This window comes from Zea mays, chromosome 5, assembly GCF_902167145.1.
Source record: "Zea mays cultivar B73 chromosome 5, Zm-B73-REFERENCE-NAM-5.0, whole genome shotgun sequence".
Lineage (NCBI taxonomy): Eukaryota > Viridiplantae > Streptophyta > Magnoliopsida > Poales > Poaceae > Zea > Zea mays.
This window is the reverse complement of record NC_050100.1, coordinates 223,336,980-223,466,427: the sequence shown is the minus strand read 5'-3', so window position 1 is coordinate 223,466,427 and position 129,448 is coordinate 223,336,980. Positions and strand designations below refer to the sequence as shown.

Here is a 129,448-nt window from a genome sequence, read left to right as displayed (position 1 = left end):
TTAAAATAAGAAGTAAGATAGCATGAGACGCGTAACAATACAGCAGCTAGGAGAAAGAAATGTGTCCAACACGTGCCCGTCGCTGTAACTAGCAATCAAGCCGCACCAAACCACGCGCTCAACCAGGCAACCAGCGTCGAAAGTCGCCGGTTGTTCGGCGGTCCGGCGCGGACAAATCCCAGACCCGCCAAACGCGGCGACATCAACCGGGTCAACAAAGTCACCGGTCGCCGCCGCCGTCGCCGTTCCAGTCCCCGGACGGGCCGGCAGGTGAGCGTCTGTGCCAGCTGCCAGGAGGAGGAAGACTCCTGTCCGCGATCTGATTGAATTGATCTCTTGCTGCAGGTGCAAGAGGGGAGCTGGAGGGGAAATGGCGCCATTAGCTCAGCTGTTACTGCTCATGTGCGAGTGCGTGTTACGTGCGTCCGCGTCAGGCGCACAGTGGCTCATTGTCCTGCATCTACCGGGACCGGGACCAGGAGTCCAGGACCATGGCAGTAATCTCTTCTTTAAAAAAAAATAACACCTTGACGAGTTCTGTGAAATCTATAAAAAAAATGTTCTGGAAGGGATACTGTCTCTGCGTTCTCCGTATATTCGAAAGACTGCCTCGTCCGAGCCCGATCTCGGGCAAAGACAGCCGACCCCGGAAGATTCACGCCTCGCCCGAGGGTCCCCACAAGCAACGGACGCACCATCGACTCGCCCGAGGTTCAGCTCGGGTAGGCTTCGCGGAGAAGCAACCTTGGTCAGATCGCCACGCCAACCGACCGTATCGCAGGAGCATTTAATGAAAGGATCGTCCGACACCTTATCCCGACGCGCGCTCTTCAGTTGACAGAGCCGAAGTGACCGCAGTTACTTCGCCGCTCCACTGACCGACCTGACAAGAAAACAGCGTCGCCTGCCCCGCTCCGACTGCCGTGCCACTCGCCAGAGTGAGGTCGACAGCGGCTAAGTCCAGCCTCGGGCGACATAGGAAGCTCCGTCTCGCCCGACCCCAGGGTTCGGCCCCCGTCTCGGCCTCGGAAGATGGACTTCGCCTCGTCCGACCCCATGGCTCGGACTCAACCACGACTTAGAAGACGACGAACTCCGCCTCGCCCGACCCCAGGGCTCGGACTCAGCCTCGGCTCCGGAAGACGACGAACTCCGCCTCGCCCGACCCCAGGGCTCGGACTCAGCCTCGGCTCCGGAAGACGATGGACTCCGTCTCGCTCGACCCCAGGGCTCGGACTCAACCTCGACCTCGGAGGAATCGCCACCTCGCCCAAACTCGGGTCCGGACCGTCCACGTCGTCAGGGGGGTCATCATTACCCTGCCCCTAGCTAGCTCAGGCTACGAGAAACAAGACCGGCATCCCATCTGGCTCGCTCCAGTAAACAAGTAATGATGACACCCCGCACGCTCCATGACGACGGCAGCTCCCAGCCCCTTATGTCAGCAAGGAGACGTCAGTTGTACTTCCGCAGGGCTCCAGCGCTCCTCCAACGGCCACGACATCACATGAACAGGGTGCCAAAACCTCTCCGACTGTCACGACGGCATGTACTTAGGGCTCTAGCTCCTCTCTGCTAGACACGTTAGCACACTGCTACACCCCCCATTGTACACCTGGACCCTCTCCTTACGCCTATAAAAGGAAGGTCCAGGGCTCTCGTACGAGAAGGTTGGCCGCGCGGGAGAACGGGCCGACGCATAAGGCTCTCGCTCTCTCTCTCTCCCACGCGAACGCTTGTAACCCCCTACTGCAAGCGCATCCATCCGCCCTGGGCGCAGGACAACACGAAGGCCGCGGTTTCCCCTTACTGTTCTCCCCCATTTGTGTCCCGTCTCGCGCCGACCCATATGGGCTGGGACACGCAGCGACAATTTACTCGTCGGTCCAGGGACCCCGGGGTCGAAACGCCGACATCACTAAAACGAACAAGCCCTGAATGTTTTTTATAGTAAAGTTAGACTATCTCGATCAGCTATCATATCACATCTTCTATCTCACGTACTATTTTAAATTCCACTCTACAAAATATTATCTACAATACAATACAGTGTTTTATATATTTATATTTGGACACAACCTTAAAAGGCTAGTTCCCAATATCTGTTTTGTCCCGAATAATAGGACACTAGATTGGTACGCTAGTTCCAGCAAGGTTACCTAAAGGGTCATCTACTCTAAATATAGATGATTAAATGGTACTTTACGCTCTCCAGCAGCGTCCTCTAAACGGTTCTCTAAATTTAGAGAACAGTGCTAGATTTTCTATGTATAGAGTTTCTCCAAATGATTCTCTATTCATTTACTTTAAATAATCGGTTTAGTAAAACTAAAATATGTACACTACATTTGAGAGTATGACAAATACTTATGTAAAAAAATAAAAATAAAAAATATCTCTAATATAAGTATTTAAGTATAGAGGACGTTGTTGGAGAGGAAGGTGATATAGAAGATAAAATCTTTTAGAGGAGACTATAAATAGCGGATATAGAGGATAAATATAAAGAACGTTGATGGAGACAGCCTATATTACGCCGGAGAGCCTCTGAATGCAGCATCGCTTCAGGGTATATCATATACTACAACCGCTAAATTTAGACTATCAAATGATACAGAGATACTTGCTGGAGAGAGTGTAAGGGCGTGTTTGGATGCCTGTACTAGGCTAGCCAGGCTCGCATCCAGCAGCCAGGCCCTATCTGGCCAGGCTCTTTGCATGCAATCCAGTATTGTTTGGATGCCTGTATGTGTAGGGCCAGGCCAAGCAGAGATTTTGTTTGGTTCACTGGATGCACCACGCCATTCAAATTTTGCATACATGCTAGTTTGTTTGGTTAGCTGCATATAGCCATGTTGAGGTAACCTCCTGCATGAAGTGGTAAGCATACCACCTTTCCACTACCATCAAGTCCACAAAGAGTTACAGGATAAGTGCTTTTCTAACTAGAAATACGTAATCTTCCAGACTAAGAAGGCAATAATTAAAAACTGAAATGCTATAATGGCGTCCTTGATTCCTAGTGCAAAGTGCTCTGCCTTCGAATGAGCTGTTATTGCAGTGTGTTGCTCTTGTTTTATGGAAGGACAGTTGAAGGCAGCCATGGCCTCATCTTTTGAGCTGTATCCTTTATAGCAAGCTCCAGGGTACCCAACGACTTGTTGGTGTGTGGCCTCCCAGGTGGAAAACACCCCAGTCTTCCTCCCAACATGCACCACATACCACTTCATAGCTAGCTGAATAATTACGAAAAAAATAAGGATATGAGATATGCCTCAGTGTCCTCCCTCGCTGCAAATGTGCACAACTTATTGGGGGGCAGTACAGTGTTAATATCATCAAAGTAAAAGGCATGTGCTCAAGCAAAATAAGAGACTAATGGCAGAGGCATATGATCAGGACATATCGATCACCAGAACATACAAATAATATTGTTTTCAGAGTCTGATGCATCTATCTAGAATGCCTTAAAATAGGTTGATCCAACTAGGTTTGATGCTCAACTACTGGACATCTAAGTTTGCAGTTCTAGAGTGGCATTACAAAAGTCACCAACTACCAGCTATAGTCAGCCATAGTTAGGATAGACTGCACAAAATACAGGACATAGAAGAGGAGCCACCAGTATGACACAAAAAGGAGGCACCAGCAAGACCGCACCCACCAGCAAGATGCTCATATGGTGTAGTAGTGCTTAGCCAAGAAAGTCCTCAGCCAGAGGATACGATGAGCCTCATTCATGGACACAAAGGCATGCCCCTGAGCTCTATTGTCAACCAAATGAGAGAAAGCCACAATTAATGCCTCCTCATTGAAACCCCCCATGCACATCACTGCCCCATAGAGCTCTGGATGGACCTCCACCACTCTTGTGTCCCTAATAGCATCAGCCACGTTGTTGACGGCACTAGTCATCCCTGACAACACAATAACATCTTCATCTGATAGGAAAGACCTCTTCCTCTTGCTCCCTGCACCATGGGCCACATCCTTCTCATGTTTCCCACCATTAATATCATCCAGTAGGTCAGTCTTCATGGAGCTCTCAGCACAGTCAGAGCGGCTACCTAATGCCTCATTGGACCCCATTGCGTATTTGCCTGTTGCTAGACCGTTGCCAAAAATCACCTCCATTTGTTGGTAGTTTTCAATTGGCTTATTTAGCAACTCAGCATCTTTAGGGTGTGCCTGCGTTGAAGTTAATATGTTAGTGTGCCAAACATGTACATGCAGTCAGTCTAAGCAATAAAATTCTGCATTTAGTACCTTGATGTGGCCAGCATAATGGTCATCCTCTAGGGTAATCATGAAGTTCTCTTCGTCAAATAAAGCTCCACTCAACTCCCTTAGCTTGATAACTCTAACCCACCTCTGCCTCCACTTGCGCAGGTGGTTGTAAACCTGGGTCCCTGTCACCTCGTTCCCACTAAACTCTTGAAGTGCCTTGGCAACTTGGTTCAAATGCACCTCTTTGAACCCCTTATCAGTCCTAACCCCAGTCGAAATGAGCTGACACATGCGGCGTAGGACAAAGGAAGATGTCACAGAGGTCCACCTCATAGCCCCCCTTTGCTGCTGCCCAGTAGCAGCAGTCCCACCCTGAGCAACAACATCCCCACCCTGAGCAACAGCATCCCCACCCTGAACAGCAACAGCCCCACCCTCACCAGCAGCCAAGACAACATGCTCAAGCTCCTCAGCCATTTCCTATTCGATGTGAATGTGCAAGGATAATGAATGCAACCATGACATATGATAGGGAAAAACCAGCACATGCCTCTCTCTTAAGTTCAAGGATTAGAGGATAGGGAAAAACACATTTCATCACTGCATATGCCTCCTACTTCAGGTACAATTGACAGCTAAAGATAATGTCATCATTGCATGTGGTACTAGTCTCAGTTCAAGTGTAGTATCAAATCTAAAAATCTAAAAATACATTACACAACTGCAATACATACTAGATGTGGTAATTGCCCCTGTTTGCCCACATGGCATTAGCCCATCCATCCCTAATATGAGCCCATGCTGCATTGTCAACCATTTCAATTCCATGGCCATGGTTCCCACTGTTGTTGGGCACCCATGTTGATTCAGGTGGTACTACTTCATCTATCCCATGGCCTAGTATCCAGTTGTGTAAAATGCAACATGCAAGAACTAATTTTACTTGTGTCTTGAAGGGATGGAATGGTTTGTTGTCAATAATGCGGAAGCGGTTCTTCAAAGCCCCAAAAGCCCTTTCAACAGTGACACGTAAACTTGAGTGCCTCAAATTAAACAGCTCTCTTGGATTGGTGGGGTAGTTCCTACCCCCATACTCTTTCAGATGGTACCTAGTGCCCCTGTATGGTGGTAGAAAACCAGGACGACATGCATATCCAGCATCTACTAGGTAGAACTTCCCTAAAACAATTATAGACTTACATCAGGGACATCATACAGTTGTTCAAAACAAATGTTTGCACTAGGTAAGGGTCAATTACCTTGTTCAACCCTTAACCCATCCTCCCTCTCTAGAGCATCAGCAAGAATGGTGGCATCATGTGCTGATCCCTCCCAACCAGCCAACACATATGTGAATTTAAGGTCAAAGTCCACAGCAGCTAAGACATTTTGGGTGGTGTAATGTTTTCTGCCTCTAAATGCTGCTTGCATATGCTTTGGGACTCTTGCATATATGTGTGTTCCATCTATTGCCCCAACACAATCCTACATGAGACCCAGCCATGAACAATTACTTTATGTGCCACCAAAATGTCCCTAACATATTGTGTTACAACTACAAAATTTTTACCTTAAAATAGGGATACCACCTGGGGCTGTTCATGATCTTTAATGGTGTGTCATTTGATGGAGCTCTAATCATTTCTTGCCTAAGCTCACCAATGGCATACAGAACTTCTCTGAAATGCCTACAAACAGTCTCTATTGACCGCCTCCAGTTTTGGTGTATCACTCTAAAACGTTGGTTATGACCAACAATATGAAGGAACATTGCAACTTGTTCCTCTACACAGCAATGCAAAGTATCTCTCAACAAATTTCTGTCTTTAAGCAGGTTACAAAGCCTAAAAAAGGGTTCTCTTCTCATACGGAGCATGCTTACACATTCAATATCATTGCAGTTGTAAATTAGGTTTAGATTTTTTTGACGTTCCTCATCCATTTGGCTCAATGGGGCGTATGTTAATCCAGGCCTTGATGCATGGTGCATACGAAGTCGACTTATCAAAAATGCGTACAATGCAGTGAGAAGAGCAGCAGCATGCTTGAAAAGCAGTGTCCTTTTCTCTTGCAAATCCATCTAAAAAGGCACAAACCAATTTTGGGAAAAGTTTTCAGTAACCTCCAACAGGAGGACAATCCCCATGGACAGCATCACAGGCATACAAAAGATTCTCCATAAAACAAATAAAACAGGGATAGACAAATGCTCAATATGTTTAAAACATAAATCATTGACTAGGCCACATGCTCAGACTGGAAAAATACCAACACCCCCACATAAAACATCATAGACAGCAGCATAAACAAGAATTAGTGAGGATTGGGAAAAGGGGATGGATTAGCATATACCAGAAGCGGGTGTTGAACAGCTACCACAAACTCGTCGCAAGAACAACGGATCTGGAAGCCTACAGTGACGAAGAATAATTTTGTTGGCTAAAATCACAGATCGGAGGAGGAAATGAAGAGCATGGTCACTTGCCTGTGCAAAGTGGCGAGATCTCCAACCAGCACTACAAAAACAACAAAAACATTCTACGAGGTTAGAACCCTAGGCTAGATTTACAGACAAAGGGATGAAGAAGACTCACCAAGCGTCAATGGTGAGCGAGTCGCGTGCCGGCGAGTTCTCAAACCCTAGGCTAGATTTTGACAGAAGCAAGTGAGGAGAAAGAGGCGAGTGAGAAAGGGAGGAACAACCGGGACAAATGGTGAGCGAGCGAGCAGCATGGCGGCGGGTGCTCCTGTTATTGCCGGGTGATGGCGCGAATGGGGAGGTAACCCTACACGTTTCCCGCCTGCTCCCGCGCGTCCATTTTTGCCCGCATCTGCACAGCCGCGAGCACGCGACGAGCCTGGCTCCCGAGGAACGGTCGTTTTTGGCGTATGAGTAGAGCCTGGCTCCCGAAGGAATCTTGCATCGGTGGAGCCTGGCCCAAGTGACCATCCAAGCATCCAAACATGGGCAGGCTGCATCTGTGGAGACAGGCCCAACCAAATACAGCCATCCAAACACGCCCTAAAGCGTAATGCCTACCCACGCTCGGTAGGATCTCCCGTTCCCATAATCCCATCCGGCCATCCTCGGCAGCAGTGTGTGCTGTACTATGATTCTCCAATGCTTCCGGTTGCTGCGGATACAGTGATGATATGTTGCAAATGCAACTTGGTCGATGGTTGTACGGTACCGTAGCCTGCACCAGCGAGATTTGAGATGGGCAGAGAGCAGCGTCGAGATAAATAGCTCATGGCTCATCCATCCTAAAATAATTAACGTTATCATTTTTAAACTCTTTTTAACTTTAATCAAATATATAAAAGTAAATGATGATAATTACATTGTATGGTTAATCTCATTAGATAGATCTTTGAATTTATTTTTACAATAAATTTATTTAGATATACAAATATTGTTAATATCTTAATAGGTTTAGCTAAATTAAAAAAACTGCCAGAAATACCATTGTGTTAGCTATTTTGATACCGAGGAGAGAGTAAATAAGTTCAGCGACATATGTTCGTATGGACCACGCTGCTGCATGCATGTCTATACTTCAAAGGTAATTCCTATTAAGGTAAAGTAGGTGTCCACACTTCTCATGCCCCTGTCTGACCCCGCCCGGACACGCCCCCGCCCCCACCCACCTCCCCCTGTGACAGCCGCCTCCCCCCTCCCCTCACGTGTTGCCCATCTCCCGCACTCAAGCTGCAACGCCCGACGCTGCGCCCGTCGCCCCTCCTTCTCGAGACTGTCGCAGTCTCTCTCCTCGCGCTCCTCATCCCCCTACATCATGCCTCCCTCTCTCTCTCCGACGCCCCCGGCCTCTCCTCCGTGCACACCTCTCCGTAGGGTGCGTCCTCAAGCTCGAGTTGTCGTGGGCATCGGCCCTCTGCCTGGTCGGCCTATGTCACCCTGCTGGACACGCTCATCACTGCTAGCCCCGACGCCTGGCCGCCCGGCGTTGGCGACGGTCGTGCCTTCCTCCAGGACTACTGAAAGGGAATTAGGCTTACACCTAGTTCCTAAATAATTTTGGTGGTTGAATTGCCCAACACAAATAATTGGACTAACTAGTTTGCCCAAGTGTGTAGATTATACAGGTGTAAAAGGTTCACCCTCAGCCAATAAAAAGACCAAGTTTTGGATTCAATAAAGGAGCAAAGGGGCAACCGAAGGCACCCCTGGTCTGGCGCACCGGACTGTCCGGTGTGCCACCGGACAGTGAACAGTACCTGTCCGGTGCACCAGGGGACTCAGACTCAAACTCGCCACCTTCGGGAATTTCCAGGGCTACTCGGCTATAATTCACCGGACTGTCCGGTGTACACCGGACAGTGTCCGGTGCGCCAAGGGAGGTCGGCCTCAGGAACTCGGCAGCTTCGGGAAACGCCAAAGGCTAGCCCGCTAAAATTCACCGGACTGTCCGGTGTGCACCGGACTGTCCGGTGCGCCTCCGAAGCAACGGTCATCTCCGCGCCAACGGCTCTCTGCCGCGCATTTAATGCGCCCTCTGCGCGCGCAGAAGTCAGAATCGCCCATGCTGGCACACCGGACATCAAACAGTACCTGTCCGGTGTGCACCGGACACCCAGGAGGGCCCAGAAGTCAGAAGCTCCAACGATCAGAATCCAACGGCAGTGATGACGTGGCAGGGGCACCGGACTGTCCGGTGTGCACCAGACTGTCCGGTGCGCCATCGAGCAGACGCCTCCAGCCAACGGTCAAGTTTGGTGGTTGGGGCTATAAATACCCCAACCACCCCACCATTCATTGCATCCAAGTTTTCCACTTCTCAACTACTACAAGAGCTCTAGCATTCAATTCTAGACACACTAAAGAGATCAAATCCTCTCCAATTCCACACAAAGCCCTAGTGACTAGTGAGAGTGATTTGCCGTGTTCATTTGAGCTCTTGCGCTTGGATTGCTTCTTTTCTTTCTCACTTGTTCTTGAGATCACAACTCCATTGTAATCAAGGCAAGAGGCACCAATTGTGTGGTGGCCCTTGCGGGGAAGTTTTATTTCCGGCTTTGATTTGAGAAGAGAAGCTCACTCGGTCCAAGGGACCGTTTGAGAGAGGGAAGGGTTGAAAGAGACCCGGCCTTTGTGGCCTCCTCAACGGGGAGTAGGTTTGCAAGAACCGAACCTCGGTAAAACAAATCTCCGTGTCTCACTTGATTATTCGCTTGGGATTTGTTTTGCGCCCTCTCTCGCGGACTCGTTTATATTTCTAACGCTAACCCGGCTTGTAGTTGTGTTTATATTTGTAAATTTCAGTTTCGCCCTATTCACCCCCCCTCTAGGCGACTATCAATTGGTATCAGAGCCCGGTGCTTCATTAGAGCCTAACCGCTCGAAGTGATGTCGGGAGATCACGCCAAGAAGGAGATGGAGACCGGCGAAAAGCCCACTACAAGCCATGGGAGCACTTCATCGGAAGAGTCCCACACCAAGAGGAAGGAGAAGAAGAAGGACTCCTCCAAACGGAAGGAGAAAAAGGCTTCCTCTTCTCACCACCAAGAGAAGAAGGAAAATCTTCTTCCCACAAGCCGCATCGGAAAGGCGACAAGCATAAGAGGATGAGGAAGGTGGTCTACTACGAGACCGACACTTCATCAACTTCTACCTCCGACTCCGATGCGCCCTCCGTCACTTCTAAGCGCCAAGAGCGCAAGAAGTATAGTAAGATCCCCCTACGCTATCCTCGCATTTCCAAACATACACCTTTACTTTCCGTCCCATTAGGCAAACCACCAACTTTTGATGGTGAAGATTACGCTAGGTGGAGCGATTTAATGCGATTTCATCTAACCTCGCTCCACAAAAGCATATGGGATGTTGTTGAGTTTGGTGCGCAGGTACCATCCGTAGGGGATGAGAACTATGATGAGGATGAGGTGGCCCAAATCGAGCACTTCAACTCTCAAGCAACAACAATACTCCTAGCCTCTTTGAGTAGAGAGGAGTATAACAAAGTTCAAGGGTTGAAGAACGCAAAGGAGATTTGGGATTTACTCAAAACCGCGCATGAAGGTGATGAGCTCACCAAGATCACCAAGCGGGAAACGATTGAGGGGGAGCTCGGTCGGTTCCGGCTTCGCAAAGGGGAGGAGCCACAACACATGTACAATCGGCTCAAGACCTTGGTGAACCAAGCACGCAACCTCGGGAGCGTAAAATGGGATGACCACGAGGTGGTTAAGGTTATTCTAAGATCACTTATTTTCCTTAACCCTACTCAAGTTCAATTAATTCGTGGTAATCCTAGATATACTAAAATGACCCCCGACGAAGTTATCGGGAATTTTGTAAGTTTTGAGTGCATGATCGAAGGCTCGAGGAAGATCAACGAGCTTGATGATGCCACCACATCCGAAGCTCAACCCGTTGCATTCAAGGCAACTGATGAGAAGAAGGAGGAGTCTACACCAAGTCGACAACCCATAGACGCCTCCAAGCTCGACAATGAGGAAATGGCGCTCGTCATCAAGAGCTTCCGCCAAATCCTCAAGCAAAGGAGGGGGAAGGATTACAAGTCCCGCTCCAAGAAGGTTTGCTACAAGTGTGGTAAGCCCGGTCATTTTATTGCTAAATGTCCTATATCTAGTGACAGTGACCGAGGCGACGACAAGAAGGGGAGAAGAAAGGAGAAGAAGAGGTATTACAAGAAGAAGGGCGGCGATGCCCATGTTTGTCGCGAATGGGACTCCGACGAGAACTCAAGCGACTCCTCCGACGACGAGGACGCCGCCAACATCGCCATCACCAAAGGACTCCTCTTTCCCAACGTCGGCCACAAGTGCCTCATGGCAAAGGACGGCAAAAAGAAGGTTAAATCTAAATCCTCCACTAAATATGAATCCTCTAGTGATGACAATGCTAGTGATGAGGAAGATAATTTGCGCACCCTTTTTGCCAACCTTAACATAGCTCAAAAGGAAAAATTAAATGAATTGGTTAGTGCTATTCATGAAAAGGATGACCTTTTGGATTCCCAAGAGGACCTCCTTATTAAGGAAAACAAGAAACATGTTAAGGTTAAAAATGCTTATGCTCTAGAAATTGAAAAATGTGAAAAATTATCTAGTGAGCTAAGCACTTGCCGTGAGATGATTGACAACCTTAGGAATGAAAGTGCTAGTTTAAATGCTAAGGTTGATTCACATGTTTGCAATGTTTCAACTTCAAATCCTAGAGATGATAATGTTGATTTACTTGCTAGGATTGATGAGTTGAATGCTTCCCTAGCTAGCCTTAAAATTGAAAATGAGAAATTGCTTGTTAAGGCTAAAGATTTTGATGTTTGCAAAGTTACAATTTCCAATCTTAAAGATAAAAATGATATTCTTCATGCTAAGATTGTGGAACTTGATTCTTGCAAACCCTCTACATCTACCATTGAGCATGTCACTATTTGTGCTAGATGTAGAGATATTGATGTTAATGCTATTCATGATCACATGATCTTAATTAAGCAACAAAATGATCATATAGCTAAACTTGATGCTAAAATTGCCGAGCACAACTTAGAAAATGAGAAATTTAAATTTGCTCGTATCATGCTTTATAATGGGAGACGCCCTGGCATTAAGGATGGCATTGGCTTCCAAAGGGGAGACAATGTCAAAATTAGTGCCCCTCCTAAAAGATTGTCAAATTTTGTTAAGGGCAAGGCTCCCATGCCTCAGGATAACGAGGGTTACATTTTATACCCTGCCGGTTATCCCGAGGACAAAATTAGGAAAATTCATTCTAGGAAGTCTCACTCTGGCCCTAATCATGCTTTCATGTATAAGGGTGAGACATCTAGCTCTAGGCAACCAACCCGTGCCAAGTTGCCTAGAAAGAAAACTCCTAATGCATCAAATGATCATGCCATTTCATTTAAAACTTTTGATGCTTCTTATGTGCTTACTAACAAATCCGGCAAAGTAGTTGCCAAGTTTGTTGGGGGCAAACACAAGGGTTCCAAGACTTGTGTTTGGGTACCCAAAGTTCTTGTGTCTAATGCCAAAGGACCCAAAACCGTTTGGGTATCTAAAGTCAAGAACTAAAATTGTTTTGTAGGTTTATGCATCCGGGGGCTCAAGTTGGATACTCGACAGTGGGTGCACAAACCACATGACCGGGGAGAAAAGGATGTTCTCCTCATATGAGAAAAACCAAGATCCCCAACGAGCTATCACATTCGGGGATGGAAATCAAGGTTTGGTCAAAGGACTTGGTAAAATTGCTATATCTCCTGACCATTCTATTTCCAATGTTTTTCTTGTTGATTCTTTAGATTACAACTTGCTTTCTGTTTCCCAATTATGTCAAATGGGCTACAACTGTCTTTTTACTGATACAGGTGTCACTGTCTTTAGAAGAAGTGATGATTCAATAGCATTCAAGGGTGTGTTAGAGGGTCAGCTATACTTAGTAGATTTTGATAAAGCTGAACTTGACACATGCTTAATTGCTAAGACTAACATGGGTTGGCTCTGGCACCGCCGACTAGCCCATGTTGGGATGAAGAATCTTCATAAGCTTCTAAAGGGAGAGCACATTTTAGGATTAACAAATGTTCATTTTGAGAAAGACAGGATTTGTAGCGCATGCCAGGCGGGGAAGCAAGTTGGAGTCCATCATCCACACAAGAACATCATGACGACCGACAGGCCGCTTGAGCTACGCCACATGGATCTTTTCGGCCCGATTGCTTACATAAGCATCGGCGGGAGTAAGTATTGTCTTGTAATAGTGGATGATTATTCTCGCTTCACTTGGGTATTCTTTTTACAGGAAAAATCTCAAACCCAAGAGACCTTAAAGGGATTCTTGAGACGGGCTCAAAATGAGTTCGGCTTAAGGATCAAGAAAATAAGAAGCGACAACGGGACGGAGTTCAAGAACTCACAAATTGAAGGCTTCCTTGAGGAGGAGGGGATCAAGCATGAGTTCTCCTCTCCCTACACGCCACAACAAAATGGTGTAGTGGAGAGAAAGAATCGAACTCTATTGGACATGGCAAGAACCATGCTTGATGAGTACGAGACACCGGACCGGTTTTGGGCCGAAGCGGTCAACACCGCCTGCTACGCCATCAACCGGTTATATCTTCACCGAATCCTCAAGAAGACATCATATGAACTCCTAACCGGTAAAAAGCCCAACATTTCATACTTTAGAGTTTTTGGTAGCAAATGCTTTATTCTTGTTAAAAGAGGTAGAAAATCTAAATTTGCTCCTAAAACTGTAGAAGGCTTTTTACTTGGTTATGACTCAAACACAAGGGCATATAGGGTCTTTAACAAGTCCACTGGACTAGTTGAAGTCTCATGTGACGTTGTGTTTGATGAAACTAACGGCTCTCAAGTAGAGCAAGTTGATCTTGATGAGATAGGTAATGAAGAGGCTCCATGCATAGCGCTAAGGAACATGTCCATTGGGGACGTGTGTCCTAAGGAATCCGAAGAGCCTTCAAGAGCACAAGATCAACCATCCTCCACCACGCAAGCATCTCCACCAACTCAAAATGATGATGAGGCTCAAGTTGATGAAGGACAAAATCAAGAAGATAAGCCACCTCAAGATGATGGCAATGATCAAGGGGGAGATGCAAATGATCAAGAAAAGGAGGATGAGGAAGAACCAAGGCCGCCACACCCAAGAGTCCACCAAGCAATCCAACGAGATCACCCCGTCGACACCATCCTCAGCGACATTCATAAGGGGGTAACCACTCGATCTCGTGTTGCACATTTTTGTGAACATTACTCTTTTGTTTCCTCTATTGAGCCACACAGAATAGAGGAAGCACTTCAAGATTCGGATTGGGTGGTGGCAATGCAAGAGGAGCTCAACAATTTCACGAGGAACGAGGTATGGCATTTAGTTCCACGTCCTAACCAAAATGTTGTAGGAACCAAATGGGTCTTCCGCAACAAGCAAGATGAGCATGGTGTGGTGACAAGGAACAAAGCTCGACTCGTGGCCAAAGGGTATTCACAAGTCGAAGGTTTGGATTTCGGTGAAACCTATGCACCCGTAGCTAGGCTTGAGTCAATTCGCATATTATTGGCCTATGCTACTTACCATGGCTTTAAGCTCTATCAAATGGACGTGAAAAGTGCCTTCCTCAACGGACCAATCAAGGAAGAGGTCTATGTTGAGCAACCTCCCGGCTTTGAAGACAGTGAGTACCCTAACCATGTCTATAGGCTCTCTAAGGCGCTTTATGGGCTCAAGCAAGCCCCAAGAGCATGGTATGAATGCCTAAGAGATTTCCTTATTTCTAATGGCTTCAAAGTCGGCAAGGCCGATCCTACACTCTTTACTAAAACTCTTGAAAATGACTTGTTTGTATGCCAAATTTATGTTGATGATATTATATTTGGGTCTACTAACGAGTCTACATGTGAAGAGTTTAGTAGGATCATGACACAGAAATTCGAGATGTCGATGATGGGGGAATTGAAGTATTTTCTAGGATTCCAAGTCAAGCAACTCCAAGAGGGCACCTTCATTTGCCAAACGAAGTACACTCAAGACATTCTAACCAAGTTTGGAATGAAGGATGCCAAGCCCATCAAGACACCCATGGGAACCAATGGGCATCTCGACCTCGACACGGGAGGTAAATCCGTCGATCAAAAGGTACACCGGTCGATGATTGGTTCATTGCTTTATTTATGTGCATCTCGACCGGATATTATGCTTTCCGTTTGCATGTGTGCAAGATTTCAATCCGACCCTAAGGAATCCCACCTTACGGCCGTAAAACGAATCTTGAGATATTTAGCTTATACTCCTAAGTTTGGGCTTTGGTACCCTCGGGGATCCACTTTTGATTTGATTGGTTATTCGGATGCCGATTGGGCAGGGTGTAAGATTAATAGGAAGAGCACATCGGGGACTTGCCAGTTCTTGGGAAGATCCTTGGTGTCTTGGGCTTCAAAGAAGCAAAATTCGGTCGCTCTTTCCACCGCCGAAGCCGAGTACATTGCCGCAGGCCATTGTTGCGCGCAATTGCTTTGGATGAGGCAAACCCTGCGGGACTACGGTTACAAATTAACCAAAGTTCCTTTACTATGTGATAATGAGAGTGCAATCAAAATGGCCGACAACCCCGTCGAACATAGCCGCACTAAGCACATAGCCATTCGGTATCATTTTCTTAGGGATCACCAACAAAAGGGAGATATCGAGATTTCTTACATTAACACTAAAGATCAATTAGCCGATATCTTTACCAAGCCTCTTGATGAACAATCTTTTACCAGACTTAGGCATGAGCTCAATATTCTTGATTCTAGAAATTTCTTTTGCTAGCTTGCACACATAGCTCATTTGAATACCTTTGATTATATCTCTTTTTATATGCTATGACTAATGTGTCTTCAAGTCTATTTCAAACCAAGTCATAGGTATATTGAAAGGGAATTGGAGTCTTCGGCAAAGACAAAGGCTTCCACTCCGTAACTCATACTTCGCCATCACTCCAAGCATCTCTCTATTCTTTGGGGAGAAATGAGAATTCAAAGCAAAAGGACTTCATCTTTGGTATAATCTTAACTCATTTACTTATGACCAAAGGGGAAGATAGTACCTAAGGGCTCTAATGATTCCGTTTTTGGCGATTCATGCCAAAAAGGGGGAGAAATGAGCCCAAAGCAAAAGGACCGCACCACCACCCACCAAATTCAAATGCTTAGTGTTTTCCAAAAGTATTTATCAATTGATATCCTATTATGTTCAAAAGGGGGATTTCAAAAATCTTACATCAAAACCCTCTTGAACACTAAGAGGAGGATTTAATTTAGGGGGAGTTTTGTTTAGTCAAAGGAAAAGCATTTGAAACAGAGGGAGAAAATTTCAAATCTTGAAAATGCTTTGCAAACTCTTATTCATTTACCTTTGACTATTTGCAAAAGATCTTTGAAATGAATTTACAAAAAATTTTGCAAAAACAAAACATGTGGTGCAAACGTGGTCCAAAATACTAAATAAAAAAGAAACATTCCATGCATATCTTGTAAGTAGTTATATTGGCTCAATTCCAAGCAACCTTTACACTTACATTATGCAAACTAGTTCAATTATGCACATCTCTGTTTGCTTTGGTTTGTGTTGGCATCAATCACCAAAAAGGGGGAGATTGAAAGGGAATTAGGCTTACACCTAGTTCCTAAATAATTTTGGTGGTTGAATTGCCCAACACAAATAATTGGACTAACTAGTTTGCCCAAGTGTGTAGATTATACAGGTGTAAAAGGTTCACCCTCAGCCAATAAAAAGACCAAGTTTTGGATTCAATAAAGGAGCAAAGGGGCAACCGAAGGCACCCCTGGTCTGGCGCACCGGACTGTCCGGTGTGCCACCGGACAGTGAACAGTACCTGTCCGGTGCACCAGGGGACTCAAACTCAAACTCGCCACCTTCGGGAATTTCCAGGGCTACTCGGCTATAATTCACCGGACTGTCCGGTGTACACCGGACAGTGTCCGGTGCGCCAAGGGAGGTCGGCCTCAGGAACTCGGCAGCTTCGGGAAACGCCAAAGGCTAGCCCGCTAAAATTCACCGGACTGTCCGGTGTGCACCGGACTGTCCGGTGCGCCTCCGAAGCAACGGTCATCTCCGCGCCAACGGCTCTCTGCCGCGCATTTAATGCGCCCTCTGCGCGCGTAGAAGTCAGAATCGCCCATGCTGGCACACCGGACATCAAACAGTACCTGTCCGGTGTGCACCGGACACCCAGGAGGGCCCAGAAGTCAGAAGCTCCAACGGTCAGAATCCAACGGCAGTGATGACGTGGCAGGGGCACCGGACTGTCCGGTGCGCCATCGAGCAGACGCCTCCAGCCAACGGTCAAGTTTGGTGGTTGGGGCTATAAATACCCCAACCACCCCACCATTCATTGCATCCAAGTTTTCCACTTCTCAACTACTACAAGAGCTCTAGCATTCAATTCTAGACACACTAAAGAGATCAAATCCTCTCCAATTCCACACAAAGCCCTAGTGACTAGTGAGATCCAAGTTTTCCACTTCTCAACTACTACAAGAGCTCTAGCATTCAATTCTAGACACACTAAAGAGATCAAATCCTCTCCAATTCCACACAAAGCCCTAGTGACTAGTGAGAGTGATTTGCCGTGTTCATTTGAGCTCTTGCGCTTGGATTGCTTCTTTTCTTTCTCACTTGTTCTTGAGATCACAACTCCATTGTAATCAAGGCAAGAGGCACCAATTGTGTGGTGGCCCTTGCGGGGAAGTTTTATTCCCGGCTTTGATTTGAGAAGAGAAGCTCACTCGGTCCAAGGGACCGTTTGAGAGAGGGAAGGGTTGAAAGAGACCCGGCCTTTGTGGCCTCCTCAACGGGGAGTAGGTTTGCAAGAACCGAACCTCGGTAAAACAAATCTCCGTGTCTCACTTGATTATTCGCTTGGGATTTGTTTTGCGCCCTCTCTCGCGGACTCGTTTATATTTCTAACGCTAACCCGGCTTGTAGTTGTGTTTATATTTGTAAATTTCAGTTTCGCCCTATTCACCCCCCTCTAGGCGACTATCAACTACGCGTGGTGCAGGACCAAACGCGCTGATGCGGGCGGGCCTCCTCGCCGTCACCTGGCCCCTGCTCCTCCGTGTCGCAGTGATGCTCCACCTCTAGGCACTCGGCTCGCGCATCCCGGGGCCCACTGAAAGTCGCCAGAGGGGGGTGAATAGGCGGAATCTGAAAATTATAAACTTAAGCACACACTACAAGCCGGGGTTAGCGTTAGAATTAAAATCGAGTCCGAAAGAGAGGGCGAAAACAAATCACAAGCAAATGAAGAGAGTGACGCGGTGATTTGTTTTACCGAGGTTCGGTTCTTGTAAACCTACTCCCTATTGAGGTGGTCACAAAGACCAGGTCTCTTTCAACCCTTTCCCTCTCTCAAACGGTCACCTAGACCGAGTGAGCTTTTCTCCTCAATCAATTGGGACACTTAGTCCCCACAAGGACCACCATAACTTGGTGTCTCTTGCTTTGATTACAAAGGTGTTGAGAACCAGAATGAGGAAGAAGAAAAGCGATCCAAGCGATAAGAACTCAAATGAACACAAATGTCTCTCTCTCACAAGCCACTAAGTCTTTGGAATGAGATTGGGACTTGGAGAGGATTTGATCTTTTGTTTTGTGTCTTGGAGTGAAGTCTAGAGCTCTTGTATTGAATGTTATGGCTGAAAACTTGGATGCCTTGAAGTGTGGTGGTTGAGAGGTATTTATAGCCCCAACCACCAAAGTGGCCGTTGGGGAGGCTGTTTGTCGATGGGCGCACCGGACAGTCCGGTGCGCCACCGGACACTGTCCGGTGCGCTAGCCACGTCACCCAGACGTTAGGGTTCGACCGTTGGAGCTTTTGACAGCTGGGCCACCGGACAGTCACTGTTTACTGTCTGGTGCACCTTTTGGCGCCTGCTCTGACTCTACGCGCACAGTCGCGCACTGTTCACGCACTGTTCACCTTTTGCAGACGACCATTGGCGCTGTAGCCGTTGCTCCGCATGGCACACCGGACAGTCTGGTGGCCCACCGGACAGTCCGATAAATTATAGCGGAGTGGCATTTCCAGAAACCCGAAGCTGAGGAGTTTGGAGTTGATCTCCCTGGTGCACCGGACACTGTCCGGTGGCACACCGGTCAGTCCGGTGCGCCAGACCAGGGCAGCCTTCGGTTGGTTTTGCTCCTTTCTATTTGAACCCTTTCTTGGACTTTTTATTGGTTTGTGTTGAACCTTTGGCACCTGTAGAACTTATAATCTAGAGCAAACTAGTTAGTCCAATTGTTTGTGTTGGGCAATTCAACCACCAAAATCATTTAGGAAAAAGGTTTTACTCTATTTCCCTTTCAATCTCCCCCTTTTTGGTGGTTGATTCCAACACAAACCAAAGCAGATATATAAGTGCAGAATTAAACTAGTTTGCATAAGGTAAGTGCAAAGGTTGCTTGGAATTAAACCAATATAATCATTTCAATAGATATGCATGAATTGCTTTCTTCTTATTTAACATTTTGGACCACCCTTGCACCACTAGTTTTGTTTTTGCAAATTCTTTAGAAAATTCTTTTCAAAAACCTTTTGCAAATAGTCAAAGGTATATGAATAAAATTGAAAGAAGCATTTTCAAGATTTGAAATTTTCTCCCCCTATTTCAAATGCTTTTTCTTTGACTTAAACAAAACTCCCCCTGAATGAAATTCTCCTCTTAGCTTTTAAGAGGGTTTTAGGATATACCAATTGAGATACTTTCATTAGAGGACTACCAATTTGAAAGATACTAATGCCAATAAAAATTTTCAAAACACAATTAAAATTAGGTGGTGGTGCGGTCCTTTTGCTTTGGGCTAATACTCTCTCCCCCTTTGGCATGAATCGCCAAAAACGGAGACTTGTGAGCCCTTAATAAATTCTCTCCCCCTTTGGCAAACAATATATGAGTGAAAGATTATACCAATGTGGAGAGATGGCGGAATACCGGCAAAGGGTAAATAACACCGATGGAGTTGAGTGGAAGCGTTGTCTTTGCCAAATACTCCATTTCCCTTTCAATTCTATGACTAAGCATGAGAATACACTTGAAAACACATTAGTCATGGTCATAAAAGAGATATGATCAAAGGTATATAAATGAGCTATGTGTGCAAAGTATCAATCAAAATTCCGAGAATCAAGAATGTTTAGCTCATTCCTAAGTTTGGTAAAGGTTTTCTCATCTAGTGGTTTGGTAAAGATATCGGCTAGTTGTTCTTTGGTGTTAATATAGGCTATCTCGATATCCCCCCTTTGTTGGTGATCTCTCAAAAAGTGATACCGAATGGCTATGTGCTTAGTACGGCTGTGTTCAACGGGATTATTCGCCATGCGGATTGCACTCTCATTATCACATAGGAGAGGAACTTTGCTAAATTTGTAGCCATAGTCCCTAAGGGTGTTGGGGACTTGTTCTCAAATGCTATGAATTAAGAACAAGGCAACATAAAAAGGTTAATAGTCAGAACCCTTCATCCTTCGAAGCATTATATCTCTTAGGATATAAAGATCTTCAGACGAAAGGCGTGAAGGGCATACCTTCGAACGCATATTAATGAAGGAAGAAGCATATGAACATGAGAAATAACATCATATGACACCATTAATGTCCTCAAATCATATTATTATGAACAAACGTGAACAATATTGAATTACATTTATACCTTCGGCTTGACAGAAGGCAAAGATCCAAGCGTGACGTGCGAGCGAATACAAATCAGCATGAACAGTACGGGGGTACTGTTCATCTATTTATAGGCACAGGGCGCAGCCTGTGAGATTTTACATTCATGTCCTTTACAAAAGATTACAACTATGACACAGGCTCTCATGGACTAATCGGTCATTTTATCTTTAAGTCGGTGCGATCCTTCGTCTTGAGACATGTTGCTGTGCCGAAGCTTCATGGATGGTGGCTTCGACGCTGCTTTTGAGAGGATCTGCCGAATGTATCTCCTCTTTCAGGATCTTCGGCGACGAAGCATACCCCCAACAGTAGCCCCTTCGTGGTGCTAGATCGTTTTTCGTAACTAGCTTGATCCGTGAAAAAGTATCCTAGGCTTCGAAAAGCCGGAGATCCGAAAAACACCTTCCCTGAGCTCGTTGCCGAGAAACGATTAAAATATTCCGAGTGCAAAATGGTCCCGCCATGCGGCGAGCATACACGTCCTGGTGATTCACCTTCTCAAGTTCTGCGGTCCACCATTTAGTGAGTTATGGGCGACTGTTCATCTGGTGCGGAAGACTTGGCGATTCACCTTCTCGCCTGCGACACTATATAAACAGACGGGTAGGTGTGAAGTTACCACAGCATTCATTGCTATTGCACTGTTTTGCTACCAAAAATTTAACCACAGCCAAAGCTTGTTTATTGCACTCAACCGAAGCACCGCTTTTGCTTTTGCTTCGTATCAAGAGGGAGCTTCGGCGAAATAAAAAAAGGTTAACGATTTCATCAAAAATTGTAAGAAATTCACCATCAAATGGCAAGGGTACGTTCCACCGCTAGGGTTACACATGACGGAGAAGAAGCCGAAGCCACTGAAACTGCTCCGATTTCCGAAGTAATGAGACAGTCAGGGCTGGTAGTGCCGGAGGACGTTTCTGACAAAGGTGCATCTGCTGCCGAAGCTGAGCAAATTGATGTTGAAGAAGGTGAAAGTGAAGAACAATACAGCGCCTTGCCATCTAAACCCAACCACCTGGAGTTTGGAAAGTCTACTGTTACCGAGGATGATATGCCAACATTATTAAAGCTAGGCTATTTTAGTGAAGCAAAGAAGAAGCTGATTTGTTTTGGCGGAGAGGAGATCACCCCGAAGCCTGAAAAAGGATGAGGTGGTAGTTTTTAAGAGCTTCTTTAAAGCAGGATTGAGATTTCCTTTGCATGAAATGATTGCGGATGTTTTGGAGAACTTCGGGATTTATCTTCATCAGCTTACTCCTAACGCCATCATTAGACTTAGCGTCTATATTTGGGCTCTCCGAAGCCAGGGGCGGAACCACTTGCAACATCAACCTCCTGCAATTTCTTTCTGATTCCTTTCGAACCTACATGAAAATGTTGCAACATCAGGAATAATCTACAGAAACATACAAAATGTCAATAGCCATATCAATTAATAGGGCTAAATGCATACTTAGGATGGTAAAATACGCCTACAGGCATCCTAGAATAGCAAAGTGTGATTTATGGCTAGAGACTTCTTTACCTATTCAGTTCAACTACATATTGCCCCCCAATGTTTCCTCGGAGAAATAGTACTATTGTCTGCCATCAAACCGTAATACCAAGGAACACAAATCTCTCCCTGAAAACCATAGAGACTGCATAGAAAACAAAACCAGAATCAGCTACATTAGCACAAACATCACCCACAAACAGACCAGAACTCCCTGTAACGCCTTCTTTATCAATAAATTCCTCATGTAAGGGCTCCACCCCCTCCTGTAAGAGAAAGGTGCAGGTAGAGGCAGGCAGGAGGATTGGGAAGGAGAGAGAGGGTGCGACCGCCGTCGGTCGGCCTGACATGGGGGGAGGCAAGATCGAATCGAGGTTTTTCTGCGTATAGTGGGTGTTGTACGAGGGAGAAGGAAATAACGAAGGTTGTTGTTTACTATATCGGGAGGAGATCGAGTAGCACAAAGGATTTCATGAAACCCCTACTGGGCCAATCCCATGGATCGCGGCCACGATGGAGCAAGAGAAGACCCGGGCGCCACCATCCATGAGCGTCAAGCCTCCTAGACCCCAACCTTGTTCCTGCAGCACCCATCCATCGTCGACACTTGCCACAGCCGGAGTGGCGATCCAAAAACTCTCGGTTCTCCTTCTAGACCTCAATGTCGCTGTACACCTCCTTCTTCCATATGTACACCACCTTCTCCATGATGTCAGCATGGTGCGTGGTGGAGGCGGCCACAAACATGCTGGCTTGCTTGGGGCATGCGCGTGGGGAGGTGGGAGCATGGGGGGAGATCTCCACTGGAATCACGGGGGAGGTGGTTGTGCCGATGGCTTGCTCGGGGCGTGCGCGCGTGGAGGTGGAGACACGGAGAGGCGGAGATATCCGGAGCAGTCTACACTAATGACTTAATATAGTTAAGTAGAGATACATGGACCGCACCCGGCCACCCACGCAGCAAAGATCATCGTCTCTCCGTCCTCGCGCAGTCGCGCGGCGGCCCGATCCACTTCTCCGCTCTCCCTCTTCCCGAGCTTCAAACAAAAAGGGTCCAAACCAGGCTACCGTTACAGCTGCTCGGCTGCACCGCCACCAACGGCTATTCTCATTTCAAATCCCTTCCCCTCTTCTCCCCGTCCTCCCTCCACCATCCACATCGCCCTCCCCTCCATCTCTCGCAGCGTCCGCTCCGCCTCCCGAAACCCTAGCTCGGCTGATCCTGATCCCCCCCAACACCGATGGCGCCGCCGCCCACCCCGCGTTCGACGCCGGCGCAGGTGCCGCCGGGCGCGGCCGCGACGCCTCTCAGGACGCCCGCGTCCAAGCACCGCCTCCATTTCCCCGCCGCCACCCCGAGGAACGCCCACCACGCCAACCACGGCGGCGGCGGTGCCACGGAGCACCCGGTCGAGGTGATCGGCCGCATCCGGAACCTCGCCTCGGGGTCCGCGTCCGCGCTGGAGATCATGGGAAGCGGGACGGCCGTGCGCGTGCGCGGCGACGCGGTCGGGTGCCGCGACTTCACCCTCGACGGCGTCTCCGTGTCCGAAGAGGAGGACCTCGAGGGTTTCTACCGCCGCTTCGTGCGCTCCAGGATCCAGGGCGTCCGGGTCGGGGCCAAGTGCACAGTCATGGTGTACGGGCCCACTGGGTCCGGGAAGAGCCACACCATGTTCGGCTGCACCAAGCAGCCCGGGATCGTGTACCGCGCGCTTAGGGACATCCTGGAGGGAGGCGAAGGCGATTCAGCGGAGGATGACGCCGGGTTTGACGCCGGCCTCTTCGTGCAGGTCGCGGTGCTGGAGATCTATAACGAGGAGATCTACGATTTGCTCGTGGGAAGCGGGGCCACTGCTAAAGGAAACACCCCCAAGGTGATTTTATCTGGTTAATTTCACATAGCATGCTCTAGTCTGCTGATTATGTGTTTGCAAATTTCAGCACTGATGTGGTTGCAATTGTGAATTCATATTGACTGGTAGTATACTAGTATATTGTAAAATTTTGCTCCAGAATAAGTAATTTGTGGTTTTCAGTGTGACATAATAATGAATCTAAGCTGAAACAGGTACTGTGGATTTAATCCTGATACACCAAAACATTGTGTTATTAATTAGGTGGATTTAGCTGAAACAGGTGCTAGTAATAGCAGAGGGAGTAGTAGTGTTTTGGGGTTCAGCTGGTAAGTCACATGGACTGATAATGAAATGCTCATATGACACACCATGAAAGTAAACAGAAAAAGACCTTAAAGTAAACAGGAAAAATGACGTGCTGTGATTTACTGTGTTGCTTATGTTGTTGTAAATGTGAATTCCTATGGGACCAGTATTTCAGATCATTAATTACAGACTGAGAAGGTGGGCACCATCTTGTTGGTTTTTTTGTGTTTTGTGTAAGTTTCTTGTCATTCTATCGTTGTGTTTTTTAAATATGATTAACTATAAGCTCACATTAGGTCATTGTGATGTTTCCATATGGTAATGCGCTTTCTAACTCAAGTCAAGCAATTCAGGAGTTTTATCCACCAAAAACAGATTGTCACTTGGCACTGAAATTGTAATGTTATTATGGGATTGTAGCTTGAACATCTGAGCTCTTAATTGTGAAGTCTTGATGAGCTATAATTTCAAATCTGCGAGCAAATCTCATGATTACCAATGTTTTCATTCATTTCTTCTTGGCCACTGTCGATGTAAATTTATGAATTGATGTAAAGCAGTGTATCGTTGAAGCCTCGCAGTTCTGTATCTATGCACAGGCAAAACTGGAAGTAATGGGGAAAAAAGCGAAGAACGCAAGTTATATATCTGGAAATGAAGCTGGGAGGATATCAAGAGAAGTGTTTAAGGTGGAAAAACGAAGAACTGTGAAGAGCACACTTTGCAATGAGAGAAGTTCACGGAGCCATTGCATGGTTTGTTGCATTCAACCAACCATCACTTTGAACGTTCATTTTTTTAAAACCAAGATTTTTACGAGGTATACTTTGCATCTATAGATTATCCTGGATGTCCCATCTGTGGGAGGAAGATTAATGCTTGTGGACATGGCTGGATCTGAAAACATAGAAGCTGCAGGACAAACAGGATTTGAAGCCAAAATGCAGGTGTGTTATGCAACCGATTCCTGTATGTTTGTAGCATCTATGTTTTCCAAACTTCCAATTGCACTCTGAACAATACTTTTAAGAAGTTGCTCTGTGTGTTTAATAGACAGTCAGTTTGACACTGATCTTGCCACATGAATTTGTACCACTGTCAAAAGCCACACGTGTGATCAATAGTGTTGCTACTTTTTTCACAGACAGCAAAAATCAATCAAGGGAACACTGCTTTGAAGCGAGTGGTTGAGTCTATTGCTAATGGTGATTCCCATGTTCCATTCAGGGACAGCAAACTCACAATGCTACTACAGGTACACTACTACAAAAGATTACATTTATTGATACTGCCTCTCCCCCCTAATGATTATCTAAATATTTCCTTCATTGCATTTCAGGATTCATTCGAGGATGACAAATCAAAAATCCTGATGATTCTGTGTGCTAGTCCTGACCCAAAGGAACTGCACAAGACAGTTTCTACTTTGGAATATGGTGCTAAGGCAAAGTGTATTGTCCGTGCTGCTCATGCCACAACACCTAGGGACAAAATGAGCTCCGAGGAGTCATCTGTGATGCTCAATTCAAGAATCGTTGCAATGAACCAGTTCATCCACAAGCTTCAAAAAGAGAACAAATTGAGGGAGAAAGAGCGCAATGAGGCCCAGAATGTGCTAAGGCTGAAGGAAGAGGAGCTAGCACAACTGAGAGCAAAGCTCAAGCTGATAGAAGGGCAAGGGAAAGCTACCGAGAATGAGATTAATTCAAAAGTTATGGAGAAAACCCAGTTGTTGAGGAGTGAACTCATGAAGATGGAAGAAGCGATGCTTAAGCAGCAGCAAGAGCTTACTTCACTGAGACAGCGACTACAGGAGGTTGAGCACGAAAAGGCCGATGGTTGTCAGCCATTGCAGCAGGATATAATTGGAGGTAGATTGCTGGCACGGCTATCAGAGATGCCTGCAGGCCTTGATCAATCAGTGGCAATGGACATGTCTATGGACTTAGACATGGGAGATCAACCGGTCATGCAAGATGTCAAGGTAATAAAGGAGGATACTCGCCAGCAGGGCCACATATGGAATCACACAGCCACAGCAGCAAGTGCTTGCACAGGGTCTGTAGTGCAAGAAGATGATGTCAAGTTGTCCGGGTATCCTGAAAAAACTGTCCTCAGCACCGTGTTTGAGGAGGGAGATGAGGAGGATGCAGAGAAGTGTGGTCTTCAAGAGGAGGTACGCAAGGAGGTTGTAGAGGAGAACTTTAATGTGGACATAACACAACATACACTTTCTGAGCCAGATGATCCTGCGACAAGGAAGCATCGGATTGAAAACATATTCAGGCTCTGTGGCAACCATCGTGAAATAGCTAAGAAACCAAAGGTCCAGTCACCAGCAAAGGAAATGTTCTGCAGCGAGAACAAGTCTCCAGCAAAGCAAGTGTTTGGGGATCAGAACAAATCGTCATCAAACCAAATTTTTGGAGATGAAAACAAGGAGCCGTCGGCATGGGGTGCTATAGAGACCCCCATGTGCGATGTTAGAGTGACTGACAGCCCAGTGTCTTCTCAGCTTTCTCCAATCGTATGCCAAGTTGTGGCTGCACCATTATCAGAGGAACTGAATACATGCAGTGCAGTGGAAGGAAGTGATCCGAGCAAGGAGAAGAACAGTCTTGCTGGACAGAAGGATGGCGGCGGCCTCTTGGAAGTTTACATAAAATGGGAGTCTGGCAACCTGATCAAAGGGCTGAAGCTACTGCGCAACTCGTGCCTTTCAGATCTGAGGAAGCTTATAGAGGCTCATTTCGAAGAAGTGGGCAGCAAACAGCAGCAGCAGCAGTTCATCTTCCTTCTCCTTGGGGTATGTCATTCGGCTCTATCCATGTCATGCTTTCACCCAAGTGCTCTGTGCTACGTGCTTCTCATCACAATGGCGCTCATCTATCACCATGTACTATCTTGGGGAAATGGAACCCATGTAACAATAGACTAATGAACGTCTTGCCAACGATTTTGAGATAAAAAAAGTAGCCCATCCATTTGAACGTGACCCTATTTTTTTTTATCATTTTGGAAGAAAAACTGGTTTCTGCAAACAACTCACTGGTAAGAAAACCACTGAGAATAGCGAGAAATGCACTGATAATAGCCTGCCTGACTGCTTATATAAATCACAAGGAAGACACTGACAAAACCATAAAATCGGTGGTTGTATCTGATTGGTGCAGGATCCGTCCGGTGCCCCGGTGTCCAGGGACAAGGAAGCCTCGGTGCAGATAAGCAGGCTGCCGCACTGGAACAACCAGGCGGACGGCTACCTGGCGTGCCTGCGCGCGGACAAGAAGCCGGCTGCGGACCACACGCCCTTCAGCCCGCTGGACAGCAAGCTGAACACGGTTGTGAAGGACGCGCACCTAGCCGGTGCAATGTTCGCCTAAGGCCTGTAGCCCTCCAGCAGCTACATCCGGGAGCTGAGAGCTTGAGCTCCGGTGGGCATCTGTTGCGGTCACATGACTATCATGTATCTTCTATAGTTCTATGTATTATATTGATTCCCCGTAAAATATTGATTGCTAGTCATGTTTCTTAGCAGGACCTACTAGCGAGATAGCTGTAATTTCGATGGCATCTTCAGATGCCAGTTCTTTTTCCTCTCTGGCCGCGAGGGAAAAAAAAAGGTTCAGGCTGCTCTTTGTTTTTGATAATCCTATGCCAGAATTCAGTCATTGTCACTCTCAAAAGGCCCTTTAATCATTCAGAGATGTTTTCCACGTTTATCACGTGAAACTGTGAAAGTAGCGTCGACCATTTTTTTAGGTTGAGATGTAATCATTCAGAAGGTTTTTTTGGACTCCCTCTTTCACGTCAGTAGTTGTGAGTTGTGATGACGAGGCTAATGCGACCCTACCCGGTCCTTCCAGTCCCGCGCGCTTGGCAGCTAGCCTGCTTTTGTAATGCGTTTCACATGGTGATTACGTAAATGCCGTCCAGGTCGTCGATATGGCCGTACCGCCGTCCAGGTCCATCTGACGAGCAGAGTAGCAGTGATATACATACACATCTGCGTGTAGTGTAGGCTATATATCATTGACTTGATGACTTCACTAGTGATCGCGCCAGCGCATGTGCAGTGACGGCCGATATCAGTTAATCAGCCGTATCAAGGGAAAATATAATTAATCAAATGAACTAAACTACAAGATATTTTGTTTTTTTTTCTAGGGCCGTGTCTTTTGCTATGTGTGTATAACGTGTTGACTTGGTATCCACATCCACGTCGACGCTCGTTGCTGGATCCTCGATCAGCGGCGAGATGGCGGTGTCGTGCCCCGTCTCGGCCCACGAGACGACCCTGTCAATCCACGAGCACGTGCTGCTCTTGGGTTATGAGAGCCCTCGGTCCAAGTGTCGCCACGAGGAAAATGCAGGGCTTTCGCTTGTAAAACAGAAGAAGATAAAAAGGAAGCATCGCAAGAAAGAGCACCAGGACCTTTTGCATCAGATCGAGGGGTTTCTGCGTGGAAGCTACGCGCCGCGCCGACCATTTTTCCTTTTCATTCATTTACATTCAATTACCCCATCCTGTTCTTTTTTTTTTCTTCACCTTACATGTAATATAGGGTTGGAGAAAATGCTCTTGTCTCGTCGGCTCGTTTATTTCATGGTCGAGTCGAATCAATTTGTTTGATTTTTTTATAAACTATGCTAGCATTCTAGCTCATTTTGTTAACGAGTCAGCTCGCAAGCTAAACAAGCTATTATATTTCAGCAAAATAAAACTATAGTTACGTGACTCCCTTCCCATGTACGCATGCATTTTCTGCACCGTATTTTTACATGAGACATGCCATGTATTTTATTGTTGGTTGAGAATAGTGTTCGCAACAAGTGATTTTTTTCATCGGACCTAAACGGTCTGAGAATTAATGACAAAAATATGCAAAAAAAACAATTAAGAGTTGCAGTGGAGTAGGTGAACTAAATTATTAGACAAAATATCTAGTGTTGGACTCCGCCGATGCACAGCAAAGCATAGCCAAAGCCAGAGCGACGTGGTCGAGCGCAGAAGCACGTGAAGCCGAGGGGACGTGTGCAGAACAGAAGCGGGAGCCGGGCCGGCCCGGCCCGGATTGGAGAGAAATCTGCTGGTCGACGCGATGCTAATTGCAGCTAGGACATGCCTTGCGTTGCGCGCGTTTAGGTTTAGGTTACGTGTATTGTTGTAGTAGGAGACTGCAACATTCTACGAGGGTGGTCCAGAAGAAAAAAAAGAAGGTGAAATTCTAATAGCTGATTTGGAAACCCAAATTTTCCAAAGTTTTTTATTTTTTCATAGGAAATTAGTTTATTTCTATCGAGAAATTGAAAATTCCATATAAAAATCGGGTTGTCAAACTAGCTCTAAAATTGCAACCGAGACCGGATTCCATGGGACGAAAGGAAAGGGTGGAGAGGACACGAGTGATGGGGGACGCGCAGCCCGTCATGGATTAATCATTACTGTACGTTTATAGGCAATTACTGTTACATGTATATAATATACTCCATTTCATTACCTGCATATAAAATAAATACACATGTAATGTAGTTATGCTGTCTTTCAAAGAAAAGGGAAAGAAGATGTTTTTTTCCTTCGTCCCAACAGCAGAGAGTTTCAATGAGCGAGAGTATTATTTTTTTACACTATATTATTATTAAGAAAAAAAGTGGCGGCCCGGAGAGAAAGCGAAGAGCAACAAGAGCAAAGCGAAAGGCGGGCGCAGCTGTCCGCTGCCTTGCCTTGCCTTGCCTTGCCTGTGCTGTGCGAACCTGCTCCCAGTTAGTAGTATTCAGTTTCCTTATCGGCTGCTGCCCATTTCCGCCCCCTCCCGTCTTTTCCCTTCCGCGTCGGTCTCCTCCCCCACTCTTCTACTTCTTGCTGTCGTCGTCTTCTCTCGACTCCCCGTCCCCTCCCTCTGCCTCTCCCACCCGCCGCTTCCGGATTCCGCCGCCCGTGCCCTCGCCACCAGGAATTCCACTCGGAGTAAGGAGTGTTTTCCCCCGCTGCTTGCTTCGCTTCTCCGGTCCCGGGACCCGCCCCGCTTTCGCCCGACTTAGATTCCACTTCTGTCCGTTCGCTCGCTCGCTCCTTTGTTCTTATCCCCCTTGCTTTGCTCGTTCGTTCGATTGGAGCTAGCCGCTGCGTGGATTCCTCGGCTCGCCGTCCGGATCTGGCCTCGCTGAGCTGCAGCTGCCGCGAATCCCGACTCGATTCGGCCGCGCTCGGATCTCGCCGGACTAGCGGGGACCGAGGCCTCTCGATTCGCCTCGGGGCCGAGATGGATCATGTGGTCGGAGGCAAGTTCAAGCTCGGCAAGAAGATCGGGAGCGGGTCGTTCGGGGAGCTCTTCCTAGGTGAGTTCCCTTCCCTGTCGTCTACCCCCCCCCCCCCCCCCCCCCCCCCCCCGCTCCACGGACTGATAAGATAAGATGCCGGCCCCGTCCGTGTGTTCTCGTCGCTCGGAAAGGCGCTCACTTCGTTTGCTGTTGCTTTGCTGCTCGCAGCTGTGAACGTGCAGACCGGAGAGGAGGTCGCCGTCAAGCTGGTACTGGATTCTCTCCGATTGCTATTTACTTGTTACCATATGATTGGTCTACTTCGTCATTGCTGCTTCGATTGCGCAGGAAAATGTCAAGACGAAGCACCCGCAGCTTCACTACGAGTCCAAGCTATACATGCTTCTCCAAGGAGGAAGTAGGCCCTAGAGTCCTGTCCTGTCCTGTCCAGTTTTACTTCTGGGACGGTACTCTGTGGTTAGTTGCTAGCATGATGCGCGAGTTGGGCTAACCTTCCGCTCCCCCCCTTTTTTTTGTTTCGTCACAGCTGGCATTCCGCACCTGAAGTGGTTCGGCGTTGAGGGGGAGTATAACGTGATGGTGATCGATCTTCTCGGCCCTAGCCTTGAGGACTTGTTCAACTATTGCAGTAGAAAGTTTTCTCTCAAGACCGTGCTCATGCTTGCTGACCAAATGGTGAACACTAAATCCCAGATTTTTGTTCAAACTCTTCCAGTTTGTTTCTTAACGTTAATCTCAGTTCGATGTGCATAGGGAAATTGCTAGTGTTAACACGTTTCTTGCTTATCTTTCAGATTAATCGGGTCGAGTACATGCATCAAAAGGGGTTTCTGCACCGTGATATAAAGCCTGATAATTTTCTTATGGGGCTTGGTAGGAAAGCCAATCAGGTCTGATCCTATATACATGCTTCACTCTTGCTGGCCAACTCATTACATTTGAGCCGAATGTTTTTTACGTGCATTTTGCTGCACTTGAGAAGCCCAAAAGATCCTGCACTAGTGACTTGGCTGGCTTGGGGTTAGTGTGTGTTATGTGATGTATTTGATTACGACGACGATTTCCTTAGCGTGCTTGTATTTTACAGTCTGCTATATATAGTTTATTTCTTTACCTTCGGTGAATGCTGGATGGTTTCCTTGTCTATATAGCTGCCAATATGTTATATTCTGGAAAACACCTTTTCTCTCTCTCTCTCTGGGATTGAGGTCTCTCGGTGTAATGATTGTTGAACTTATTGGCTTTTGTGGCAGGTATATATAATAGACTATGGACTCGCAAAGAAATATAGGGATCTTCAAACTCATAAGCACATCCCATACAGGTTGGTCAGCGTTACTCATCTGTGTTGCTAAATACACTTAGTAAATGCCACATGCCAAACTTTCTTCAAGAAAATGTATGATGTGCAGTCATGCACAATGATACTGTGGCAAGACACTGTTCTTGTAGTTCCATGATGATGGGATGCTCATTTCAATATGCAGAGAGAACAAGAACCTCACTGGAACTGCACGATATGCGAGTGTCAATACCCACCTTGGCGTTGGTGAGTTTCTGGTTTCAATCTAGTGGCTAATTAATTGAGTTAGGTTTCGCATAACCTCACAGTTTACTTGGGTGCAGAACAAAGCAGGAGAGATGATTTAGAATCTCTTGGTTACGTTCTTATGTACTTCCTTAGGGGCAGGTTAGTTGGTCAACAATCTTTTAACCTGTTCGTTGTGACGGTCCGGTTGGTTCCACACATGCTTCTGCGAAGGGATTTAACATTTCATTGGTGTTTTTGTCTTTGAACAGCCTACCATGGCAGGGGCTGAAAGCAGGGACCAAGAAGCAGAAATATGACAAAATCAGCGAGAAAAAGATGCTCACTCCCGTGGAGGTGGCTCATAAATTGACTCTTGCTAATCCATTTATTTATAAGAGCCGCAGTAGGCAGACATTCATAAATTGTTTATTATGGGCTAGGTACTCTGCAAATCGTATCCATCAGAATTTATCTCCTATTTCCACTACTGCCGTTCATTGCGGTTTGAAGACAAGCCTGATTACTCTTACCTGAAGAGACTATTCCGCGATCTCTTTATTCGGGAAGGTATGATTTTAGTGTGGATGCCTATTCTTTTGGTGTTTTCTACTAGGACATCCTATGATCCGCATTTCTAATCGCGTTACTAATGCAGGATACCAGTTTGACTATGTGTTCGACTGGACCATTCTGAAGTATCCTCAGATAGGCTCCAACCCGCGGATGAGGGTATGCAATCGTCCTGTGTTTCTTATTGATGCACGTTTTGTCGTTTGTTGGACTTATTCCATTTCTTTGTCTTTTGTTTTAGGCAGGTGAAAGGACTAGTGGAGCTGCTGGACCCTCGATGGACAAGATTGAGAAGGCCACAGGTTTGTCCCGCTTTTGAAAAATTGTGTAGCAAATCTGATACAAACCGGACACCTGTTTGAGCATGACTATTTGTGCAGGAGAAGCAGGCGGTAGAAGGAATCTTAGTGGTCCTGTGAACCAGACTGACAGTTATGCACAACGACCGCGTGAGACCGTATCTATGTCATTAAAGGAAATTGTAAGTTTCCATTCCCTTGGTCTGTTGTATGATCAATGGTCATTCGGTGGCGCTGTGTTTTTGCTCATGCAGTTCTCACGTATCTATCTCATGAGCCTTTTACCCATTTCTCCAGATGCATAGCACTGACCGGTCTGGGGAAAGGACCATGGAGAGACCACGTACATCCTCGCGCACAGGCAGTGCATCCCGTAGAGCTGTTGCATCAAGCAGCAGGCAGGCCTCATCTGTGGAACCAAGTGAGCAGCAGTATAGCCGGGCAAGCAGATTGTTCTCTAGCAACAGTGGCAGTCGCCCATCTAGCACCCAGAGGGTGAACCCATCGCCAGGCGAGGCAAGGGCTACCTCCCTCTCACGGGCGGCAGTCGCGAGAGGCGCTCGCGACGAGCCACTCCATCGCAGCCTGGAGCTTCTGTCCCTCGGTGGCGGCGGGAAAAGGAAGTAGTGGCAAGGAAAGCGAGCATCTGAGAGCGGGCGGAAGGGAAGAACGCTTGTTTGCGACTCTGTAAATGACAGGATTCGTCAACAGTTTCCCTGGGGCTTCCCATAGTTTCCTTGGTGCTCCGGTCTGTTGTACCATTGCTTCATAGATAGCAACGATTCCTTGTTAAACGTGTGCTGTGTTGCAGGTTGCGTTAGGGCCAAGTCCTAGCCTTTGTGATGGTGATTACATTTAGGGGTGGTCAAGATTCACTTATTTATGTTTCTTCACCCTTTCCTGGACTCGGCGACTTTTTTCATGTCGAACTCTGAATTTTCTTATTCAACAGAAGTTGATAAAAAAGGACTTCCTGTGTAAACCAGTGCCTCCCTATTTTCATACTGATCCATTGTCATGTCATGTCAGAGCATCTACAGGAGCTCACTAGAAAATGACTACTCAGGAGATGGAGCTCACTAGAAAATGACTACTCAAAATCAGTTTTAAGAGTAGATTTTAATCATTTCTTCAACAGATCCCTTAAAGTCCTGTACGTTTTTATCAAATTGAATCCCCTATCTGTACGTTTTTATCAAACCCATGGGGATTGAGAGAGATTGAATCCCCTACAAGTCAAAATCCTTCTCAATCCACTCCAATCCTATTGAATCCCCTACAAGTCAAAACCCCCCTCAATCCACTCCAATCCCTCTCGATCCCCATGTATGAAACGAATAAAGTCTAAAGCGATAGATTGTTTATGGAGAATAAAAAAACTTCTCATTTGTAACTACAAATGGAAGTTTTAAGGCCTATAAAAAATTTAGAGTGTTTTAGGGAATCCACTCCAATCCCTCTCGATCCCCATGTATGAAACGAATAAAGTCTAAAGCGATAGATTGTTTATGGAGAATAAAAAAACTTCTCATTTGTAACTACAAATGGAAGTTTTAAGGCCTATAAAAAATTTAGAGTGTTTTAGGGAAACTGTTGTTGGTGACACGTTTTTGTGTTTTTTCTAAAAAAAACTTGATCCAGGAAAGACTGATAAGAAGCCGTTGGAGATATTTTATGTTAAAAAAAGTTGTACAGCAGTGCATGATCTATCCCGTGAAGGCGTGAAGCAGAACCAAAATTCTGCTCATACTTGCTACGAAGTCAACCATGGTGCAGGTTGGTGGAGATGCGAGAATGTTGTAAACCGGGACATGTTTTCTACCACATCTCATTCACGGCGCAACAATTTTGGTTTTCTTGCGGGATGAATAGGGGAGAGTTTAATATGGCAACTGCAATCGCAGTGATGTCAACAATTTTGGTTTTCTTTACGTGGATGATTAGGTGATGGGAAACAGCAAGATTCGGACAAAGCACACACGGCCCAAGACGGCGACTTCCAGCCCATTTAACAACACGCACGATGGATCATCAGCGCACGCCTCTCTGCCGAGCACTCGGCGCATAACAGCACCACCGCGCCGCGCCGCCGCCACCCCCTTTCCCGTTCGTTCCCAGGACGAGTCGCAGCAGCCGGCCAGCCGCACAGAGTGGTGGAGCCTAGGAACAGAGGAGGCGCCGAGCCATCTCCGCAGCCTGCTACCGGGGAACGGGCGGGAACGGACTCTAACTTAGAGAGAGCGCGGGCGAGAGAGGTCAACCGCAGCCGGAGGCGATGGAGGTGGTGGCGCTGGTGAGCGGCGGAAAGGACAGCTGCTTCGCCATGATGCGATGCATGGACTACGGCCACAAGGTAAGGCTCCACCCGTTCACCCCGCACTCCATCCGCCCCTCACCGACGGCCGGCACCGTGTTGAACTCTGCTGTCGCTTGCAGGTTGTCGCTTTGGCTAATCTTATCCCCCTCGACGACACCGTCGATGAGCTCGACAGCTACATGTACCAAACTGTATGCCCCGTCTCTTACCTCCCATCGCTGGCGCCTGGCGCTCGCTCTGTAATTCGGCCGTCAGTACTTGCTGGTATCTGGATGACGCTTGCTGATGCTCCTGCTTGTTGTGGCCGGGGTCGGGGAGGCTTCAGGTTGGGCACCAGATTGTGGTGAGCTACGCGAAATGCATGGGCTTGCCTCTTTTCCGGAGGCGCATTCGCGGATCCACAAGGCAAGCTGTTATCTCTGCAGTCACTGTGGCCTATGATTCGGATGCTCTGCAAGCGATCTGGTTCCACTGATTCAATTCTGTTTTGTTAGGGATCAGGGTCTCAGGTACAGTGTCACGGCAGGTGATGAGGTAGAAGATATGTTTGCTCTGTTGAGCGAGGTTAAACGTCGAATCCCATCCATCAGCGCGGTGTCGTCAGGTGCAATCGCATCCGATTACCAGAGGCTCCGGGTTGAGAGTGTTTGCTCGAGGCTGGGCCTGGTCTCGCTGGCGTATCTATGGAAGCAGGATCAGACTTTGCTCCTAGAGGAAATGGTACTTTGAAAAATGCTGTCTATTGTTCTTTACCTGATCACCTAAACTAGCACAGAAAGAACGTCTTCTCACATTGTAAGTCTTGCTTTGCTGTTTACTGCTTATACAGATAAGGAGGGGCATTGTGGCAATAATTGTGAAGGTACATGTAGTATTCATATGTATACAAAATTTAGCATTTGTTGCAGCACAATGAGCGTATGATTTCTTGAACTTTTTAGGTTGCTGCACTGGGGCTGAAACCTTCTTCCCACTTAGGTAAAGAACTGGCTGAACTTAAGTGTCATCTGCTCCAAATGAATGAGTATGTTTCTCACCGCCCTGCACCTACCATATGTGTATCAGTCTATCCCCCACTTAGGAGTGTTCATGTTAAAATAGTTATTTCTTGTCCCTATCATCTTTGTTTTCTCATTAGTCTTAGATATGAGATGTTGGGAATAGTCCCACGTTGTGAGTTGTGGGTGGGCAATCATGGTTTATATGGTTGAGGGTAGAAATCCCTAATGAGCTAGCTTTTTGGGGGGAGTGTTGGCTCATCAGACCTAAAGCCCGCTGCTATGCGTTCGGACCCTTGTGTCGCGGTCCGACGGCCTGGGTGGGCGCGCCATGTGTGCGGGCGGCACGACGGACACGCCATGTGTCGGTGGTCCGGTTCCAACAATTGGTATCGGAGCCAGGTTGATCTAGGTTGGCCCAGTACATTCTCGGACTGATCTTGGCTCAAAATGTGTGAGGGAGAGATTGTTGGAAATAGTCCTACATTGTGAGTTGTTGGTGGGCAAACATGATTTATATGGTTGAGGATAGAAACCCCTAATGGGCTAGCTTTTGAGGGGGGAGTGTTGGCCCAACAGACCTAAAGCCCGCCGCTATGCGTTCGGGCACATGTGTCACGGCCCAACGGCCTAGGTGGGCACGCCGTGTGTACGGCCGGCCCGACGGACACGCCATGTGTCGGCGGTCCGTTTCCAACATACGATAACATAGATTGTAATTTGCATTATACCCTTATCTTCATGTTTGTTTCTCACAAATGACTCTACATAAATACTGGATTGTTTCTTTTGTCTCTACTCTATACACAGCTTTTAATTTCTCTGTTCATTTTCTTATGCCCTATTAGGAATTATGGAATCAATGTCTGTGGTGAAGGTGGAGAATATGAAACACTAACTCTTGACTGCCCTCTATTTCGTGTAAGTCTGAGTCGTTGAGGAGCTAACTGAAACTTGATGTCACTTGCTCTAGAATGTTGTGTAATAGACTCTAACCATTGCATCACATGGCATGACTTGTTATTAGTTCTCACTGTCTATGCCCTGAACACATTTTTGATTTTTTGGTCAATCATCTGTGTCAATTTTCGTGTTCCTTAACATGTTTGCATTTACAGAATGCAAGAATTATTCTTGATGACTCTGAAGTGATACTCCACTCTGCTGATTCCATTGCTTCTGTTGGAATTCTTCATCCACGGGCGTTTCATCTTGAGCAGAAGCCAGATTCATCTGATAGAATTGGGGATGGTTCTGCCGTTCAAGAGAGTTCTAGTTGTGTATATGAGGTTGATGAAGTTACCACTCACGATGATGTGGGAGAAAAACAGGCCCTGAGTCCAGCTGTTGATGCTTACACCAATGTTGACCTATGTATCTCAAAGACAGGGAACAATTTGCGTTCAATGAGCTGTTGGATTCAGGATCCATCCAGAGCTTCGGAAGGTGCATACCACATCCTATGTTATTCCATTGGCATTGTTTTTTTGCACCACTTGCCAGGAACACCTCATTACATCTATTGTTTCTCTCTTTGTGGAACTTTCATTTAATGTTCTATTGCATCGATAGGCCTGAAGGCAGACCTTATAGCAGTTTTGAGCAGAATTGAAAATCAGCTCAAGGAAGAAGGGTTAGGTTGGGTGAATGTTTTGTACGTTCACCTCTACATTTCAAGCATGAAGGAATTTGGATTGGCCAATGAAGTTTACGTCAGCTTTATTACGGAAAAGAAATGCTACCTGGGTGTTCCTTCGCGCAGTACAATTGAATTGCCACTAGTTCAGGCTGGGTTGGGCAAAGCATATGTGGAAGTCCTAGTTTCAAATGAGGTGGTAAAGAGAGTTCTACATGTGCAAAGCATCTCCTGCTGGGCTCCTAGCTGCATTGGACCTTATAGCCAGGTACAAGATGCACACTTTGATAATATCATGAATTCATGCTGTAAGCAGTTAATCCTACAATTTTCCATATGCACCCTCTGATGTGAAATATCAGTACATTATCTTGGGAATGGTGGTTTCACAATATAATGCGTTGCACTGTTGCCTTTTTTTGTGTGTGTGTGTGTGGGGGGGGGGAGATGTTAATTTCAGGCCATAATGTTTTGATCTATTCCCTTTTAGGCAACTCTTTATGAAGATATTCTTTATATGGCTGGTCAGCTGGGCCTTGACCCTCCTACGATGAAGCTCTGTCTTGGAGGTCCAAGAGCGGAACTAGAATTAGCACTACAAAACAGTGAAGCTGTGGCCAATGCCTTTAGCTGCTCAATCTATATCTCGGCAATACACTTTCTGGTGTACTGCTCTGCTCAGTTGACGTCCAGCGAGAAGGAAGAAATTGAACAGACATTGAAGAGTTCTTATATTACTCGTTTGGATCGCTCAAAAGGTGGATCATATCCAACTGTTCTGTACGTATTCGCGTCAGACCTTCCGAAAGGGTATGCACACCTTCCCTTCTATATATGATCAAGAAAGCAATATTCTTTGCACTGATGTACTTGAAACGTGCAACAAAACGGTTTTCTGAACTTGGTTAGCACATTTTCCCCTTTCCAGGGCACGTGTGGAGGTAAAGCCTATACTGTATGTCCCTTCCACTGATGATTGGGTTGCTGCCGAAGAGACGGAGACCGGAGTTCCACTGCCAGCACCGAGCAAAACCTGGACTGATTGTACCGCACCATACTCTGCGTTGCGCGATTCGTGTTGCCAGGTCCACACAACCGGCGGGAGAATTTGTTCCGCCGTGGTGTCGATCACAGATGACATCGCATCGAAGATCTGCTCTGCAGCTGGACAGCTGCACCACGGAGAGGAGAATCTGAAAATAATGGCTAGATTCTGTGCTTTCCAGATCGCGAAGACCCTGGCAGACAACAGATTTTCCTGGGACAGCGTAACGGTACGTACGTTTGTCCCATAGTTACTATACTTCTGAAGCTGCATTTCATGGGTACTGACCAGCGTTTCTGGGTTATAAAACATGCAGATGTTGAGGCTCTACTACTCGGTAGATCTCGCCGTGGCGGCAGATGCAGTGTCCGGAGCATTTTCCGAGGCCTTGGCCGAGCTTGCCCAAGACAACCCTTCCATGAGAACTGACGTTCCTTTCTACAACGTTGTGCCCGTAGCCGGAGCTGGCCGCTCTGCGTGTGCCAACGACATAATGGCGTGCGAGTTACTGGCATCCAACGTCTCCAGTGCGAAGTCCATACCAGCCGAACCGTTCGCTGTGACGCCTGCTTGAATGCAGCTTTCCTTCGGAAATTGGAGGTGGGCGCACGTTGGAATTTCTGCCAGAGGAGCCGGTGGCCAGTCAACTGCCAGTTGGACGACGACGGTTGACCAGCTTCTCTAGGGCTGGCGGCGGTAGCTTCGTTTCTGTGCTGGCGGTCGATTAAAAAAAAAGACCGTACGGTGATCATCACAGATGCACCCATACTGTATTATTCTGTTTCAGCGTCCTATACAAAGTATACATTGGGTCTGAATTCTGATTAGCCTGTGCTGATGCTTGCAATGACATTGGTTCTTCTGTGTACAGACTACGGACAGAGTCCCGGTCAGTAACGTGTGTGTACTTGTTCTTCCTCTGTGTTGACATTCTTGCTCGATGGTGGAACCTGTCGCAGTTGGCGGAGGTGAAGCCGCGTAGCTCACTTAGGTCTGCCAAACACTTCACTTCTTAGATTGTTTCTGTGGAAATCGCTTCTGATGAATGCAAAATCAATTAAGTCGTCCGGTTTTGATGGGAGGAATCCTACGCTTCTTAAACTCTAAATTGCACATATTTCTTTATTTTTCTCCGCATACAAATTTGATGTTGAATGCAAAATTTATCAAGTCGTCGTGTCTTGATGAGAGGAACCCGACGTTTCTTAAATCCTAAATTGCACAGATTTCTTTATCTTTTTCCACATGCAACATTGTTGACATCTAGATTCTCGTTACAGCTAGATCTTTAAAAAAAACTGTAAAAAAAACCAAGCCCTTAGTCATACGCGCACGCCTCGTAGTTTTTTTTGGATGATGATCTGATCAGGGAAAAAGAAACAGGAATTGGGGAGCAAAAATTCCAGGATCTACAGGTGGTTGGCATAAACGAAATAACGATCTGAAAACAGTAACGGTTTCCCTTCTGACGATCTGACCCACAAAAATGCAGATTAAGCAGACCCACATAAACGAAATAATGCGACTCTCGGCAGGGAGTCGCGCACATTCTGCCAACCTGCCTGGTAGGGTGAGCCGGCGCCGCCTCTGCATCTCCCGTCTCTCTCCTCCCTTCCCTTCCTCTTTCTCTCTCATCCCCCTCCCTGCCCATATTTAGCCGTTGTAGCTTCCGCCCTCTCTCTCTCCCTCTCCAGGCTCTTAGAACACGAAACGTGAAGGAGACATAGGAGGAGGAGGAGGAGGAGGAGGAGGATCAATCTGCCCCGTTCTTGGCTGCGAGGCGATCTTTGTGCCACCCACCAGCGCGCGAGGGGCTTCATTCACCTGATCCTCGCTTCTTCTTCTTTCGTCCCACTGGTTCGCGTTGATTGCATTTGGAGGAGGGGGCAGTCAAGATGAGGCTTCGGCTCCTGGCCTGCTGCTACAATGATCCGGAGATGCGGATCGATCCGGACACCGTCTACCCCATCCGCCCCGACTGCCGCGACGACGCCCCCAAGACGCGCTTCAAGCCCCGGGTATTTCTTTCTCCTGATTGTTATATTATCAGCTGCTCTCCGGTTCCCATGTCTAGCGGGCAAGATCCAATCAGCACACCAATAAGATCTAGTTTTGGGCCGGTGGTAGTCTTACTCAACGAAGTGGAACTGCTAGATAACCAGACTGGAATGACGAATCAATCTAGTGAGATGCGCTTAGTTTCAGTCAGATTGAAGGCGCGCTTATGGGACTGAAATCAGTTTAACTAGTAGGGCAATTCAGAAACCTAAGGCCAACCTAGCGGTTACATATGAATATGGGATGCTGACAATTTTTTCCGCTTCGCCTGTCAAATCGAACTGCCGGGATTGCTGATGGCTGAGATCAGTGGATGCTATGTATACTGATCGCTCGCTGCATTGATTGATTGGTAGTTGTTCATGAAGCGCGCTTATGTTTCGTCCCTACTATTGGCAGCCTGGCCTGACCCTTAGTCCAAAGAGATGGAAGCTTCTCCACAACGAGGAAGGCTGCGTGGACATAGCTGGAATGATCAAGAGAGTGCAACGTGGGGTGAGCCATGCTTTATCCAGATTCATTCATCACCTTGAGCTTGTTCAGTGATATACTTCTCGTGCTCGGAAAGTCTATATGCATTTTGTGTCAGTAGCACACTGAAGTATAGTAGAGCTATTATTCAGGAGGCTGTTAAAATCACAGAGATTTTTTCATGCAATATTTTTTTTAAAAAAAGACTCAATCAGCAGGGGGTGAGACAGCCCCGGTTATTGCACTAAGAAGAAAACCTCATGCATTTCTAGAATAGAAAAACCCTCAAAACCCTTACCCCAATCATACATAGCAGCACTGGAACGAATATGACTGGGGCTGAGCCTTAGGCCTATGCTTTAGCATAAGACAACCTGAAATTCGCTCCCACGGAGAGTCGAACCTAAGACTCGTGGAGTGCTACTCAAACCACCTAACCAACTCAACTAGAGGTCCTTTCACTAAGATCAGGTATCTTATATTGTATGTTCTTTTATGTTTTGACTTGCTCAACCTGTTCCATAAGTCAACACAAGGTCTGATGGGCAAAACCTAGTCATAGCTATTTCCTGCTTTAATCAAGGACACCTATATGGCTACGTTCTCTTGTATAGAACTAACTTACCTATACCTTATGACCTCCCCAACAACAACAAAGCCTTTTAGTCTCAAGCAAGTTAGGATAGGCTTTATGACCTCTCCAACAGGCAACTATATGCATTCCAACTGCCGGCACCTTTTAATTTCTTCTTCTGGTTTTGGTTAACATAGCAAGTTCACCTACATGACTGCACTCTCCATATAAAGTAGACTTAACTTTTTTTTTTTGGAACACAATGGCAGGAGTCATGCCTTTCGATTAAGAAGAAATAGAATTGACCCATAAAACATGCCAACCTATATCCTATGACCTTTCCAAGGGGTTACTCCATGTGTTCTAATACAGTCCTCTATCTATTTCTTCTTGTCCTTCTCAATGACGATTTTTCAATACGGTCTGTCCCTATTACGGCATTCACTGCTAATTTGTGTTCTTTTTTTATGCCGAGAATCATTACTATGCCATGCAATTTCTTAGATTCATTGTGCCGTGGTATGGTCTTTATTTTTGGATGTGCAAACAGGGAGTCCACCCAACAATCAAAGGAGAAGTTTGGGAATTTTTGCTGGGCTGCTATGACCCTAAAAGCACTACCGAACAGTGCAACCAATTGCGACAGCAGCGAAGGTTTTCCCACTGTTTCATTTTATTTTTGGTTTAAAATGCTTGTTCTTCTTCATGTCTAAAATATGTCAGTTTCAATTGCAGCACATCATTTTTATATAAGCAAGGGAACACAAATTCCTTTTTTTTCTGAGAAAAAAAACTCTGTGCACTGTTTTATGTGCCTCACTTACTTTTGAAGTCTATTACACATCATATCCGTGGATGAGGAATATGCTGATTTTCTTATTTTGATAGGTTAGAGTACGAGCAACTGAAAGCTAAGTGCCGAGAAATGGACACAGCTGTTGGTAGTGGAAGGGTAATCACTATGCCTGTAGTAACAGAAGATGGTCAACCTATCGAAAACCCTAACGGAGGGGCATCAGGTTCTGAGCAGAAAAATAGTGGGGCACCACTCCCGAAAGAAGTTATTGATTGGAAGCTTACCCTACACCAGATTGGTAAGCACTGTTGCTCTTTTTTCAGCATCTCCTATATCTTGGGCTTCCCAGAGCCTTGCATCAGGAGGGAGGCAAGAGACAGAGCAATACCCAGCTAAACCTGCCTATTCAATAATGATATGTAATTCGGCCTGCGTTTGGGACAAGGAGGTAGCTAGTCAGCACTTGGGCTGCCCAAACGTTCCTTCCAATAGGCCTGGGCTAATTAGGCCGACAACTGGTGTCTATGATCTTCATTTATCTAATTTTTTTCACTATTCAATTGTAGGTCTCGATGTTAACCGTACTGATCGTTTGCTTGTTTATTATGAGAGACAAGAGAACTTGGCAAGGTTGTGGGACATTCTTGCAGTGTATTCATGGATTGATAAAGACATAGGGTATTGTCAGGGTGAGCTATTGAAATTATGTTTTTCTGTCAGCGCAGTTTAGTTAAACAATGTTTTATCATGTTATACTTTGCTTGTAGTTGTTTGAACTTGCTTAATCCTCCTATGCAGGAATGAGTGATCTTTGTTCACCAATATCAATCATTCTGGAAAATGAAGCAGATGCTTTTTGGTGCTTTGAGCGTCTAATGCGCAGGGTGGTAAGTACCTTTGCATACTTAATCTTTTATTCACTGATCATCAATGTACATATCCTTCCTTGATTGCCTTCGGCTAACATATTGTACAGTAAACTTTTAGTTGATTTTTATATGTGATATGATGACATTATAAGGTTGAGAAGTTAGATAATACAGAACTGCACTTCAACACAATTAGTCAAGACGGTTACTGTATGTTACACCGTAAGTAATGGGGGGCCAGGGTTCGGGATTTTCTCGGCCGGGACCATTGTTTCGGTCTCTTCTTATATGGAATACCGGGAGGGCGGTCTTTCCCTCCCCGGCTGAGTTTTACATTGATCAACACACTTGTCTTCTGCCCAGTGCCCAACTGCCCACCCCCGCGCGCGTATAAAATAGAATGGCTGCTGTGTAGCTTATGTCCCTAATTTGGCTTGTATTTTGTTTAATGTTAAGCTGTGTGAATTGGTCATCAGGTTTTCTTTTGCCAGAAACTGTCAAGGACATTTATTTAACATCAATAACAGAACACCAGGGTTGAAACCATGTTAGGGAGCTATTTGATATACTCCAGATATTAACAGAAAAAAGACTTTCTGTGCAGCGAGGAAATTTCAAAAGTACTTCTACTTCCATTGGAGTTCGAGCTCAACTAACTACCTTGTCTACCATAATGAAATCTGTTGACCCAAAGCTGCATGAACATTTAGGTACAGTCACTGGAGCTCAAAGAAAACAGTATCTACATTTTTCCTTACGCTCTGATAAAATATTGTTTATGCAGAAAATCTTGATGGAGGGGAATACTTATTTGCCTTCCGAATGCTGATGGTTCTTTTCCGTAGGGAATTCTCATTTGTTGATACGATGTACCTTTGGGAAGTAAGTTGTCTGGACAAAAAAGTTATAATAAATTTCATAAGTAGTGCATATTATTAACAATTCAATCTGACCACCACTAATATCAAATAATTACTTCTGTTATACATCTAAATATAGGCCCAGTAATGCTAGAATTATGAATTGGTTTATGCATGAAACACTACTGTACAACTTCAAAATGTTGCAGCTCATGTGGTCTATGGAGTACAATCCTAATCTCTTTTCAATGTTGGAGAGTGACACTGGCACATCCAGCGCAAGCACAAAGGATGAAAGTGTTCTAGGACAGTGTGGAAAGTTTGAGCGGAAAAAATTGCAAGCAGCTAAGAAAGATGACCAGATCCCTCTATCTGTCTTTGTTGTTGCTAGTGTTCTTGAGGCTAGAAACAAGAAGTTATTGGGTGAGGCAAAAGGTCTAGACGATGTTGTCAAGGTCCTCTCTCTGTCTCTCTCTGTCTCTCTATGGTGGTGATGAAAGAAATTTATATTGTCTGTATGTCGCCTTGCAAACAGATTTTAAATGAAATCACTGGTAGTCTGGATGCAAAAAAGGCATGCAGAGAAGCATTGCAGATTCACGAGAAGTATCTTAAAACGGTGAGTTCTTTTCCAATTCATAAAAATCTTGAACAACATATAGGCATGCTACAGTATTACACAATGAACAGTCAAAATAACCACAAGCTGTTCTTTCCTGATCGCAGGTAAAAGCATCATAAGGACATGTACAGCTTCACTTGGATGGGCTATTTATTTATTTTTTGGACTAGAGAAGATATACCACAGAACTTTTGTTATCCTTTGTTTGTGTATTGTGTAATTCTGACACATTTGTAACATTGCATTTACACAACCAAAAGAAAGGACGAGGATTTCATTCAAAAATAAAAAAAAGAAGGGGAAAAAGGATGCTGATCTTGTAAAGACGCGAGACAAAATGTTTATACCATAATAACGTCATCATGATTCTTTTCTGTTCGTCGTCAGCTCTAATATTAGTTCACTTTATGTGAACAATATGTTGTACTTTGAAGATAAATATCACTGTATACGGGTGTATTGTGTGTCTTAAAAGGACCTACTATTTCGTCGTCCTTGCCTCCTTGGACAAAATTTATCCCAATTATGTAGCTTTGCATCGGTTTGGTCAAGTAGAAACTAAAGTGAAATTACAAGTAATTGGAATCTGAGCGAGGCCTTCGTGGTCTAAAATCAAACGAGAAAAATGGAAAATACGAAGAACCTGCAAATATTGTATTTCCTATGTGTCAGTGTTTAGACTAACGGTCATAATCAACCAGTAAAATGATGTCGCGTGTCTAGAATCTAGATGGTATGCGAGTTGACATAAGCGGTTTATTCTGGTTTGGGCAATGCAAGATCCTACTTACAGAAGAGGGGGATGAGGGTTATATTACTTGCACCGGGGTGTCTGCAGTAGGGATTATAAGCACAGCGGGAGATGGGAAGTCCCCAAGTCTCTATAATTGATTGAAACAAGTGCCAATACTGAAATACTTGGAGGAAAACTACTGAGTGTTCTTGTGTCCCTTGGAGGAGCTATGACTGCCCTATTTATACACCTAGGAGATGTACGCTGTTGAGCCGGAGGCCGTCGTGTTTCCAGAGAAGTCTTGACGTCCTGTGGGTGGCACGATGATGCACTACGTTGTTGACTTGAGCTTTTTGATTTCCTGCTGCGAGCCGGGGCCGAGACCGAGGGGTTGGCCGTACGCCCGAGCACCCAGGGGAGGGAATGTCCATACCGTAGTTGTTGTAATAGGGCTTCGATATGGGTAAAAGGCTTGCTTACAGGATGCGTCAACGTCCCTGTGGCAGGTGACGTTGTGATTCCTTCGCTGCGGATATCGAGGTCAGAGTCTTGCTCGGGTGAGGCGGAAGTCTTCCTGAGGTGATGGTCGATCTTTCCCTGACGTGTACCACAGTTGGCGGAGTGGTCGCCTGCGGGGTTCGCGGTGGAGCAAGTAGCCGAAGCCGAGCTTGGGCGAGGCGGAGACATCACCCGAGGCCGAGCTCAGCGTCGGGCGAGGCGGAGATTTGCGCTCGAGGACCGGTCTGCTTCTCCTGTCGTATTAGATGTCCCATCAGGGATGGCAGGCGACGTGCGTTCACAGTGGCGCGACCGTAATCATACTGTTGCGCCTAGACACGACTGTTGTCTTGTTGCCATTGTGCTCTTGTGCCTCTGTGTGGGGTAGGTGTGCACATTAAATGTGAGTGCCCTTGTCCTCTCTGCCTGGACCAGATCGGCTCGGGCGAGACGGATGGTGCGGTGGTAGGACGAGGCGACTTCGGGTGAGACGGAGATGGGAGGCGTGAGCTTGTGAGAGGCTCGACCGAGACAGAGATTTGCCTGAGGCGGAAGACCCTTGGGAAGGGGTCTCGGTGCCTGTAGGAAAGACCTCTGCGGTGGGTCTCAGGTAAGGAGGTGACTCGGCCTATTTCCTTCGGGGGTTATGTCTTAATCTCTCCTGAGTGCGTTTTTAGAGGGATAATCTGGATACTCCTAATTACCACACCCGACACTATGAAAATATGAAACTTTGCAATATAATGGGCAATCTACCAATTTTCCTTCAACAGGGGGGCAGGGCCTCTGAGCATGAAGTTAAGATCATATTGGTGCATTGAATCTCACATCACACCATGTATTATGGCACTGACCAGAATCAGAATTCATAAGTACTTTAACAATCCGTTGGCTGTATCAATCATAACTCGTAACTTACATGCTATATATGAGAAATGGGTAAAACATGACGTTGTGATTGAGAGCCTGAGACTTTCCACCTAGGTGATGACTCCTGATTCTTAAGGAGTGCCCAACATCCATTCCCGTCATTTGCGTTGAGTACAAGTTGAACACATCCATGCATGGCCTTTCAAACAGGACTGCATCGTGATGAACTGCAAACAAGGGAACGTTCACCAAAAATAGTGCCCTATAAATAGATTGGACGCAACAACTTTCTGCCCTTCCATTTCTCCAACCAAGAAGGTGGGAAATCTAGGCCTGCCTCTCGTGGAGCTCCGGAGGGGACTGCAATTCTGCTAATTTGTGACAGATCATGCAGGAATAGGAGGTCAAGAGAGTTTCTGCAACCCCAATGAAGATGGCACCAGGACGATGAAACCCTGTCCACCGGATTTTGTAGCTCCTTGAATGTTGCTCTAGGTATGTGAGCTTCATTCGGTGGGTCTGATATGATATATGTTCCTTTTCTTCTCTCAACATCGTGACCTACCTGTGAAAGGCAAGTTCAAGAGGCGGGGGACGCAAATACTAAGTGGTGGATTCCTCTCGGGGCACCGCGGGCGGGCAGCCGCCTGTGGAACCTGCTAAGATGAAGGGCCTTCTCAAGGGCCTCCGATACATCTCGCAGATTTTTGGTAAGCACATCGAAGACTACATTATAATGTTGTTCTTCCAAAAAGTAATTCCCAATGCCACCCAAAAGTAGCCAGGCACCTCAAATGTGTTTTATAGCACAGTTCAAATCAATGCAAACGAAATGTAGAAACAGTAGTGTCGTTGGGTATTAAAATGTTTACCTTGTCTGCTGCGCGGGTGTGTGTCGCAGATGCGAAGGAGCCGGAGATGCAGATCGGGAAGCCGACGGACGTGAAGCACGTCGCGCACATCGGCTGGGACAACGCCTCCGTCACCGCGCCCAGCTGGGTAGCCGCTTCCATCCCATCCGCGATCACGCCATTAACGTGCTCCGCGCCCGTCCGATCTCCGACTAACTGCCTGGTGCCCGGTTGCGCGCGTGCTGCAGATGAACGAATTCAAGGCTTCTCCGGGGGCGGCGAGGGGCGGCGATCCTGAGCCCTCGCAGCCTGGGGGTTCGGGCGGATGCGGAGACGAGCAAACCGGAGGAGAAGACGCTGGCGGCAAGGCGGAGCGGCCGCGGCGGACGAGGGGGAACAAAGTGTCGGGTGGCAACGAGCCGGCGAAGCGGCGGGACTGCGCGGCCGAGGGGTCGCGGCGCGACCGGAGGGTTGCGAAGGCGGCGGACGTGGCGGAGGGCGCCGAGGGGGACGCCGCCGCGGCGCCGAGGCAGCGGCGGAGGAAGCCCCGGGCAGCGTCGGGGGGCAGGTCCAAGTCGTCGTCGGGAGGCGCCGCCGCGTCGGACGCGGAGGCGGCGCAGCCGGAGGCCGAGGCCGATCGCGACGGCTGCTGAGGCGAAGGAAACGGTGGCCGCGCGCCGTTGCGCGTTGGGGTTCGACTGGTATACACGGAGGCGGGAGGCCGGATGCCGGAACGAGGGGAACATCTTCAAATTTGAATTTGGTTTTGCTTGGCTGTCCGGAAATCGGAGAGATTTGGGTGTGTGTGTGTGTGTCTCTCTCTTGTTTATGTTGGTTTTCGACTGGTTATTTCCATGCACGGATTATTGGTGTTTAGGATAGTCGTGCGGCGTAGAGTGGCACGACAAGTGTATGCATAAACAATTGTACACGTATTTCCTTCACATACACATGACACAGGGATGCATTTGCAGGTGATGTTTCGTAGCTAGGCTGCATCCAGTGCATAATTATCTGAGTTATGTTAATATTGTTCCACTTCTAAGAGCAACTCCAAAAGTATACTAATCTTTTTCTCTCTAAAACTGATTATCAGGGGTAGTCTAAAACTTTTTTAGGGGTGGATTACTATGTTTACACTAGCAGTTCCCTCAAATAAAAAGACTGAAATGAAACTGGACTAGCTAAAAAAAAAGACCATGGCATGCATAGGCTTTTTTCATCAGCTTTGTTTGCACTTGACAGAAGGGCTTGCTCGTGGAAACAGATGATCTTGAAGGTGCTAGAAATCTCAAGTTTATTCTCTGCATTTTCGAGCAGATGTCTGGTCTTAAGATTAATTTTCTTAAAAGTGAAATCATTTGTTTGGGCAAGGCAGTGGAAAGAGAGCACTTTTATGCTGACATCTTTACTTGCCCCACAGTTGTCTTCCTATGAAATACTTAGGGGTCCCGATTGATAATAAAAAGCTCTGTAAATCTTTGTGGTCGCCCACAGTGGAAAAAACCGAGAGTAAGCTGGGATCCTGGCAAGGACGTTTCCTTAACTTGGGTGGCCGGTTAGTTCTGATTAACAGCAGCCTCACTAATGTCCCCCTGTATATGCTTTCGATGTACAAAACTCCCAAATGTGTGTTGAGGAAAATGGATATTGTTAGAAAAAGATTGTTATGGCACATTGTCCATAGTAAAAAAAATACCATTTAGCCGATTGGAATTTGGTCTGTTCTCCCAGAGATATGGGTGGTCTTGGTGTTCTGGATTTGCAGAAAATGAATGAAGCCCTTCCTGCTAAATGGATCTGGAGGTTGGAAAACTCTAGTGGTTTGTGGTAGACCATTATCAATCACAAATACGTCAAAAAGAGACCTATTATTTCAGTGAGGAAAAAACAAAATGATTCTCATTTCTGGAAAGGTATCCTCTTAGTTCGTGACAAATTTTATAAGTATTGTAAAAAAATATTGGCAATGGTAGGAGTACAAGCTTCTGGAATAATATATGGTGTGACTCTGAAACGTTGGCGTGTAATTATCCTAACTTGTTTGAGTTTGCTTATGATAAAGATATCACAGTTCATAAAGTTCTCTCTTCGGACTTTCGGGCGCTAACTTTCAGAAGGAGATTAATGGGAGTTTTAGGTGATGATTACAATAATCTCATTGCTCAGTGTAATAATTTTATGCTTTCAGATGATGAAAATAAATCAAGGTGGATTTTAGGGAGCAAGGGTTTTTCGGTTAATTCTTTTTACAAAGAAGTGAAGAGATCTCAGATTGCTGTTCCATCAAAATTCTTGTGGAAAACTAGGTTACCCTATAAAATCAAAGTGTTTTTGTGGCTCGTCATGTATAAGAAGATTCTTACAAAAGATAACTTGTTCAAGAGACACTGGCATGGGAACCTTGATTATGCTTTCTGTGGACTTCCGGAGTCTATAGACCATTTATTTTTTTCAATGTTCGTTCGCCAGATTTGTTTGGAGAATTTTTCAAATTGCCTTTAATTTGAATTCTATTCTCAGAGATACTGCTGATCTATTTGGACCCTGGATTAACATTTTTGGTAAAACTGAAAAGAAGCTGGTCCTTTTTGGATGTGGAGCGGCTCTTTGGGCAATTTGGCGAACTCGAAATGATTGTTGCTTTAATGCTAATTTGATCGATGACCCAACTAATGTGATTTTTTCTTGTTGCTTCTGGATTGACGCTTGGTCTATTCGGCAGACAAAGAAGGGAAAAAACTGGTGGAGCAAGGAAGCCATAGAATCTAAAAGATAACAAGTGACATCTACACCAAAGCTCATGGATGGAAGCCGGTCGATAGACGCCTTCAGTGACATTTTGGCTACTGTTCTGTCTTTCTGGGTTCATCTGTGTTGGTGTAACCAGTCTGTCTCTCTAGTTTGGTAAAAACTTAGCTAAGTGCGTCACTGATGGGGTCAGTTCCAGGCTGCTTTTTTGGTTGGGTTGTTTTGGTTCCTTTGGTTGATCATCAGTCTTCAGATGGTCTGAAACATTTTCTGTTTTGTGGCGCCCTTCAGATTGGGTTCCTTTATTTTAGCTGATAGTTGCATCTGTCTTGTCGGCTTATGGTTGGTGTTGGACTGTTTGGTCATGTAAGAACATTGTCCTGGTCTATTTCGTAATGAAATAGGGAGGTGCTTCCCTTCGTCAAAAAAGAAGAAGGGCTTGCTCGTCGTGGACAGGGGTGAACCTACGTTGAGCCGGGTGGGGGCACAAGCCCCCACTTAATTTTCTGGTTTTAATAAATATTTTATCTTATTTACTGGGTCAATTCTCTATTTAGGTCCCCACTGAGATATTAGGCCCCCACTCAAATTTTAGTCTGGGTCCGCCCTGCTCGTTGGAAAAAATTTGGCTACCGTCGGGTGTAGGCCAACATTTATGCAACTACCTTTAGATGGATGACATGTGTCCGCCCACAAATCTCCAAGAAACAAAACATGGAGCCTTCATCTTGGCTCAAAACGACCGATTATTTTGCTCTGGCTCGGGTGCTCGGCTAACGGACGCTACAGACGCTGACTCTTTTTTTCTCATCTATAATCGTGAATCACGTACTGTCGCCGCCGCCGCCGATCATTGACTCTCCTGCTGTCTTGCGTCGCTTCGCCACGATCCATCTCTTCCCTGTCCGAGACAAAGGTGATCTATTCTCAGCCAGAGTATAGCAGTTTCCGTGTATGTTAAGACAATCATCTAGCACCATAAATCCCATCGTTTAGAAACTGAGAGTCTGAGACTACCATGGTAGGAAGAAGGCACAAGGACATGGTAGGAGAAGAGGACATGGGAAGACAATTCGGGCTTGCTTCTGCACATGAAAACACCGCATCAATCGAGGATCACGAAGCCAACGATCAGCGGGTACAATCTCTTATACTCCCTTTTGCATCTGAAGATTCTCTACCGATGGCTGATCAGAGAGCCGATGAGCAGCAGAAAACACAGGTATAATCATCTATTTCTTTGATGCCATTTTTGTTTATCTACGGGTTGATCATTTTTTATAAGTGCAAATTATTAACAGTAGCCGTACATAAAAGCAGACATCACACATAGCATTGTTGGCTACTAGTGAAAATGGTCAAGGTGATGACAATACAATTTTTCAGCTATGATTTCTCCATTGATGGCAGGAGGATATACAAGTCTTTTACTTAGAGTTGATCAAGAAGCATCAACAACTCTAAAATTACATTTTGATGAAGCATATAATAAATTTCGATGTATCTGTACCTGTAATAATCAATTTTCATAATTTTGACGCCAATAGAAGTTGAAACTAATCACTAAAAATACTAGTATAGAGTATATGGGCTACTGAAGCAACACACATGAATAGACCAGCAAACTCTCAATGGTTCTGAAAACAAATGCCACATATGAAACATTATAGCATCCACCTTTTGTAAGGCGCATGAGTGCATGGCGTTACTGTACACCATGCTTAAAGGAGCATTAGCAAAGCTAGAAAATGTTATGATCTTATTATATTTTCTCAAAAAGAATCTCAATATCTATCCACCTGGCAACGACACCAAAAGAATCAACATCTAGAACTCAACAGAGTAATACCCACTTAAACCAATTCAATTTAATTCACTCCACTGAAGAGATACAAGTAGAGCCTTCAGGCGACGGTGGATGAGCTATGCACCTCTCCCTTGGTCGGCGACAGGTTGCATCCGTCCTCCCGTATCATCACCATCAGCACTCCAAATTTCTCTCGAGCATTTGATCAAACAACTTGCGCGCAGATGAGAAAAAGAGAGCCGGCGTCCGTAAGTCGAGCCAGAGGAAAAGACAAGCCTAGATAAATGCTCTTCATTATGTTTCGTGGAGATTTATGAGCGTACACGTGTCATCCATCCGAAGGGTGCTGCATAGATGTTGGCCTACATGCGGCAGCCAATTTTTCCCCTACTCGTCGAGGCGCGGTCAAGCAACAACGTGAGGCTGCTCCAGCCCACTGTTGCGGGGCGAGTGGAGAAGATTTTTTCTCCGTATAATTGCGTGAAGACATGCGTTGTATATATAGAACGCAAAAAATGCGGGGAAGGAAGAAGCTGCTCGAGTAACCAAGAAAAGTGTTTCATCTGTTTTGGGAAGACTTTACGTGTTTTCTTGGAGATACTCTAATGCATCTAATCTAAGGTTAGACTTTTTCGCTTAGGGTCAAAGTAAATGTCAATAGCTAGGTAGTGAAGTGCATATAATAAGCCTATCGATCTTGAGTAGGAATGATAATGAATCACAATCTAATGTTTGTTCAGGATAAGTTAGAACCCTTAAGTAATTTTAGTTTAAAAATGAGATCTTAACAATTTTAGAGACCTCTAACGCATTACACTCGATTTTAGTGGCTTTGACCTTTGAGACAATTTCTCTATAACAATATAAAACACAAGTTTCCATGGTTTCCACCGCCATGGTGGTCTCCTACAATTTAATTGTAAAAAACTAAACGTATGTATAAATAGGAATCAAACCACAGTTTGTTGGCTCCAAAGCCACATTCACACCCACCAAGAACACACATATCTTTATGTTTTATAATCTACTAGATCAGGTGGCGCCCATTCGGGCGCCCTATCCAACACAGGCTCCATCCAGCACAAGGAAAAAACGGGAGTGAAGCGACGCATAGGAACAAACCATAACGGGAGGTATATATATATATAGTATTGGGAGCCATAGTCGGGCCAATCCACATAGTTATGTACATAAACCAAACGTAGTAAACTATAAGTGCAACTCTTCATCCAAAAAAGTGAGCACACCATCTGTCATATGTTCAAACTCCAGGTTTGTCGAGGCTACAAACAACAAATACAAGAATGTGAGTATAAAAGCTCCATAAATACATGTGTCATGTTCCATCCACCAAAAAAATTGGCATATGAAATCTTCTAATTCACAAGTACCAGATATCTAATGTCCTTATTATCTATCCATATGACTATGAGGTACCTCAAGTAAACTGTTTTCTAAAATTTACACTATTCTTGGCTTTGACATGAATGTGGTCAAACTTTCTCGCCTCTTAATGAAAGGCAATTGAGACCTCATAGTCATATGGATAGATAATAAGGACATTAACATGTACATTTGTGAGACCAACAACACAAACAATTTGGTGAGCAAATCTGGCATGTAAGGCAATTGATTTGGTATGGAAAAAGCAATTTCAAGCACTTGGCCATTTAGACATCCTCGCCCAGGTGATATCAACCAGTGTTTCGTAACTTCAACATTCAACAAGACTTGAATAACTCATAAGAAACTCTAGTTTTAAAAAGTTCCAACTCTGAAATAATCTTAAGCATCTGCAAGTGTTTAACATGGTAGGAAATGCGACAGAGAAGATATAAAAAGAAACTGCCAACGATATACAACTATTATCATTATTATTCCCTATACTGGAATGAGCCGCTATATACTGGAATGAGCTGCTATGTACTGGAATACAAGCACTGATAATAAACTGTACGCAGCAACTATGTACTGGAATGGGTTGCTTTTTAAACAAGTTTAGGGGGGAGGGTTGGTAGCAGCAAAATAGGCTGAGGCTTTGTTCTGCAACTGCAATGTGAAAGGGAAATGTGCCCTTGGGCCATTTCTAAGTATTTTGGTGATTGAGTGCCAACACAAGTGCTTAAAGGTGAAATCATGCTTGTGGATGGACAAAGTGCAAATCAAGAGCAAAGGTATGTTTCTATGTCTTAGTACATTGGTTTTGTGTACTAATATACTTGTCTAAGTATTGGAAACAGGAAGAAAAAGAAAAAAAAAGAGTTGGCTGTGTACAGCCAAGGGGCTGTTTCGGTCTGGGGCACCGGACTGTCCGGCGGTGCACCGGACAGTGTCCGGTGCGCCAGGCTGCCTCGGCCGAAGAGGCCGCTCTCGGGAATTTTGCTGATGGCGTACGGCTAAAATTCACCGGACTGTCCGGTGTGCACCGGACTGTCCGGTGAGTCAACGGTCGCCAGGGCCAACGGTCGGCCGCGGATTCTGCGCGCGACACGTGGCCAAGCCAACGGTCGGAAGGGGGCACCGGACTGTCCGGTGTGCACCGGACATGTCCGGTGCGCCAACGGCTCCCAGATCTGCAACGGTCGGCTTCGCCATTTAAGGAAAGGAATAGGGCACCGGACACTGTCCGGTGCGCCCGATGACAGAAGGCAAGGATGGCCTTCCTGATTTGTTCTCAACGGCTCCTAGCTGCCTTGGGGCTATAAAAGGGACCCCTAGGCGCATGGAGGAGCACACCAAGCATTCCTACAACATTCTTAAGCACCAAGACATCGATTCCGCGCATTTGATTCATTGTGATAGCATCTAGAGCTCTTGTCGAGTTGCGAACTCTTTGAGTTGTGTTGTGAAAGGGAATTAGGCTTACACCTAGTTCCTATATAATTTTGGTGGTTGAATTGCCCAACACAAATCTTTGGACTAACTTGTTTGCCCAAGTGTATAGATGATATAGGTGTAAAAGGTTTACACTCAGCCAATAAAAAGACCAAGCTTTGGATTCAACAAAGGAGCAAAGGGGCAACCGAAGGCACCCCTGGTGTGGCGCACCGGACTGTCCGGTGTGCCACCGGACATGTCCGGTGCACCAGGGGGACTCAGACTCGAACTCGCCACCTTCGGGAATTTCGCAGAGGCGACTCGGCTATAATTCACCGGACTGTCCGGTGTACACCGGACAGTGTCCGGTGCGCCAAGGGAGGTCGGCCTCAGGAACTCGCCAGCTTCGGGAAACTCCAACGGCTAGTCCACTATAATTCACCGGACTGTCCGGTGTGCACCGGACTGTCCGGTGCGGCTCCGGAGCAACGGCTAACTCCGCGCCAACGGCTCTCTGCGGCGCAATAAATGCGCGCGCAGCGCTCGCAGATGTCAGGCGAGCCCATGCTGGCACACCGGACAGCAAACAGTACCTGTCCGGTGTGCACCGGACACCCAGGCGGGCCCACAAGTCAGAAGCTCCAACGGTCAGAATCCAACGGCAGTGATGACGTGGCAGGGGCACCGGACTGTCCGGTGTGCACCGGACTGTCCGGTGCGCCATCGAACAGACAACCCAGCCAACGGTCAAGTTTGGTGGTTGGGGCTATAAATACCCCAACCACCCCACCATTCATTGCATCCAAGTTTTCCACTTCCCAACTACTACAAGAGCTCTAGCATTCAATTCTAGACACACCAAAGAGATCAAATCCTCTCCAAATTCCACACAACACAATAGTGACTAGAGAGAGTGATTTGCTTGTGTTCTTTCGAGCTCTTGCGCTTGGATTGCTTTCTTCTTTCTTGATCCTTTCTTTGCAATCAAACTCACTTGTAATTGAGGCAAGAGACACCAATCTTGTGGTGGTCCTTGCGGGAACTTTGTGTTCCAAGTGATTGAGAAGAGAAAGCTCACTCGATCCGTGGATCGTTTGAGAGAGGGAAGGGTTGAAAGAGACCCGGCCTTTGTGGCCTCCTCAACGGGGAGTAGGTTTGCAAGAACCGAACCTCGGTAAAACAAATCTCCGAGTCTTACTTGTTTATTTGCTTGGGATTTGCTTTCCGCCCTCTCTCACGGACTCGTTTCTTTATTACTAACGCTAACCCCGGCTTGTAGTTGTGTTTATATTTGTAAATTTCAGTTTCGCCCTATTCACCCCCCCTCTAGGCGACTTTCAATTGGTATCAGAGCCCGGTGCTTCATTAGAGCCTAACCGCTCGAAGTGATGTCGGGAGATCACGCCAAGAAGGAGATGGAGACCGGCGAAAAGCCCACTACAAGCCACGGGAGCACTTCATCGGAAGAGTCCCGCACCAAGGGGAAGGAGAAGAAGAAGATCTCCTCCAACAAAGGGAAGGAGAAGAAATCTTCTTCTCACCACAAAGAGAAGAAGGAAAAATCTTCTTCCCACAAGCCGCGTCGGAGTGGGGACAAGCACAAGAGGATGAGGAAGGTGGTCTACTACGAGACCGACACTTCATCAACATCAACCTCCGACTCCGATGCGCCCTCCGTCACTTCTAAGCGCCAAGAGCGCAAGAAGTATAGTAAGATCCCCCTACGATACCCTCGCATTTCCAAACATACACCTTTACTTTCCGTCCCATTAGGCAAACCACCAACTTTTGATGGTGAAGACTACGCTAGGTGGAGCGATTTAATGCGATTTCATCTAACCTCGCTCCACAAAAGTATATGGGATGTTGTTGAGTTTTGTGCACAAGTACCGTCGGTAGGGGATGAGAACTATGATGAGGATGAGGTGGCCCAAATCGAGCACTTCAACTCTCAAGCAACAACAATACTCCTCGCCTCTTTAAGTAGAGAGGAGTATAACAAAGTGCAAGGGTTGAAAAGCGCCAAGGAGGTTTGGGATGTGCTCAAAACCGCGCACGAAGGAGATGAGCTCACCAAGATCACCAAGCGGGAAACGATCGAGGGGGAGCTCGGTCGGTTCCGGCTTTGCAAAGGGGAAGAGCCGCAACACATGTACAACCGGCTCAAGACCTTGGTGAACCAAGTGTGCAACCTCGGGAGCGTAAAGTGGGATGACCACGAAGTGGTTAAGGTTATTCTAAGATCTCTTATTTTCCTTAACCCTACTCAAGTTCAATTAATTCGTGGTAATCGTAGATATACTAAAATGACCCCCGAGGAAGTAATCGGGCATTTTGTAAGTTTTGAGTGCATGATCGAAGGCTCGAGGAAGATCAACGAGCTTGATGATCCATCTACATCCGAGGCTCAACCCGTCGCATTCAAGGCAACGGAAGAAAAGAAGGAGGAGTCTACACCAAGTCGACAACCAATAGACGCCTCCAAGCTCGACAATGAGGAAATGGCGCTCGTCATCAAGAGCTTCCGCCAAATCCTCAAGCAAAGGAGGGGGAAGGATTACAAGTCCCGCTCCAAGAAGGTTTGCTACAAGTGTGGTAAGCCCGGTCACTTTATTGCTAAATGTCCATTATCAAGCGACAGTGACAGGGATAACGACAAGAAGGGCAAGAGGAGAGAAAAGAAGAGATACTACAAGAAGAAGGGCGGCGATGCCCATGTTTGTCGGGAGTGGGACTCCGACGAAAGCTCTAGCGACTCCTCCTCCGACGAGGACGCCGCCAACATCGCCGTCACCAAGGGACTCCTCTTCCCCAACGTCGGCCACAAGTGCCTCATGGCAAAGGACGGCAAAAAGAAGAAGGTTAAATCCAACTCCTCCACTAAATATGAGTCTTCTAGTGATGATAATGCTAGTGGTGAGGAAGATAATTTGCGTACTCTTTTTGCCAACCTTAACATGGAACAAAAGGAGAAATTAAATGAACTAATTAGTGCCATCCATGAGAAGGATGATCTCTTGGACTCCCAAGAGGACTTCCTAATCAAGGAAAATAAAAAACATGTTAAAGTTAAAAATGCTTACGCTCTACAAGTTGAAAAATGTGAAAAATTGTCTAGTGAGCTAAGCACTTGCCATGAGATTATTGACAACCTTAGGAATGAAAATGCTAGTTTGAATGCTAAGGTTGATTCACATGTTTGTGATGTTTCAATTCCCAATCTTAGAAATGATAATGTTGATTTGCTTGCTAAGATTGATGAATTGAATGTATCTCTTGCTGGCCTTAGAGTAGAAAATGAAAAGTTGATTACTAAGGCTAAAGAACTAGATGTTTGCAACGTTACAATTTCCGACCTTAGAACTAAAAATGATATGTTGCATGCTAAGGTTGTAGAATTAAAATCTTGCAAACCCTCTACATCTATTGTTGAGCATGTATCTATTTGTACTAGATGTAGAAATGTTGATATTGATGCTATTCATGATCATATGGCTTTAATTAAACAACAAAATGATCATATAGCAAAACTAGATGCTAAAATTGCCGAGCACAACCTAGAGAATGAGAAATTTAAATTTGCTCGTAGCATGCTTTATAATGGGAGACGCCCTGGCATTAAGGATGGCATTGGCTACCAAAGGGGAGACAATGTCAAACTTAGTGCCCCTCCTAAAAGATTGTCAAATTTTGTTAAGGGCAAGGCTCCCGTGCCTCAGGATAACGAGGGTTACATTTTATACCCTGCCGGTTATCCCGAGGACAAAATTAGAAAAATTCATTCTAGGAAGTCTCACTCTGGCCCTAATCATGCTTTTATGTATAAGGGTGAGACATCTAGTTCTAGGCAACCAACCCGTGCCAAGTTGCCTAAGAAGAAAATTCCTAATGCATCAAATGAACATAGCATTTCATTTAAGACTTTTGATGCATCATATGTTTTGACTAACAAATCCGGCAAGGTCGTTGCCAAGTTTGTTCGGGGCAAACACAAGGGTTCCAAGACCTGTGTTTGGGTACCCAAAGTTCTTGTTTCTAATGCCAAAGGACCCAAAACAGTTTGGGTACCTAAAGTCAAGAACTAAATTTGTTTTGTAGGTTTATGCATCCGGGGGCTCAAGTTGGATACTCGACAGCGGGTGCACAAACCACATGACAGGGGAGAAAAGGATGTTCTCCTCATATGAGAAAAACTAAGATCCCCAACGAGCTATCACATTCGGGGATGGAAATCAAGGTTTGGTCAAAGGACTTGGTAAAATTGCTATATCTCCTGACCATTCTATTTCCAATGTTTTTCTTGTTGATTCTTTAGATTACAACTTGCTTTCTGTTTCTCAATTATGTCAAATGGGCTACAACTGTCTTTTTACTGATATTGGTGTCACTGTCTTTAGAAGAAGTAATGATTCAATAGCATTTAAGGGAGTGTTAGAGGGTCAGCTATACTTGGTAGATTTTGATAGAGCTGAACTCGACACTTGCTTAATTGCTAAGACTAACATGGGTTGGCTCTGGCACCACCGACTAGCCCATGTTGGGATGAAGAATCTTCATAAGCTTCTAAAGGGAGAACACATTTTAGGACTAACAAATGTTCATTTTGAGAAAGACAGGGTTTGTAGCGCATGCCAAGCAGGGAAGCAAGTTGGCACTCATCATCCGCATAAGAACATAATGACGACCGACAGGCCACTGGAGCTCCTACACATGGATTTATTCGGCCCGATCGCTTACATAAGCATCGGCGGGAGTAAGTACTGTCTAGTTATTGTGGATGATTATTCTCGCTTCACTTGGGTATTCTTCTTGCAGGAAAAATCTCAAACCCAAGAGACCTTAAAGGGATTCTTGAGACGGGCTCAAAATGAGTTCGGCTTAAGGATCAAGAAAATAAGAAGCGACAACGGGACGGAGTTCAAGAACTCTCAAATTGAAGGCTTTCTTGAGGAAGAGGGCATCAAGCATGAGTTCTCTTCTCCCTACACGCCACAACAAAATGGTGTAGTGGAGAGGAAGAATCGAACTCTTTTGGACATGGCAAGGACCATGCTTGATGAGTACAAAACTCCGGATCGGTTTTGGGCTGAGGCGGTCAACACCGCTTGCTACGCCATCAACCGGTTATACCTTCACCGAATCCTCAAGAAGACATCATACGAACTCCTAATCGGTAAAAAGCCCAACATTTCATATTTTAGAGTTTTTGGTAGCAAATGTTTTATTCTTGTTAAAAGAGGTAGAAAATCTAAATTTGCTCCTAAGACTGTAGAAGGCTTTTTACTAGGGTATGATTCAAACACAAGGGCATATAGAGTCTTTAACAAGTCCTCGGGACTAGTTGAAGTTTCTTGTGACGTTGTGTTTGATGAGACTAACGGCTCTCAAGTAGAGCAAGTTGATCTTGATGAGATAGGTGAAGAACAGGCTCCGTGCATCGTGTTAAGGAACATGTCCATTGGGGATGTGTGTCCTAAGGAATCCGAAGAGCCTCCAAATGCACAAGATCAACCATCCTCCTCCACGCAAGCATCTCCACCAACCCAAAAGGAGGACGAGGCTCAAGTTGATAAAGGAGAAGATCAAATAGATGAGCCCCCTCAAGATGACGGCAATAATCAAGGGGGAGATGCAAACAATGAAGACAAGGAGGATGAACAACCAAGGCCGCCACACCCAAGAGTCCACCAAGCAATTCAACGAGATCACCCCGTCGACACCATCCTCGGCGACATTCATAAGGGGGTAACTACTAGATCTCGGGTTGCTCATTTTTGTGAACATTATTCTTTTGTTTCCTCTATTGAGCCACACAGGGTAGAGGAAGCTCTCCAAGATTCGGATTGGGTGGTGGCGATGCAAGAGGAGCTCAACAACTTCACGAGAAATGAGGTATGGCATTTGGTTCCACGTCCTAACCAAAATGTTGTAGGAACCAAATGGGTTTTCCGCAACAAGCAAGATGAGCATGGTGTGGTGACAAGGAACAAAGCATGACTTGTGGCCAAGGGATACTCCCAAGTCGAAGGCTTGGATTTCGGTGAAACCTATGCACCCGTAGCTAGGCTTGAATCAATTCGCATATTATTGGCCTATGCTACTTACCATGGCTTTAAGCTTTATCAAATGGACGTGAAAAGTGCCTTCCTCAACGGACCAATCAAGGAAGAGGTCTATGTTGAGCAACCTCCCGGCTTTGAAGACAGTAAGTATCCTAATCATGTCTATAAGCTCTCTAAGGCGCTTTATGGGCTCAAGCAAGCCCCAAGAGCATGGTATGAATGCCTTAGAGATTTTCTTATTGCAAATGGATTCAAAGTCGGTAAAGCCGATCCTACACTCTTTACTAAAACTCTTGAAAATGACTTGTTTGTATGCCAAATTTATGTTGATGATATTATATTTGGGTCTACTAACGAGTCTACATGTGAAGAGTTTAGTAGGATCATGACACAAAAGTTTGAGATGTCTATGATGGGGGAGTTGAAGTATTTTCTAGGATTCCAAGTGAAGCAACTCCAAGAGGGCACCTTCATCAGCCAAACAAAGTACACTCAAGACATTCTAACCAAGTTTGGGATGAAGGATGCCAAACCCATCAAGACACCCATGGGAACTAATGGGCATCTCGACCTCGACACGGGAGGTAAGTCCGTGGATCAAAAGGTATACCGGTCGATGATAGGTTCTTTACTCTATTTATGTGCATCTCGACCAGATATTATGCTTTCCGTATGCATGTGTGCAAGATTCCAAGCCGACCCTAAGGAAGCTCACCTTACGGCCGTAAAACGAATCTTGAGATATTTGGCTTATACTCCTAAGTTTGGGCTTTGGTATCCTAAGGGATCCACATTTGATTTAATTGGTTATTCCGATGCCGATTGGGCGGGGTGCAAAATCAATAGAAAGAGCACATCAGGGACTTGCCAGTTCTTGGGAAGATCCTTGGTGTCTTGGGCTTCAAAGAAGCAAAATTCGGTCGCTCTTTCCACCGCCGAAGCCGAGTACATTGCCGCAGGTCATTGTTGCGCGCAATTGCTTTGGATGAGGCAAACCCTGCGGGACTACGGTTACAAATTAACCAAAGTCCCTTTGCTATGTGATAATGAGAGTGCAATCAAAATGGCCGACAATCCCGTCGAGCATAGCCGCACTAAACACATAGCCATTCGGTATCATTTTCTTAGGGATCTCCAACAAAAGGGAGATATCGAGATTTCTTACATTAACACTAAAGATCAATTAGCCGATATCTTCACCAAGCCTCTTGATGAACAATCCTTTAACAAACTTAGGCATGAGCTCAATATTCTTGATTCGCGCAATTTCTTTTGTTAGATTGCATACATAGCTCATTTATATATCTTTGATCGTATCCCCTTCCTATGCTATGACTAATGTGTTTTTAAGTCTATTTCAAACCAAGTCATAGGTATATTGAAAGGGAATTGGAGTCTTCGGCGAAGACAAAAAGGCTTCCACTCCGTAACTCACCCTTCGCCGTCGCCACATACCACTCTCCATCCTTGGGGGAGAAAGCAAAAGGACTTCGTCTTTGGTATAATCTTAACTCATTTGTCTATGACCAAAGGGGAAGAAACTACTTTGAGGGCTCTAATGATTCCGTTTTTGGCGATTCATGCCAAAAAGGGGGAGAAAGGAGCCCAAAGCAAAAGGACCGCACCCACTACCGATTTCAAAAACTTAGTGTTGAATATTTATCAATTGATTTTCCTATTGTGTTCAAAAAGGGGAGAAAGTAGTATTTCAAAATGATATATCAAAACCCTCTTGAACACTAAGAGGAGGATCTCCTTTAGGGGGAGTTTTGTTTAGTCAAAAGAAAAGCATTTGAAACAGGGGGAGAAAATTTCAAATCTTGAAAATGCTTTGCAAAAATCTTATTCATTTACCTTTGACTATTTGCAAAAGAACCTTGAAAATGATTTACAAAAGAGTTTGCAAAAACAAAACATGTGGTGCAAGCGTGGTCCAAAATGTTATAAATAAGAAACAATCCATGCATATCTTGTAAGTAATAATATTGGCTAAATTCCAAGCAACCTTTACACTTACATCATGCAAACTAGTTCATTTATGCACTTCTATATTTGCTTTGGTTTGTGTTGGCATCAATCACCAAAAAGGGGGAGATTGAAAGGGAATTAGGCTTACACCTAGTTCCTATATAATTTTGGTGGTTGAATTGCCCAACACAAATCTTTGGACTAACTTGTTTGCCCAAGTGTATAGATGATATAGGTGTAAAAGGTTCACACTCAGCCAATAAAAAGACCAAGCTTTGGATTCAACAAAGGAGCAAAGGGGCAACCGAAGGCACCCCTGGTGTGGCGCACCGGACTGTCCGGTGTGCCACCGGACATGTCCGGTGCACCATGGGGACTCAGACTCGAACTCGCCACCTTCGGGAATTTCGCAGAGGCGACTCGGCTATAATTCACCGGACTGTCCGGTGTACACCGGACAGTGTCCGGTGCGCCAAGGGAGGTCGGCCTCAGGAACTCGCCAGCTTCGGGAAACTCCAACGGCTAGTCCACTATAATTCACCGGACTGTCCGGTGTGCACCGGACTGTCCGGTGCGGCTCCGGAGCAACGGCTAACTCCGCGCCAACGGCTCTCTGCGGCGCAATAAATGCGCGCGCAGCGCTCGCAGATGTCAGGCGAGCCCATGCTGGCACACCGGACAGCAAACAGTACCTGTCCGGTGTGCACCGGACACCCAGGCGGGCCCACAAGTCAGAAGCTCCAACGGTCAGAATCCAACGGCAGTGATGACGTGGCAGGGGGCACCGGACTGTCCGGTGTGCACCGGACTGTCCGGTGCGCCATCGAACAGACAACCCAGCCAACGGTCAAGTTTGGTGGTTGGGGCTATAAATACCCCAACCACCCCACCATTCATTGCATCCAAGTTTTCCACTTCCCAACTACTACAAGAGCTCTAGCATTCAATTCTAGACACACCAAAGAGATCAAATCCTCTCCAAATTCCACACAACACAATAGTGACTAGAGAGAGTGATTTGCTTGTGTTCTTTCGAGCTCTTGCGCTTGGATTGCTTTCTTCTTTCTTGATCCTTTCTTTGCAATCAAACTCACTTGTAATTGAGGCAAGAGACACCAATCTTGTGGTGGTCCTTGCGGGAACTTTGTGTTCCAAGTGATTGAGAAGAGAAAGCTCACTCGATCCGTGGATCGTTTGAGAGAGGGAAGGGTTGAAAGAGACCCGGCCTTTGTGGCCTCCTCAACGGGGAGTAGGTTTGCAAGAACCGAACCTCGGTAAAACAAATCTCCGTGTCTTACTTGTTTATTTGCTTGGGATTTGCTTTCCGCCCTCTCTCACGGACTCGTTTCTTTATTACTAACGCTAACCCCGGCTTGTAGTTGTGTTTATATTTGTAAATTTCAGTTTCGCCCTATTCACCCCCCCTCTAGGCGACTTTCATGTTGCGAGCTCTTGTTGCGACTTGTGTGCGCGTTGTTGCTTTGATCTTTTGAAGTCTTGTGTGCGTTGCTCATTCCCCCTTTGCTCTGTGTTCTTTGTGAACTTCAATTGTAAGGGCGAGAGGCTCCAAGTTGTGGAGATTCCTCGCAAACGGGATTGAGAAAAAGCAAGCAAAACACCGTTGTCGGCGTTTCGAGACAGGGGGGTCCCTAAGCCGACGAGTGAGTGTGCTGCGTGCCCCAGCCCAGATGGGTCGAGCGCGTGGGCGAGCGCGGAGGGGGGAGAGGCGAGGCGGCCGGAGCCGAGCGTGAGAGAGGTGGAAGTCCCGCGGCCTTCGTGTTCGTCCCGTGCCCAGGTCGGGTGCGCTTGCAGTAGGGGGGTTACAAGCGTCCACGCGGGTGAGGGAAGCGAGCGGCCCCAAGAGAGCGCCTGTCCCGTCCTCGGTCCCGCGCGGCCAACCTTCTCTGAGAAGGCCCTGGTCCTTCCTTTTATAGTCGTAAGGAGAGGATCCAGGTGTACAATGGGGATGTAGCAGAGTGCTACGTGTCTAGCGGAGGGAGAGCTAGCGCCCTAGGTACATGCCAATGTGGCAGCCGGAGAGATCTGGGCACCCTGCTGGCGTGATGTCGTGGCTATCGGAGGTGCGGCGGAGCCTGATGGAGGGACAGCTGTTGGAGCGGTCGAGTCCCTGCTGACGTTGTCCTGCTGCCGTAAGAGAGCTGGGGGCCGCCGTCGTCATAGAGCTCGTGGAGCGCCATCATTGCCCCTCTGGCGGAGCTGGCCGGACGAGACGCCGGTCTTGTTCTCCGTGACCCGAGTCGATTCGGGGTAGGATGATGATGACGTTTCCTGTTGACGTGGCGGTCTGTGCTCTAGGCAGGGCGACGTGGGGTTTCCTCCGAAGCCGAGGTTGAGTCTTGCCTTCAGTTGCCGTGGCCGAGCCCGAGCCAAGGGGTCGGGCGAGGCGGAGGTCGTTCGGCCGAGGCCAGGGCGGAGTCCGAGCCCTGGGGTCGGGCGGAGCGGGGTTCATCGTCTTCCGGGTCTTAGCCCGAGTCCGAGCCCTGGGGTCGGGCGGAGCGGAGTTCGCCGTCTTCCGGGTCTTAGCCCGAGTCCGAGCCCTGGGGTCGGGCGGAGCGGAGTTCGCCGTCTTCCGGGTCTTAGCCCGAGTCCGAGCCCTGGGGTCGGGCGGAGCGGAGTTCGCCGTCTTCCGGGTCTTAGCCCGAGTCCGAGCCCTGGGGTCGGGCGGAGCGGAGTTCACCGTCTTCCGGGTCTTAGCCCGAGTCCGAGCCCTGGGGTCGGGCGGAGCGGAGTTCGCCGTCTTCCGGGTCTTAGCCCGAGTCCGAGCCCTGGGGTCGGGCGGAGCGGAGTTCGTCGTGGCGCCCTTGGCAAGGCCTGATTGCCTGTTAGACTCATCCTGTCGAGTGGCACTGCAGTCGGAGTGGCGCAGGTGGCGCTGTCCTTCTGTCAGACTGGCCAGTGGAGCGGTGGAGTGACGGCGGTCACCTCGGCTCTGCCGGGGGCGCGTGTCAGGATAGAGGTGTCAGGCCACCTTTGCGTTAAATGCCCCTGCAATTTGGTCAGTCGGTGTGGTGATTTAGTCAAGGTTGCTTCTGAGCGAAGCCAAGGCCTTGGGCAAGCCGGTGATGTGTCCGCCATAAAAAGGGGGCCTCGGACGAGACGGAAGTCTCTCGAGGTCGGCTGCCTTCGGCCGAGGCTAGGCTCGGGTGAAGCGTGATCGAGTCACTCGTGTGGACTGATCCCTGACTTAATCGTGCCCATCAGGCCTTTGCAGCTTTATGCTGATGGGGGTTACCAGCTGAGAATTAGGCGTCTTGAGGGTACCCCTAATTATGGTCCCCGACAGTAGCCCCCGAGCCTCGAAGGGAGTGTTAGCACTCGCTTGGAGGCTTTTGTCGCACTTTTTTGCAAGGGGACCAGCCTTTCTCGGTTGCATTTCGTTCCGGTGGGTGCGCGCGAGCGCACCCGCCGGGTGTAGCCCCCGAGGCCTCGGAGGAGTGGTTACACTCCTTCGAGGTCTTAATACTTCGCTTAACGCTTCGGCTGGTCTGGTCGTTCCCTCATGCGAACTGGCCGTAGCCCGGGTGCACGGTCGGGGCCCAAGCTCTCGGGCTGGTATGTTGACGCTGTCAACGATTTGGCCGGAGCCGGTTTTTGCGAGAGCAGCCCCCGAGCCTCTGCACAGGGCGAGAGGACGATCAGGGACAGACTCGGCTTTTTACATACGCCCCTTCGTCGCCTTTCCGCAAGGAGGAGGGGGGGAGTGCGCCATGTTACCCTCGATGGGCACCGAACATGGTGTCTCCGGTGAGCTGCAAGCGGGTAATCCGAGTGGACGTCCGTGCCCCGTTCGTTGGGGGTCGGCTAGGGGCCCAGAGGCACGCCCAAAAGTACCTGTGGGTGATTTGCCGGACCCGGTCCCCTGGCGACGGGGTCCGAGGGCTCGATGCCTCCCTCCGATGGGATTCCGTTACAAGATCGTTCCCGCTGGTCTCGGAAATGTCCTAGGGTACCTCGGGAGCGTAGCCCGAGCCTCGGTTATGTATCGAACGTACCCCTGGTCATCCCTCGCTCGGTGTCTGAGGCGACTGTGAACCCTTCGGGGGCCAGCCTTCGAACCCCTGATCAGTAATGGGCGCGGAGCCCGAGTAGCCTGAGGCGGCCATGGAGCCCTTCGGGGGGCTGGCCTTCGAACCCCTGACCAGTAGTGGGTGTCGGGCCCACGCGATCTGAGGCGGCTGTTGAACCCTTGGGGGCCAGCCTTCGAACCCCTGATCAGTAATGGGGGGCTCGGAGCCCGGTTCCTTCGCGGAGAAGGATCCCTTTCGGGGTATCCCCCTTCCCCGGTCCCTGTTGCAAGAGATAGAGAAAGAGGAAAACGGAAAAGGATACGAAATCGGACGACGTGGCGTACCTTTTCTGAAGCAGTTATTACGGCGAAGGTGAAGCGTCGCGCGCTCCTCCTACCAGAGGCGCCGCGTGTCCCGCCGCGGAGTTAATGCGACGGGGCGAGTGGTTGGCGGGGCGGCCGTTGCGCGCGGGTGATCCGTTCGAGGAACGGGTCACGGGTGCACCGTCTTCACGCCGTGAGAGGAGGCTCTCTTGCTGTCTCAGGATGGGACGTGAGCCTGGCTGACGACGTGACCGCTGCGCCCGCCCGCCTGCCACCGCTATTACTGCCGGCCCACTTTCGGTCGCTTTGACCGACGCGCCAGTCTGGCGCTGTTGGGTCGCCTCGAGTCGTGGCATAGGCTTCGCAACCGAAGAGGCGCGATGGTGGCACAAGTGGCGGTGCGGTTGCTTGCATGCAGCAACTGGCGTGCCGGTTGCTCGACGCGTGGGCCTGGGTTCCAAGCTGGCGTGTCAGAAGTCGGAGAAGCGCGTCCATCTGGCGTGGTTGCATGCCGCCTGCATGGCTGCCCGCCCCTTCTGCCCGTTGGTCTGGGCGAAAATGGGGGGTCGCCTGTAACCGCTGGACGGTCGTACGCACCATGCGCGGCGGTTTGGCTTCTTCTGCCCTGAGCCGGCTTGCATGACATGCGGGACCCAGCCCCCGAGTCGCAGGGGAGGGCCTTGGAGCGTGTTGGAGAAAACTCGGCCCGCGGCGCCTGGGGGCGCACGTAGGGGGAGTTGCCTTTAAAAGGAGGGAGGCTCCTTTCGTAAGGCAACCATGTCTTCTTCCTCCCTTAAGCGCCGGGTCTTCCCGTCTTCCAAGCCCCCGGATGGGGGATATCCGCCGCCTTTCCGCCTCCTCGTTGGAGGAACGCAACTCCATGGGAGTTGGTACCTCTCAGCCATCGTTCGGCTTCAAGGATTTTCATCACGCAGCCCGGTCGCACCCCTTCACCGGCGGTCACCCGAGATGGCGACCTCCAGCTTGATGGTGGGGGAAAGCGAGCCGGGCTGCGGCCTCTGCCCCTTCCTCAGCCTCAAGGATTTTCATCACCAAGGCTGGGGAGGGGAGAGTGCCGAGTTGGGGTCGGCCCCTGCGTGGGCGGTGGCCCGCTCCTTCACTCAGTGATGGGGGGAGAAGCGGGCATTGCCCGTGGCGTCCGGCAGCTGCAGCGTGCCTGGTCTTCAGCCGCGAGTGGCTTCGGGGCCCCTTGCGGCGTCGGCGTCTGCCACGGCAGCCGGAAGAGGTTCTTCCGCCGGCGCGGCGGCCGGGACCGGCCACGGGCTGACCTCCAACTTCTACGGCCTTCTGCCCGTCCTTGCCTCACGAGTTTTGGCACGGGCGGGGGCCTCCTGACAGCGGCATCCACCCTGAGGTCAGCGTTGCCGCTGTTCGGCCCCCCGGAGCAGAAGTCGCCGTCGTCGCCACTGCTGGAGCAGGTGACGGCGCGCCGTTCGTCGGTCTTCCGTTGCTCCGCAGGCCTTCCCCCTCGGAGTGGGGTTGTTCGTACCTGCGGAGGGGGAACCGGAGTTCCGTTTGTAATGGCACTTCGAATGCCAGTGAATTCGTTCATTGTGGCTGTCGAGGCCTGAACGTGTATGTAATTTTGGCACGGAGCCGTGTTTTTTCCTCATTTTCGAGCACTAAGTCTCGCCTGTTTGATTGTCTGAACCGCTTCACCAAGCATGAGTTGCCCCATGTCAAGGTGACGGGTGAGGTATCCGTATCCCGGAGGCATAGGAATCCCTCGGCCCGTTCGGCCTTGTTATGTGAGGCTCCTCTAGCTTAGTTGAAGAGACCCCTCGGCCGCCCTTTGGTGGATCGAGGCCGGGGGTAGCGATATCAGTATGAACAGAGGCGGAGTTGACTCGAGAATGGGGAACCTGGTTGGCCGGAGCCTAGCCGTGTTGCCCGTCAGCGGAGCCGACGCCCAAGTCGGTCAGTCGAGGCCTCGGATCGGGCTAGCGCCCTTGGAAGCCGGTTGCCCGAGGCCTCAGGGGTAACCGGTTGAGCCGCCTGCTCGGGCCGGATTCCTGGAGGAGCCCCTGGACCTCGGCGCCGCCCGAGGCTGGGTCGGGCTTTGCTGTAGACGTCGTCGATGCCGAGGGTGCTACGGCTCCCTTCGGCGTGAAGACCCGAGCCTGCAGGATCAGATCATCTTGTAGCGTGCGCTTTCTGCGGCCGCCGAGGCCAGAAGAACACGCCCTCGCCGCGCTTGCGAAGCTGCGTCTTTTTTCCTCCTGCTTCGAGCATCTGGACTCTGTCGGTAACAGGGACGTTTGTGTGAGCAAGAGTTGCTTTTCGCGGAAGGGACGAGTGAGGTATCCGTATCCCAGAGGCGTGGGAATCCCTCGGCTCGGTCGGCCTTGCCACTTACGCGTACTTTCACCCGTCCATGAGGCCCTGTCCCCGACTTAGTCGGGAAAGCTTGAAGGACTGCTTCGGCAGGAGAGCTTCCGAACGTGATGACTCGTTCGGTCCACGGAGTCGCTTTACCCGAGCGCAAGTTACTTATCGCAGAAAGGGACGAGTGAGGTATCCGTATCCCGGAGGCGTAGGAGTCCCTCGGCTCGGTCAGCCTTGGCTGCTTACGTGTACCTCGTCGTTTCCAGGATCCGCTTTCCGAAGTAGTCAAGAGGCACGGAAGAAACCCTGCTAAAAAGAGATCCTTTTTCGAGGAAAAATTCGACGCAGAGGGGGTCTCCCCCCTTTTAGCCCCCGAGGGAGGGTCGGGCTTTGCCGGGGCTAGGCCGACCCTTCCTTGACAACTAAACTTTGCGTAGGTGCGAGGTATATGGACAACTTGAAAACATCTTAAGGGTAGAAGCGACGTAGCTGTTTGATGTTCCAAGCGTTGCCGTAGATCTCGCCTTGATTGTTGGCCAGCTTGTATGTTCCGGGCTTCAGAACTTTGGCGACGACGAATGGCCCTTCCCAGGGGGGCGTGAGCTTGTGCCTCCCTCGGGCATCTTGTCGCAGCCGAAGCACCAGGTCGCCCACCTGGAGTTCTCGGGACCAGACCCCTCGGGCGTGGTAGCGTCGCAAGGACTGTTGATACCGCGCCGAGTGTAGCAAAGCCCTGTCCCGAGCTTCCTCCAGCTGGTCCAGCGATTCCGCTCGGCTAGCTTGGTTGCTTTGTTCGGTGTATGCCCTCGCCCTCGGGGAGCCGTATTCCAGGTCAGTGGGCAAGATAGCTTCAGCCCCGTAGACCAGGAAAAACGGCGTGAAGCCCGTGGCACGACTCGGCGTCGTCCTTAGGCTCCAGACCACCGAGGGGAGTTCCTTCATCCATCGCCTGCCGAACTTGTTGAGGTCGTTGTAGATCCGAGGCTTGAGCCCTTGTAGAATCATGCCGTTGGCACGCTCTACTTGCCCATTCGACATGGGATGAGCCACGGCGGCCCAGTCCACCCGGATATGGTGATCCTCGCAAAAATCCAAGAATTTTTTGCCGGTGAACTGGGTGCCATTGTCGGTGATGATGGAGTTTGGGACCCCGAAGCGATGGATGATGTTGGTGAAGAATGCCACCGCCTGCTCGGACCTGATGCTGTTCAGAGGTCGGACCTCGATCCACTTGGAGAATTTGTCGATGGCGACCAGCAGGTGCGTGTAGCCCCCGGGCGCCTTCTGCAAGGGGCCGACGAGGTCCAGACCCCATACAGCGAAGGGCCAGGTGATGGGTATTGTCTGCAGAGCCTGAGTGGGCAGGTGCGTCCGCTTCGCATAGAATTGGCACCCTTCGCAGGTGCGGACAATTCTAGTGGCGTCAGCCACCGCCGTTGGCCAGTAGAAGCCTTGCCGGAAAGCATTTCCAACAAGGGCTCGGGGTGCTGCGTGGTGGCCGCAAGCCCCCGAGTGTACTTCTTGCAGCAGTTCCCGGCCTTCGGCGATGGAGATGCATCGCTGGAGGATGCCCGAGGGGCTGCGATGGTAGAGCTCCTCTTTGTCGCCCAGCAAGACGAATGACTTGGCGCGTCGCGCTACCCGCCGAGCCTCGACTTGGTCGAGGGGTAGCTCTCCTCGACGGAGATATTGCAGGTACAGGGCCTGCCAATCTTGGTCTGGCGTGGCCCCGCTCTGCTCTTCCTCGATGTTCAATGCCCCGCCTTCGGGGGCCGAAGGTACCTCGGGCCGGCCCGAGGTTACCTCGGGCTGAGCCGAGGGTACCTCGGGCCGAGCCGAGGGTATCTCGTGCTGAGCCGAGGGTACCTCGGGCTCGGGCGCGTCGTCGAGCTTGACGGAGGGTTGATGCAGGTCCCGGGAGAAGACGTCCGGGGGGACTGTCGTTCGCCCCGAGGCTATCTTCGCTAGCTCGTCTGCGGTTTCGTTGTAGCGCCGAGCGATGTGGTTGAGCTCGAGCCCGAAGAACTTGTCTTCCAGGCGCCGAACCTCGTCGCAGTAGGCCTCCATCTTCGGGTCGCGGCAGTGGGAGTTCTTCATGACTTGGTCGATGACGAGCTGCGAATCACCGCGGGCGTCGAGGCGTCTGACCCCTAGCTCGATGGCGATCCGCAATCCGTTGACCAGAGCTTCGTACTCGGCCACATTGTTGGACGCCGGGAAGTGGAGGCGCAGCACGTAGCGCAAGTGCTTTCCGAGGGGCGAGATGAAGAGCAGGCCCGCACCGGCCCCCGTCTTCATCAGCGACCCGTCGAAAAACATGGTCCAGAGCTCCGGTTGGATCGGAGTCGTTGGTAGTTGGGTATCGACCCATTCGGCCATGAAATCCGCCAACACTTGGGACTTGATGGCCTTCCGAGGGGCGAACGAGATCGTTTCGCCCATGATCTCCACCGCCCACTTTGCGATTCTGCCCGAGGCCTCTCGGCACTGGATGATCTCCCCCAGGGGGAAGGATGACACCACAGTCACCGGATGGGACTCGAAGTAGTGTCGTAGCTTCCGCCTTGTCAGGATCACAGCGTACAGCAGCTTTTGAACTTGTGGGTAGCGGATCTTGGTCTCGGACAGCACTTCGCTGATGAAGTAGACCGGCCTCTGAACGGGCAATGTATGCCCTTCCTCCTGCCTCTCGACCACAATCGCGGCGCTAACCACCTGAGTGGTCGCGGCAACGTAGACCAAGAGGACTTCTCCGTCCGCCGGCGGCACCAAGACCGGCGCCTTTGTAAGGAGTGCCTTCAGGTTGTCGAGGGCTTCCTCGGTCTTTGGGGTCCAAACGAAACATTCGGCCTTCCTTAAGAGGCGGTACAGAGGCAGACCTCTTTCACCGAGGCGTGAGATGAAGCGGCTCAGGGCCGCGAGGCATCCCATGACCCTCTGTACCCCTTTTAAGTCCTTGATGGGTCCCATGCTGGTGATGGCCGCGATCTTCTCCGGGTTGGCCTCGATGCCTCGCTCGGAGACGATGAAACCTAGGAGCATGCCTCGGGGCACCCCGAAGACACACTTCTCAGGATTAAGCTTGACCCCTTTCGCCTTGAGACACCGGAATGTCACTTCAAGGTCGGAGAGGAGGTCGGAAGCCTTCCGAGTCTTGACTACGATGTCATCGACGTAGGCCTCGACCGTGCGACCGATGTGTTCGCCGAACACATGGTTCATGCACCGCTGGTACGTCGCACCTGCATTCCTCAAGCCGAACGGCATGGTGACATAGCAGTACATGCCGAACGGCGTGATGAAAGAAGTCGCGAGCTGGTCGGACTCTTTCATTCGGATCTGGTGATACCCTGAGTAGGCATCGAGGAAGGACAGGGTTTCGCACCCAGCAGTGGAATCCACGATTTGGTCGATGCGAGGCAGAGGGTAGGGAACCTTCGGACATGCTTTGTTGAGACCAGTGTAGTCTACACACATCCGCCATTTCCCCCCTTTCTTCCTCACAAGCACAGGGTTGGCAAGCCATTCGGGATGGAATACCTCTTTGATGAACCCTGCCGCCATTAGCTTGTGGATCTCTTCGCCAATCGCTCTGCGCTTCTCCTCGTCGAATCGGCGCAGAGGCTGTCTGACGGGTCGGGCTCCGGCCCGAATATCCAGCGAGTGCTCGGCGACATCCCTCGGTATGCCGGGCATGTCCGAGGGACTCCACGCAAAGACGTCGGCGTTCGCGCGGAGAAAGTCGACGAGCACTGCTTCCTATTTGGGGTCGAGCCCGGAGCCGATCCGGATCTGCTTGGTGGTGTCGCCACTGGGGTCGAGGGGGACGGCCTTGACCGTCTCCGCTGGCTCGAAGTTGCCGGCATGGCGCTTCACGTCTGGGACCTCCTTGGAGAGGTTCTCCAGGTCGGCGATGAGGGCCTCGGACTCAGCGAGGGCCTCGGCGTACTCCACGCACTCCACGTCGCATTCGAACGCGTGTTTGTACGTGGGGCCGACAGTGATGACCCCGTTGGGGCCCGGCATCTTGAGCTTCAGGTAGGTGTAGTTGGGGACGGCCATGAACTTCGCGTAGCATGGCCTCCCTAGCACGGCGTGGTAGGTTCCTCGGAACCCGACCACTTCGAACGTCAGGGTCTCCCTTCGGAAGTTGGAGGGTGTCCCGAAGCAGACTGGGAGGTCGAGTCGCCCGAGGGGCTGGACGCGCTTCCCAGGGATGATCCCGTGGAAGGGCGCAGCGCCTGCTCGGACGGAGGACGGATCGACGCGCAGGAGCTTGAGGGTCTCGGCGTAGATGATGTTGAGGCAGCTGCCCCCGTCCATCAGGACCTTGGTGAGCCTGACATCGCCGACAACGGGGTCGACGACGAGTGGGTATTTCCCCGGGCTTGGCACATGGTCGGGGTGGTCGGCCCGGTCGAAAGTGATGGGCTTGTCGGACCAGTCTAGGTAGACTGGCGCCGCCACCTTCACCGAGCAGACCTCCCGGCGCTCTTGCTTGCGGTGCCGAGCCGAGGTACTCGCCGCATGCCCTCCATAGATCATGTAGCAGTCGCGGACCTCGGGGAACCCCCCTGCTGGGTGATCTTCGTTCTTGTCGTCGTCGTGGGCCCTGCCACCCTCGGCGGGTGGCCCGGCCCTGTGGAAATGACGCCGAAGCATAACGCACTCCTCGAGGGTGTGCTTGACGGGCCCCTGATGGTAGGGGCACGACTCCTTGAGCATCTTGTCGAAGAGGTTTGCACCTCCGGGGGGTTTCCGAGGGTTCTTATACTCGGCGGCGGCGACAAGGTCCGCGTCGGCGGCGTCGCGTTTCGATTGCGACTTCTTCTTGCCTTTCTTCTTGGCGCCGCGCGGAGCAGACGCCTCGGGGGCTTCTTCCGATGGGCGGCCCTGGGGCTGCTTGTCCTTTCGGAAGATAGCCTCGACTGCCTCCTGGCCAGAGGCGAATTTGGTGGCGATGTCCATCAGCTCGCTCGCCCTGGTGGGGGTTTTGCGACCCAGCTTGCTCACCAGGTCGCGGCAAGTGGTGCCGGCGAGGAACGCGCCGATGACATCCGAGTCGGTGATGTTGGGCAGCTCGGTGCGCTGCTTCGAGAATCGCCGGATGTAGTCCCGGAGCGACTCCCCCGGCTGTTGCCGGCAGCTTCGAAGGTCCCAGGAATTCCCGGGGCGCACGTATGTGCCCTGGAAATTGCCAGCGAAGGCTTGGACCAAGTCGTCCCAGTTGGAAATCTGCCCCGGAGGCAGGTGCTCCAACCAGGCACGAGCAGTGTCGGAGAGGAACAGGGGGAGGTTGCGGATGATGAGGTTGTCGTCGTCCGTTCCACCCAGTTGGCAGGCAAGGCGGTAGTCCGCGAGCCACAGCTCCGGTCTCGTTTCCCCCGAGTACTTTACGATAGTAGTCGGGGGTCGGAACCGGGTCGGGAATGGCGCCCGTCGGATGGCTCGACTGAAAGCCTGCGGACCGGGTGGTTCGGGCGAAGGACTCCGATCCTCCCCGCTGTCGTAACGTCCCCCACGCCTGGGGTGATAGCCTCGGCGCACCCTTTCGTCGAGGTGAGCCCGACGGTCGCGTCGATGGTGCTCGTTGCCGAGGTGGCCCGGGGCCGCAGGCGCGGTGTTGCGCGTGCGCCCGGTGTAGACCGAGGCTTCTCGCATGAATCGGGAAGTCGCGGCATGAGGTTCCGAGGGATATCCTTGCCTTCGGGATGCAGTGCTCTCGGCCCGCCGGGCCGCGGCGCCTTCCAGGAGATTCTTGAGTTCTCCCTGGATCCGCCGACCCTCGGTGGTTGACGGCTCCGGCATCGCGCGGATGAGCATTGCTGCGGTTGCCAGGTTCTGACCGACCCCGCTGGATGCGGGCGGCGGCCTGATCCTGACGTCGTTGGCGACGCGGTGCTGGAGACCTTGGGGCAGATGACGTATTTCTCCGGCCAGGGGTTGGCCCACCCATGCCTGTCCGACGTCCCGACGGATCGGCTCAAGCGCTCCCGTTCCCTCGTTGAGCCTGGCCTGCGCCTCGCGGACTTGCTCGAGTTGTGGGTCGTAACCCCCCGCCGGAGCGGGGACCACAGCTAGCTCCCGTGGGATGTCGGCGCGAGGCACCGGCCTAGGGAGATCACCATCCTCCGGCATGCCAAGATGGTTGCCTTCGGTGGGATTCCCTAGCTCGATGTGGAAACATTCGCGGCTTGGGCCGCAGCTCTCGTCGCCAAGGCTGCGGCTTCCATCGGAACAGTCGAACAGACAGTAGTCACATGCGGCCATGAAGTCCCGCACGGCACTGGGGTTGCCAAGTCCGGAGAAATCCCAACCGATGCTGGGGTCGTCATCTTCCTCGGACCCAGAGGGCCCGTAGGTCGAGACGTCCGTCAGTCGGTCCCAAGGCGACCGCATACAGAACCTCAATGGGGTTGCACTCGCCTCAATGAGAGCGCCCGCCAAATCGAGGTCGTTTGGCGGGTGGAGGCCGAGTCGAAATGACGCAAGATGGGAGTTAGTCGTTACCTTTTGATCGACGAGGAGCGACGTAGTCACATCGGGGACTGGTTGCGCCGTCATCTCTGGTTCGAGGGCGACGTCCTGCAGGCTTTCCGCGAGCGCGCCGGCGTCGTCTTCTTGCTCAGGGTCAGCGTGCCGCGGGGGGACGACGCTCGCCTCCGTCTCGAACACGAGGTCGACGTCCGGCGTGCCTCCCGTCGGGGCGTCGGGGGCGTCGATTCGCTCGACGGCTGACGAAGCGCGGCCTCCCGTCTGGCCTTGACGGCTCCGCCTTCCCCTCCGTTGGCGGGGGAGAGAACGGAGCGAGCCCGAATATGGCTCTTCCACCATGCGGGGAAGACGTCGTCGATTCCGCCGCCGGCGGGCGGGTTGTCGGCCGTCATTGTCGTGGTCGCACGGCGGTGGAAGAAGTATCATGTCGTAGCTGCCGTCGAAGGACATGAACTCGAGAGCCCCGAAACGAAGCACCGTCCCGGGCCGGAGAGGTTGCTGGAGACTGCCCATCTGGAGCTTGACGGGGAGCTATTCGTCAGCACGCAGCGTGCCCCTACCTGGCGCGCCAACTGTCGGCGTTTCGAGACAGGGGGGTCCCTAAGCCGACGAGTGAGTGTGCTGCGTGCCCCAGCCCAGATGGGTCGAGCGCGTGGGCGAGCGCGGAGGGGGGAGAGGCGAGGCGGCCGGAGCCGAGCGTGAGAGAGGTGGAAGTCCCGCGGCCTTCGTGTTCGTCCCGCGCCCAGGTCGGGTGCGCTTGCAGTAGGGGGGTTACAAGCGTCCACGCGGGTGAGGGAAGCGAGCGGCCCCAAGAGAGCGCCTGTCCCGTCCTCGGTCCCGCGCGGCCAACCTTCTCTGAGAAGGCCCTGGTCCTTCCTTTTATAGTCGTAAGGAGAGGATCCAGGTGTACAATGGGGATGTAGCAGAGTGCTACGTGTCTAGCGGAGGGAGAGCTAGCGCCCTAGGTACATGCCAATGTGGCAGCCGGAGAGATCTGGGCACCCTGCTGGCGTGATGTCGTGGCTATCGGAGGTGCGGCGGAGCCTGATGGAGGGACAGCTGTTGGAGCGGTCGAGTCCCTGCTGACGTTGTCCTGCTGCCGTAAGAGAGCTGGGGGCCGCCGTCGTCATAGAGCTCGTGGAGCGCCATCATTGCCCCTCTGGCGGAGCTGGCCGGACGAGACGCCGGTCTTGTTCTCCGTGATCCGAGTCGATTCGGGGTAGGATGATGATGACGTTTCCTGTTGACGTGGCGGTCTGTGCTCTAGGCAGGGCGACGTGGGGTTTCCTCCGAAGCCGAGGTTGAGTCTTGCCTTCAGTTGCCGTGGCCGAGCCCGAGCCAAGGGGTCGGGCGAGGCGGAGGTCGTTCGGCCGAGGCCAGGGCGGAGTCCGAGCCCTGGGGTCGGGCGGAGCGGGGTTCGTCGTCTTCCGGGTCTTAGCCCGAGTCCGAGCCCTGGGGTCGGGCGGAGCGGAGTTCGCCGTCTTCCGGGTCTTAGCCCGAGTCCGAGCCCTGGGGTCGGGCGGAGCGGAGTTCGCCGTCTTCCGGGTCTTAGCCCGAGTCCGAGCCCTGGGGTCGGGCGGAGCGGAGTTCGCCGTCTTCCGGGTCTTAGCCCGAGTCCGAGCCCTGGGGTCGGGCGGAGCGGAGTTCGCCGTCTTCCGGGTCTTAGCCCGAGTCCGAGCCCTGGGGTCGGGCAGAGCGGAGTTCGTCGTGGCGCCCTTGGCAAGGCCTGATTGCCTGTTAGACTCATCCTGTCGAGTGGCACTGCAGTCGGAGTGGCGCAGGTGGCGCTGTCCTTCTGTCAGACTGGCCAGTGGAGCGGTGGAGTGACGGCGGTCACCTCGGCTCTGCCGGGGGCGCGTGTCAGGATAGAGGTGTCAGGCCACCTTTGCGTTAAATGCCCCTGCAATTTGGTCAGTCGGTGTGGTGATTTAGTCAAGGTTGCTTCTGAGCGAAGCCAAGGCCTTGGGCAAGCCGGTGATGTGTCCGCCATAAAAAGGGGGCCTCGGGCGAGACAGAAGTCTCTCGAGGTCGGCTGCCTTCAGCCGAGGATAGGCTCGGGTGAAGCGTGATCGAGTCACTCGTGTGGACTGATCCCTGACTTAATCGTGCCCATCAGGCCTTTGCAGCTTTATGCTGATGGAGGTTACCAGCTGAGAATTAGGCGTCTTGAGGGTACCCCTAATTATGGTCCCCGACAACCGTGGTATTCAAGTGGGTCTTTGGACCACTTGAGAGGGGTTGATTGCAACCCTCGTCCGTTGGGACGCCACAACGTGGAGTAGGCAAGCGTTGGTCTTGGCCGAACCACGGGATAAACCACTGTGTCAACTCTGTGATTGATCTCTTGTGGTATTGTGTTTTGTTGAGACTCCTTTCTAGCCACTTGGCATTTATTGTACTAACACTTAACAAGTTTTTGTGGCTATAAGTTTAAGTTATACAGGATCACCTATTCACCCCCCCCCTCTAGGTGCTCTCAATTGGTATCAGAGGAGTTCTCTTCAAGAAAGGGACTAACCGCCCGAAGAGATGGATCCTAAGGGGAAGGGAATCGTGATCAACGACAAGGAAAAGGAGTCCTTCGTCAACGAGCCAAAAGATGACAAATCCAACGACTCTGGCTCGGGCCACAGACGTAAAGATGGGAAGAAGAAGAAGACAAGGCGCATCAAGGAGATCGTCTACTACGACAGCGACGAATCCTCTTCTTCCCAAAAAGACGACGACAACGACTACAGGAAGACGGTCAATTCGAACTTTTCATTTGATTATTCTCGTATTCCACATAGTTCGAATTCGCATTTGCTTTCCATTCCTCTTGGCAAACCTCCACACTTTGATGGGGAGGACTACGGATTTTGGAGTCACAAAATGCGTAGTCATTTATTCTCTCTCCATCCAAGCATATGGGAGATTGTAGAGAATGGAATGGAATTTGATAGCTCGGATAGCCCTATGTTTATTAATGAACAAATTCATAAAAATGCACAAGCTACTACTGTGTTGCTAGCCTCTTTGTGCAGGGACGAGTACAATAAGGTGAGCGGCTTGGACAATGCCAAGCAGATATGGGACACCCTCAAGATTTCTCACGAGGGGAACGACATCACCATGCTCACTAAAATGGAGTTGGTGGAGGGCGAGCTTGGAAGGTTTGCAATGATAAGGGGCGAGGAGCCAACCCAAACATACAACCGGCTCAAGACCCTTATCAACAAAATAAGGAGTTATGGAAGCACGCGATGGACGGATCACGACGTCGTCCGCCTAATGCTAAGGTCATTTACCGTTCTTGATCCTCATCTCGTGAATAATATTCGTGAGAATCCCAGGTACACGAAGATGACGCCCGAGGAGGTACTCGGAAAATTCGTAAGCGGGCGGATGATGATCAAGGAGGCAAGATACGTGGACGACGCCTTGAATGGACCGATCAACGAGCATCAATCCCTTGCTCTCAAGGCAACAAGTAGCAAGGTGGCACAAATTGAGGCGGCCAGACTTAATGATGAAGAGATGGCTCTCATCATCAAACGCTTCAAGACGGTGCTAAAAGGTCACAAGGGGCAGCCAAGCAAGACCAAGACAAAGGGGAAGCGCTCATGCTTCAAGTGCGGTAAGATTGGTCATTTTATCGCTAACTGCCCCGATAACGATAGTGACCAGGAACAGGAAAACAAGAGGGAAAAGAAGAAGAATTACAAGAAGGCCAAGGGCGAGGCACACATCGGAAAGGAGTGGGATTCGGATTGCTCCTCCGACTCCGACAATGAAGGACTCGCCGCCACCGCCTTCAACAAGACATCCTTCTTCCCCATCGAGCGTCACACATGCCTTATGGCAAGGGAGAAGAAGGTGAGTACTCGAGACTCCACTTATGCTCCTTCTAGTGATAATGAGTCTAGTGATGATGATGACATAGACTATTCATGCTTATTCAAGGGTTTAGATAGATCTAAGATAGACAAAATTAATGAATTGATTGATGCCTTGAATGATAAGAATGTGCTTTTAGAAAAGCAAGAGGATTTGTTGTATGAGGAACATGACAAATTTGTAGAAGCACAAAAATCACTTGCATTAGAGATTAAGAGAAATGAAATGCTTTCTTGTGAGTTGTCTACATGTCATGATTCAATTGCTAGTTTAAAGAGCAAAAATGATGATTTAAATGCTAAACTAGAAAAATCTAGTAAATCAACATCTTGTGTAGAACATGTTGAGATTTGCACTAAGTGTAAAGATTTCGATGTTGATGCCTGTAGTGATCATTTAGTTTCAATTTCCAAACTAACTGAAGAATTGGCTAGTCTTAATGCCCAACTTAAGACTAGCAAGAATGAATTTGATAAACTAAAATTTGCAAGGGATGCCTACACTATCGGTAGACACCCCTCAATTAAGGATGGACTTGGCTTCAAGAGGGAAGCCAAGAACTTAACAAGCCATAAGACTCCCATTCCCGCTAAGGAGAAAGGGAAGGCCCCTATGGCTACTAGTGTTAAAAAGAACCATGCCTTTTTGTATCATGATAGAAAAAATTCTAGAAATGCTTTTAGAAGTTATGATGCTTATGATTCACATGCTTTTGATTCTTATGCTATGACTGCTTCTAGTTCTCATGTTGTGCAAGATAGAAATGTTGGTAGAAGAAATGTTGTTAATATTCCTAGGAAAGTTAATGAGCCTTCTACAATATATCATGCTTTGAATGCTTCCTTTGCAATTTATAGAAAGGATAGAAAGGTAATTGCTAGAAAGTTAGGGGCAAAATGCAAAGGTGATAAAACTTGCATTTGGGTCCCTAAAGATATTTGCACTAACCTTGTAGGACCCAACAAGAGTTGGGTACCTAAGTCCCAAGCCTAAATTTGCCTTGCAGGTTTATGCATCCGGGGGTTCAAGCTGGATTATTGATAGCGGATGCACAAACCATATGACGGGGGAGAAGAAGATGTTCACCTCCTACGTCAAGAATAATGATTCCCAAGATTCAATTATATTCGGTGATGGGAATCAAGGCAAGGTAAAAGGATTAGGTAAAATTGCAATCTCAAATGAGCACTCAATTTCTAATGTGTTTTTAGTTGAGTCCTTGGGATATAATTTGCTATCTGTTAGTCAATTATGCAACATGGGGTATAACTGTCTATTTTCAAATGAAGATGTGTCTGTCTTTAGAAGAAGTGATGGTTCACTAGCTTTTAAGGGTGTATTAGACGACAAACTTTATTTAGTTGATTTTGCAAAAGAGGAAGCCGGTCTAGATGCATGCTTAATAGCTAAGACTAGCATGGGCTGGCTGTGGCATCGCCGCTTAGCACATGTGGGGATGAAGAACCTTCACAAGCTTCTAAAGGGAGAACACGTGATAGGTTTGACTAACATGCAATTCGAAAAAAGATAGACCTTGTGCAGCTTGTCAAGCAGGTAAACAAGTGGGAGGAGCACATCACAGCAAGAATGTGATGACCACTTCAAGACCCCTGGAGCTGCTGCATATGGACCTCTTCGGACCTGTCGCCTATCTGAGCATAGGAGGGAGTAAGTATGGTCTAGTTATTGTTGATGACTTTTCCCGCTTCACTTGGGTGTTCTTTTTGCAGGATAAGTCTGAAACCCAAGGGACCCTCAAGCGCTTCCTCAGGAGAGCTCAAAATGAGTTTGAGCTCAAGGTGAAGAAGATAAGAAGCGACAACGGGTCCGAGTTCAAGAACCTTCAAGTGGAGGAGTTCCTTGAGGAGGAAGGGATCAAGCATGAGTTCTCCGCTCCCTACACACCACAGCAAAATGGTGTGGTAGAGAGGAAGAACAGGACGCTAATTGATATGGCAAGGACTATGCTTGGAGAGTTCAAGACCCCCGAGCGATTTTGGTCGGAAGCCGTGAACACGGCTTGCCACGCCATCAACAGGGTCTACCTTCACCGCCTCCTCAAGAAGACGTCGTATGAGCTACTAACCGGTAACAAACCCAATGTATCGTACTTTCGTGTATTTGGGAGCAAGTGCTACATTCTAGTAAAGAAGGGTAGAAATTCTAAATTTGCTCCCAAAGCAGTAGAAGGGTTTTTGTTAGGTTATGACTCAAATACAAAGGCGTATAGAGTCTTCAACAAATCATCAGGTTTGGTTGAAGTCTCTAGCGACGTTGTATTTGATGAAACTAATGGCTCTCCAAGAGAGCAAGTTGTTGATTGTGATGATGTAGATGAAGAAGATGTTCCGACGGCCGCTATACGAACTATGGCGATTGGAGAAGTGCGGCCACAGGAACAAGATGAACGAGATCAACCATCTTCCTCAACTATGGTGCTACCCCCAACTCAAGACGATGAACAGGTTCATCAACAGGAGGCGTGTGATCAAGGGGGAGCACAAGATGATCATGTGATGGAGGAAGATGCGCAACCGGCACCTCCAACCCAAGTTCGAGCGATGATTCAAAGGGATCATCCCGTCGACCAAATTCTGGGTGACATTAGCAAGGGAGTAACTACTCGATCTAGATTAGTTAATTTTTGTGAGCATTACTCCTTTGTCTCTTCTATTGAGCCCTTCAGGGTAGAGGAGGCCTTGCTAGATCCGGACTGGGTGTTGGCCATGCAGGAGGAGCTCAACAACTTCAAGCGCAATGAAGTTTGGACACTGGTGCCTCGTCCCAAGCAAAATGTTGTGGGAACCAAGTGGGTGTTCCGCAACAAACAGGACGAGCACGGGGTGGTGACGAGAAACAAGGCTCGACTTGTGGCAAAAGGTTATGCCCAAGTCGCAGGTTTGGATTTTGAGGAGACTTTTGCTCCTGTGGCTAGGCTAGAATCAATTCGTATCTTGCTAGCATATGCCGCTCACCATTCTTTCAGGTTGTACCAAATGGATGTGAAGAGCGCTTTCCTCAACGGGCCAATCAAGGAGGAGGTGTACGTGGAGCAACCCCCTGGCTTCGAGAATGAACGGTACCCCGACCATGTGTGTAAGCTCTCTAAGGCGCTCTATGGACTTAAGCAAGCCCCAAGAGCATGGTATGAATGCCTTAGAGACTTTCTAATTGTTAATGCTTTCAAGGTTGGGAAAGCCGATCCAACTCTTTTTACTAAGACTTGCAATGGTGATTTGTTTGTGTGCCAAATTTATGTCGATGACATAATATTTGGTTCTACTAACCAAAAGTCTTGTGAAGAGTTTAGCAGGGTGATGACGCAGAAATTCGAGATGTCGATGATGGGCGAGTTGAACTACTTCCTTGGGTTCCAAGTGAAGCAACTCAAGGACGGCACTTTCATCTCCCAAACGAAGTACACACAAGACTTGCTAAAGAGGTTTGGGATGAAGGACGCCAAGCCCGCAAAGACGCCGATGGAAACGACGGACACACAGACCTCAACAAAGGAGGTAAGTCCGTTGATCAAAAAGCATACCGGTCCATGATAGGTTCTTTGCTTTATTTATGTGCTAGTAGACCGGATATTATGCTTAGCGTATGCATGTGTGCTAGATTTCAATCCAATCCTAAGGAGTGTCACTTAGTGGCGGTGAAGCGAATTCTTAGATATTTAGTTGCTACGCCTTGCTTCGGGCTCTGGTATCCAAAGGGGTCTACCTTTGACTTAGTTGGATACTCAGACTCCGACTATGCTGGATGTAAGGTCGATAGGAAGAGTACATCGGGGACGTGCCAATTCTTAGGAAGGTCCCTGGTGTCATGGAATTCTAAGAAACAAACTTCCGTTGCCCTATCCACCGCTGAGGCCGAGTATGTTGCCGCAGGACAGTGTTGCGCGCAACTACTTTGGATGAGGCAAACCCTCCGGGACTTTGGCTACAATCTGAGCAAAGTCCCACTCCTATGTGATAATGAGAGTGCTATCCGCATGGCGGAAAATCCTGTTGAACACAGCCGCACAAAGCACATAGACATCCGTCATCACTTTTTGAGAGATCACCAGCAAAAGGGAGATATCGAAGTGTTTCATGTTAGCACCGAGAACCAGCTAGCCGATATCTTTACCAAGCCTCTAGATGAGAAGACCTTTTGCAGGCTGCGTAGTGAGCTAAATGTCTTAGATTCGCGGAACTTGGATTGACTTATAGCATACATGTGTTTATGCCATTGATCATGTTCCTTATGCATTTTGTTGCTTATTGATGGTGCTCAAGTTGTACAAGCACTCCCCGGACCTCACAAGTCCTTTTGCAAGTGATGCACACATTTAGGGGGAGATGTGCTACAACTTGACCCTTTGAGACTAACCATTTGTTTGAGTTTGCTTGATTTAGTCTCGAAGGAGAATTGAAAGGGAAAAGGTGGACTTGGACCATGCAAGACTTCCACTGCACTCCGATGAGAGGGTAACTTATTCCAAGTTCATCTCTATGATCTTATTGCCTTTGTCCTCTTAATTGAAGATTTTGGTGAGGCAATGGGGTTAAAGGGCCAAGATTGATCCCGTTTTGGTGCTTGATGCCAAAGGGGGAGAAAATAAAGGCCAAAGCGATAAATGGATCAGCTACCACTTGAGATTTTGAAAATAGTAGAATAGAGCTTTTCGTTTTGGCAAAACTCTTTTATTGTCTCTCTTATAAAAAAGGGGGAGTTTTTGAAATCTGTGATCAATCTCTTTTGGAATAACTCTCTATATGCTTCAACATGTGTGTTTGACCTAGAGATAGAGATTTGAGTTTGATTTGCAAAAACAGACCAAGTGGTGGCAAAGGATGATCCATATATGCCAAAATTGAATAAAACTCAAATTTATTTTTATTTTGAAGTGATTTTGCACCTGTTCTAGTTGCTTTATGTTGTGTTGGCATAAATCACCAAAAAGGGGGAGATTGAAAGGGAAATGTGCCCTTGGGCCATTTCTAAGTATTTTGGTGATTGAGTGCCAACACAAGTGCTTAAAGGTGAAATCATGCTTGTGGATGGACAAAGTGCAAATCAAGAGCAAAGGTATGTTTCTATGTCTTAGTACATTGGTTTTGTGTACTAATATACTTGTCTAAGTATTGGAAACAGGAAGAAAAAGAAAAGAAAAGAGTTGGCTGTGTACAGCCAAGGGGCTGTTTCGGTCTGGGGCACCGGACTGTCCGGTGGTGCACCGGACAGTGTCCGGTGCGCCAGGCTGCCTCGGCCGAAGAGGCCGCTCTCGGGAATTTTGCTGATGGCGTACGGCTAAAATTCACCGGACTGTCCGGTGTGCACCGGACTGTCCGGTGAGTCAACGGTCGGCCGCGGATTCTGCGCGCGACACGTGGCCAAGCCAACGGTCGGAAGGGGCACCGGACTGTCCGGTATGCACCGGACATGTCCGGTGCGCCAACGGCTCCCAGATCTGCAACGGTCGGCTTCGCCATTTAAGGAAAGGAATAGGGCACCGGACACTGTCCGGTGTGCACCGGACTGTCCGGTGCGCCCGATGACAGAAGGCAAGGATGGCCTTCCTGATTTGTTCTCAACGGCTCCTAGCTGCCTTGGGGCTATAAAAGGGACCCCTAGGCGCATGGAGGAGCACACCAAGCATTCCTACAACATTCTTAAGCACCAAGACATCGATTCCGCGCATTTGATTCATTGTGATAGCATCTAGAGCTCTTGTCGAGTTGCGAACTCTTTGAGTTGTGTTGCGAGCTCTTGTTGCGACTTGTGTGCGCGTTGTTGCTTTGATCTTTTGAAGTCTTGTGTGCGTTGCTCATTCCCCCTTTGCTCTGTGTTCTTTGTGAACTTCAATTGTAAGGGCGAGAGGCTCCAAGTTGTGGAGATTCCTCGCAAACGGGATTGAGAAAAAGCAAGCAAAACACCGTGGTATTCAAGTGGGTCTTTGGACCACTTGAGAGGGGTTGATTGCAACCCTCGTCCGTTGGGACGCCACAACGTGGAGTAGGCAAGCGTTGGTCTTGGCCGAACCACGGGATAAACCACTGTGTCAACTCTGTGATTGATCTCTTGTGGTATTGTGTTTTGTTGAGACTCCTTTCTAGCCACTTGGCATTTATTGTGCTAACACTTAACAAGTTTTTGTGGCTATAAGTTTAAGTTATACAGGATCACCTATTCACCCCCCCCCCCTCTAGGTGCTCTCACAATGGACAACAAATCAATAACTGGGTATGCAAAAAAAATGGGGATGGAAGTATACGAGGTGTCTCAACTTTTGGTAAGTTTGATACATGCATGTATTGTTTCCATTTTGCATTTGTACGGCTGGTCCTCAACAATCATCTTATCCTAGCCGAATCATTGGCCCTAGCAGCTGCCTGCTTGTAGCTAAATCACTGGAAGAGTAAGAAGTACAAGAAGGGAAAATGTAGGTACAGAAAAAAAAACATGGTCTATTCTATTATGGGGAACTGCTACTATGCATCACAAACTGAAATCATGATCACTGTAAATGAAAAACTGGTAGCACAAGCACCAGGAATTTAGAATAGTGAAGTAAGTTTATGGTATTCGAAGAGAAAATTTGTTCATGGTATTTAAGAATGAAGAGATATAGGAGTTTACATGTGATTCAACTTTATTTATTTAGCATCAAAGTCTGGGCCATTTCTTTTGAATGGTTTTTGTCTCAGTTCATCAATCTCAAACAGGTGGTACATGAAGACTAAAAAGTAAGCAAAAATCTAGACAGAAAAGGTATAGGTCAAACAAACAAGAAACATTTCAGAAAAAAGCTATGGCACTTTCAGTCACACAAATAGAAGCATCAGCCTAAACAGAAAAAAAGAACATGGTCTATTCTATTATGGGGAACTGCTACAATGCATCATAGATTGAAAGCCAGGATCACTGTAACCAATAAGAAATGAAGCAACAATACACTTGACTAATCACACAAAGAACTTGGTGAAACTGGCATATAGACTTACCAACTGAGACAGCGCGCGTGCATCGTGCGTATCTGCATTTGCAAAACAAAAAAAAAACTTGAGTTTAGATGGCAGCAAATATATATTGGGGATCAGGATCAAGCTAAGCTTACGTGTAGCACAGGCTGTTTGTAAGTATCTGCAGCCCATCAGTCGAGAAACGGTTTTCATCGTAGAGGACATGATAGTGTATTAGCCTGCTGGTTCCCTAGAGAAACGAATCTACATTCAGAGGGACGAATATAACACACTATCAAGTACCTGCTAAAACATACCTGAATTCCAGCATGGCTACAAAGGTAGAAATCAAACTCCCGCGGATGACAAATCTCGGTATCAACCACAGATCCTGTGTATTTTAATAGGAAGAAAAGAGTCACAAATTACAGCCAACATGCATGTATGTGTTCAAAATAGTATCATGCTTGTGTTAGAAGTGGAGATCTCCCAAAGATACAGTATGGCTAATGTGGCGGTTGTCATTAAACCAACCAGGGTCCAATCTCAGTGACAAGCAAATGCTAATGCTAAGGTTGTCATTAAACAAGGATGAACATCACGGTACTAACCAGGAAGAATGTTCCCACTTCTGTCAGTAACATCTCTCCTTCCATGAACTCCAGGGAAGAGCCTTGTGTGGTGCCTTTTCTGTATTATGACAAATGTCACTGGGGGTAGATACCCATCTTCCAGAGAGGCATAAGCCTTCCTTATCGCGTCCATTTCAAGGATCAAAACATGGTTGAATTGTCCTTCGCTTATTCCATCCCTAAATAAACAAAACAAAAGCAAAGGAAGTCACGAAATGAAGGCTTCATCCACGTATTTGCTTTCCTTTTGCAAGACAGTACAAGCCATGGTATCCCTGGGAAATCTGATTCACTTCTTGAATTTTTTGAATGCTGTTGTGTCATCTAGTTCTCCTCTGATGTCCAGAGGATATGGCTCCCCGTTGACCACGGCGAATGGATTCATCTCAAGAAATGAGAAATCCGTATGGAGATGGAGCATAATTATTATAAACATGGCAAATAAGAAAATATAGGGACATGAAAATTTCTTAATTCACTACAGCAGGCAAATAAACATTTCCCAAATCTGTGGAAGAGAGTAAATACTCCTTTAATGAAGTCACCAAATTTTCTGTGTGGCTGATCAGCAAATAGGTTCCTCAACTTCACTGAACCTTGAAGTGAGCATGATCTAGTCTGCAAAAGGTTCACATGAAGAAAATTGGTGAACATTAGAAAGTGAATTTGGAAACAAACTGAAGTTATGCATATAGCGGCACTAATCACCATTTATCATAATAACATCTGCAAGGTAACGCGTAGCCGTCAGCACAGAGGCTTGTCTCAGAATTTGAGAAATCAGGCTAATGCCTGCCAGCAGTGGGAACATGCACGCACACCAAATCAGATGTGCCAACAAACAGCTGCATCACCAAACCAATTCTTTTTGGATTGTCAAATGGTCACTTGAGTATTCGTTTGAGAGAAGAGAAGATGTCCACTCCAGTGGACAACTGGGCAATTTGTCAGTGAAAAAGACAGTAGAGTTCAGTCCAGATATGGTGCTCTTGGCTGTAGAGGAAGCATCAGCAGGGGGCCAAGTTGCCCCCCAGTCTATAATTCTATCGCAACTCGGGCCATGGATTAAATTCCAGGGGGGATCATGGCAGGGACAAAGAGGGTGAGGAACTTTATCCTATGTTTTTGGGTCCCCAGTGCATGCGTGTGGTTGTATGGAAACTTTTTTTATTGTACAAGCACAATTTCCCCCAGATATTATAGCCCCCCAAATGGCCAACTCAACCACAAGAGAAGATAATGAGATTATAACTGGTGTACAGCAGTACAGTTACAATACACATAATACTTGCAACAATTTTCAATGGTAGGTATAATGGAACTGTTTCTGAGCTGTAACGTGTGGTCTTGTCTTGTCTTGTGATACGGTTAATGCGTTTTTCAATTGCCAGTGCATACAGTTTAGGTAAAGAAGTACCTGTTAGAATTTAGGCAGCAAGTTGGTGACCTCTGTTCCTTTAAGAACTTGCTCTGCTTATGCATCCTAAGCGACTCTTGATTTCAGAAGAATCTGATTGGTATTTTATCTTATATCAGGAGGCTCCTATATCCAAAATGCCACAATTCACCAAGCTTGTTTATATCAGATGGCTATATAGAAGTCATCAGTGCTCACTATTCAGTTATACATTAACACCAATTCCAATAGCAGAATAGAAACTGTAAGCACATACCTTTAATACTTATAATTCTGAAGTAATACATGACTAACAATGGCTTGTACTGTCTTGCAAAAGGAAAGCAAATACGATACTTGCAAACATGAGTGGTCCCCAAATCAGCAACTGGTCAGGTGAAGTAGTGGTCAAATTTGTCACAAAAGAACATGGCTCGTACGAGATCAAAACATTGTTGATATGCCCTTTTTCAATATTTCTATGTATGCAGGAAAGCAGCGATGACCTGTTTGCAAAGTTCGAAAATCTCAAACAGAGGATTATTTGATCTATTGTTGATCTTTTGTCACGTGTCTAGGATTTGCAGCCAACTTATTATTAGGTTTTCTCCCTTTCGTTTCAAATATTACTGAAGGGGTAAAGAAGGCCATGTATCTAAATTGTCTCCTCATGAGGTCTGTTATCAGACCTCAAGTTTGGCTGGTGCGCTTCTTCAGGTCACTATGTTTTTTACTCAATCCTATGTGTATATTGTCGAGTAAAGCTTTAAAAAGGCAAATATGATTAGCATCTTCTCACTCCTATGCAAGTTTCTGAGTACTACTTGCTACTATCCAGTTAACATTTCAGATACCATATGTTAAGCACTTAAGCTTGAGCCTTCTGTGAGTCTAGCTGAGCTACAGCTCAACTTAACTGACCTTCAACGATGCTATCCCTTTCTTTTTCGAACCCTGTTTTTATAATGTAGCACACACAGCCCCACAAAAAAGAGGACATATGTACAGATTGTCATGTGCAGAGTATTATAACGTTCTCTTGAAATAAATATAGCCTCACCTATTTGCATTAAAAAAAGGCTGCACTTGAAGGCGCTGCTCCTCCTTCGACCTTGTGAGCTGGTGATCGTGGCCTCGCAGCCAACGCCGACCATGCTGCCCCCGCTAATAACTAACATCGCTCGAGTGTCCACAGCCCTTCACAGGAAGCTTGGGGAAATAAATGAGGAATACACCTGCAAACAACTGGTTTTGTAGCTATATTTTTCTCCTTTCTTAATACAATTTTGAGCACCTTCCTGCATGCAGATCCAAGAAACATTTCCGATCAGTGTAAATACAGGAAATAACCATTTGTATCAGGTGGGAGACAAGCGCGGAGGAGCATTCGCAATAACACTTTAAGATAGATGGAGGAAAAGGTGACGTGAAATGGCAAGGCCAACTTTCGTGTTGTAAAGACTGATCAACCAAAACATTAGGATACTGCAAGACCTTGGTGCAAATAACGGAACTGGTCTGGTTTAGAGTTCAGGCTGAGTTACTATTGAATGCGTAAAGATATGATTATTTGTGTTTACAACACATGGAATTTGTCAACAGTTCAAAAATTGAGACAGTTGGATTGTCTGGAAGTTACAAAGAATACCATTTGTTTATTTAAAATTATTTTCAGTAAGTAAATCTAATTTCATACACACAGAAAAACAGCAATGAGGCCTAGTCTAGATACAACCAGCAATTTATGATCAACACTTGGATAGCAATCAACAAACAACAATCTCCTTATAAATCAATGTCAGAAACCAGCTATGCTATTTTTCATCTAAAATTTACTTCACTCCAATGTCAACAATTGAATGGCGAAATACATATACAAAGGCTATGAGTTGTAGTTCTATAAACTACCACTAATATTTCTAGACAGCCTTTTTATGTCTTCTCAATAGATTTGTCATGCAGTCTTCTAAACTACACAAGTGTTTAGATTGAACTCAACGTAATAAAAGCCTCGCCGTTGGGAGGCAATATTGTGCAGGACAAATTGAAGCTCTAGAAATCCAAATACCTCTACACTCTTGACATACTGTAACATGGTTTTTCATGCATGTGGCAATTGATCGAGCACCTTGTAGGCATAACAGATACTATTGTAGGAGAAGGAGCTTAACTACCACTGTTGACGCGCTCAACATCTTGCAAGCAGTGGACACTGTGTGGCTGGCCAACTGCTGACTGCTGTTCACAGTGACCTTGCGTCGTCATCGAGAATCATGGTCGTGGACCACCTGTTCGTGGCGACCCAGCGCCGCTGTTGGCCGCCGTGGCCGCACCTGGAAATCCCCAAGAAACCGGGTGCTGCAAATCAAGAAACCGAGAACCTGACAATGCACCCAACCCCAAGAGACCCATGTGAAGCTAGAAACAAACCCAAACCTCCTCGTCATCGTCGTCGTTATCGTCCTCGGGTGGAGGTGGTGAACGTGGCCGAGAAGAATAGGGTTCCCGTTGCGGCGCAGATCTCTTGGCCGAGAAGAAGAGGGTCATCGGGCAGATCTAGCTCCCACCTGCCGCCGCCGCTGGGGTCATCCACCGACATCTCCGACGACGGCGAGCCGGCGTCCTCTTCCTCTATGCCACGTTCCCCAGCACCTGCTCCGGCGCGCGCCCGCCTCTCGCCCCTACCGCTGCCACCCTTCAGATCTGGCTCCCACATGTCCTCGTTGTTGGGGCTATACTCCAGCATCTGCGACGACGGCGGCTCCCACTTGACCGGCATCCGGGACACGAAGGAGGGCAAGGCAGAGGACGCCGTTGGGGGATCTGGGAAGGGGAGGCGCCCCTCGCGCGGTAGGGACAGATGAGATGGAGGTCGAGTGGGGCGGGCGATGTTGAGGACGAGTGGGCAGAGGCGTAGAGGGGCGGACGTGAGCTCACGCACGATCCTGGTTCGCTGAATTGAATTAAAGATTTCGGGTCCGAGACACGCGCCACGCGTCGCATGCGTATTAGTGGATAGTCCGTGGAACGCGGAGAGAGCTCGAATGTCTAGCGTCTTTTAACTAGAAGTAATATTGAAGAATAAATAGAAACTACAGCAACATGCTCTATATAAAGTGCCAGTTTACGTCCCTGTGTCCCCACATTTAAATGGTAAAAACTAAAACTATGCACAAATGAAGATTTGAACTATGATTATTGGCTTCAAACCACATCCACATCCGTCTAGCCACCAAAACACACGTCTTTATATTTTATAATTTATAGTCAAACATGAATGATAACCGTAGCAACGTACAAACACTTTGCTAGTGTCTAATAGTTTTAGAGTTCAGGAACAAACTTAATTCTCCAATAATAGTATAATTGAGGGATAGTTTAAAAACTCAAATACTTTCGAGATTGAAGATGATTGATGTGGAAATGAACTATTTTTCCTCGATCTCCTCCGACACGTGATTTGAGTTTTCAATTTTGCTCTTATTCTATATATCTTCGGCAGCTCTCCTACCATATTGTCTAATTAATATTTTATGTTTAAACTTCATTCTATAAACAGTGTTATGTACAGTGTAAAATAATGTTTTGCACGATCATGTGCACGATTTGGTGGACACAGACTTAAAATGCAAAATTTATTCTCGGATCACGGAATGACAATTGCGGCCCAATTTTACCTCCGAACAAGGCTTCGCGATCTTGGAGTGATGACTCGGGCCCTTTGGAGGCCGCAGAATGGGCTAACCCCGCGCCCCTCTCTCCCTCGGCCGCCGTGGTCTGGAGCACGCACGCGCCCACGCCACGCCCGATTTCTGGCAGCGGGCGCTGGACACAGCGACGCATTGGGCATCAGTTCGCTGTGGGCCTTGGCAAGGTAATAATACCCCGGCAATCCGCCGGGCATCCGGTCGCTATTCTCGTCGTCGCGTTGCCACTGATTATTCGTTCCACTCGCTCATGTCCTGACTCAGTCGTCTGTATGTATGCTTCGTGTTTCTGGACAGGTCCTGACATCAGTTCGGTCGTCTTCTTGCATGGATCCGGCCCGGCCACGCCCGAACGAAGCAAGCACTAGATATCCGGGCCCCATTCCTCGCTTCTCCAGCCTTCTGCTCAGCAGATACAATACACACCCACTGACACTGAGAATTGAGCCGGGAAAGTTTCAGCAACTTTCTGAAAACAGTCGTTTGACAGCAATCCCCGACATCCTCAGGGCACGGAACTGCACTGCACCTTTCTAGTTATCTTGGGCCTGCTGCAATAGTCTGCTGTGCTGCCTATCGATCGCTATATGCTTATATGACAGCTCTATTTGTTCCCTGCTCGCCACACTCACGGCACTCTTGGCACTGACTGCACAGCAGTAGATCGAGGCCGCAAAACTCACAAGAACCTTGCAATCCCCGATCCATCGATTTGTTATGCACTGCGACTTGTCATCAGAGCAGTGATCCTGCCTTGCGCAAGTGAGCTGTCCCTGGACCACGGACGGGACGGCGGCGGCGGCGTACGGCTCTCGCCTCCCACTCCCACTCCATCCTCCGCTCCGCACCACTGCACGACCTGGGTTGCTGTCAGAATTATTGGAAGACGGCCGGTCGGTCGGTAGTAGCTGAACCACCCTTGTCCCCCCCGATCGCAAAGTTCGTCTGCACGCGCGCGCTCGCTGGCTGCGTTGCGTTGCGTTGCGCACCGGCCGGCCGGAGGCAGCTGCGTGCGTATGCTGATCTTCTCGGTGACGGGCTGACGATTCCGTGAGCGGCGGGGCGAGGGGTAGACATGACAGACAGGCGTTGGCAGCATCTGGACTGGACGACGGCGACGTCGACGTCGCCTCGCGACGCGACTCCGGCCCGTGATCGTTTCGTACTATACACCACGTACCCCCTGCCCGGCTGTCCGGCTCCGCCAACCAACTAATATAGCGTGATGTTCATTGCAGGCCAGCAGAATCCAGATGCTGCCCCTGCCCCAAGGAGGTGGACGGCGGTGGTGGCCGCTCGCTGGGTGGAACTGGAGTCCGAACCGGAACCGGACACGACAGCGCCTCGGTTGGGGCCGGCTCGGGAGAGAGCCAGCGCGCGTCGGCGGCCATGCATTTACCTCCCCGGCTGTGGCTGTGGCAACTGCCGCCGTGTCGCTATCATCCTCACGTGGATACTGGCTTGATACTAGCTAGATCTGTTACAGTGGGGGTGTGTGGCATCACTCTAGGAGTTCGGAGTTCCTTAAAAGCAAAACCGCATTGAATACACACACGGGGGGCAAGGGCAAGGGTAAAAGCAGTGACAGGGACATGCTATCTCTCTGCCTGGGACGTACTGGGAATTGGGATCGGTCGAGTCCAGCCCCTAGCTAGATTAGATCCCCGCCGCTGCTTTGGCAGTACGTCCCGTCCGCCTGCACTGCACTGCCCTGCACCGATCTCCATGTGATAGATCGAGTGACGTTTGCGTCCGGCCGTGTCCCATGCATGCAGTTTGAGTAGCAGTAGTAGCGGCGGTGCATATCTTGCTCCCAGAAGCAACACTGCATGCGTTTGGTCGCTACACACCAACAGTAACCGCACGCCGTGCATCAACATTGCTACCTGCCTGCCTGCGATTCCGCATGGCCGCATCTCTTCTCTCCTCCTCCCTTTCCTTGCTGGGCCAGGCACACACACCCGCAGCCGCATGCAGCTCCGAAGCCGACACAAGGCCTGCTTCCCGGGACACAGTAGCCAACAGTAGAATACGGTGCCTGGTCGACATTGCCTGCCGGCGACGACGGATCCGAGACGACTCGGATGAGTCGTCGGAGCTACGCAGGCGATCGATCGCGCGACTCGACTCCTCTTGTCGCGTCGCGGCGCGGGCCCGGGGTTCCTTCTCTCCGATCCAGTAGCCACCGCCCAACAAACAGTGGCGGCGCCGTCCGTGGCGGCCGGCCGGGACGGGGGCGGGGGCACGGGACGGGACGACGTACTAGGGCCTAGGGGAAGCAAATAAAGCAACATAATGCAAGAAAGCGTACATGGCGCATCGTCGTATGGCATACGTACGTACGTGTACATACTACATGCACGCCCGTGTCCGGCCGGGGTGAGCTAGCTGAGGACGTACGCGTAGTCGTAGACGTAGTGAGGACGATCGATCCAGGAGCTAGCTAGGTCGTGTCGCGTCAGTGTCCAGCCCGCCAAGCCACCGGAGCTTACTTGCAGGCAACCGGTTTCCCGCCCGCCCAAGCCACCTCCAGCTCCCAGCGGTCCTGCAGCCCCCGCCCCGCGCGCGCGGCCACGATCGCCCGCGGCGAGCGGGGGTCGCTGTCGCCGGCCGACTGCTAGTGCTAGCTGGGCTGGTCCATCTATCAATCATTTATCATTGGAGCAGCTTGCCTCTCTATGGATCGCCAGGCGCGCAGCCACGCTGCATGCGTATGCGTGCGTGCAGACCGCATGCCACGGTGTACGTACACACTGTAGTATAGAATACATAACAGTATATATGTATAGCATAGCAGAAAACCAAAGCTAATAATATATTCAGCACACCACAGGTCGAGTTCGTTTGCTTGCTTAGCTTGTTCCATTTGTGTCATCCATCAAGTAGCCAAACTTGTCCTGTGACGACCCCCCACCCAAAAAAAAAAGAGAAAGAACTGCTGGCCTGCTGGAAGTGACCATTTCTGTGTAGGTATGATATGGTGGAATGGAACAGCTCGAGCCCACTAGCTCGCTCGCTCGCGGCGGAAATGCATGCCTCATGTGCGAGAGCCGCGCCCGCGGAAGAAAATTATGTGCATACCCGATATAAACGTTATCTTTTACAGTCCCTCACATCCACCATTCGGAGGCCCACAAACACAAATCAAAATTTACAAAAAAAATACTTTAATAATTTATTTTTCTTTTATTTATATGGACCAGCAGCTGTTATATGTGAGGGACTGTAAAAGGGATTCTTTACATTCAGTATATAAAGAATTTTTTTCCGCGCCCGCGCGGTGCGTACTTAGGTATAGCTTCAGCAGGATCGTATACATCGCCAGCAGTAGAACAGTGGGCACAGTCGACAAGGTCTTCTTTCGCTTGAACAGAGATCAAGTAGCTTTAGATACCTCCAATTCATCACCAACTTGGCACTGTGTCATCGCTAGCTGTCTCTGCATGCATGGTACAGTAGTAATGGATATATGCGCACAGTGTAAGCAGCTAGCTTCCTTCCTTCCTTTTCAACCATCTAATTAAGAGCAAATCTGGAAGTAATATATATATGTGATAATCTACAGATCGATGACAAGGCTACAAGTATGTATATATATATGGGAAATATTATTGGCAGTGTAGCGGATGTGCTACGCACCAACTGGGTTGCAAACAAAGCTTACAAATAAAACGTCCAAACAACACTATATATCATGCATATACAGGAGCTAGTATATATATGCTACTTGTTGTATAATTGGTACGTGACATCGTTTTTTATTTATGATCAGTCAATTCTCTGATGGAATATTATTAGTTAGTTAATTCAGATTAAACCTTTCATGTACATATACCAGTGAAATTAAACGAGTAGCATACAAGCGAGTTCTTTTTTTTTTTCCTTATTCTTCTTTTGGTTTCAGTCGCTTTCTTAGGATTGAAAAAGGCACTGTGTAGGGTCTGAGTAGTAGCTAGTAGTAGTGGTAGGAAATGATAGGCGGATGAATTGGAATAATGGAGCGAGTGTGTGGAGCGCCGTCACTCTTCCTATAGACAACAGAAACAAAGAAAGAAAAAAAAAACTCGGGGTGTGATTAGGAACACGGAAATTAAAATGCCAATATGCCATCACCCCATGATTAATTGTGTGTCCCCCCCCAGGCACATTCTTCTCTTGCGTGAAAGGGATAAGAGGGCAGTTCCATTTAAGAAGCCTCTGACTAACTATATCTACATGCATGTATTTATTACACCTCAGCTCATCCTCTGATGCGCTCTCATTCATTCAAGACCAATTATCCGGATGTCGTCAGGTCTCTTGAAACAAATCAGATGTTCATAACCATGGGGTATGAGCGTGGATGCCGTGCTAGCCTGATGTGTGAGGCGGCAATAACATTCCACTCGAGCGCAGGAACGACGCCAGAACAATATGCTGCTTTGCTTTCTCAAGCACAACTTGGATCAATTCCTTTCTCAAGTTCAGACGATGTATTTAATTTCCCTGTGTGCCATGTGTTTTTAACTTATGTCCCTGTACGTACGTCTTGGCTTCTTGGATGAGAGATGTCGTTATCAGCAAGGATCGGATCGGAGACGACGTCGATCGGGGGCCGGCCGGGGCCATGGTCTGGCCTTGTTGATCTTTGCAGAGCTATCGGTCGAATCATCATCGCTGCTGGTCGATGGATGGCTGCTGATGCATGGACCAGCAGCAGAACGCTGACAGCAGCCGTGAGTGAGCTGATCGAGCAAACTACGTACTACTGGCTTCTTGCAATCGCTTCCGATCTTCTCCATATATACTATAGCTATAGCAGATGATCCGGCAGAGGTATCGCTGTCCGGAGTGATTGGCATTATTGGACACCTTATTAGCTTCCGATCGATGGCCCGCTTATAACTTGTGCGGCTACTGCTACATACGAACGCGATCAGCAGGATTCAGCAGCTAGCCGCACTAAAATTCATTATGCTAGCTATATATACAAATATTATATGAACATATCATTCCATCAATCAATGCTTCTTGGATTGGATAGCTTGCTTATGCGCGTTAATAACCGGATCGGATATACATATTCCCCGGCACCATCAGTTCCGACGTTTTGTTTAAAATTCCGTCTCTGGTCGATCCAATGATGAGCTCTGCTTCTTAAATAATCCAACCATCATCCGCTGCTGCCTTGTACCGGTGGTGCATGCATGACGTCACCTGGTCTATATCCGAGTTGATTCCAACTGCCATGGAAAAAAGCAAGCAAGCTGCAGCATCATATATATCATATACCGCGTAAAATATACATATATACGTACACAACATATATTCTTGCTCTCGATCGATCATGAAACGGGTTTAACTAACTATCATCACATGCGCGTACGTATAGTTATGTACTAGTGTACTACTACCTAATTGCAAGTAGCGAGCATTAACGAACTAATAACAGCCGTACATGCATGCTTGTGTTTGTGTGTGTATATATCCAACTTTGCTGGTAGTAGGTAGCTTCAGCTGAATAAATTCTACTACATCTCTTGCTGCCCGGACGAACTGAATATACTAGCTTAATTATCTTCAGAGAGAGATGGCCGGAACAAAGTACTGCGAATTAAACCTCCTTTCGGACGACGTGAAGCTCCACCAACCATATGTGTGTACATGCATGTATATATATATGTACTCGCTGGATCAGCTCGGGCCGTAGCACGTACGCACTGTACCTGATCGCCCCCTCTCCCTGTATTCCGACGGGTATGTCGGGCATAAGCGCGCCACTGTATGCTCTGCTAGCTGCGACGGCAACACGCAACTGCAAAGCAGACTGCCGGCGCTCGCTCACCGATATGCATGGTGCAGTCCTTGCTTTACTGTACCCGCTGCACTTCAATTCCGCGTGCAATTAATCCAACTGGGCGTCAGCGTGATGGACCCATCCATCGGTCGACGACGACGAGGAAGAAGCAAGGAGAACACATGCATGTGTGTGCTGATTAACACGCCGACCGGCCCGGCCGGCGATGGATCCGTCGTCCCAGCAGCGCAAATTTTGGTTCAATTTGAAATTTTTAATTCAAGAGTATATATATGGATCCAAACAACAACAAGAGTATATTATTCATAGCTGCTGTTGAAGGGGAGAGGTTGAGAGTGGCCAGCAGGTGGGGAAGATGAGCAAATAACCATGTATGCCAAATGTGTTCTCCAGTGACAGTGCCATATAATGCTGCTGCTGCTGCTGCGTTGGCTGCACACACGCACACACACACACCAAGAATAAGTGGTGGGGGCGGCAGCCAGCAACAGGCCGGCCGGTTTCTTGCGAGCCTGGGTCTCCTCTCCTCGACCGGTCACTTGCTCTCTTCTTCTACTAGGACCGAGCTCCACTCCGTCCTCTCCTCGCCTCCTATCGAGTTCGTGCTGCGCAAGCATCGGTCGCGTCGGCGGCATAGGAGAAGCAGATGGGGAAAAAAAGAGGAGCAAAAGCCGCGGCGAATGCGACACGCGCGCACACACACGCACGCACGCGTCCTCGCCCTCCCCCCTCCCCATCTCCGGCCCCGCCCCTGCCTGCGTCCGGCGCGCGGCGACAGGGACGTGATCAACAGTGCGGCGTACGTCTGGTAGATAGATAGATAGATGGATGCATGGAACCATGTAGCTCCCTTCCTCGATCTCGGCGGATTATTCGTCGTCCTCCTCGTCCCCGCTGCTACCCCCCCTTCTTCATCGTACAACACACGCTCGCACCACCGGCCGACGGCATACGGCGGCGATCTAGCCTGGTAGAGCTATAGGTGTACGTCATGCCAAGCTACTGATAGCTTCGTTCACGCCCGGCCTCCTCTCCGCCCTCCATCGATCTCTGCCTCTCTACCCTGTACTCCTAGCTACTAGACTAGTACCGGTACCAGCACCACCCCTTAAATTTGCTGTTGCTTGCTTCCCTACACTTGTTGTTTATTTAATTTCTTTCTCTCTGTCGTATTGTATCTAATCACTACTATTTACTGCAATATAATGATTTAAATTTTAGTCCCGGCACCAAGCTATATATATACTCTCCATCCTTTCCTTCATACCAGCCAGAGGCCACACAAACTCATCCGGCTACAGCAAGCAAGCAAACAACCATAGCTCTCAGATCAGTCGTCGTAGATGTGTGCAGTGCAGCCAATTCCTTGCTACTCCTAGTCCTAGCTCGTCTGTCCCCTCCCCCTCTCTCTCCTCTTCAGATCGACGTGCATATATAGGTCCCTTTGTCTCATATATACATATAGTTCTTCCATATCCAGCTCCTTAGTCCTTACATAAAGATTCCTGTGAACAGATAGAAATATAGATAGATAGGAAATAATAAGGTGGCAGCTAGCTAGCAGTAGTAGCTGGAGCAGGAGCAGGAGCTAGCCATGGGGCTGCGCGACATCGAGCTGACGCTGCCGCCGGGGTTCCGGTTCTACCCCAGCGACGAGGAGCTGGTGTGCCACTACCTGCACGGCAAGGTGGCCAACGAGCGGCTCGCCGGCGCCGGCGCGGCCATGGTGGAGGTGGATCTGCACACCCACGAGCCGTGGGAGCTCCCTGGTACGTGCTTGCTGTGCCTGCTTGCCACTGAATTTGAATTTCTTAATTGTTTAATTTACCTGATTGTTAGCTCTGCGTCGATCTCCCTCTCTCGCAAGCAAGACGCTGGGCTAATTAACTCAGTTCCGTGTCATGGAATGAGTGATTAGGCACGCAACCTCATGCATGATCATATCAATTCTTCACGCATAATATATAGTATATATGACCGATCGTCGACTCGTCTGAGAGCTAAGCTAGGCCAGTGGCAGCTACCTTACGTTAATTTCATCCCAACAGTACGCTAGCTACAGTGTTTCTTGCTTCTAACACAAGTCATTATTCCCATCCCATTCACGCGTGTGAAAATCAACACGAACGCTAAAATTTCATCGTCGTACCTGTGATGATTGCTTTTCTACTAACGCGCGACTGATGAGTGATGAATCCATGGTCGCAGACGTGGCGAAGCTGAGCACGAACGAGTGGTACTTCTTCAGCTTCCGCGACCGCAAGTACGCCACGGGGCTGCGCACCAACCGCGCCACCAAGTCCGGCTACTGGAAGGCCACCGGCAAGGACCGCGTGATCCACACCCCCTGCAGCAGGCCCGCCGCCGGCGGCGGCCACCACCGCGCCGTCGTCGGCATGCGCAAGACCCTCGTCTTCTACCGCGGCCGCGCCCCCAACGGCGTCAAGACCAGCTGGGTGATGCACGAGTTCCGGATGGAGAACCCCCACACCCCGCCCAAGGAGGATTGGGTCCTGTGCAGGGTCTTCTACAAGAAGAAGGCAGACGCCATGGACTATGCTGACTGCAGCGACCAGGACGCCATCGCCGTGCATGTGCCTCGCGGCAGCGCTGACCCGGGCTACTGCTACTCGCCTCCTCCGTTCCCCGCGCTCGGCGGCAGCCACCACCACGGCGGCTCCCTCAACGACGACTTCCACGGCGGCATGGCGCTGCTTCAGCAGCAGCAGCACAACGGCGTTTTCGACTTCCACGGCGGCCAGCCTCACCCTCACGGCGGCGGCGGCGGCCTCCTTGCCGGGCCGCCGGCTACAGCCGTGGGGTCAAGAGACGGCGGCGATCAGTGTGGCAGCGGCGTGCTCATGGACCTAGGACTCGACGACCACTACGCCTACAACAGCTACAACAGCCTGCTGCAGATGTGATCTATCATGCAAGCAAGCAAGCAAGCTATATAGCTAGCTAGCTATAGCTGCTCCCTTGCGTTAAACGTTGCTCATGGTCATGGCCATGCAGATTTCTTTCGATCTCGTCATCTGATTTTTACTATACTATTCGTTGGTGATCTCTTTGTGCAGATCGAGCCCGTCTCTGCATGTGCTGCACTCGTACGTGTAGTTAATCTCTAGCTACATATCAGTAGTGCTAGTTGTGGATCTGTTGTGTTTGATTTAAATTGCTGGATTTGGTCGTCGTTAGTAGGGTGTGGGTGAGATGTTGTGACTAATGTACATACTTGAAAAGTTTGGAACCCCTTTTCTCTTCTTGCTTTTTTTACATATCAGTATACGTTATTGTTACCTGTTGTAACTATATGTATAAGAGACTTTCTTGAGAAATTATACTCTCTCCGTTTTAAAATAGTAGTCGTTTTAACTCTTGGTTTTATGTCTATATTCAAATAAATAATAAATATAGACACATATAAAACACATGCATCAAGAATTATATGAACCCACTTATTCTCTAAAACGACTACTATTTTGGAGAACCGAGTGAGTATATAAGTTCTCTCCAAATCCTCTTGCCAAACAAACAACATATATGTTTAGTTTAGTATTGACAGCAATATATCAAATACGAAAAAAGTTATTCAGGCAATAACAAAACGACCTATATTTATTTTCAGAGGGGGCATGCAGTATACATATATATATATAGTTAGTTACCATATATACATATGGCGATCAGCTTCGGATTAAAGCAGTTGTTCGAGCTGCTATAGCTACAATTTGTGGAGACAAAAAAATATAAAAAATATAGAATCTCGTATGGATTAAAACCAAGCGAAGGACGCCGCCTTAAAAAAAAGAAGTAACTGTCTTTCATAGATACCCTACCAGCAGCTAGCATGCACTTTTCTGTGATTTGATGTCACCATGCGTAAAAAAATCTGTCTGACACCTGACAGGGCAATGCGATGCTTGTAGGATGCATGGTTTACGTTAATTAAACAAACACACGGTGATACCTAGCTATTAGATCTATATCTCAATGCAAGCAGGGGACGGTTGCAGTCATTTTTCACACTACTCACTGTTGCATCACGGACTTGCAGCCCTGGTTCCTGATCTGATCACAGAACGACACACACGCACACACAATAATGCCGGTGGTAAGATGCATGCATAGCATATATGTAGATGCTGCGAACTTGCATTGAGTGCAGATATACTATATATACGGCTAGGTCAAATTACCCATCATCCGATCCCTAGCTTGGCGCTATTATATTCTCGCTGCTGCGATTAGTGCCAGACTGCCAGCTAGGCTCCACCAGTCCACGTGTGTGTATACTACGTTTATACATGTATTTGGAGAACATGTTATTTGTACATGCAGCAATTATCTGATTTCTCAGCTGAACGAACAGTGTGATGATGTTCAAATTGGTCACTGCTCAGCCAACGCCTGAGTACAGTTTAGGTTAAGCACACTACCAGACACAACTTCTTTGACGAGTGCTTAAGGCACTCGACAAAGACCAGAAAACACTCATTTTTTCTATTATAGACTACACTTATCCGATTGTGCACAAAGGCTGGTCATACAACCAACTGCCCTAAAACCTTGTACACACAGCTCGTTCTCAAATTTTAAATTCCTACCTTACATGTAGATGTTTTTCACTTTTAAGTAAATCATGGCACATAGTCATAGACATGCATAGGGGAGTCAGTTATCTTATGTTCAACAATATATATATATATAGTGGCTTTTGATAAGTAATTGGTCTTTACCCTTCCTTTTGCTTTTAGAGATTTTGGATGGTATTTTCTTTTAGTACTACCATCCTGTCAAAAAATATTTAAACATAATAACAAAATTTAAGTTAAACACAATAATAACTTAAATTTAAGAAATTTTGATCTCATCCTCCACACGTCTTTTCACCACCACTAGTATGCATTATCATCGAGTCAATCGGTTCATGCTGCCAATGGAAATCTTAGCGACTAACAAACCATAGCTATAAACATATTTAATGGCCAACCATCAATTCCTGATATTTATCAAACAGTAGAGGGTGCTTAATAAAGGTCACTAAAACTAAACCGTGGTGTAATGAGCCCTTTATTTTCGACGGCTGATAGCTGACCGACGAAAATATATTTTCGAACGCCAGCTACCAGAGCCGCCGAAAATAAAATCAGTTTTTTTAAGGTCACTTGTCAACCGTCGAAAATAGCCTTATTTTCGGTGGTGTTTTGCCACAAAAATTATTTTGGTCACCCAATAATATATATCGATTTTCTATAATGATACATCTTATATTATTTTCTTCTCTACCTGGTTTAGTCACTAAAATTACTTTTACAAGTATATCTATTTACTTATTGTCTGATATTTGCTTAACTTGCCTTACCTCGGGCACCTTAACCGCCATCCTCTCTCTAGCAGTAGCAGAGCTAGACCGTAACCGTAACACACTAGGCCGGTAACCTTGCTGGTTCGCCATTGATATATACTGTATGTAGTAGCTAAGCATATATCTTCAATGTCAGGTAAGAGACGGTCGATGCTTCTTCAGCCATCGCCATAGAGTGACAGTATTATATATCACCGGCCACTGTCAGGATTCTCAAGAACAGGTAGAAGAAACCAAGACAGGACAGCTAGATATATGTAGGTTTGTTGGCTGGTTAACCCAGAGGGGAAAGAGAGTGAGAGATCAGAGAATGCAGCCCCTCTCTGCCTACGCATTGTCGCATGCGCATATCAGCATGTGCCACAGCCTTGCTGCCGCGTCCGCGCGCCTGTGCTATGGTGTCGGCTACCTTCCTGCATCCTGCATGGCCAGGCCATACCAGAATACCGGTCGTCGGCTATGCTGTGCCAGGCCCCCACAAAGCAAGCAGACAAGCAAGGAAGGCTGGGCCTTGGCCCTGATCTGCTCCCTCTCCCCTCGTCCTTGTTCCGTTGCTCCTGTTCTCATCTACCTTTTTTCCTTCATTCATTCCTCCTCCGCCTTGCCCGGTCCTGCACACCGACCCTACAACAGCGCAAGATCCATGACCACGCCTTTTCTGATGAAACACAGACCTGCCGATTCATGCAATAGCTGTTAGAAAAAGTGCCCGACTCTCTTCCTCGTGCCCCCGACACGAACCATCGAGTTACAATCTACGACACCGTCCTAACCAAAAGCACCACGAGTGTACCCCGAATGTGCGGTCGGACACTAAACACCGACAACTACTCTGTGAAATGATATACGAGGAGATATATGACTTGGAAAGAACAATTCAAGAAGAAAGTTCTATAGAAAGAGCCACCAATAGACCCATTAGCAAAAGCTTTCTATGCAAAGATGAGCAAGCCGCCAAAGAAGCAACCTACCTCTGATTATGAACGCTTGCTTGGAAAACAAATGAAGAAATCTATAAAGCAAAATGTGTGTATTCTAATTTGCTCTACATGTTTATAACCTTTTTATAGCTTTCATTGGGTACTTCTTGTGGTGTCAATGAACCAGAACGGTATAATTACCCTTGACTCCTTGAGGAAGTCGATCGAGGACTTAAAAGAAATTGTAGACCTCTTAAAGAGTAATTCTTACCATTCAAACCTAAATATCTAAACCTCTAAAAGATTAAATCATGCATGCACGAAGGGCTTATAATTTTGTTATTGCGATGCATGGAGTCGGCTACGTTAAAAGCATGTTAGCCTAAAAGGAAATCTTAAGTTTAGGTCGAACTTTCTCATACGTTTGTAGCTTCCCGATCCCCCAGGTTATTTGTTAATAATAATTCATGTTTTTTCTCGATTTCGGTGTTTGGTACATGAAAAGGGGAACAGCCTTTGTGGATACTACATTTGTGAATTTGCCAAAGATATCTAGGTACATCAAAATTTTGTACAATATTGGTGTTTATTTCCTAATGATATAGTATCTTGGCTTTTAGTTCAATGCAATAACACTTTTTATTAATGCTAATGACAGGTAATAAGGATGAAGGAGGAAGTACTCGTTGTGGATAGGATAGAAGCATTCAAGAGGGTTTTTAAATAAAGAGGTCATATCTAAAGAAGAGTTTTCATTATGGTCGCTTCAAAACACGACCGATGAAGAATTTTCATATCAAGAACATAGTGTGGATATAGTAGTTAGAAATTAGAAAACTTCATAGATATTTGTATACATATCCATTTGTATATATATATATATATATATATATATATATATATATATATATATATATATATATATATATATATATGAGTCTATACATGCATATGTGTATATTAATGATTACATCTGCACATGTCTATATAATGATTGTCTATACGAGGGAGAGAGTATAAAACATCCCTGGACACGTAACACGTTCGTACCGATTCTAGCAAAATAACTGGTACTACATATAGTAATCTAGTACTGGTTCTTGATTAAAACTATTACTAAAGGTCCTTCTTCGGTACCTTTTCTTGGTTAGAATCGTTATACTAAAAGTCTCTTCTTCAATACCGGTACTAAAGTATTATCTTTAGTGCTGGGCATTGCAACTGGGTACTAAAGTTTCGGACCTTTAGTCTCGGGTTCGGAATACCGGTTGAGAATACGGTACAGTAACCCGTTTCTAAACTGTATTGATTACATATTCTTCTCCAGTAGTGTTTACGTTGGTTCGCCATCTCATGGACTGGTCCTGACGTCGACCTCCACCGTTGTTCACTGATTGATTTTGGATACCGATTGATCGCACACATTCTAGTCCGTCGTCAGAGAGAACGACGACTACAATTACTGTGTGCGACGACGTACGATAGAAGCCTACATGCATGTGTGCACAGTTCCTGATATGCTGCTAGCTGTTGTAGTTTCTGAAGTCTTTGGAGATTGAGATGTGGGAGGATTATGGTTTCGAGTAGACATATATGCGGCCAACAAATTAAACTAGCTATATACCCATTTTCACAAAAAAAATAAAAATAACTTAGCTGGATACCCATTTTCTAATTCGAACACTTTCATATATGGCATGGAGTGTATAATGCAAGTATATATGTGGTAATTTTAATTTGTAATAGCTTATATATTTATTTAGGAACACCTGCAGGGGAGTACGTACGTACCATGCATATTTAATTTTGTGCATTAAATGATAAATATAAAAAAATGTGCACAGATGTCAAGGCCCAAGAGAGAAAATAAAATATATTACAAGTGGTTTTAACGTACACTTGGTTTTGCCTTAACAACCAAGGAAATTCGTTCTCTAAGCCAAGATTTCGAGGTAGCAATCAACAAAGTGTCTCTGTCAAAGGAAGTTTTCAATATATAGCAGAGGAAGAATATAAACATCAATTTTAGTGAATGATTAGGGTTTAGGCAAGCAGCGGTGGAAGGCGACGTTTCTGTTGTGGTGGGGGATTAGGAGGAGTTGATGAAAAATGGAGTGTGATGGGGTGTAATGCATGGTCGACAAGAGCAATTAAGTGGGCCCTGCATGGAGAATTCGTCGCCAGAGGAGGACGGGAGGCATGGGCGAGCACGCCTGAAAATGTGCGATATTAAGAACGGTGTTCTGTCTCGTAGACGGTCGAAGACGGCATATAATATTCTTTGTCGTTTAAGAGCTAGTTTAGCGACTCTACCTTTTCAGCTGATTCTTATTTTTTTAAAAAAAATAAACTAATTTTCTTGGTAAAATAGAAATCTCTTAAACAAAATGAGGCTCTTAAATTAGCCCTAAGGACTAGTTTGAGAACTTTATTTTTATTAAAAAAGTTTATTTTCCCTTAGGAAAATAGAGTTACTAAACTCGCCCTAAAAGGGAGAAAAAACATGAGCATGTAGCATAGCACACCCTTTGTTTATTGTGCATGTTGTTGGAACATTCACTAAAAGCACCATGCTAAACATGCTCTTTTCTCTATTTCTCTACTATATTAAAGCATCAGTTTCATTCATGCTCTAGTTTCCTTGCTTCACGTTCAACAAATGGCCCGTTACGCCACATATGGAGTTTTCCTTCCCTGCTTTAGGTCGTTACGGCATAGATGAGCCTTGAGAAACCATTCAAGCCTAACACGACAGGAAGCCATACGCAGCGCAGCGCTGTCACATAGGATAATCTTGCTAGCTAAAGGAGGATGACGACCGAGCGACCTAAAAAAAGGGTCGTACTCCTTTTCAACTCATATGTTTCTCAGTCTTTTGTCTAAGATAAATTATAATATTTCTTTTTATCGGTTTAATATCTTATATGTGGACCACATGTTCAATATTAAATTTAATTTTTATTGACAACAAACATGATTGTTTGCCATTCCTATAAAAAAGGTTGGACTCCTTTGAACTCATACCTTTCTTGGTCTTTTGGTTAAGATAAAGTAAAATATATAATATTTATTCTTATCAATTTGATATATGATATGTAGATCATATGTTCACTCTGATATTAAATTTATTTTTTATGGGTAACAAATACGATTGTGTGATGTCGCAACACACGATTCCAGACCCTTCCTTTATATAAATAAAGGGGTACGGCCGATTGACGTCCCCCGCAATCGATCAAATCAAATCTATTTATCATATTTACCTTGTTTACATTGTTCTTTCCATTAATCTAGCCCTAGTATTAGTCTTCTTTGACCTATTTCTTCACCTCTCTTTGGCCCTTCGTCTAGACCTACTAACCCCAAGACAACTAATGGATCTCACCTCCACGATGGAGTCTCTACTGGGAGCTAAGGTTAGACAAAAGCAATATGAGTGTAGGATCTAGGACACCGGCTAGAGGGGGGTGAATAGGCGGTTTTGACTAAAATCAAAAACACTAGGTAAATTTAATCAATATAACAAGAGGAATAAATTCTCTAGTGACAATAAGTAAACAATGTATGAGAAACAACTACAGTGATTGAATACTTGAGGAACAATATGCAAAACACTAATTACTTGCAAAGCAATAAGTAATGCAAGAAGGTAGAGACACCGAAATTTATCCCGTGGTATCGGTGATTTGCCGATCACCCCTAATCCACGTTGAGGTGGACTTCAAGCTCTCACTTGCTCCTCTATCAAGTCACGACTTGATCTTTGAGCCAAGTGGACAAGAAATCACTCAATACCTCGATTCCACTAATGTCACCTTTGCCGCTCCGGCGAGGTAGGCGCAAACCCCTCACAATCAACACCGCGACTTCTCCACAATCTTCTTGGAGAGCTCGACGGAGACAATCACCCGAGCCGTCTAGGAGGCGGCAACCTCCAAGAGTAACAAGCCAATGACGCTTGCTCGGTGTACCACCTAGTGCCTCAAGAATCACCAAATGATGCAAATGCACTAGGAACCCTCAATCTCTCACTAGAATGCAATCTCAAGCAAAGAGTGTGAGAGAGTGAGTTGGAGGATCACAAATGAGCTCAATGTGTGCAAGGAATGGCCAAGAGAGGTCTCTCACACGAGCTACCCTTCTATTTATACCCCTTCATCAAAATCCAACCGTTATGTGCAGAAAGCACATGCTCTGCGCACACGCGGACGGTCCGCGCCCTAGGGCCGGACGGTCCGCCGTACACATAACGGCTATAATTCCCGTTTGAAAACTGTCAGAACTGTCAGAAAAGGTAGGTCCGGACCGTCCGCCCTCCAAGGCCGGACCGTCCGCGACCTGGCAGCATGAGACACCCGAGCCTCGGACCAAGAACAGTTAACACGCGCGGACCGTCCGCCTATAAATCCGGACGGTCCGCGACCTGAGATAGTACTGTCCGGACTAGTCCCCCGGACAGTCCGTAGTACTGATCAAAGAAAACGCACAGTCCCTGACCAAAAAACATTTTGACACCTGCGGACTGTCCGCCCTGCACGGCCGGACGGTCCGCACTATAATTCAGGGACTGACCCGAAACCATCCTTCTCTGGTCAGGACTGCGGACGGTCCGGCCCTAAGGCCCGGACGGTCCGCAGTGCAAAGCAACAAGGTGGCCCCCGAAGTAGTCAGTCTTCGGACCCTCTAGTGGATCGCGGACAGTCCGCCCTCAAGGCCCGGACAGTCCGCGCATCCAAGACTTTGCAAACTTCAAACTTGATTTTGAAAGAACTTTTAACTCACGAGATTTGAAGCGTTGTTAGTCCTCATGCAAATGCAACTACTTGATGCTCTATGAGGCACTAAGTTTCACACAGATCAAAGTCATTGACTCCTCTTAATAGTACGGCTATCTAGCCTATTAATCCGGTCAGGTATCTTCTCTAAACTCCTCACGACCGGCAAAAACAAAACCTATATTATACCTTTGCCTTTATCTGATCCACAACCAATGTTTATGATTCTCCAACATTACCTGTTTTATGTGGTCCAACCCTGCATTCTTATTTCTCGAAGAATCGTTAGTCCACAAGTAGTTGTCATTAATTACCAAAACATCACCAAAGGGGCCTAGATGATTCACAATGAGACGCTTTCCTACCAGTTTGCTTAGCCAAGTTATCCATAGTGAGCACAACCCGGCCCCCTTCATAGATACTCCCTCCGTTTCTTTTTATTTGTCGCTGGATAGTGCAATTTTGCACTATCCAGCGACAAATAAAAAGAAACGGAGGGAGTACAAAACAAACATTTTGACTTCAGTGGTATCCTCAATTTCTGAAGTCTTTTGTTTAAAATAGAGACATCTGAGAGGACAAGAGCCAAGAAATTAAATGTGATTTTACTGAGAAAATGTATATTTTGGAGTAGATTCCATCTAAATTTGCCTAGCTCATCGGTTAGAGCTGTATTAGCGATTCGTGAAAAAACATATCATTCCACGCTATAAAATCTCTACGCCATGAAAAGTTTAAAGCCGAAAAAGATGAACACTCGAGCCATCGTTAAATGTTTATGACGCACTATATCATACAAACAAAGATACTTCTCTCTCAAAGGTGATGTCCCTAGCCAATGATCTTCCCAGAATCCAATTTGAGTACCGTACGTTCTTAATTCAGAACGTCCTAAAGTACTGCATGCAGGAAGTTTGGCTTGATCTTCATTAGCCCAGACCGAAAGTGTGAGTCGCATCGTCTAGAAAGATTGGGAGAGCGGTTTCGATCCCAAATATTTGTTTCGAACCCAGGGGTGAAGCTTAGTAGAAGGCTGCGGATGTATATGCAACCACGAAAATTTATAAAACCAATGATTTAGACCAAATTTTCACCATATATGCACCAACTATATATTAGCACTATACACCTTCAATAATTCTACAAAATAAATACCTATATATGTTCTTATATATTTAGACTATATATTTTAACCATATATGTTTCTTATTCAATTTTGAGGTCGAATTCTATAAAAGCCACTAATTCTATAGGAGACACTAATTTTCCTAACTAATCACTATATAAATAAATAAATAATACAGAATAAATACCTATTTTACCGGTCTCTCTCAATCTGATTTGTCTCCCTATATTTAAATTTAAACGCTGGCTTCACTCTGATGACACTACATGTGAATTAATCTCATGAGTCGTATCGGTCGAACATTATCCCCAATGCCCGTGTCGGTACGTGCAGGATCGATCATATGCGTGTACACTCATGCATGCCAACGTGCAGGTACGTGCAAAGCAAGATCATATGCGTGCGCATGCTTCTATACCCTCACACTACACGTACGCACTGGCAGCCACGCGCGCGTAGACAAATGCACGGCGGCCACGAACATATCTGGCGACGAGACGACCGCGAGCAGATTGTGACTGATAGATGAGTGAGACACACACACACGTACGACGACGTGCGCCTTGCTGGATTGCGTGGGCAGGCACACCGCGCGTGGAGAAAAACACATGCATGCATGCATCGATCAGTCAGTCCTGTTAGTAGTTCGCGTTACCTTGCACGTAAGAACCTTTGAACGAGATCTCGATCGATCACTGCCCTGTAATCCGGGCAGTGGCGCCGATCGATACTTCTTTCACCAGGGCACGACGACACGCGCGAGGAACACACACGTACGTGTACTCCGGTTACGGAGAGATACATGGGACTGCGACGACTGGACGAGACATGGCTGGCCTGGCGGGCTGGCGGCCGGCTTGCCTGCGTGCAGCGTGCTCCATCCAGTAGCTAGCAAATCCAGCAAGCGCCGGAAGCCCGGAACCGAGCCACCGGACATATATTATTACAACACCTGGCAATGCGTTCCGCGGGAAACCGTGCTGATGCTTCACATCGCATCACATCGCATCTCGGAAGATCCGGCCGGCCGTTAGGATCGACCGGCCGGTCGCATCATGCATGCTGCCGCCGCGCATGCATGCACGGTGGCGGACCGGCGGAGGTCCGGCGTCTTTTGACTGGTCGGCCCCGGCCGGCCACGTACTGTACGCGCATGCACAGCGCAGTGCTCGTAAAGCGCACCGTCCTTTGGACCCACCAAACAAACACACTGGTGGCACTCCCTCTGCACTGCACTGCAGTCTGCAGCAGCCTGGAACTGTTCTGCCTTTATCTTTACCTTTTTTCACCATGACCACCGTCCTCTCCGATCCACCGGCCAGTCTAGGATAAAAAAGCTGACAGTTTTGACCGCCGCGCCGCCATTGTTACTACGTCGTCATCAAAAGCCGCTGCCAATAATTGATAATCGTATCTGTCACTAGCTGTTCGTTTCTCACTTTCTCCCTACGTCTTCCCCTCCTCTGATCTCTCCTCAACCGTAGGCCCCTGTCTAGGATTGATAATGAATCAACTGTGTGTTTTTTTAAAATTTTCTAAAAGAATCGACATAATCTGTTTGGTTTAGCTTTTGTCTTTGGTTTTTACGCGCTGCCATTGTTAGGCTTGATAATGAACCAACTATAAAAAATATTTGGCAATGCGTTATGATCTTGAATGGACAAAACAAATATACAGTAGCTGCTAATTTGTTAGTCTTATGCTCTGATCATGCTGAAATTTGAGCTCGTGGAACAAAACTCTGATCGGCTTTGGGGTCGATGGAGTAGTATGCACACAGGCACAGGCTCAGCTTCTGAAGGTTCACGTTCGTTTCGAAGCAGTAGTCTGAAGGCCGAAGCTGATGAACCCATAGGGTAGGCCTCCTCCATCTCCAGTTCCAGCATTTAAAACATGGCTTCGCGTTAACTGGTGCTGCTTCGTGTCTTCATCAAATTTTGAAAGAAAGAAAAAAATAAAGCTGGGAGCATAGAGCCCATACAGGCTCATAGAATTAATGGGCTGTCGTTGTTTTCACTGGTCTTGAACAGGCCCATATTTAGCTCAAACTGTCGCTGTTGTTTTGTTTTTCTCAAAAATAAAATAAAATAAAACCAAACATCTCACCCCTCTAAACCTTCAAAACCGTACAGATTACATTTCTAACTTGTCTTAAAGAGGACCTTCAAAGGTATCGTGTCCCTTTTTCACTTGAAAGAATTATTTGACGAGGTTATGAACCCACGTACAATATTTCTAAGCTTCTATTTGTTTATATAAAAAAGAACATGCAAAATATTTATCGAAACCTTTAACCTAACAAAGGATAAAAACAGCGCTTCATAGCCACTTCAAAAAGCAGGAGAGGTGATTCACACGGCTTTGAGGGGTCCGTGTACAAGGGCGTCTCTCTTTTTAATCTCTCTCTTTAAATCATCCTTCGGAGAGTCAATTGAATAAAAATTCACTCCCTACATCTTTCCATCTCCCAACTTGCTTTTCTACATGTACACGCATTCTAGAGAAGTACCCCCGCTATCGAGAAAATCCAAAAATAGAAGATGGTATACTTCAAATCTGTTTAAAAGCTAATGGGGTATGCTTTTTTATTAAAATATGTATCCTTATCAATTATGAAGGATGTAAAAAGGTTCTTGGAGTTTTAGAGTTTGATTGAAAGCTATTGGAGTGCGACTTATTTTTTTTTTCTCTTGATTGGATCCGCTAAAGGATATGATGCATCCAAAACGCTTTGAGGCGGGCCGGTTTCTTTTGAGCCCATGGTTGCATATGTCCCGTTCCATCTAGGCCAAGCCCAGTGCGCAGCGGTCGAAGACGCGTGCCACCTCCGCCCCCTGCCCTGTCCACTATGAGGCCCACACGGCTCTCCTCACCGTTCGATCCGGGAGACCTCCAGGCCTTCTTAAAGAGAAGAGCAGATGGGATGGGAATGCTCAAAATTTTCTACTCGGGTACAAAAGGTTGACAAGCTCCAAAACCTAAATCGTCCAAGAATAAGAGCAGGAGAGGCCGTGGGCGTGGGATGATGAAGAAGCGGACGAAGCTTTTAGAGCCGGAAGGTACCAGTGACATTAATCACGATCAAGCTGGGATGCAGCAAAAACCAAGATAGGTTTGGATTTGAACCTGGACCTGAGTTCACGCACGCTTCAGACATTTAAGAAGTATGCGGATGACTTCAGTGAACAGTATTTTAAGAAAGAAGTGTCACCGCCACCATCAGTAGAAGACATTGAAGGCGAGTATTGGCGCATAGTCGAAAATCCTACGGAAGATCGAGATAGAGGTACCAGGCTTCTACTATCATAGATTTACTAGTTTGAGGAACATTTACCTGACTTGTTTTGAGGAACAACCTGATTTGCTTCACAACCTGGTAAGTGTTTATCTCTTTTGACTGGTTATTATAAACTAGAGCTTCAGCTATTCACGCATCTTAGTTAATAGTTAACAGAACGTAGAATACGAGCTACTTTATTTATTTATTTATTATTCTGTCTTTTATTCCCACATCTTTCTCCCGCCATCATGTGCCCCATTTATATATATATATTTTTTTTGGAAATGGAAACATCGTTCCAGCCTTTTGCATTTGCATGCATACAGCCTTACAACTCAATTATTACATCATCCTGCAGCAATTTGTAGTTCAAATGGACTTCAACTAAATCATGATATGGAGGAAAATAAAACACGTGCACTAGGCTGCTTCAATTCTTGAATGGAACCGCCACCCGTGACTCGTGAAGAACTCCATGGCCACCACCTCCAAAGACTGGCACATGACGAGGAATTGTTGTTGCGTTTCTTCCTTCTGCAATAGTCTCCAAAATCTGAACCAGTGTGTGCCCTTGAAGATAGTCTGTATAATTGACGGTATAGGTTTATGATTAAACACCACATCATTACGGCAAAGTCAAATCGACCAAAACAATGCTGCAACACCAGTAAGAAGCAATTTTTTATGTGTGCTACCTTTGTTGGATTCCCAATCCCCTATAATATGATTAATATTAATGGGTTGGTCTATCTTTAAAGCAAAATAAATAATTCTCCAAACAGTTTTAGCTAGGTAACAGTCAAAGAAAAGATGTTGTATGCTCTCGTTCTGGTTACAAAAGCTACACTTCAGACTTCCTTGCCATCTACGTTTGGCCAAATTGTCTTTGGTGAGGGTCACACCCCTACCTAGATACCAAAGAAAGATTTTTATCTTAAGGGGTAGTTTTAGCTTCCAAAGCACACAATTACTATTAAAATTGGGGTTATTTATTAAAATATAGTACATGGATCGGGTTGAGAAAGTCCCATCCCTATGAGCTCCCCACACGAAAGTGTCCCTCAACAAATTCAGGGTAACCGGAGCCAATAAGTGTACCAAGTTCTGCAATTCCACGAGTTTAATTCCAACAATGGGTCTCCGAAAAGAAAGATTTAGATTTGCATGTGATATCACTTCTGCAACCAGCGAGGTCTTATTGCGCACTATATTAAAAAGATTCGGAAATTGCTCTCTAAGAGTAGTATTATTAAGCCATTTATCCTCCCAAAATCTTGTTGCTTGACCATCACCCACCCGAAAGCGTCCCCACCTAAGAAATTGATCCTTGACGTTCATCAGGCCAGCCCAAAAATGGGAATCACCCGGTTTTCTAGAAACTTGGGTGAGTGATTTGCCTCCCAGGTATTTGTTCGTTAGGAGTCGTTGCCACGTACCATCTTCATTGAGAAATTTGTAGAGCCATTTGCTGAGTAAACAAATGTTCTTTATGGCCAGATTGGCAACTCCCAGCCCACCTAACTCTTTAGGTTGGCAAATAATCTGCCATTTGGCTAGTCTATATTTCTTTTTATGATGTCCTCCTTGCCAAAAAAATCTGGACCGAATAGCATCTAGCTTCTCTAATACGCCTGCTGGAGTTTCAAAGAACGACTTCATGAAAATAGGTAGACTACTTAAAACAGAATTAATCAAAACAAGCCGCCCCCCTGAAGACAAGAATTTGGCTTTCCAATTACTAAGTCTCTTCTCAAACCGGTCGATGACACAACGCCACTCGCTATTTCGCAATCTTCGGTGGGTCATAGGAATCCCAAGGTACTTGAAAGGCATTGTGCCTATTCCGCAGCCAAATATCCTTGAATACTGAGTCTCACATGCCTTAGCTGACCCATAACAGAAAAGTTCGCTTTTATGAAAATTTATCTTAAGCCCGGACATTTGTTCAAAAGTGGTTAAAAGAAGTTTTACATTCCGGGCGTGATCGATGCTATGATCCAGGAACACCACCGTATCATCTGCATATTGAAGGATAGACAAACCTCCATCAATCAAGTGTGGTATGATCCCAGCGAATTGGTTCTCCTCTATCGCTCTAGCAAAGAGCACTGCCAACATATCAACAACAATGTTGAACAGTATCGGCGAGAGAGGATCCCCTTGTCGAAGGCCCTTGTGAGTCGAAAAAAGGGTCCTATGTCATCATTAACTCGAACCCCCACGTGACCTCCCGAGACGATATTTTGGATCCATGCACACCACTTCGGCGAGAAACCCTTCATACGCATAGCTTGCTGGAGAAAATTCCACTTCACCTTATCATAAGCTTTCTCAAAGTCCAACTTGAGAATAATTCCATCTAATTTTTTCCTATGTAGCTCATGCAAAGACTCATGTAATACAATTACCCCTTCAAGAATATTACGACCAGGCATAAACGCAGTCTGAGAGGGTTTAATAATTCGACCGGCAACCACACCTATTCTGTTTGTGAGCACTTTAGTAAGAATCTTAAAACTAACATTAAGCAAACAAATAGGTCTATAATCCTGGATTTTCATAGCGATCTCTTTCTTAGGAATTAACGTAATGACTCCGAAGTTTAGGCTATACACCGGAAGGGAGTTATTATGGAAGTCGGCAAACAGAGCCATCAAATCATTTTTAATTACTTCCCAGAATACTTGATAGAATTCAACAGGAAATCCGTCCGGTCCTGGGGCTTTATTATGCTCCATTTGGAAGACCGCCTTTCGGACTTCCTCCATAACAAACGGCGCAGTTAAAATTTCATTCTCCGCATCTGAAACTTGAGGGATGTCATGAGTAAACGATTCCTCCAATTCAATAGAAGTTTGGTTTGGTTTACTAAATAGGCCTTTATAGTAGCTAGTAATGTGTTTTTTGAGTTCCTCCTCGTCCACTATACTTGACCCGTTATCATCTTCTAGGCTATAGATTCTCTGTTTACGGTGTTTACCATTAGCCACTAACTGGAAATATTTCGTATTATCGTCACCTTCCAGCAGATGTTTGACTTTGGCTCTTTGGAAGAGTCGAATTTCCTCCTCTCTTAGAATTCCAGCCAACCGTTCATTAATAAATGCCTTCATGGCTAGTTCATTAGGCGAGAGACAAGTAACCTCCGCCTTTTTATCTAGGTCATCGATTAATTTAGTAAGTTGGACTTTTTCTTTCTTCATTGTTCCAGCCGTATTTTTTGCCCATCCTCTAAGGTGCTGGCGTACAGCCCGAATTTTCTTCTGCCACTTTTCCATGGAATTGTTGCCCCTTGTTTCATGCTTCCAGATAGAGGTAACCATATCATGGAAACCGTCTCTAATTAGCCAACCAAGCTCAAACTTAAACATGCCATGGTTTCCCGTCGAAGCAGCCACTCTGCCATTTAGTAAAAGAGGCGTGTGGTCCGAACGGGCTCTATCGAGAGCCTTGACTGTAACATTTGAAAATTTAAGTTCCCAATCTGGACTCATAAGCACCCTATCCAACTTTTCGAAAGTTGGTGGGTCTAAATCGTTTGACCAGGTGTATTGTCGGCTCGTCATTTCTATTTCCCTTAACTCAAGGCTCTCTATGACCGCGTTGAACAAATTGGGCCATCGGTAATTAAAGTTGCTATTATTTTTGTCTTCGGGCCTTCTCATGATATTGAAGTCGCCTCCGATAATGAAAGGGTGAGGCTCTGTACCACATGCGCTCGCCATTTCTGCTAGGAAGGCGCTTTTAAGGTCGTCCTGTGCTGGGCCATAGACAGCAAAAAGGGTCCAAATGAAGCCATCAACTTTATTCCTAAGGCGAAATTTACAGTAAAAAATCTCCCTCATCTATGGCACCAATGTCAAACACGCTAGGATTTACTCCTAAGAGCATACCTCCCGATCTCCCCCTTGGTACACCAAAATAGTAAACTTCCTAGAGCCTAAACCGTAGGAAGTTAGGCCTAAACTCTAGGAAGTTAGCGAAACTCTCGGAAGTTAAGCCATCCCGTCGGAAGTTTGGCTCTCGAAAAATTTTTGTCGGAAGTTAGCTTAACTTCCTAGAGGGCTCTAGGAAGTTAGCTAACTTCCTACGGCTTAATAAGCCTCTCGGAAGTTAGCAGATTCTCGGAAGTTAGTAGTTTCACGCCGTCAGCGCCGTCAGCTGACTAACTTCCTACGAGTAACTTCCTACGACTTACTGTAGCCCCTAGGAAGTTAGCTAGCTAACTTCCTACAGCTGACTGTAGCCCCTAGGAAGTTAGCTGGCTAACTTCCTATGGCTTACTGTAGCCTCTAGGAAGTTAATTTGACCAGCATTACAAATGTTGTTTATATTTTACACCACATCACACAAAATAACAAATATATCAACAGCTATATAGCACAACATATTTTCGCATAAAACATCTCACACACAATCACATAACAATATATAAATCCATAGTCTCATCAATTACATCACAAAAGCCTCATCCATAGTGTCATCAATTACATCACAAAAGTCTCACACATATCATCATCCAGTACTAATAAAAGACAATATCTCATACATAGTCATAATAAAAGTCTCAAGTATCAGAACGCAATAACATGAAAGCTCACGGTCGCCGATCACCATCGATACCTCCACTGTTGAAGAGGGTTTCGACAAAGTCTAACATGTCCTCTTGTTCATGCGTCGGCAAGGTAGCTGGAGGGGTCTAATATACATGTACAAATGACATTTGCTGAGTTACATCATAATATAACTAACAACAAGTAAATGATGATGAATATGCATACCTGATGTTCGGTAGATGGAGATGTAGGTATAGGTGGAGGTGAAGACCAAGGATAATGAACGGGAGGTGGTGGGGGGCACCGGGACGTGTATCCCTTGGGCATCTACTAGTTGCTACAAATTTGTCGAACTCATTCACATCAGCGTTTTAAATCAATACATATCTTAAAGTGAAAGCTATTATCTTTTGAACTTACTTGTATGAGTGTTTGTTGTTGCTGAATCTGTGTAGCATAATATTCATGTTGCGCAACTTGTTGCTTCAAGTAATCCTGATGTCGCCTAAGTTCTTCTCGCAGTTGCTCCACTTCTGTTGGATCTTGAGTGGAGCGACGGGAGCTACGAGCAGCAGACCTCGACGAACCTCCACGCTGAACCCTCACCTGGCTCGAGTCGATGACGTTAGCAAACATTGTGTACCTACAAAACAAGTAACACCACGACAGATTAAGAATACATGTATTGCACTCAACCAATGAAACAATATAAGATATGTAGAGTCCGCACCTTCCATGAGCTTTTCCACCACTTGCATACACAGCCTGAGGATCAATAGGTGAGGTCCTCCAGTCATAGTCTGGTCCGTGCTGACTAGACATCGCCTCGCCATATGCAGCCTCATACAAAAGAACAATGCAATCTTACTTTTTTTCTAGAAGCCAGATTTCATTACAGGACAAAAGCAAGCAGTCTCACTCAATGGCTGAATACCACATATATCAATGTGCAGTGAGGTCTTATATATTCAGTGCCAGTATTCATTCAATAGAGGAAGGCACTCCCTCCATAACAAAATATAAGACACTTTGGCTTTTCTAAATACATTGCTTTTAATATATATCTAGGCATAGTGTATATCTAAGTTGTGAATAGTAAAAGGTAGGAATCTAGAAAGGTCAAAACATCTTATAATTTGGAATGGAGAGAGTACTGAGTTATTAACATTTAGAAATCTTGAGAAAGAAACAAAAAAATAACCACCTTCTGTAATATGTGTGTGTGTGCGCGCTAGCGTGTGTGCGTGTGTGTGGGAGAGGGGGGCACAAGCTTAGACAAACTTCACACAAAATTTGCAAAAGTCAAAAAGAGAAGGAAAAGGAATTCTACCAGCAACTTTTACTAGATCCTACAAAGCAAGCAACAAACATATACTTTGGATAGCATACTCATTATTCATATATGACAAATGGGCGTTCATTTAACTAAAGTCTTGGAACTTAGCAATGTCTGAAGCTATTCAAATTACTAGTTGCCATAAAAGCACCCAAAAATATTCAAACAGCAACATCTCCCAAAGAATAGAACACCCAATCTGCATATGCCAGTCAAACTAATCCAAATTTCAACACAATGAATGGTGTCAATGGCCTGCATAATTTATTAATGTAACAGTATTTTAACTTATTTATAGGGTTATAATGGTACAATGATTGGTTAGGCACCGATAACGATACGATAATCTTATATGTACATGATATGTTACCATCTGTGTACAGATTCAATCAATTACCCAATCTTTAGTTAGTTGAATTTTTCACATATCCATCTTGCACCATCTTATCAATCAACTTTCGGACTGTATATTGGTTGGCTTCCCCATCCAGCTTTCATTGAAGTTTGGCTATTGTCACATAATCCATGGGAAGCACATGATATAATTCCTGTAATATTATGTTATATATCATGTGAGGTTTTCTTAACACAATGACTGGGGGTTGTCTTACCCCTCGCATATCGAGATTAGTTTATACTATGTTATATTAACAGGTGACATATGCAGACAAATTATATTAGGTCAAAGAAGGTTCACCTTCATATATAGCAGATCCCCATTGTTGTGTTTGGTTACTTTAGTTGGTGATACATCTGACATGGTGGCCTCCTTTATATGTGGCGTTTCTGGGTCAACCTTCTGAAAACATCCATATGTCTTGTTAGCGAGGCTAGTATGTTTTTTTGCAAATAAAAGAATAACATCATAAGATATGGTACACAAAAGTAGTCCATTAGGCTGACCTGGTTAACCGTATAACCATCTTTACTTGATGAGGGCCTGATAGCAAGCAAGGAACTGTAACACAAGCATTAGAACTATAATAAAATATATAGATTTGATATCCATAATAAACCAACTAACATCTAAACAACACTCAACTATATACCATGTATTGCCTTTTTAGAATTTGTATGTTCAAGATAGTCAGGTACATGTGACCACTAAATTACATATACCAAACATAATTGTCATTTGATGTAACATATTCTGAAACATCCATGCTCGCTATATATTTTAGACAACTTGGATGTTTTAAGGGGTCTCGGATGTTCCTATTGTTATGTGCATTTTGATATTCGATGTACAAAAATATATCTTGTGATGAAGGGAATTTCACATTCAAAACAAAACTGGCATAGCATTGCACAAAATTAACAAAGAAAAAGACTTCCACTAGTGTCCTGTAATTATCCTTTACGCACTGGCTTTTCAAACTTTACACACAGACTTGTTAATGTAGTGATATATGCTAAGATAATCCATGTGATTCTAGCCATTTGTATTAGTAAGCAAGGCCTACTTGGCAAATATTTTAATGTTGAGTTAATGTGCAAACAAAGAGTCACAAAACACGAGCTTGATGGTTCAACTTACTGCAGTAACTAAAGGACTGCTATCTTCATCGAGATGAGGTTACATTAGCCCCAAAAATGATAGTTGGCTTGTCATCAGTGACCAAAAGAATGTGTTTTGACGCTGCATGAATCAGCACAATATTCTTTCCACCAACCTTTCAATAATTTCTTCTCTTTTGCCTAGACTTGGCTCTTGTCTTCCACATTTCCTTGATCTTTCTGCCTCTCAGCTTCCTTCTCAAACTTCTCCTTTTCCCTCATCTGGAAGAAGTCTTCACCGATAGGTAGATCACCTGCATTAAAATGACTATCAACATGTACCACAAGACGATCTGGCAAAGATGATGTCTGACGATGGACTAGCTAGTAGTAGTATTTACCTCCCCACCCATAGCCTCGAGGTGGAAGGAGTCCGCACATGACACAGTGGCATGTAGGATGCTGAGCCCTACATCAGATTAAATTGGATTAGATTTGAAATTTTAGGGGATAATAAACCCTAACTAAGACCCTAAGTACCTGGGTTAGGCAGGGGACAGGGTCGCTGGGCGCGACATCTAGTGTGTATTATAGCTCCCAGATTGTGTACCTTGGTTGCTCGACGGCGTTGTGGCCAACGTGGCTGGGTGCACCGGCTCTGCTTCTCCAGCTGGGCGAGGGTGGGGTGGAGCTATGCTCAATGCTTAGGCTCAGGAACAGGCAGCTAGACGGGTGTAGAGATCTGCTACTCGAGGGTGGGCGCTGCTGGGGGCGGGAGAGACGGCCGCAGTGGCGACCGGGGCGGGCTCCAGGGGACCGGAGCGCGGTCGGGGGCGGGACGGCGGCCACGGCGAGCGGCGGCCGGGGCAGGCGGCTCGGGGGTGGGGCGCGGTCGGGGTCGGGAGAGCTGGGACGGGCGGCTCGGGGGCGGGGCGCGGTCGGGGTCGGGAGAGCTGGGGCGGGCGGCGGCCGGGGCGAGGCCCACCGGGGGCGGCGTCGGAGGCGGTGTGGTCGGGGGCGGCGGGGCCAGGGGCGGCGCGGCCGTGCGTGGGAGAAGGGCGCGCGGGAGAGGCGTGAGACAGATATTTTGTGAAAGGTGAGAGAAGAGGGAGGTAAAAATTAAAAAAACATAACTTCCTAGAGTAAAGCCGTAGGAAGTTAGGTAACTTCCTAGAGTTTGTGCTTGGCCTCTAGGAAGTTAATTAACTTCCTACAGCCGGCCGTAGGAAGTTAGATTTTTGTTTGACCGGTCAACAGATGAATCCTAACTTCCTAGATGAGGCCGTAGGAAGTTAGCTGCCCAGCTAACTTCCTAGAGCCAGCCGTAGGAAGTTATGTTTTCGGTTGACTGGTCAATAGCTCAAACCTAACTTCCTAGAGGAGGCCGTAGGAAGTTATCTGGGCAGCTAACTTCCTAGAGCCAGCCGTAGGAAGTTAGCTATTCTATTGGCTTGTGAACGGATGAAACCTAGCTTCCTAGAGGATGCCGTAGGAAGTTAACTGGGCAGCTAACTTCCTAGAGCTAGCCGTAGGAAGTTAGCTATTCTATTGGCTTGTGAACGGATGAAACCTAACTTCCTAGAGGAGGCCGTAGGAAGTTAGTTAAGTTCCTACGGTTTTTTAACTTCCGACAGCTTTTATAAAAAACCGTAGGAAGATATGTTTATTTCCTAGAGGTACCAGTTGCCTCTCGGAAGTTATTTATTTCCTACGGTTTGTTAGAAAAGCTGTAGGAAGTTAAAAAACCGTAGGAAGTGTATGATTTTGGTGTAGTGGGTGGCATGGAGTGCCAAAGAAAATCAACTCCACCACACAGGTGTCTCAGTGTCGAATCCGAGAAATCCCTTCTACCCGTTTCCATAATAGCAATGAAGTTCAGGTGTTGTTCTTTAGATAAATTAGACAAAAAGTTGTGTTTAGCCAAGTCTCCTAGACCTCTGCTGTTCCAAAAAATCCCTTTCATTATAAAATAATTTTAGAAGGGGTGACTGGTTTTTTGGGGAGGCGAGTACCCTTCCCAATGGATCTGGCCCGATTCGCTTTTTTCCTGCGCGGAACTACATTCAGGTCATAGCATAGGTTTAGAGCACTAGGAACCGCATCGTCATCCCATTTTTGAGTAATGAGGGATAACTCTGCATCAATCTCCTCGTCTTCCCCATTCTCTATTTCTGTAATTTTATGGGGGGAAGGTGAATTTGCAGCAACTGCAAGTCTATCAATCTCTATATTCTTAATCGCAACCACTGATTGTAACACTTCTTTCTCATTCTTGCCAAGTTTGACCCCAATATTTTTCATGTTAGAAATAATCGTTTTGGGTTTGTAAGTAATAAAGGAGAACTCACTTGTTTCCAAGTTGCGCTTGGCAGCCAAGCGTTGTGCTTTGATCATGGTATCTTCATCCTTATCGGTTCTCCTGGCACAAATCTTCTGCTCGGCAAGGTCAACATTATTTTTCTTTACTCTCTGAGTAAGAGAGAAAGAATCGACTACCTCCTGCAAGGCGACCATCACCTCATCGTTAGATCGAGCTAACAAAGACAAAGCTTGTGCCATTTTTGAATTTTTCATATTAGCTTTAATATTAAACTTTTTGCATAAAGCCTGGAGAATCACACGTGGTACCTCAGTAAAAGAATCTGAAATAGCCGAGATCCCATCCAAGGCAGCTGCATCAGACTGGCAAGAGAAAATGTCCTTCGGAGCCAACACCACCTGACGCGCTAGATGTTTACCACCAGGAGAAACATGCAGGGAGCCAACAAAAGGTACACCTGCCCCCGCGTCGGCAAAAGGAACAACACTAGAGGGCCCCAATTCCTGAGTATGATCAGAAAAGCATGACTCCTGTGCTTTGACACATGTTGGAACAGACAAAAGATCAGAGGAATCATTTCTTTTTGTATGAGGAAGAGAAGTAAAAATATCAACGGCTGGTATATCTAAAGTAGTAAAAGAAATACCACTTGCTGCCTTAGGAGAGGTCACTTTATTTAGTAACTCAGAGGGAGCGACACCCCCTGTCGTCAATTGTTCATGGCACCCAACAATGCCAGGAAATCGATGGAGAAAAGCATCTGGTCCATGCTGCTGAATTTCTTGTGGCAGACATAAATTTAATGGACTTGTGCTACCAGGACAGCCCACACTAGCAGAAACAATCCCCAAGTTAGACGCTGAAATGGTCCCAGAACCTTGAAGTAAAAGGTCTGGTTTTACTGATGCTGTGCAAGACAAAGCATCTGGATCTGTATTGGAGTAAACCCCTATGGTATTTTGTCCTTCTTGTGCAGTGACCAAATGAGGTAAAACTGCATCCCCCAAGACTGTAGAAACTTCATAGTCATGATGCACAGCCTGACGATTTTGGGGGTCATGTTGCGCATCCTGGTGTTTATGTTGCATATCGCCATCATTGTTGTCTTGGGGGTTACCATTATTATTTGTAGATTTATCTTCCATCTCAGTATCTTGAAAGGCAGCGTCAGTCTTGTGAATATACTCATCGAGGCCATCAAACTCCTCATCTTGCTGATCATCATCACCTTTATCTTTCGATACTTCTTGCTTATAATCCATCCAAACACCATCTTTGCACACTTTATCGACTTTAAAATAAATTTCATACAACCCTTCTCCCACCACAATATCTGACGATTCTGGAATACTGTCAACGTTAATTACTCCCACTAGAATCCTGACAACACCCATCTTTCTAGTGTATCGCAAATCGACCTTTTGAGTAGCACCTAAAATAGAACCAACCGCCCAAAGTGGAAGAAAAGATCTGATCTCATAGGGTACACCATATACATTAACCCACACTTTCTGCAGGTACTGGACAGGCTCAATTTTTTGATCCAACTCTTGAATAACCATAATCCCTTCGCCTCCAGCAGCGTGCACATATTTCATAGCAACCATACGTTGAAGCTCAACATTGCAGGGGAAAGGTACCACAAATCCATCGGCATGCTGCTGGACAGACCAAGTCCAATTCACAGGAATAAGACGTGCCAATTCAGCTTTCACCAAATCTGTGGTAATGTTTCCTTCCAATGCAGTAATAAAAGCGGTTGCATTATCTTTTTTGGGCGTCATGCCCTTGGCTCCACTTGTGGGAATTTGGAAGAAACCCGAATCGCCTCCTGCAAAACCACATAGAAGAGCGTGTGGTTTAGGGCCATTGAACGTCGGACAGACCTGTGGAGTGTGATCCATTTCACAAATTTCGCAGCACAACTCTTCTTTGCGTTTCTTTCCTTGATCATCAGCAGGAGGACCATCAACAGCCGCACGCTTCTTCTCTGCTTCCTCTCTAACTCGGGATCCGCCCCTTCACTGGATTCAGCGAAGTCCTGTGGAGCTCTGAATGCTCCATGGAATGGCCTTCCTCCGTATCGACCACCCCGGCTGCGCCATGTCCTGCGACCGCGATCCTCACTTGGACCACGACCACGAGATAGGCGATGACCTCTGAGATGCAACTGCTCTGTCTTCACCTCGATTCTGGGATGTCGGCGGCGATCAACCTCCTTCCAAGCCATGGCCTTGCCATCCCTCACTGCACCTCTACCATCCATGAGAGCTTGGGCGTAGCTTCTGCTGGGAGACGTAAAAATCTGGAATGGCGGCTGGTGCAGGTGTAGCTGGGAGGAATGAACAGAGGATTTAGGTCGGACGTATACACGCAGACGAAGCGCGTACATCCCCGGGTTACGAGCAGACCACGTTTTAGAAAGAAGGCCTCTAGAATGATAGCCCGGCCCATTCTGGTTAAGCCCCTTCCGTAATTGTGCCAATTCAAATTGAGTAAATTTTGGAAAAGGCGGAAGTGTAGGATCTGACTGCGAAGAAGGAAGAACCGTCACCTTGCTTGCCCGATTCTCCAAATCTCCAGCCCGCTCAATGATGTCGCCAATTGTGAGACTCGGCGAGATCCGAGGTTTAGGGAGCGGGCCATGCCACGGCTTCCTAGCCGAAGGCGAAGATGAACCATTTGCAGTAAACTTTCTTACCTTTGAATGAGAATTGAATTTGTGTGTCTGACGGAAGAACGCCCGTGCGGCCTCAGAGTGACCGGCCGCCAGGAAAGATGCTCGAAGATCCTCCCAGCAAACGGAGGTCGATGACGGCTGCGGAGTCGCCAGCCGTCTATGGAACTTTGAGAAAAATTCCTCACCTTTCTTAGCGAAAAGAAGCTCCTTTGCTAATTTTTCTTCTTTGCAAATTGCGAACTGCCTCACACGCGTGCTTCGAATGGCCTCCGTCCACTGGAAACGATGCCGGGGCACCGAGCCTTCCCTCATCCGAGGAGGACGGTCCGGCGTATGGCGTGGCCACGAGCAGCGTGGCTGAGGCTGCGTCGCGGAGCCGTCGAGGCGGGCGCCGCCGCTCCGGGCGCGTGCGGCGTGGCTCCGTACCCCATTTATATAACACCACTATATAAATAATAAACAGATCTGGTGCTGAGTGATGTTAAAAAAAGGTCCAATTCTCACACACGTCATCTTTTCTGTGGCTTCAATTGTGCAGAAGCTGTTAATGGAATATATAACCTCGTCTAACCTCTTTATGGCATGGGATTTTCTTTCGACGGGACCAAGCAGCTGAGAGAGCTCTGTGCTCCTCCCGTTGCCGGCACCCGTGCCTATTCTTTGTATTGTTGTGCCCCAAGCCCCCATGCCCCATGCATGGCCCATGGCATGATGAGTTCTTGCCCCCATTTGGGTGGGTTCTTATACCATGGGATGACTGACAGCTCATCCAGCGTACATACCGCTCTGTTCTTCCTCAATGTTAAGGAAAATAACCATTATCTGTCTGGAAAGGTCCTCTGCAAGATTTCAAAAGACGGAGATGGACCACCACTTTATAGACTTAAGTGAACGCCCCTCAGACGATCATCTTTAGATCTACTCAAACCGAACTAGTGTTACACATGTTCTAATCAGATGCACTGGTTTTGAATCCAACAGCCATTGCTCATCTCCTTCCCTTCCGGCTAAACAGGGTGGTGTTGCGCGCTAAACGCGGTAGCGCACTCGCCGGCGTGCGGCGCCTCGGCGGTCCGTTACCTACCCCTCGACCGATGCTACCGACGTAGCAGAGAGAACGATGAACATCCTAGGGGTAGAATTACCGGCAATCATGCGGCGGAGTGCTCTGCCCACGTCGAAGCATGGGTTCTACGACGGTCCACCACGAATTAACGGGATGGCTAGCTTATCTAGCCCTTCCAGCCCCGAGAATCCAGACCGGGTTTGTTACGACCAGCGATCTCAGCTCGAAGCCGTTGGGACGACGAAGGTTCTAGCAAACCTGGTCCACCTACCAGTGAACCAGAAGCACACGCACCCCCACGGATCAATGATTCCATCAACTCGAGCAGCTGCCGGCTTTGGTCGATGAATGGACTAATAACAAATAATGGAACGGTTAACGTGTGAAGACAAGATAGTAACAAAGTGACTTTGAGGTCTAAAAAGAATATTCCGTACTAGTTATCAACATTTTAAAAAACAGTAGCTAAATTTGGATATCCACAACTACTCTATGGTCCTATTTGGAATAACTTCAGCTCCAGTAAATTTGATGGAGTTCATAGAGTAGGTCGTTAAGTGCTTTAGAAAATCGTGGAGCTGGAATTGTAAACGTCTAGAAGACATTTTGATAAGTCATTTCGTTTATTATTTGGATTAAAAATATTTTAATCCACCTCAGAGATAACGGTGAACATCCCAGGGCTAGAATTACCGGCAATCGTGAGGCAGAGTGCTCTGCCCACGACGAAGCATGGGTTCTATGACGGTGTGCAGCAACATCGAGGAATTTCGCACAACCCCATGCGTCCCGAATCCACCGAGTACGTGACCAGTAGGCACGGACGCACCCTCCTCGACCACCACAAACCTCTCTCAGTTGGTCGAGTAGGCGCAGAATGCCTACGGCGACGTCGTTTCACGCTACGGTGGTAGCTTGGAAACCAACCGATGGAAGCTCCTAATCCACCATGAATTAACGGGGCGGCTAGCTTATCTAGCCCTTCCCAGCCCCGAGAACCCCGACCAGGTTTCTTACGACCGGCGATCTCAGCTCGAAGCCCCACGGATCAATGATTCCATCTCTCCTCCCATGCAACTCGACAAGCGTTCAATCGGCCCGTGGGCGATGGGGGCGAAAGGCGCCGCCGCTCTCCGTTCCTCCGTCCCCCCGGTCCCGGGGAGGGGGGTTCTCTCTCGCTCCTCGCGACGGGATCGCGCTCCCTCTCGCGGCGGTCTCCGGTCGGCACCCAGCGCGGCGGTTTCGGCGTTCGACCACCAGCCCTTCCATGCTCCTCTAGATCCGGTATGTTCGCGGTCCAACCTCCAGGCCCCCCCACCACTTGGCAGCGTGGATCTTTGCAAGTACGCCCAAGATCTCCCCCTCTGCGCCCCTGCTGATCCATCCCCTCAACCGGACCTGCTATGGTCGGCCGCGGGAGGCGGCGCCCCCGTTTCAACAGCCAGGACGGTCCCATTGTCAAGATTCGGTACAGAAAAGTGTTCGGCGCAAACGTCACTCGAAGATCCTCTCTGTCCGACTCCATTGCCGCGTATCCTGGCGTCTGACAGGCTCGAAGGG

At 47.5% G+C, this 129,448-nt stretch overlaps 8 protein-coding genes and 2 long non-coding RNA genes across 18 annotated transcripts; 6 read left to right on the top strand and 4 right to left on the bottom strand.

Moving 5' to 3' along the window:
* Positions 1–3,675: 3,675 nt before the first annotated feature.
* Positions 3,676–4,704, bottom strand: LOC103628907 (uncharacterized). The gene is made up of 2 exons (XM_008649026.1): positions 4,267–4,704; positions 3,676–4,188 (listed from the first exon to the last, which is right to left on the bottom strand). The coding sequence occupies exons 1-2, from the start codon at positions 4,702–4,704 to the stop codon at positions 3,676–3,678; spliced, it is 951 nt and encodes a 316-aa protein (XP_008647248.1).
* Positions 4,705–22,925: 18,221 nt separating this feature from the next.
* On the top strand, positions 22,926–27,839 carry LOC100280432 (uncharacterized). 3 transcript variants are annotated; one of them, NM_001348673.1, is made up of 6 exons: positions 22,926–23,844; positions 24,732–24,887; positions 24,972–25,079; positions 25,277–25,387; positions 25,472–26,938; positions 27,306–27,800. In NM_001348673.1, the coding sequence occupies exons 1-6, from the start codon at positions 23,209–23,211 to the stop codon at positions 27,513–27,515; spliced, it is 2,688 nt and encodes an 895-aa protein (NP_001335602.1). In that variant the 5' UTR covers positions 22,926–23,208; the 3' UTR covers positions 27,516–27,800. The 3 variants fall into 3 exon arrangements, with proteins under 3 accessions (NP_001335602.1, XP_008643563.1, XP_008643562.1); XM_008645341.3 differs by having other exon boundaries at positions 22,930–23,844; positions 24,714–24,887; positions 27,306–27,839; XM_008645340.4 differs by having other exon boundaries at positions 22,930–23,844; positions 24,693–24,887; positions 27,306–27,839.
* A 2,054-nt stretch (positions 27,840–29,893) lies between these two features.
* On the top strand, positions 29,894–33,796 carry LOC100285265 (casein kinase I). 3 transcript variants are annotated; one of them, XM_008645591.2, is made up of 15 exons: positions 29,894–30,100; positions 30,254–30,471; positions 30,622–30,662; positions 30,742–30,811; positions 30,941–31,089; positions 31,209–31,304; positions 31,668–31,738; positions 31,902–31,963; positions 32,041–32,104; positions 32,215–32,299; positions 32,386–32,512; positions 32,601–32,674; positions 32,757–32,817; positions 32,896–32,996; positions 33,112–33,796. In XM_008645591.2, exons 2-15 carry the CDS (start codon positions 30,396–30,398, stop codon positions 33,439–33,441), a joined length of 1,407 nt encoding a protein of 468 aa, XP_008643813.1. In that variant the 5' UTR covers positions 29,894–30,100; positions 30,254–30,395; the 3' UTR covers positions 33,442–33,796. The 3 variants fall into 3 exon arrangements, 2 of the variants coding, with proteins under 2 accessions (XP_008643813.1, NP_001151631.2); XR_004858210.1 differs by having other exon boundaries at positions 29,914–30,100; positions 32,761–32,817; NM_001158159.2 differs by having other exon boundaries at positions 29,945–30,471.
* A 962-nt stretch (positions 33,797–34,758) lies between these two features.
* Positions 34,759–39,878, top strand: LOC103627881 (diphthine--ammonia ligase). 2 transcript variants are annotated; one of them, XM_008648187.3, is made up of 12 exons: positions 34,759–35,167; positions 35,251–35,322; positions 35,457–35,536; positions 35,633–35,851; positions 35,961–35,993; positions 36,073–36,155; positions 36,978–37,050; positions 37,248–37,575; positions 37,702–38,033; positions 38,256–38,575; positions 38,694–39,039; positions 39,127–39,878. In XM_008648187.3, exons 3-12 carry the CDS (start codon positions 35,489–35,491, stop codon positions 39,382–39,384), a joined length of 2,040 nt encoding a protein of 679 aa, XP_008646409.1. In that variant the 5' UTR covers positions 34,759–35,167; positions 35,251–35,322; positions 35,457–35,488; the 3' UTR covers positions 39,385–39,878. The 2 variants fall into 2 exon arrangements, with proteins under 2 accessions (XP_008646409.1, XP_008646408.1); XM_008648186.3 differs by having other exon boundaries at positions 34,764–35,167; positions 35,626–35,851.
* Positions 39,879–40,325: 447 nt separating this feature from the next.
* Positions 40,326–45,438, top strand: LOC100304435 (Ypt/Rab-GAP domain of gyp1p superfamily protein). 2 transcript variants are annotated; one of them, NM_001165869.1, is made up of 11 exons: positions 40,512–40,828; positions 41,268–41,363; positions 42,464–42,567; positions 42,802–43,007; positions 43,276–43,398; positions 43,508–43,596; positions 44,183–44,288; positions 44,363–44,460; positions 44,648–44,893; positions 44,974–45,057; positions 45,165–45,340. In NM_001165869.1, the coding sequence occupies exons 1-11, from the start codon at positions 40,706–40,708 to the stop codon at positions 45,177–45,179; spliced, it is 1,290 nt and encodes a 429-aa protein (NP_001159341.1). In that variant the 5' UTR covers positions 40,512–40,705; the 3' UTR covers positions 45,180–45,340. The 2 variants fall into 2 exon arrangements, with proteins under 2 accessions (XP_008643909.1, NP_001159341.1); XM_008645687.3 differs by lacking the exon at positions 41,268–41,363 and having other exon boundaries at positions 40,326–40,828; positions 45,165–45,438.
* A 2,023-nt stretch (positions 45,439–47,461) lies between these two features.
* On the top strand, positions 47,462–48,988 carry LOC100285765 (uncharacterized). Its single transcript, NM_001372022.1, has 4 exons — positions 47,462–47,656; positions 47,736–47,871; positions 48,063–48,160; positions 48,261–48,988. Exons 2-4 carry the CDS (start codon positions 47,826–47,828, stop codon positions 48,663–48,665), a joined length of 549 nt encoding a protein of 182 aa, NP_001358951.1. The 5' UTR covers positions 47,462–47,656; positions 47,736–47,825; the 3' UTR covers positions 48,666–48,988.
* A 2,468-nt stretch (positions 48,989–51,456) lies between these two features.
* On the bottom strand, positions 51,457–53,126 carry LOC111589296 (uncharacterized). The gene is made up of 3 exons (XR_002748291.1): positions 52,695–53,126; positions 51,781–51,848; positions 51,457–51,664 (listed from the first exon to the last, which is right to left on the bottom strand). It is a non-coding gene; the product is annotated as an uncharacterized lncRNA (long non-coding RNA).
* A 388-nt stretch (positions 53,127–53,514) lies between these two features.
* LOC103627879 (protein argonaute MEL1) lies at positions 53,515–89,100 on the bottom strand. 3 transcript variants are annotated; one of them, XM_023300094.2, is made up of 7 exons: positions 88,773–89,100; positions 88,593–88,682; positions 88,044–88,243; positions 87,750–87,823; positions 87,588–87,682; positions 87,475–87,506; positions 53,515–53,853 (listed from the first exon to the last, which is right to left on the bottom strand). In XM_023300094.2, the coding sequence occupies exons 3-7, from the start codon at positions 88,195–88,197 to the stop codon at positions 53,780–53,782; spliced, it is 429 nt and encodes a 142-aa protein (XP_023155862.1). In that variant the 5' UTR covers positions 88,198–88,243; positions 88,593–88,682; positions 88,773–89,100; the 3' UTR covers positions 53,515–53,779. The 3 variants fall into 3 exon arrangements, with proteins under 3 accessions (XP_023155862.1, XP_008646407.1, XP_023155861.1); XM_008648185.3 differs by lacking the exon at positions 88,773–89,100 and having other exon boundaries at positions 88,593–88,729; XM_023300093.2 differs by lacking the exon at positions 88,773–89,100 and having other exon boundaries at positions 88,044–88,729.
* A 10,755-nt stretch (positions 89,101–99,855) lies between these two features.
* LOC103627878 (NAC domain-containing protein 92) lies at positions 99,856–102,305 on the top strand. The gene is made up of 2 exons (XM_008648184.3): positions 99,856–100,733; positions 101,173–102,305. The coding sequence occupies exons 1-2, from the start codon at positions 100,559–100,561 to the stop codon at positions 101,886–101,888; spliced, it is 891 nt and encodes a 296-aa protein (XP_008646406.1). The 5' UTR covers positions 99,856–100,558; the 3' UTR covers positions 101,889–102,305.
* An 18,511-nt stretch (positions 102,306–120,816) lies between these two features.
* Positions 120,817–122,268, bottom strand: LOC103627877 (uncharacterized). Its single transcript, XR_553880.2, has 5 exons — positions 122,224–122,268; positions 121,999–122,136; positions 121,229–121,283; positions 121,023–121,124; positions 120,817–120,873 (listed from the first exon to the last, which is right to left on the bottom strand). It is a non-coding gene; the product is annotated as an uncharacterized lncRNA (long non-coding RNA).
* Positions 122,269–129,448: the final 7,180 nt, after the last annotated feature.

What these genes read in the sequence shown, in the direction of transcription:
- LOC103628907 (XM_008649026.1), bottom strand. Translation starts at nt 4,704, where the DNA reads ATGGCTGAGGAGCTTGAGCATGTTGTCTTGGCTGCTGGTGAGGGTGGG. An exon ending in ATTATGCTGGCCACATCAAG is followed by an intron (nt 4,189 to 4,266) that starts GTACTAAATGCA and finishes ACTTCAACGCAG; the next exon opens with GCACACCCTAAAGATGCTGA.
- LOC100280432 (XM_008645340.4), top strand. Translation starts at nt 23,209, where the DNA reads ATGGCGCCGCCGCCCACCCCGCGTTCGACGCCGGCGCAGGTGCCGCCG. An exon ending in GTTCACGGAGCCATTGCATG is followed by an intron (nt 24,888 to 24,971) that starts GTTTGTTGCATT and finishes TTGCATCTATAG; the next exon opens with ATTATCCTGGATGTCCCATC. An exon ending in GATTTGAAGCCAAAATGCAG is followed by an intron (nt 25,080 to 25,276) that starts GTGTGTTATGCA and finishes CTTTTTTCACAG; the next exon opens with ACAGCAAAAATCAATCAAGG.
- LOC100285265 (XM_008645591.2), top strand. Translation starts at nt 30,396, where the DNA reads ATGGATCATGTGGTCGGAGGCAAGTTCAAGCTCGGCAAGAAGATCGGG. An exon ending in CAAGATTGAGAAGGCCACAG is followed by an intron (nt 32,818 to 32,895) that starts GTTTGTCCCGCT and finishes CTATTTGTGCAG; the next exon opens with GAGAAGCAGGCGGTAGAAGG. An exon ending in CTATGTCATTAAAGGAAATT is followed by an intron (nt 32,997 to 33,111) that starts GTAAGTTTCCAT and finishes CCATTTCTCCAG; the next exon opens with ATGCATAGCACTGACCGGTC.
- LOC103627881 (XM_008648186.3), top strand. Translation starts at nt 35,090, where the DNA reads ATGGAGGTGGTGGCGCTGGTGAGCGGCGGAAAGGACAGCTGCTTCGCC. An exon ending in TTGTGGCAATAATTGTGAAG is followed by an intron (nt 35,994 to 36,072) that starts GTACATGTAGTA and finishes TGAACTTTTTAG; the next exon opens with GTTGCTGCACTGGGGCTGAA. An exon ending in TTTCCTGGGACAGCGTAACG is followed by an intron (nt 39,040 to 39,126) that starts GTACGTACGTTT and finishes TAAAACATGCAG; the next exon opens with ATGTTGAGGCTCTACTACTC.
- LOC100304435 (NM_001165869.1), top strand. Translation starts at nt 40,706, where the DNA reads ATGAGGCTTCGGCTCCTGGCCTGCTGCTACAATGATCCGGAGATGCGG. An exon ending in AGACGCGCTTCAAGCCCCGG is followed by an intron (nt 40,829 to 41,267) that starts GTATTTCTTTCT and finishes TACTATTGGCAG; the next exon opens with CCTGGCCTGACCCTTAGTCC. An exon ending in AGACATAGGGTATTGTCAGG is followed by an intron (nt 43,399 to 43,507) that starts GTGAGCTATTGA and finishes CCTCCTATGCAG; the next exon opens with GAATGAGTGATCTTTGTTCA.
- LOC100285765 (NM_001372022.1), top strand. Translation starts at nt 47,826, where the DNA reads ATGAAGGGCCTTCTCAAGGGCCTCCGATACATCTCGCAGATTTTTG. An exon ending in ATACATCTCGCAGATTTTTG is followed by an intron (nt 47,872 to 48,062) that starts GTAAGCACATCG and finishes TGTGTGTCGCAG; the next exon opens with ATGCGAAGGAGCCGGAGATG. An exon ending in CCGTCACCGCGCCCAGCTGG is followed by an intron (nt 48,161 to 48,260) that starts GTAGCCGCTTCC and finishes CGCGTGCTGCAG; the next exon opens with ATGAACGAATTCAAGGCTTC.
- LOC103627879 (XM_023300094.2), bottom strand. Translation starts at nt 88,197, where the DNA reads ATGGACGCGATAAGGAAGGCTTATGCCTCTCTGGAAGATGGGTATCTA. An exon ending in AAGTGGGAACATTCTTCCTG is followed by an intron (nt 87,824 to 88,043) that starts GTTAGTACCGTG and finishes TAAAATACACAG; the next exon opens with GATCTGTGGTTGATACCGAG. An exon ending in GTAGCCATGCTGGAATTCAG is followed by an intron (nt 87,683 to 87,749) that starts GTATGTTTTAGC and finishes TCGTTTCTCTAG; the next exon opens with GGAACCAGCAGGCTAATACA.
- LOC103627878 (XM_008648184.3), top strand. Translation starts at nt 100,559, where the DNA reads ATGGGGCTGCGCGACATCGAGCTGACGCTGCCGCCGGGGTTCCGGTTC. An exon ending in CGAGCCGTGGGAGCTCCCTG is followed by an intron (nt 100,734 to 101,172) that starts GTACGTGCTTGC and finishes CCATGGTCGCAG; the next exon opens with ACGTGGCGAAGCTGAGCACG.